The following is a 144179-nucleotide window of genomic DNA, read 5'->3' as shown; positions in this document are numbered from 1 at the left end:
GTCTATATTAGCAGCAGACACAGTACAGTACGGTAGTTCACGGCTGTAGCTACCTCTGTGTCGGCACTCGGCAGTCCGTCCATAATTGTATACTAGTATCCATCCATCTCCATTGTTTACCTGAGGTGCCTTTTAGTTGTGCCTATTAAAATATGGAGAACAAAAATGTTGAGGTTTCAAAATTAGGGAAAGATCAAGATCCACTTCCACCTCGTGCTGAAGCTGCTGCCACTAGTCATGGCCGAGACGATGAAATGCCAGCAACGTCGTCTGCCAAGGCCGATGCCCAATGGCATAGTACAGAGCATGTCAAATCCAAAACACCAAATATCAGTAAAAAAAGGACTCCAAAACCTAAAATAAAATTGTCGGAGGAGAAGCGTAAACTTGCCAATATGCCATTTACCACACGGAGTGGCAAGGAACGGCTGAGGCTCTGGCCTATGTTCATGGCTAGTGGTTCAGCTTCACATGAGGATGGAGGCACTCAGCCTCTCGCTAGAAAAATGAAAAGACTCAAGCTGGCAAAAGCAGTAGCACCGCAAAGAACTGTGCGTTCTTCGAAATCCCAAATCCACAAGGAGAGTCCAATTGTGTCGGTTGCGATGCCTGACCTTCCCAACACTGGACGTGAAGAGCATGCGCCTTCCACCATTTGCACGCCCCCTGCAAGTGCTGGAAGGAGCACCCGCAGTCCAGTTCCTGATAGTCAGATTGAAGATGTCAGTGTTGAAGTACACCAGGATGAGGAGGATATGGGTGTTGCTGGCGCTGGGGAGGAAATTGACCAGGAGGATTCTGATGGTGAGGTGGTTTGTTTAAGTCAGGCACCCGGGGAGACACCTGTTGTCCGTGGGAGGAATATGGCCGTTGACATGCCTGGTGAAAATACCAAAAAAATCAGCTCTTCGGTGTGGAGGTATTTCAACAGAAATGCGGACAACAGGTGTCAAGCCGTGTGTTCCCTTTGTCAAGCTGTAATAAGTAGGGGTAAGGACGTTAACCACCTCGGAACATTCTCCCTTATACGTCACCTGCAGCGCATTCATAATAAGTCAGTGACAAGTTCAAAAACTTTGGGTGACAGCGGAAGCAGTCCACTGACCAGTAAATCCCTTCCTCTTGTAACCAAGCTCACGCAAACCACCCCACCAACTCCCTCAGTGTCAATTTCCTCCTTCCCCAGGAATGCCAATAGTCCTGCAGGCCATGTCACTGGCAATTCTGACGAGTCCTCTCCTGCCTGGGATTCCTCCGATGCATCCTTGCGTGTAACGCCTACTGCTGCTGGCGCTGCTGTTGTTGCTGCTGGGAGTCGATGGTCATCCCAGAGGGGAAGTCGTAAGACCACTTTTACTACTTCCACCAAGCAATTGACTGTCCAACAGTCCTTTGCGAGGAAGATGAAATATCACAGCAGTCATCCTACTGCAAAGCGGATAACTGAGGCCTTGGCATCCTGGGTGGTGAGAAACGTGGTTCCGGTATCCATCATTACTGCAGAGCCAACTAGAGACTTGTTGGAGGTACTGTGTCCCCGGTACCAAATACCATCTAGGTTCCATTTCTCTAGGCAGGCGATACCGAAAATTTACACAGACCTCAGAAAAAGAGTCACCAGTGTCCTAAAAAATGCAGCTGTACCCAATGTCCACTTAACCACGGACATGTGGACAAGTGGAGCAGGGCAGGGTCAGGACTATATGACTGTGACAGCCCACTGGGTAGATGTATGGACTCCCGCCGCAAGAACAGCAGCGGCGGCACCAGTAGCAGCATCTCGCAAACGCCAACTCTTTCCTAGGCAGGCTACGCTTTGTATCACCGCCTTCCAGAATACGCACACAGCTGAAAACCTCTTACGGCAACTGAGGAAGATCATCGCGGAATGGCTTACCCCAATTGGACTCTCCTGTGGATTTGTGGCATCGGACAACGCCAGCAATATTGTGTGTGCATTAAATATGGGCAAATTCCAGCACGTCCCATGTTTTGCACATACCTTGAATTTGGTGGTGCAGAATTATTTAAAAAACAACAGGGGCGTGCAAGAGATGCTGTCGGTGGCCAGAAGAATTGCGGGACACTTTCGGCGTACAGGCACCACGTACAGAAGACTGGAGCACCACCAAAAACTACTGAACCTGCCCTGCCATCATCTGAAGCAAGAAGTGGTAACGAGGTGGAATTCAACCCTCTATATGCTTCAGAGGTTGGAGGAGCAGCAAAAGGCCATTCAAGCCTATACAATTGAGCACGATATAGGAGGTGGAATGCACCTGTCTCAAGCGCAGTGGAGAATGATTTCAACGTTGTGCAAGGTTCTGCTGCCCTTTGAACTTGCCACACGTGAAGTCAGTTCAGACACTGCCAGCCTGAGTCAGGTCATTCCCCTCATCAGGCTTTTGCAGAAGAAGCTGGAGACATTGAAGGAGGAGCTAACACGGAGCGATTCCGCTAGGCATGTGGGACTTGTGGATGGAGCCCTTAATTCGCTTAACAAGGATTCACGGGTGGTCAATCTGTTGAAATCAGAGCACTACATTTTGGCCACCATGCTCGATCCTAGATTTAAAGCCTACCTTGGATCTCTCTTTCCGGCAGACACAAGTCTGCTGGGGTTGAAAGACCTGCTGGTGAGAAAATTGTCAAGTCAAGCGGAACGCGACCTGTCAACATCTCCTCCTTCACATTCTCCCGCAACTGGGGGTGCGAGGAAAAGGCTCAGAATTCCGAGCCCACCCGCTGGCGGTGATGCAGGGCAGTCTGGAGCGACTGCTGATGCTGACATCTGGTCCGGACTGAAGGACCTGACAACAATTACGGACATGTCGTCTACTGTCACTGCATATGATTCTCTCACCATTGAAAGAATGGTGGAGGATTATATGAGTGACCGCATCCAAGTAGGCACGTCACACAGTCCATACTTATACTGGCAGGAAAAAGAGGCAATTTGGAGGCCATTGCACAAACTGGCTTTATTCTACCTAAGTTGCCCTCCCACAAGTGTGTACTCCGAAAGAGTGTTTAGTGCCGCCGCTCACCTTGTCAGCAATCGGCGTACGAGGTTACATCCAGAAAATGTGGAGAAGATGATGTTCATTAAAATTAATTATAATCAATTCCTCCGCGGAGACATTGACCAGCAGCAATTGCCTCCACAAAGTACACAGGGAGCTGAGATGGTGGATTCCAGTGGGGACGAATTGATAATCTGTGAGGAGGGGGATGTACACGGTGATATATCGGAGGATGATGATGAGGTGGACATCTTGCCTCTGTAGAGCCAGTTTGTGCAAGGAGAGATTAATTGCTTCTTTTTTGGGGGGGGTCCAAACCAACCCGTCATATCAGTCACAGTCGTGTGGCAGACCCTGTCACTGAAATGATGGGTTGGTTAAAGTGTGCATGTCCTGTTTTGTTTATACAACATAAGGGTGGGTGGGAGGGCCCAAGGACAATTCCATCTTGCACCTCTTTTTTCTTTTATTTTTCTTTGCGTCATGTGCTGTTTGGGGAGGGTTTTTTGGAAGGGACATCCTGCGTGACACTGCAGTGCCACTCCTAAATGGGCCCGGTGTTTGTGTCGGCCACTAGGGTCGCTTATCTTACTCACACAGTCAGCTACCTCATTGCGCCTCTTTTTTTCTTTGCGTCATGTGCTGTTTGGGGAGGGTTTTTTGGAAGGGACATCCTGCGTGACACTGCAGTGCCACTCCTAAATGGGCCCGGTGTTTGTGTCGGCCACTAGGGTCGCTTATCTTACTCACACAGTCAGCTACCTCATTGCGCCTCTTTTTTTCTTTGCGTCATGTGCTGTTTGGGGAGGGTTTTTTGGAAGGGCCATCCTGCGTGACACTGCAGTGCCACTCCTAGATGGGCCCGGTGTTTGTGTCGGCCACTAGGGTCGCTAATCTTACTCACACAGCTACCTCATTGCGCCTCTTTTTTTCTTTGCGTCATGTGCTGTTTGGGGAGGGTTTTTTGGAAGGGACATCCTGCGTGACACTGCAGTGCCACTCCTAAATGGGCCCGGTGTTTGTGTCGGCCACTACGGTCGCTAATCTTACTCACACAGCTACCTCATTGCGCCTCTTTTTTTCTTTGCGTCATGTGCTGTTTGGGGAGGGTTTTTTGGAAGGGACATCCTGCGTGACACTGCAGTGCCACTCCTAAATGGGCCCGGTGTTTGTGTCGGCCACTAGGGTCGCTTATCTTACTCACACAGTCAGCTACCTCATTGCGCCTCTTTTTTTATTTGCGTCATGTGCTGTTTGGGGAGTGTTTTTTGGAAGGGACATCCTGCGTGACACTGCAGTGCCACTCCTAGATGGGCCCGGTGTTTGTGTCGGCCACTAGGGTCGCTAATCTTACTCACACAGCTACCTCATTGCGCCTCTTTTTTTCTTTGCGTCATGTGCTGTTTGGGGAGTGTTTTTTGGAAGGGCCATCCTGCGTGACACTGCAGTGCCACTCCTAGATGGGCCCGGTGTTTGTGTCGGCTACTAGGGTCGCTAATCTTACTCACACAGCTACCTCATTGCGCCTCTTTTTTTCTTTGCGTCATGTGCTGTTTGGGGAGGGTTTTTTGGAAGGGACATCCTGCGTGACACTGCAGTGCCACTCCTAAATGGGCCCGGTGTTTGTGTCGGCCACTACGGTCGCTAATCTTACTCACACAGCTACCTCATTGCGCCTCTTTTTTTCTTTGCGTCATGTGCTGTTTGGGGAGGGTTTTTTGGAAGGGACATCCTGCGTGACACTGCAGTGCCACTCCTAAATGGGCCCGGTGTTTGTGTCGGCCACTAGGGTCGCTTATCTTACTCACACAGTCAGCTACCTCATTGCGCCTCTTTTTTTCTTTGCGTCATGTGCTGTTTGGGGAGTGTTTTTTGGAAGGGCCATCCTGCGTGACACTGCAGTGCCACTCCTAGATGGGCCCGGTGTTTGTGTCGGCCACTAGGGTCGCTAATCTTACTCACACAGCTACCTCATTGCGCCTCTTTTTTTCTTTGCGTCATGTGCTGTTTGGGGAGGGTTTTTTGGAAGGGACATCCTGCGTGACACTGCAGTGCCACTCCTAGATGGGCCAGGTGTTTGTGTCGGCCACTAGGGTCGCTTAGCTTAGTCATCCAGCGACCTCGGTGCAAATTTTAGGACTAAAAATAATATTGTGAGGTGTGAGGTATTCAGAATAGACTGAAAATGAGTGGAAATTATGGTTTTTGAGGTTAATAATAATATGGGATCAAAATGACCCCCAAATTCTATGATTTAAGCTGTTTTTTAGGGTTTTTTGAAAAAAACACCCAAATCCAAAACACACCCGAATCCGACAAAAAAAATTCGGTGAGGTTTTGCCAAAACGCGGTCGAACCCAAAACACGGCCGCGGAACCGAACCCAAAACCAAAACACAAAACCCGAAAAATTTCAGGCGCTCATCACTAGTCTTACGCGGGAATACGGTCCCTGGATCATGCAGGGACATTCCCGGGTAAGACCCCTTGCATACCGCAGTCAGTAGCTCGGCATATTGCCGGGTTGCTGACGTCAGCGGTGACGCGGCGGGGGCGGCGCAAGAGAACACATGATCTCCAAGCGCCGCCTGCTACATAGAAAGTGAACGGGAGCCGGGGCGCATTGACCTGGCTCCCGTTCACACAGACCAGGTTCCTGGGAGGATCCCGGGACCAACCCTGGTTGATTGCAGGGTTGAAATGCCGGGGCAGGAATCCCGGGATTTTGACCCTGTACCCTTTCACACCGAGAAATTTCCCGGGTTGGTGCGCGTTCATGTGCAATAACCCGGGAAATTTTGGGCTGTGTGAAAGGGGTATTATTACGCACACACACACTTTTCACTTATTACGCGCACACAAACACATTTCTTCACTTTATACGCACACACACCTCTTTCACTTTATATGCACACACACCCCTTTCGCTTTATATGCACACCTCCTTCACTTATTACGCACACACAAGCTTTCACTTTATATGCACACACACACCTTTTCACTTATTATGCGCACACACACACACACACACACACACACATGCCTCTTTCACTTATTTTGCACACACACTTTTCACTTATTACGCACACAACCTCTTTCACTTATTACGCGCACACATATATCTCTTCCACTTATTACGCACACTCAACCTTTCACTTTATATGCACAGACACACCTTTTCACTTATTATGCGCACACACACACACACACACCTCTTTCACTTATTTTGCACACACACTTTTCACTTAATACGCACACAACCTCTTTCACTTATTACGCGTAAACATATATCTCTTCCACTTATTACGCACACACACACCTTTCACTTATTACGCGCACACACACACATTTCTTCACTTTATACGCACACACACCTCTTTCACTTTATATGCACACACACCCCTTTCGCTTTATACGCATACCTCCTTCATTTATTACGCACACACAACCTTTCACTTTATATGCACACACACACCTTTTCACTTATTATGCGCACACACACACACGCCTCTTTCACTTATTTTGCACACACACTTTTCACTTATTATGCACACAACCTCTTTCACTTATTACGCGCTCACATATATCTCTTCCACTTACTACGCACACACAACCTTTCACTTTATATGCACACACACACCTTTTCACTTATTATGCGCACACACACACACGCCTCTTTCACTTATTTTGCACACACACTTTTCACTTAATACGCACACAACCTCTTTCACTTATTATGCGTACACATATATCTCTTCCACTTATTACGCACACACACACCTTTGACTTATTACGCGCACACACACACATTTCTTCACTTTAAACGCACACACACCTCTTTCACTTTATATGCACACACACCCCTTTCGCTTTATACGCACACCTCCTTCACTTGTTACGCACACACAACCTTTCACTTTATATGCACACACACACCTTTTCACTTATTATGCGCACACACACACACACACACACACACACACGCCTCTTTCACTTATTTTGCACACACACTTTTCACTTATGCACACAACCTCTTTCACTTATTACGCGCACACATATATCTCTTCCACTTATTACGCACTCACAACCTTTCACTTTATATGCACACACACACCTTTTCACTTATTATGCGCACACACACACCTCTTTCACTTATTTTGCACACACGCTTTTCACTTAATACGCACACAACCTCTTTCACTTATTACGCGTACACATATATCTCTTCCACTTATTACGCACACACACCTTTCACTTATTACAAACACACACGCACTTCAATGAATAACACATACACACACTTTCCTTTCCCCTCTCCTCTATAACACTTCATAACATGTATGCACATAATTACACAGGCGGATCATGCTGTCAGCATTTATTACAGATGCCTCCTGCCGCCCCACCCCAGCACCCCACGCTTGCACCACACACAGTGCAGCTTGAGCCGCGTGCTTCGTACCTGTGAGTCGGGACAGAGGAAGCGAGCCGGGACAGAGGAACAGAGTGCTTCTCCCGGCCAGCACTGTTACCATGGGCACTGCTGCTACTGAGGAGCTGCGCTCTCCAGATCCACCCATACTAGAGTCAGGCCGCTGCTGGCGGCACTATGAATCTGAGGAGGCAGCTGTCGTGTCATTGACCAGCTCCTCTGTCTCATAAAAATAAAATAAAAATCATCGGTCAGCCGGGTTGATGGAGTGGAGAGCAGGGGGGATTTCTAGGTACTCAGAACCCCCCTCCCCCCTTGCATGCACTAGTATCACTGGCCACATCCCCTCTGGAGGCTGGCCACACCCCTAAACATGGGCCACTACCACTGCATCCCCCCGGTGGGCCCTCCATGCCCCAGTCCGACACTGCCTGTATTACTGGCTGAAAAGGAATTGATTTGGTCAAGCGCTTGGACAATTTTGTATGTGTTTGTTCTTGCCATGTAAATGATTTCCACTTTAAAAAAACAAACAACGCTCACCTTTCCTTCTCTGGATAGGGGCAGCAAAGAAGACACTTCTGTCCAGGAAAAACATTAGGGACAGACTGAAATTTTGCAAAAGGTACAGGGTCTGGACTGCTGAGGACTGGGGTCCTTTTTTCTGATGAATCCCCTTTCAGATTGTTTGGAGCATCTGGAAAAAGCTTGTCTGGAGAAGGAAAGGTGAGCACTACCATCAATCCTGTGTGATGCCAACAGTAAAGCATCCTGAGACTATTCATGTGTGGGGTTGCTTCTCAGACAAGGGAGTGGGCTCACTCACAATTTTGCCTAAGAACATAGGTGGTCATTCCGAGTTGATCGCTAGCTGCATTTGTTCGCAGCGCAGCGATCAGGCTAAAAAACGTCAGTTCTGCGCATGCATATGTGGCGCAATGCACACGCGCGACGTACGGGCACAGCAAACTATGCAGTTTTGCACAGGGTCTAGCGATGCATTTCAGTCGCACTAGTTGCCGCAGAGTGATTGACATGAAGTGGGCGTTTCTGGGTGGCAACTGACCATTTTCAGGGAGTGTTTGGAAAAACGCAGGCATGCCAGGGAAAACGCAGGCATGGCTGGGCGAACGCTGGGCGGGTTTGTGACGTTAAATCCGGAACTGAATAGTCTGAAGTGATCGCAAGCACTGAGTAGGTTTTGAGCAACTCTGAAACTACACAAAAATTTTTTGCAGGCGCTCTGCGATACAACCCTTCGCACTTCTGCTAAGCTAAACTACACTCCCAGTGGGCGGCGGCATAGCGTTTGCACGGCTGCTAAAAACTGCTAGCAAGCGATCAACTCGGAAAGACCCCTTAGCCATGAATAAAGAATGGTACCAAAACAGCCTCCAAGTGCAACTTCTCCCAATACACCTACATGGCATTGATCACACTCACAGTGCGCACCTACACTGCACTGACCACACTCACAGTATGCACCTACACTGCACTGACCACACTTCATAACATGTATGCACATAATTACACAGGCGGATCATGCTGTCAGCATTTATTACAGATGCCTCCTGCCGCCCCCCAGCACCCCACGCTTGCGCCACACACAGTGCAGCTTGAGCCGCGCTCTTCGTACCTGTGAGTCGGGACAGAGGAAGTGAGCCGGGACGGAGGAAGAGAGTGCTTCTCTCGGAGAATAAAACACACTGACCACAGTGTAGGTGCATACTGTGACCACACTCACAGTATGCACCTACACTGCACTGACCACACTCACAGTATGCACCTACACTGCACTGACCACACTCACAGTATGCACCTACACTGCACTGACCATACTCACAGTACGCACCTACACGGCACTGACCATACTCACAGTATGCACCTACACGGCACTGACCACACTCACAGTGCGCACCTACACTGCACTGACCACACTCACAGTATGCACCTACACTGCACTGACCACACTCACAGTATGCACCTACACTGCACTGACCACACTCACAGTATGCACCTACACGACACTGACCACACTCACAGTGCGCACCTACACTGCACTGACCACACTCACAGTATGCACCTACACTGCACTGACCACACTCACAGTATGCACCTACACTGCACTGACCACACTCACAGTATGCACCTACACTGCACTGACCACACTCACAGTATGCACCTACACTGCACTGACCATACTCACAGTACGCACCTACACTGCACTGACCATACTCACAGTACGCACCTACACGGCACTGACCACACTCACAGTATGCACCTACACTGCACTGACCACACTCACAGTATGCACCTACACTGCACTGACCACACTCACAGTATGCACCTACACGGCACTGACCACACTCACAGTGCGCACCTACACTGCACTGACCACACTCACAGTATGCACCTACACTGCACTGACCACACTCACAGTATGCACCTACACTGCACTGACCACACTCACAGTATGCACCTACACTGCACTGACCATACTCACAATACGCACCTAGACGGCACTGACCATACTCACAGTATGCACCTACACGGCACTGACCACACTCACAGTGCGCACCTACACTGCACTGACCACACTCACAGTATGCACCTACACTGCACTGACCACACTCACAGTATGCACCTACACTGCACTGACCACACTCACAGTATGCACCTACACTGCACTGACCATACTCGCAGTACACATCTACACGACACTGACCACACTCACAGTGCGCACCTACACTGCACTGACCACACTCACAGGATGCACCTACACTGCACTGACCACATTCACAGTACGCACCTACACTGCACTGACCACACTCACAGTATGCACCTACACTGCACTGACCACACTCACAGTATGCACCTACACTGCACGGACCATACTCACAGTACGCATCTACACGACACTGACCACACTCACAGTGCGCACCTACACTGCACTGACCACACTCACAGGATGCACCTACACGGCACTGACCACATTCACAGTACGCACCTACACGGCACTGACCACACTCACAGTATGCATCTACACAGCAACGACTACACTCATAGTCAGCCCAATCGTCTATTTCACCTACAGGCATCTGGTATGAACTTACACCCCTGTTTAGCATTGTTCTCTGTTGTGGGTGAGGTGGAAGAACATAAAGAAGTGTTTAGTTCCTCTTGTGCACTGGAAGGTTTATTGAAATATTAGGAGGCGGAACAAGGGGCACAGATTTGCCAAGCTATAGTTTTTTTTTGCCCAGTTTGGCAGCCTGATTATATGGTGTTGGCTTTGGATTTCTAGAGATGTTTGTTAATACCATCAACGCCTGATGGGAGTGGGGGTCACAAGTAACTGTAAAACTTTAATTACATTACAAACAGCATTTAAAATAATATTTAAGCAAACTCTACAATCAATAAAAACAAAGGAGTGACCCCTGCGCACTTAGAGCAGCTATAGTTGATGTGTCACCAGTCACATTCAAGGATTATATAAACATATAGATAATTGCATACACCATCAGTAGCGCTCCACATCCATATTGAATATTATTTCAATTATCTGTACCAATAGGGATCTTCATACAGTCTTTTAATATCAGTTCTGGTATCTTCTGATGAGGTTGTACTTTTTATAAAAGTGTGTATATGAATATGTGAAAAATAAGACAAAATATTTTTCAGTTCTTATATATTTCTTTAGATGAATCGTAGATATTAATATATATAAGAGGAGTCCTATTTCTTATCACCATATGGGTGGTGATCACTTAGTTGTGAAAAACAGAATAGGTTCACCCTGGTGCTGAATGTTCAGTGGGTGCTCACACTCAGAGCCGTAACTAGGTGTGTGCGGAGGGGGCACTGCACACAGCGCAGGCGTCCTGTGGGCGGAACCAGCCGCAGTTTCTGCTGCAATGCATTGTACAGTGAAGCTCCTATTATACTGTACTACAGTATAATAGCAGCTTCATGACCTCTATCTGAGCTGCGGCGCCGCTCACCCGCTGGAAAGGGACCCGCTCCTGCTCCCAGCCTGCTGCTTCAGACACATGCGCGCTGACTCAGGAGTCTGGACCCACTGGTATAGTGCGCGCCGCCGATGCCATCCTGTGCTCCCCGTCAGCTACACCCCGCACTCTGCCGCCACTGTCCGGCCCGTAGTCCTTGATTCAAAGGATTTCATGACTGAAGGACTATTGCCCCAGTAACCTGTATGGTGAGAGACCCGGGCTCTTTTCTCCCACAGGGTTACTGTTTTCATCTTGGCACTCAGTCTGGAAGTCTTTCCATTGGATTTTGATTCAATTGTATTTTTTAGTAATTTTTTGTGGAATAAATTGTGGAAAAACTGTTTTTATCAGGATTTCTTAGGAAGATATGTTTTGTGTCCACACAACTGTTTATCAAGAAATACAATGTTGTGTGGACCTGAAACGTTACATGTGTCTAGGAAAATGCTGAGTTTATCTATAAATTTTTGGCTGGGGATCCAGTATGGCACAATGCACGTGTTGCAGGTTTCCACCTACTTCGGCCTATCAGGAAGCACAGGGAATATGTTTTGTTTGGATCCGGACTGGCTTGGATGTCACTGGATGGTCTGTTGGATCTGACTTTTTAGCAGGTTTGCTGTTAGGCTCTGACCCCACCTCAGTGGGTGTAATTAGTGCAGGGAGCATGCCTATATGGAATGGCTTTGGTTGGAGATATTGGGGTCATTCCGAGTTGATCGCTCACTAGCTGTTTTTTAGCAGCCATGCAAAGCAATTGTCGCCGCCCACTGGGCAGTGTGTTTTTGCTTCGCTCGCCATGCGAGGGCAAGGTGCCTTGCTGCGCTCGGCGCAGATTACCATTCCCAATCGTAGTCCACGTGGATCATAAAGTATGGAAAAGTTCCACAAAAGTATATATATAAAAAAAAAAAACTTATGTCGACCGTTTCATGTGTCGACCTTTCATGTGTCAACCATGTGTCCATGTCGACCACATCAATGTCGACCAACAGTGGTCGACCTAATGACTGTCGACCATAATATGGTCGACCATCCAAATGGATACCATATCATATATACCTGCTGCGGTTTCCCTGCTTCTGATCACAATAGCAGCCCCTGTAGGTTTTTATGGGTGGTGCTATATTGTAAGATTTACCAAGCTCTGGAATGTGAAGAATTTGCCACTATAGCCTGTGGGATACACATAGCATAAGTTACCAGAAGAATGACTGAGCATGCGCAGTAGGTCCGCAGCATAAAGTATTGTAGCCATTGTCCCTGGATGTGATTTCTAATACATATAATTCTTATTGTCACAAATGGCGGCGGTAAGAAATTCATTTCATCTGGTCTGAAACCTGATAAATATTAAATGGGCCCTTAGGAGAGCCAGATGGCAGAGGATTATGCTAGTCTTGTCAGTGACCACAATAAAAAGGCAGCCTATAACAAGGTACTACAGACCAGGCTTTATTTTTCAAGTTCAAAAACCCACTGAAAAGCTACAGTGAGCACTATTACTACTCACTAACAAACATGGATATCAAATCAGTTTAATCTAGTGGTAAAACAATTGTTGCTTACTCTCCTGAGAGGTCTGGGAGACTCCTGAATCTCAGGTGGTATTCCCGAACTCCAGGAAGAATAGGCAAGCCTCCAGCAATCAGCGCTCCAATGGCCAGCCATATCCAAGTTATGGCCTTGCCCCAGCTTTAAAATGCTATGAATAGCAACTTTGAACAGTGGAAAGATCTGAACTGGGACTCCATTGGGATCGGATCTCCTCAGGATATTCAGACTGGGTTTTGGGTTCGGTTCAGAACCACAAAATTTGTGTGGATTTGGACTTCTAGAGAACCAAACTGCACATCTTGTTTACTGCCAAAGTTTTACCAGCTGAAATCCACCACCATACACAATATATATGTATGGGTCCTCCTCCTACTGCAACATCAATGCATCTTCATAGTTCTTGTGTCACTGGAGATTGAAATTCCTAGCATGAATACATTTCCAATTGTACTTTCCTTTTATTAACATTATAATTAGTGCCATGAAATGAGAGACTATTTTTATCAGTGACCTCAACCTCTACCCCACTATAGCTTACAGTAAAATCTCTACCTCACCATAACATAAAAACTAGGATCACCATATAAATATATGAATAATTGTTTAAGCAAATAAATATAATAAACTACAACAATCTACAGGGCGTGGCTTGGATCGGTATGGAGTAGCTGTGTGCAGCCTTAGCTCTCCACTAATATCCTGAGATCCCATCCGTTTTACCCCAGCCCGTGGATCCTGCTCCCTGCCAGCTGGCCCCTGAGTGTGTGCTGCCTCTGCTGCTGCTCTTACAAGTCCGGTGTGCGACGCGGTTCTGCAGCTGCGGACCTTCCAGCGTGACCCCCGGCTCCCTGTCTCTCTGCTGGCCGCCGCCGGAGCTCCGTGAGCGGCGCGTGACCGCGCGTCCGGCGGTGTCTGTGCGCTGGTCCTCCGGCTGGGGGGCTGCAGAGGAGGAGGCCCTACCATCTGCTGGGTCCGGTGGGGTACATGTCCTGAGCCCCACTGCGGTAACGCTGAAGACCGGGTGCGGGTGAAAAAGCCCGCGAAAACCACCATTTTCAGTCCTGCTGCTCCTTCTCCCCCTGTGGTGCTGTGCTGTGGCTGCGGTTACCATTCTGTCTCCCTCCTGGGCTTAATACTTGTCTACAGGGCTATACAAGGCCAGTGCCCTTTACATTTGGATGGACTATATATATTTCACTGAAGCCAGCTGCCCTACATTAGCTGCCTGTTACCCTGCAGTGGCAGCCTGTGTGCCCACGACTCGGCTCTCATTCTGCAGCAATTTCTACAATACACACCTGCTTCCTGACTATTTGTAGTGTTCCCACATACTTGTTTTGTTAGCTTGTTGTGCCATCTCTGCCCGGCCCGGGCAGCCCTGACCCCTGTGCTGAACCTATAATGGGGTATATTTACTAAGGTCCCGATTTTGACCGAGATGCCGTTTTTTCTTCAAAGTGTCATTTTGGTAATTTACTAAGCAAAAATCTTGGCAGTGATGAGGGCATTCGTAATATTTTGGAAGTCCTAGGAAAAAATCACGAATCAATACACCATCGGTCAAATACGCCTGCAATTTGGTAGAAATCGGTAATTTACTAAAAAGTACAAATCACAAACACTGCCGACAATAGCCAAACACTGCCGTGATAAAATACAATTCGTGAAAAAGTGCTAAAAAAAACCAGACCTACTTTTTTATCCCGTGTTTGGATAGGCATGCACGGATCCATGAGATCCGTGCATGTTTATCAGTGGGAAGGGGATGGGAAAGTGTTATTTTCTTTAAAAAAAAATGCGTGGGGTCCCCCCTCCTAAGCAAAACCAGCCTCGGGCTCTTTGAGCCGGCCCTGGTTGCAAAAATATGGGAACAAAAATGATAGAGGTTCCCCCATATTTAAACAACCAGCACCGGGCTCTGCGCCTGGTCCTGGTTCCAAAAATACGGGGGACAAAAAGCGTAGGGTCCCCCGTATTTCTGTTGTCAGCGGTTGACCGAAAGTAACCTCACCGCTGACCACAAAGTTCCCACCATTGGTTACAATGGAGCGCATAGGCGCTACATTGTAACACTGCCGTGTGCCGCCTGTCATACAGTACAGGAGCACACAGCCAATCAGGAGGGTGCCACAATGTGGTGCTCCCTGATTGGCTGATGGAACCCTCTTAGACATAAGTCAGAGGGGGTTTCTGGCATTCGGGGAAAGGGGTCCCATGTGAAAACATGGGGCCCCTTTCAGTGCGAGGTCGGGTGTCCGTTTTTTTGTTTTGACAAGTACCTGGATTACAAATGGATTACAAGAAGAAGAGCCTTCTACCCTGGATTTTGTGAGTATAAATTTTTCCACAGGTACACCATGGATTCTACATGGAGAAGAGGACCGACCCTCGTGTGAACATAGGTAAGTATGTGTATATGGAGGTGTGGATGTATGCATTAAAGTTATACTTTCAAGGTGTGTGTCTTATGTTTTTATTGGGGTATTTTTTTTAGTAGTAGTACTACAGATACCAGCGGGCCCGGTTTTCCTCCGCATGCTGGTACTTGTGGTTCTCCAAGTACCAGCTTGCGGGGGAGGCTTGCTGGGACTTGTAGTACTGCTACTAAAAACAATATTCATTTTTTTACACAATGGCTATCAGCCTCCCATCCGCAGCCCTTGGATGGGGGGGACAGCCTCGGGCTTCACCCCTGGTCCTTGGGTGGCTGGAGGGGGGGGACCCCTTGATTGAAGGGGTCCCCACTCCTCCAGGGTACCCCGGCCAGTGGTGACTAGTTGGTTATGTAATGCCAGGGCCGCCGGGAGCTATATAAAAGTGTCCCCCGGCTGTGGCATTATGTATCTGGCTAGTGGAGCCCGGTGCTGGTTTCAGAAATACGTAGGGACCCCTACACTTTTTGTCCCCCGTATTTTTGGAACCAGGACCAGGCGCAGAGCCCGGTGCTGGTTGTTTAAATATGGGGGAACCTCTATCATTTTTTTACCCATATTTTTGCAACCAGGATCGGCTCAAAGAGCCCGAGGCTGGTTTGGCTTAGGAGGGGGGACCCCACGCAATTTTTTTTTTTAATTTTAACCATGTTTTTTTTTTTTTTTTACAAGGTGCACAATGAAGCCCAGCACGGATCTCTCAGATCCGGCCGAGATTCATTGTATTAAAGTCGGCAGTGTTTTACAAGTCACTCACGTAAAACACTGCCTAAAAAAACGAATGACATCGACATCGGTAAAACCGAAAATGCAGAATACGGCAGCTTAGTAAATTAGTCGTACTAAATTCAAAAAGTTGCATATTTACACTTTCGATGTCATTCGTGATTGAACTTTGACCTCAAACGGGAAAATATACGATTTTTAGTAAATATACCCCATTGTTGGGGATTTTTTTTTTTTTGCTGTAATATCCCTAAGGTTCTGCCTTCCCGTCCAGTGATATAATGGTGAGGTGGGGACAGAGTGCGGCTAACGCTGCTGAAATTTGCCAGACCACAGCAGACATCTACTTCGGCAAAGCGGAGTGATGCCGGCCCATCCTCGCCAGCGGCCGAGGTGGACACCTCCGACCCTGATGAGCAGGTGCATTCTACCCAGCAAATACTGCAGGCAATCTCTGCGTCCGAACAGAGGGTCACGGACCGGATTGGGCAAGTACAAATGGACGTTTCTCTGCTGAGGCAGGATATGCAGAAAATCCGAGAGCGTGTGGGTGAAACTGAACATCGGATATCGGCTTTGGAGGATGCTGCCCCACCCTTACAGTTGAAAGTGGCGGACCTGTCTACCCAAATGACATCTATGCAAGCTAAAATGTCAGATATAGAAGGGAGACTGCGGCGCAACAACGTTCGGTTTGTTGGGCTCCCTGAGAGAGCGGAGGGCACCTCCCCGGAGTCATTTCTTGAAGGTTGGCTTATTGATCTCTTTGGCAAGGAAGCATTTACCTCTCAATTTGCGGTAGAGCGGGCGCACAGGCTCCCGCCTAGGCCGCCGCCGCCGGGAGCCCCGGCTAGAACATTTATTACACGCTTCCTGCACTTTAAGGACCGTGATGCTGTGCTCCGTCTGGCCCGGACACAGGGCCCTATCCAACTAGATGGACATAATATATCCGTATTTCCTGATTTTGCCCTGGAGGTGCAAAAGAACCGATCTCAATTTCTTCATGTCAAGCGTCAGCTCAGGGACCGCAATATACAATATTCTATGATGTTTCCAGCCAAGTTACGGGTGGTGTTTAACAACACCATGCATTTTTTTACATCTCCTCAGGATGCTGGTGCATGGCTGGAACGTCAACCACGTTCTCCTCGATGATAAGTTATTGCTCAGATGTTGATTTAATTCTTCTTTTACTGCTGTTTCCATCTATCTGATGCATATTCCTGTTAGTCTAAATGCAATGTGGGGATATGTGCTAATGGGGTGTATAAGAGCGGGGCACACTCATGTTACTGTTAGCTGTGCATCGTCTTGGTATAGCGGTGCTGGTCAGCCTCACGTTACTCTATTGCTATCTGTTGTTTTGTAATGGGGCATGTGCCTAGCTATGTTTTTTTCAGGGTTGGGGTACTACTTCTCTCTGCGCGATGTGGAGAGTTCTTGTCGAAGATAGTGTAGGGGCTTTTCCTTGGGCTCTTTGGTTAGGCCCCTATCCCTTAGTTTGGTTACTTAGTGGGAGTTATGGGATCCAGGTATGCCTTAGGTTTGCAAGGTGATACAGGGTGGGTGTGGGGGGGGGGGGTTAGTTTGTTTTTTTCTAAGCCATCATTTTTTAGTTCTGTGCGTACTTTGCTGTGACACGTTATTTATGTATGATATTGCTCTGTGTCCTTTTGTCTCCTGGGACGTAGGGGGACTGGTTGCTCCTGTCCCTGTTTACTGTTTGCTCAGCCTTGCTATGCTGCGTTGCCAGGTTTTGATGTATGTCTCTCTGTTCTATCCTGTCGCCCCTTTCCTCTGTGATTTCTATGTCTGCTGTCTCTGAGGGGCTCCGTCTGCTCAGCTGGAATGTTCAGGGACTGAACGAAAAAATTAAAAGATCACTAGTCCTGACTCAGGTTAAAAAACACCAGGCGGACATAATTTGTCTCTCTGAAACTCATTTGCATGGAGGTAGGGTGTTGGCACTTAAAAAACCATGGGTTAGTCACGTGTATCATTCCACCTTCTCTAGTAATGCCAGAGGCGTTTCTGTATTGATTAGAAAGTCCGTACAATTTCACCTGGACGAGTGTGAAACTGACCAATATGGCAGATACGTCTTCTTATGAGCCCATATTAATTGCAGATTGTTTCATATATTAGCCGTCTATGTCCCCCCGCCATATAACAATGAGGTTCTCCGTCATGCTGCCCGTTTCCTGGTCCGGTCCCCTGCTACCCCTGTAATATGTTTAGGGGATTTTAATAATGTTATGGATGGTGTCTTGGACAGGTGGAGGGAATCGGTTACGTCTTCCCCTCCCTTGGCGTCCCCTACTCCGTTCGCGAGACTGGTGGGGGAGCTGGGGCTGGTGGATGTATGGAGATGTCGTAATCCTACAGCTACTCATTTCTCCTGTCATTCCGCTACCCATCATGCTTTCTCTCGTATCGATTTGGTTTTAGTTTCTCCTGGTTTGTCCCCTGATGTGCTGGCAGTGGACTATCTCCCTAGGGGTATATCGGATCACTCTCCTGTCTCCGTTACAGTCAATGTTGGTTGGGAGCGGGGTGCGAAAATGTGGAAACTTAATCCCTTATTGTTAACTTTACTAGGGGAGGGTGCGGATCTGATTGCCGCTTGGGAAGGGTTCCAGGAAGACAATTTATTATACAGTGATCTGCCGCTGAAACATGATGCTTTTAAAGCGTTTCTGCGAGGCTCCTTTATATAACGGATCTCTGAAGTTAAAGCGTTTAGTAAGAGGGAGGAGGTGCGGTTGGAGTCTCTGTGCCGGCAGCTGGAATCTCAATATCTTATTACCCATTTGCGGTCTGATGAACTGTTATGGAGGAGCGCGCAGAGCGAGTGGTCGGATTGTTTATTTGAGAAGTCCAGGCGTAGACTCCTTTTTGCAGGACATGAGCAGTATTTTCGGGCAGAGATGAATGGCAGTTACTTGGCCTTTCTGGCCCGGTCCGAATCCCCTAGAACTGTAATTCAATGTGTAAAAAATTCTGCTAGCCAAATGTGTTATTCTGCCTCAACGGTGACGGAGACGTTCCGTAGTTATTATTCCTCGCTTTATATATCCCGAGCCAGTTACTCTGGTGATCAGCTTAGGGATTTTTTGGCTCAGTTGACCTTGCCATGTCTGTCCCGGGAGGACTCTGGGGCCCTGGATGCACCTATTACGCTGGAGGAGGTGGAGGCTGCGATCCTGTCTCTCCCGGCGTCTAAGGCACCGGGATCCGATGGACTTCCGGGTGAAGTCTATAAAAAATACAGTACATTTTTTGCCTCCTATCTTTTACAATTGTTTGACTTACTCTTAGAGGGCGGGACTCTCCCGCGCTCTATGGCCGAGGCCAATATAATTGTCCTGTTGAAACCAGGGTAAGACCCCCTGCTCCCCGAGTCTTACCGGCCCATTTCCCTACTCAATACAGATGTCAAGATACTAGCAAAAATCTTGGCATCTCGATTGAATTTGGTAATTACAACAATAATTCACCCGGACCAGACTGGCTTTATGCCGGGTAAATCCACTGCCCAAAATTTACGTAGATTGTTCTGTCATCTCCAGAGGGGTGATTTGGTGGGGTCGGACGCGGTGGTGGTGTCTCTTGATGCGGCCAAAGTGTTCGATTCCGTGGAATGGAAGTATCTGTAGGGGGTGCTAGAGAAATTTGCTTTTGGCCCTCGATTTATTAGGTTTATCCAGTTGTTGTATTCCTTGCCTGTGGCTCGTGTGACGGCCAATGGTTTCACGTCTGAGATTTTTGCGTTGGGGAGGGGCACTCGGCAGGGTTGCCCCCTATCTCCTGTACTGTTTGCAATTGCCGTGGAGCCATTGGCCGGCCTGTTACACACTAATAGCAGGGTTAGGGGTGTTGAGATTGGGGGTCACGTGGATGTAGTGGCGCTATACGCGGATGACATGCTTCTTTTCTTGCAGGACTCTGATGACTCCTTACAAGCAGTGTTACAGGTAGTGGAGAATTTTGGTATATTTTCCGGTCTGCTAATTAACTGGGATAAGTCCCACATTTTTCCCATTTCTGGTCTTCTCCCTGAAAATACACAGGGGGCGCATCCTTTGCAACGGACATTGCGGTTAAAGTATTTAGGCATCTGGATTACTCCTATGGCACGTAGCTATGTGGCCCAAAACATCGACCCCATTTTAGCGACATTTAAAGAGAAGGCTCATAGCTGGAAAAAATTACCGTTGTCTATCCTGGGTCGGGTTAACTTATTTAAAATGGTGATGCAGCCAAAATTCCTTTATGCCCTACACAACTCTCCAGTCTACCTCCCCAAGAAGATCTTTACTGTTATTGAGGGTGTTCTGTCCTCATTTATATGGGGTGGCAGGCCGGCGCGAGTCTCTATCAGGACACTATGCAGATCTCAGCTTTCCGGTGTGGCAAGTATTCCTGATCTCAGACTATACTATGTGGCGGCTCAGCTGTCCCATCTGAGTGAATGGATTGGGGATTCTCTGTGTACCACAATGGGAGGGTTTCTGGCTGAGCGGGCAGAGTGCTCTCCTGCTTTCTCTCTTTCTCCTCTTCAGCTTCTCCTCTCTGGTCTCTCAGCTTCTGGCTTGCCTCCCCTGTTACGTCAAGCCTTGCTTATCTGGCGCTATGCGCACACTTTATATGACTGGGGGGGACACGACACCTGTACTCCATTGTGGTTCAATAGTGCATACCCTGAGCTATATGAGATGTTGTTAGATAATATATGGATTACTAGAGGTGTCATAGTACTGAATCAACTATACCATAATGGAGTGCTGAAATCATTTCAGCAATTGAGGATCGAATTTGACGTACCTAACACTGCTTTGTTCCGGTATTTTTCGGCTTAGGCATGCTGTACAGACCCAGTTCCCTCACGGCCCACCACTGATTGTTGACTCACCCGTTAGGACGATGCTTACTTCTCTGAGTCAAAGGGGGAAAGTATCTACCATATATGCTGCTTTGAATAATAGAAGTTACCCCGATCTATTAAATAATCTTTGTACTAAATGGGAGACTGATTTGGGACCTTTGTCCCATGAGCAGTGGCTCCAAATTATGGGCTCCCTTAAATACACTACGCCATGTATAAGATATAAGCAAGTTTTTTTCTATATTCTGCACAGGGTGTATCGTACTCCAGTCACTATGCAGAGGGCTGGTCTTAGGGAGGATTCTAACTGCCCCAGGTGTCGGGCTGCCGATGCCGGATTCTGGCACCTACTTTGGGACTGCCCTGAGATTTCCCTTTTCTGGCGTAAAGTGTGGTGTGATGTGACCATGACAGCTCCGTCCCTCCCTACCTTAGATCCTGGTATATGCCTATTCGGATTAGATCTTGAGGAAACACACTCTGTTTTAATGTACAAATATGTCCTGTGTCTCACTACGCTGGCAAAGGTTGTTATCGCTAGGGTCTGGTTCTCAGCTGATATACCTAGGGTGGAGCAGTGGAGGGCGTTGGTGAACGAGGTAATTCGTCATGAGAGACATATGTATAAGGTACGGGGTTCCACCTCTCGATTTACGGAGAGGTGGGATCGCTGGTGTAGCACATGGCTGGGCGGGCCGGTACTGAGCACTTGAGCGACATTCTTGATAATATTGGTTTTCTTTGTCGTGGATATATATGCGAAAAGAATCAACACGCACACCGAAATGTGATCTGAAAATGTCTGTTTATTGATGGCAATTGTTACAGTTAATTTTACTGTTGTTGTTTTGTTATGTTTATGAGATGCAAAAGTCAATAAAAATCACTTGATTTAAAAACTACAACAATCTACATGCCCCCAAAACTATTCTAGGGTCCCAAAGTGGATTGGGAATTTAAAGTGGCTGTAGAAAATATAAGTAAAATGGCCTAATTTGATAGGCGGGGCCAAATTATCAGCAGGTATGGTCAAATAATTGGTAGTGCTGCCATGCCTCCACAGCTTGACCAGCCAGAGCTAATGAAACCAGAGAGGAGACCCTCAGTGTGGGGGCCCCCCCATCATGATGGCACCAGGGCTGGTTTTCCAAAGGGAGTGAAGCCCAGAAAAAAGAAGTGCTGCACTCTGACCAATCAGTTCAGTCCTATTCATTCCTATGGAGAGTGGTCACAAGTGACCTCTCATAAACTGTGGGGTCCCGAAAAGGACACGTAGCATCATCTTATGTACCCTGGATGCATTGCCTACATGGATCAAAGAGGTCCTATCACATTGGATTCTGTGAGTAATAATACATGTGTTTTGTTTTTTAAATAAAATACTTTTTTGGTGTGTGGCACTTGTGGTTCTCCAAGTGCCATCATGTCCTGGAAGCCTTGCAGGGATGCTGGGACCAGTAGTCCACCTGTAAAGAACAATTTGATACTATTGGAGAAGGCTGATTGTATCCAGAGGGGGACATACATTTTTTTTTTCTTTGCAGGCCCAACTCCCTGGAGAAACCAGGGGATTACAATCATGTAACATCTCATTAAAACTCCATGTATGTATATCTTTGAATGATCACCGACAATATTTCATTTATATAAGTATTGATCTGCCTGTATGACTATTGAATTACAGTTATGTAACAGTCCAATAATGAGGGGTTGTTTAATTAAACCATTTTCGGTTATAACAAATATATATTTTTTAACTATCCTGTTAGGTTGAACTAATTTGGTTCTCAATTTGCAACTGATCTGTTATTATTACGTTTGTGGTGTAATAGCACAATTTTAGGTATGCCAAGTATGGAATACGTTTTGTCCAAATGTATTCTTTAGAACGTAATGATAATTATACCTAAATTAGTTTTTTACCAAACAAAGAAAAAATATTTTTTTATGATAGGCTATAGATACGGTATTGGTACAGTGGACCAATCTTGTAACATACACATTTTTTGTGGTTATGTTGTAATCCAGAGGTGTGTAATTGGCTAATCAATTTACAGAATGGTCTTTTATAAAATGTTTTTTTAGTCTGCCATTTCCTTCTTCTGTCTGTCCCTCTAACGGATTTAAATACATATATTTTTGTAAACATCATATGTGATGACATTGAGCTTGTTGTATATTGGGCCAATATTGACATTTTATATTTGTTGACACAGTGGTGTTTGAAAGTTTGTGAACCCTTCAGAATTTTCTTTATTTCTGCTGTAATCTGTCCTAAAACTACCTCAGATTTTCACACAAGTCCTAAAAATAGATAGAGAACCAAATGAGACAAAAAAAATTGACTTACTCATTTGTTATTAAGGAAATCGAATTTGTTTAAAGCAGCAAACATTTACAAGGCAAAACCTGGTTGGTTTTGCTTTGTAAACGTTTGCTGCTTTAAAAAATGTATGAGTTCGACTGGAGTCTCAGAGCTCTGTCCGTCTTGTATGCTATTACATCCGACCCCTTGAGTGTCATCTATTCTTTATATACTGTATAATACTGTATACGGGGGTCTGCTGGGAATATTGGGGTTGGGTACGGGATGCCGCTGGTCAGATTACCGACAGCAGCACCCCAACCACCATAATACTGACATTTTGAATGAAATATATTAACCTTAGAAATTACTTACCCCTTACCCTTAGTTTAACCCTCCCTGTTATACTAAAATTCAGTATGCCGGCTGTCGCGATTCTGGCGCCAGTATTCTGAACGCCAACATCCCATCCACTGGGATGCCATCTCCATCCCTTTAAGTGCATGTGTATATATATATATATACTCACAGACATATATTTGTATGCTCCTTATTGTGCTCCATACCCCCATCTGTAAGTTCATTACCAACCCGCATACAGAAACATCCTGCAGTTTTTTGCTAGATGAATGGTGCCCTCCAATGGCCAGCGCCCCTAGGCAGCCGCCTAAAGCTGCCTAATGGTAGAGCCAGCCCTGGCTTTACCTGGTGCAATGTGTATAACGTGCTTTACCTGGTGCAATGTGTATAACGTGCTTTACCTGGTGCAATGTGTATAACGTGCTTTACCTGGTGTAATGTGTATAACGTGCTTTACCTGGTGTAATGTGTATAACATGCTCTACCTGGTGCAATGTGTGTAACGTGGTCTACGTAGTGCAATCTGTGTAACGTGGTCTACTTGGTGCAATCTGTGTAACATGCTTTACCTAGTGCAATGTGTGTAACATGCTTTACCTAGTGCAATGTGTGTAACGTGCTTTACCTGGCGCAATGTGTATAGGAGACTCTACCTGGTGCAATGTGTAAAAGCGGCACTACTGTGTTGTGCAATATGAATTGGCACTATTATGTGGCAAATCCCCTTCCATTCTTTGGAATATGGGAGGGGGAGCACCAATTCACTTTCTGCCGGGGGCACCAAAATGTCTAGGTACAGCTCTGATGCAGAGTGTCCTGTATGCTACACAGCCCAGCAGCACTGTCACCCCCTCCTCCCCCTCGCAACACTTTTGTAGTGTCCAAATCAAGTCTGTGTTTTTATATTTGAATCATTAATAAGATTAATAAGAACCTTCATTCCGATGGGACCCAGAAAAGGACAGGTAGGACCCCAATTTTTAAACGTGAGGGGTCCCTGGGACCCACTTTTTTTTTCAGGTCAGCGCGATCACTGGGGGGGCTTAGGCAGTTTCAAAATACAATATTAATTTTAGATGCTTCTTAGCACTATGTAGTATATATAAAACATGCTATATGATGTAAGGCTATTCACTGTTTTCATCTTGCCAAAATGCCTCAAATGTTCCTACAGTATGTCACGATCCAGGTAATTCCTTATCAGTATTTACCTTCCAAATGCCTCCTGAGACTGTCCCAGTGTTCCAAGCCTGGATTCCATCTGCACTGTCTGCATGCAGCACGCTGCATCTCATTGTCTCAAAACTCTTCACTGTGATTCTGGCAGCTTCATGGTTAAAGCTCACATGCAAGTTACAAACAATCTTTCCCTCCAAAAGCAAACATGGGCGCAGCCATGTTTGCTTTCATCACATGTTGCTTTTCAGCCTATCAGCTGCACTCTGGTTTCTACCTAATTACCCAGCAGCTGCACTCTAGACTCTGCTTAATCAGCCAGCCAATCCCTGTTTCCCAGCTGGTATAAATATCTTGTTCCTGGGCTGGAAAGTTGGTCAGTGCTTCAATTGTCTTCAGTGATTCTAGTGTGCAGTCCTCCCATGGACTTTCTCTGCAGTACAGCCTGACTCTGCAGTGTCTCATCATTGCACCTTGTGACTGGCAGTTACCTGACACTGGCTTCCAGCTTCCAGCGGTGCTCTGCCCTGCCAGTAACCATCGGTGTTCCGCCATCGATCCCAAGTCACCATCGGTGTTCCGCCATCGATCCCAAGTCACCATCGGTGTTCCGTCATCGATCCCAAGTCACCATCGGTGTTCCAACATCGATCCCAAGTCACCATCGGTGTTCCGCCATCGATCCCAAGTCACCATCGGTGTTCCGCCATCGATCCCAAGTCACCATCGGTGTTCCGCCATCGATCCCAAGTCACCATCGGTGTTCCGCCATCGATCCCAAGTCACCATCGGTGTTCCACCATCGATCCCAAGTCACCATCGGTGTTCCGCCATCGATCCCAAGTAACCATCGGTGTTCCGCCATCGATATCAAGTAACCATCGGTGTTCCGTCATCGATCCCAAATCATCCATCGGTTTTCTATCATCAGTATTCCTCTGAACTGTGTTTAATAAAGCCTTTGAACTTTCCTTTGTTGTCGTGGTCACGCCTTCGGGCATCTGTGGTAAAGGTTCCCTGCTTGTCCAAGAACCCTGTACTGCCTCCCAGGTACACATATACCTCAGCCCCTACAACTGAGGCTTCCCCCTGGTCAGCATCAGCCCTCAGTTGTGACACAGTATCTCTAATATCTACCCTTTGGTCACCGCTCTTTGTTTTACTTGTCTCTTTCTCTTTCCCTTACCTATTTCTTTTGCCTGTCACTCTCCTTATGTGCCAATACAGGTTGAGTATCCTATATCCAAATATTCCGAAATACGGAATTTTTTGAATGAGACTGAGATAGTGAAACCTTTGTTTTCTGATGGCTCAATGTACACAAACTTTGTTTAATACACAAAGTTATTACAAATATTGTATTATATGACCTTCAGGCTATGTGTATAAGGTGTATATGAAACATAAATAAATTGTGTGAATGTACACACACTTTGTGCATTAAACAAAGTTGTTAAAAATATTGACTAAAATGACCTTCAGGCTGTGTATAAGGTGTATATGAAACATAAATGCATTCTGTGCTTAGACTTGGGTCCCATCTCCATGATATCTCATTATGGTATGCAATTATTCCAAAATACGGAAAAATCCGATATCCAAAATACTTCTGGTCCCAAGCATTTTGGATAAGGGATACTCAACCTGTATCTTCAACCAAGGTAACTCTATCACTCTCCACATGCTCTCCTTGTGTCCCTACACCTCTCATTTCTTCCATCCTTCTCTCACCAAATGCTTCCCTCACTCAGTCCCTACAACTCTCATACTCTCAATTCCTTACTCAACCCCTGGTCCTCTTACTCCCTGCCTCCATCACACAGCCTCAGCACCCCTACGCTCTCTATCACTTGCTCAATCCCTGGTCCACTCATTCCCTGCTACCCTCTCATGACCTGCGTACCTCTCACCCCAAGCATTTCTCACTCCCTGCTTCCCTCACTTAGCCTCTGCACCTCTCACACTCTCTATTCCTTGCTCAACCCCTGGCCCTCTCACTCCCCTCTACCCTCTCACCACCTGAATTTCTAATTCCATGCTACCCTCACTCAGCCTCTGCACCTCTCACGCTCTGCATCCCTTGCTCAACCCCTGGTCACCTCACATTTGCTACCCTCTCGGGCCCTGCTTACCTCTTACTCCCTGCTTCCATTACTCAGCCCCTGCACCTCTCTCTCTCTCTCTCTCTCTCTCTCTCTCTATCCCTTGCAAAACCCCCGATCTCACCATTCCCTGCTTTCCTGTCACCCCCTGCATTTCTAATTCTCTGATTCCCTCACTCAGCACCTGCACCTCTCACACTCTCCCTCCCTTACTCAACCTGGGGTTCTTTCAGCAATACTCCCTCTGCTTCCCTCATTTCAGCCACTGTATATACACACCCCGCCCCGCTTTGACACACACATAAACATATATATATATATATATATATATATATATATATACACACACACACACACACACACGTATAATATATGCATACTATAATAGACACACTGTAAATATACTGTAGATATGTTTCCATATATATTTTTAATTGATGTTTATATATGTATATATGAATATCATATTTTGACTATTTGACTAGAAAATAAAATAAGTATATTTATCTATATATATTCCAAAGGGCCGGCACTCCCTGGATAAACACAAATGTCTTCAGCCGGTGTCCCCACAGTAATCATTCATATCCTTCCCAAGGTGTGGCACTCCAGGCTTAACAAATCCAACCGATGCTGATAGATCTCATAACGTTTCAGTTATATTAAACTGTCTGAAGACAGTTTAATATAACTGAAACGTTATTAAGCCTGGAGTGCCGCTCCTGGGGAATGACATAAATATGAATATATATATATATTTATTATATATACTGCATCTTCTTTAGTAAGCAGTGTCCCAGTCTGCCCTGCTGCCCATGTCCAGCATATTATATAACTTACACACTAGAGCCGCAGCCAGCAGGTATGGGTCTGACACCTCACCTCATTGGCTCACTGCAGTCAGGAGGAAGAGACACCTGGCCGCCTTGACGGAGAAGCACAGATGGGTGTCATTGCCTTGACTGCCCTGTGCTGTGCTGACTGCTGAGGAATCTCTATATCTGTGCGCGGTGGTGGTGGCGTGGCGCTACTTTCGTGATGTCATGCGCGTGGGTAGGCAGTGAGTCACTGTGCGTCGTGTGTGTATGCGGCACTGGGAGTGCAAGGATGGCCTTCCGCTGTGCCACCACATATTAAAATATTATTGCTGGCGGTGGCATGTTATTCACTGGTGCTGCTGGGGGTAGGTTAAGCTGTACACACGGCGCAATGTGCCGTAGAGCCCGACATTGACTATTTGACGGGGCCGTTTCAACGGGCCATTTTTTCTTGCAATAGCGATCTCGCGGGACCGCGCATCGGCATCGCAAGCTGTGTATACACGGTGCAATATGCACTAACTTTCCTTACAATTTCGACTATATAGTAAATCATAAGGAAAGTTAAGTGCATATCGCACTGTGTGTATGCACCTTTAGGTGGAGCTCTAGGCTGTGTGCAGTGTCCCAGTAAGGAGGATGAAATGAGATTTATGGTAAGAACTTACCGTTGTTAAATCTCTTTCTGCGAGATACGCTGGGCTCCACAGGGAATGACATTGGGGTGTAGAGTAGAATCTTGATCCGAGGCACCAACAGGCTCAAAGCTTTGACCTTCTTCCCAGAAAGGATAGCACCGCCTCCTCTATGACCCCGCCTCCGTACACAGAAGCTCAGTTTTTGTTAACCAGGTTCAATGCAGGAGCAGGCAAAAGAGACGACAACCGTTAGTAGCCACATACACCACATTCTCACGACAGGAGAAAGTGTCAGCGGCTAACTCCATACCAACCAAAAGAAGCTAAGTGCGTCAGGGTGGGCGCCCTGTGGAGCCCAGTGTACCTCGCAGAAAGAGATTTAACAATGGTAAGTTCTTACCATAAATCTCGTTTTCTGCTGCGGGGTACATTGGGCTCCACAGGGAATGACATTGGGGATGTCCTAAAGCAGTTCCTTATGGGAGGGGACGCACTGTAGCGGGCAATAGAACCCGGAGTCCAAAGGAAGCATCCTGGGAGGCGGATGTATCGAAGGCATAGAACCTTATGAACGTTGTCGAAGTCAAAAATATTACATAGAGAGAACATACAGACTCCTCACATTATGAGTCGCTATGCTTGCAAATACATGCAGCGAGATAGATTCGACACATATTTCATACAGCACATAATTATAACATATCAAGCACCAGACATCGTAACGATTTAAAATTATATAATGGAGTAACGTCATGTATGCGTATTATTGGAGCAGAGCAAGATAGACATGTCATATTTGGTATTAAAGCAACCAGATTAATGTGTATATCAAGGTGATACTTGTTATTAAGTTGTAGGACATTGCAACAAGTAGTTATGATTAAATGTATGAAAGCTAAAGTTACTCTTATTAGAACAATAGACATTTCCAAGCAGTTGGTGGACAGGAAACTCAGGCCAGCCCTTTTGATGCCTTCAAGGCTGTACTTTGTTAGCATACGAATAGACCAGTGACTTATCAAGAATGAGAAAGTTCACTCCCTTAGACTAGATGTGTGCACTCCCCCAAATTATATAGCACATTGCTGCTCAGACACACAGGAGTCTCTGTCTTTTTTCCCTGGGTGCTGTTCAAGATGCTGTCTGCCCAGTTCCTGTATTTATTTGCTGAGAGAGAGAGAGATATATAAGATATATAGAGCGGAGGATGCATTGAGGGAATGGTATTGTATGCTGGCCTGTAACCGTGTCTGTATTTGAATTAGATTGTAATAACTGCTTACTGTGTAAATTGTAACCATGTAACTATATGTATACTGTACATTGTGATATATTGAATACATATCCTTTTAATAACAAATATATACATCAATAGCTTTGGAACTCAGATAATGTGTGGGTGTATTGTTTTCTCTTATGGGATGCAGTGTTTAGCGATGTATAGCGCATATCCATGGCACATGGTAATAAGATGTGCAGGCGTCTACAGTATATATTAGAGCGAGCATTTTAAATATTTGTTAGAAAGCAATTTGGTATTTACAGATGAGGGCTGCGTCCGCGATATCACGGTCTTTATGATGCACTGTACATTACAAACGCAACGCTGTGGTCAATCAACTTATGGTGGACGCATCGTGACACTGAGAAATCATATCCGTGTGTTCTGTTGTGTTATCAGTAAGCCCTTGATATAAAATTCAAGGGACAATGTGTTTCTCATAATATTTAAGATGCTAAAGCGTATTTTTATTGTTGCAAAACAAAGTTCAAATAATTCATATTGTGTTTGATTCAGATTGGATTGTTTATCTGTTAAGTAGATTTAAAAGTACATTTAAAAGTTGCTGCATAGCCTTGATATAGCTTTTTTTTTAAAACTCAGGCCTAAAGTAACTTCTGGCGCTTGTATAATTTGTGATTTCTTTGTGACAAAGGAGCCGCATGGTTTGTCCTCCATTTTGGCCTAACCACATGGCCTGTCCACCATCTTGTGTAAACCTCATGGATGTGGAAGTGGCAGTGGCCATTTTAGGAAGGTCACTTTCTAAATAGCTGATTTTCAGTGTGCTCAGAACAATCAGTTTCCTTTGTCACATTCATAGCACCATTTATGAGTTACCAATGAATTTATTTAACCCATGCCATAGTCAATTACAAATAGCTTCAATTGGGCCTAGTGAGAGTAAATGGTGAGATAAGTGAATTTTTTTTTTAATTTCTTGTCTGTGAAAAAAAAAGAGTGTTTTTTTTGGGGGGGTCTGTCTTTTCTTCCAAGACTTGTAGAGTCTGCTTACTAGGGCGTATAATAATAATCATAATAATAATAATTTTATTTATATAGCGCTCTTTCTCCAACAGGACTCAAGGCGCTTAACAGATACATAGCATAATATAGTACAGAAAATAATGAAGTACAGAACAGATTTTCATAAAATACAGAAGCATGGAGATACTAAAGGGACAATTATGGGAATGCTTGAGTAAAAAGGAAAGTCTTGAGTCTACCTTTGAAGGATTCTATAGTTGGGCCTCTCGCACTGTGCGGGGAAGTTAGTTCCATAGAGTCGGAGCCGCATGACTAAAAGCTCGACCCCCAGATGAATTACGGGATATTCTAGGTACTGCTAAAAGTCCTTCATCTACAGATCGCAGTAATCGAGTGGGGCAGTATGGGGACAGTAGCTGCTTCAGATACCTTGGGCCCTGGTCATTTAGTGCATTGAAACTCAGTAAGCCAATCTTGAAGATGATTCGCCATCTTACAGGCAGCCAGTGAAGGGAGTAGAGTATGGGTGTTATGTGGCTAGAATGGGGCTGGTTGGTTAACAGCCTGACAGCTGTGTTTTGCTGGGAGACCAAGGTAGAGGGCATTACAGTAGTCTAATCAAGATGATACAAATGCGTGGATTATTTTTGGCAGATCATCTGAGGGAATTAAGTGCTTGATTCTGGCTATGTTCCTCAGGTGAAAGAATGAGTATTTGATTGTGGCTGATATCTGATGTTTAAGTGTCATGCCACCATCCAGGAAAATGCCAAGATTCCACACATTGAAATGCAAATTAACCTGTGTAACTACTTTTTTTAGTAGTGAAAAGCAAATATCTTTGATATGAAATTTAGAGGCAGTGAAGAGGTAAGGTGTTTCATAGAAGGCCAGTGAATGGTACTGTTAGGGTCTCCTGCCCTGTGCTGCCACGTCGTCATGGCAACCGGGAGACAAGTGCTAGCGGAGTAACCTGAGCGCAGCTGATACTCCGGTTCGGGTCTTTTGCTGTGCAGTGGTTATAGGCTCTGTGCACGGCAGGGGATCCGGTGCTGGTTTTTGTGCTCACAGTCTGTGAGGTCTGAGTGGGGCGTGGACAGCACCTGCTTTATAAGGCCTCTTCTCAGGGTAAGCAGATGCTGCTGAATCTTTGTTGGTTAGTCAGTTCCTGAAAGTTAACCAGTACTGTGTAGCTTTGTATTTGTTTGTTGCTTACTGCAAATAGGCCTGGGGATTTGGTATTACACTCTGCCAATCCAGACCTAGCAGTAAGACTGGAGTCAGTCGTTTAGCTTGCTGGGGTTCTGTTACTACTCTGTGAACTTAGCAAGTTTGCGGCTGTATTCTAAGACTTGCCTGTCTAATCCTGTCTCACTGTGCTAGGTGTCAGGGGTCAGTTTAGTGGCAGTAAGCTGAACCTGTGCACTGCAAGTGAGAATTAGGATTGTGGAGACTCTCCTTGTGTCTATCATTCCATCTCTGACCAAGGAGTTTACTGCCACACCCGTTGGTAACCCTTTAGGGTTTTGCTGTTGCCCTTAGCAACAGCATTTTGGGTTCTCTACGTATTAAAACACAACATCTTGCTTTTCCCATCTGAGCAGTTCTAATACAAGGGAGATACCCAGTTCCTTAGCCTCTGGGCTTCTCTGTTCACTTTGTGTGTATTTTGTTACCCTATCACCTTCTGTGTGCGTTGTGTCATATTCCCCAGTCTGTCTGTGAGTCCATTTGTTTTGCATAACAGTTCAGACACCAGTGCATTCCTGCAGGCACTGGAGTGCATAACAGTTCTGACACCAGTACTTTCCTGCAGGCACTGGTGTGCATAACATATTCAGCAGCCTAATACTCCTGTTGAAATTTTGTGGGAATATGGAGCATACCCCTCAAAATACGTTGCAACAGGTGGTCGATCAGGTGCAGGTCCTGACTCGACAATTTAATGATTTGTCCATTAAAATGCACACCTCCCAGGCTGCTGGCGGAGCTCCCGCAGCAGCAGCACCTGCAGGGGTTAAGGAGCCGAAAGTAAATCTCCCGGATCGTTTCTCTGGAGATCGCTCGCAGTTCTTTTGTTTCAAGGAGAGCTGCAAGCTATACTTCCGACTTAGGCCTCAGTCTTCTGGGTCGGAGATTCAGCGGGTGGGCATAGTGATTTCCTTGCTACAAGGAGACCCACAGGTCTGGGTATATGGGTTGCAGCCTGACTGTCCGTCGCTTAAAAGTGTTGATGCTTTTTTTACGGCACTGGGCATGTTGTATGATGACCCTGACAAGACGGCCTCAGCCGTGGCTCAGATTTCGATCCTTAAGCAAGGGCGAAGGCCAGTTGAGGTTTACTGTACGGAGTTTCGGAGGTTGGCCCATGATACCCAGTGGAATGACCCAGCCCTGAGACACCAGTACCGAAGAGGTCTTTCTAACCAGATAAAGGACCAACTGGTACAATATCCCTTGCCTGATAGCTTGGATCAGCTCATGCAGTTATCCATCCGGGTGGATAGACGGCTGAGAGAGTGTAGGCTTGAAAGGGAGACTGAGATTTCCTTCCTTCCCAAGGGAACCTCAGACTCTGAGGAATTTTCCGAGGAGCCTATGCAGATTGGGGCTACCCGCCTCTCCTCGCGTGAGAAGACGCGGAGGAGACAGCAGGGGTTGTGTTTGTACTGTGGGAATAAAGGTCATGTGGTAGTATCATGCCCAGAAAAGCCGGAAAACTTCAGGGCCTGAGGGTGATGGGAAATATCCTGTCAGGCCAGAAGTCAGAATTTCCCAAGAAGACTTTTATCATTCCGGTGACCTTGAAGATCCTCGGTCAAACTGTCAAGACTGAGGCCTTTGTGGACAGTGGGGCCGACGGGGTTTTTATGGACCGCCAATTCGCCCTGAAACACTCTGTTCCCTTAGTACCCTTGGCATCGGAAATTGAGATTTGTGGGTTAAACGGGGAACCATTATCCCAAGGTAAAATTACCTCTTGCACTAGCCAGATTTCTTTGTTTATTGGAGCCACACACTCTGAAAAATTGTCCTTTTATGTGACTGTCTGTACTTTTGCCCCATTGGTGTTGGGGTTACCCTGGTTAAGGGCCCACAATCCTCAATTTGACTGGGTCTCTGGGGAGATTCTTAGTTGGGGTACTAATTGTTTCAGGAGTTGCTTGAGCCTTCCAGTCAGGCTCTCGCAGCTAAGTTTGCCAGGATTGCCAGGGTGTTATGCAGATTTTGCGGACGTGTTCTCCAAAAAAGTTGCAGAGGTACTACCTCCCCATCGCCCCTATGACTGTGCCATTGATTTGTTGCCAAATGCTAAGCTTCCCAAGAGCAGGTTGTACTCCCGGTCACGTCCTGAGACTCAGGCTATGGCAGAGTACATTCAGGAGAACTTGGCTAAGGGATTTATCAGACCTTCACAGTCTCCAGTTGGGTCGGGGTTCTTCTTCGTGGGTAAAAAGGACGGTTCGTTGCGACCCTGCATCGACTTCAGGGAATTGAACCGTATCACGATTAAAAACTCATACCCACTGCCTCTCATTTCGGTCTTGTTTGACCAGCTTCGTACTGCCACCATTTTTTCTAAGATTGACCTACGCGGTGCGTACAATCTAATCCGAATAAGAGAGGGGGATGAATGGAAGACTGCCTTTAATACCCACTCAGGGCATTATGAATATTTGGTGATGCCTTTTGGGCTCTGTAATGCCCCGGCAGTCTTCCAGGATTTCATGAATGATGTGCTCAGGGAATATTTGGATAGATTCTTAGTTGTATACTTAGATGACATCCTAATCTTCTCCCATTCCCTGGAGGAACATCGGAAGCATGTACGCTTAGTCCTCCAGAAACTCAGAGACCACCGGCTTGGGGCGAAGCTGGAGAAGTGCGAATTTGAAGTTCAGCAAATCGCATTTCTAGGATATATTATCTCCCCAGAAGGTTTCCAAATGGAGGGTTCCAAGGTACAGGCAGTCCTGGATTGGGTGCAGCCCACTAGTTTGAAGGCGCTTCAGCGTTTCCTGGGCTTTGCAAATTTTTATAGACGATTTATCGCTGGATTTTCGTCTATAGTGGCGCCCTTGGTGGCACTCACTAAGAAAGGGGCGGATGTTGCTCACTGGTCTTGTGAGGCTAAAGCGGCTTTTGCCCGTCTCAAAAGGGCATTTGTTTCGGCCAAGGTGCTGCGACACCCAGATCCAGAGCGTCCTTTTGTGGTGGAGGTGGATGCCTCTGAGATGGGTATTGGGGCAGTGCTTTCTCAGATGGGAGTGTCTGATAATCACCTTCATCCCTGTGCTTACTTTTCCCGTAAATTTTCGCCTGCCGAGATGAATTATGACGTGGGTAACCGGGAATTGTTGGCTATTAAGGATGCACTCGAGGAGTGGAGACACTGGCTTGAGGGGGCTAAGTTTGTGGTCTCAATTCTCACTGACCATAAGAATCTGGCATATTTAGAGTCAGCAAAGCGTCTCAATGCCAGGCAGGCACGATGGGCTTTGTTTTTTGCTCGCTTTAATTTTTTGATAACATATCGCCCTGGGTCAAAAAACATCAAGGCTGATGCGCTCTCGCAGAGTTTTGCTCCAATCCAGGAGACCACCGAGGAGCCGTTGCCCATTGTTTCCCCATCATGTATTAAAGTGGGCATTACCCAGGACCTCTTATCATTAGTCCTTAGAGCACAGGAGCAGGCTCCTCCAGACCTTCCGGTAGGTCTTTTGTTTGTGCCTCCTAGGTTAAGGCAGCGAGTGTTCCTGGAATTCCATGCCAAGAAGTCGGCAGGTCACCCGGGTATTGCCAGAACTCGGGAGTTGCTATCTAGGGCGGTGTGGTGGCCCTCGGTGGCTAAGGATGTGGATCAGTGGGTTCGGGCATGTGACATCTGTGCCCGAAATAAGACTCCTAGAGGGGTTCCTGTTGGCCCATTACATCCACTCTCTATCCCATCTAAGCCATGGACCCACATTTCAATGGATTTTGTGGTGGACTTGCCCAAATCCTCGGGGATGACAGCCATCTGGGTTGTCGTTGACAGGTTTTCGAAGATGGCGCACTTCGTTCCACTGGTTGGGCTGCCATCGGCCAGACGCCTGTCTGAATTATTTATGCTGCATGTTGTGCGTCTCCACGGGTTGCCACTTGATGTGGTCTCTGACCGCGGATCCCAGTTTGTGGCCAAATTCTGGAGGGCATTTTGTTCCGATCTCCAGATTTCTGTCAGCTTGTCGTCAGGCTACCATCCGCAGTCTAATGGGCAGACTGAAAGGGTGAACCAGTCCTTGGAGCAGTTCCTCAGGTGTTATGTCTCCAAGTGTCAGACTGACTGGGTTGCTCATCTGTCCATGGCGGAGTTTGCCTATAACAACGCGGCTCACTCTGCTACAGGGATCTCTCCCTTCCTTTGTGTGTATGGGCATCATCCTAAGGCCAATTCTTTTGACCCCCTGGACTCCACGCCTGGTGGTTCCTCTGTGGTTTCGGTCCTTAGAGGTATTTGGCGGAAAGTGAAGAAAGCCCTTGTGTCTGTGTCATTAGTGACCAAAAGGGTTTTTGATAAGCGGAAAAGACCCTGCAGCTTCAAATTAGGAGACTTCGTCTGGTTGTCTACCAAGAATTTGAAGTTGAGACAGCCATCTCATAAGTTAGGCCCCCGGTTCATCGGCCCTTATAAGATCACCAGGGTTATCAATCCGGTGGCATTTCAGTTAGATCTGCCCCGTTCTTTGGGTATCAATAAAACATTTCATTGTTCCCTTTTAAAACGGGCGATTAGTAATCCTTCTTCCAGTGGAAGACCTCCCCCTCTTCTGATACGTGGCCAGAGGGAGTTTGTTGTTGAAAGGATTCTTGACTCCAAGGTGGTTCGGGGTCGGCTGTCATTTTTGGTGCACTGGAAGGGGTATGGCCCGGAGGAGCGGTCGTGGGTGCGCAGTTGTGATCTTCATGCCCCCAGACTGATATGCTCTTTCTTCTCGCAGTTCCCCGATAAACCCGGTGGTAGGGGTTCTTTGACCCCTCGTCAGAGGGGGGGGTACTGTTAGGGTCTCCTGCCCTGTGCTGCCACATCGTCATGGCAACCGGGAGACAAGTGCTAGCGGAGTAACCTGAGCGCAGCTGATACTCCGGTTCGGGTCTTTTGCTGTGCAGTGGTTATAGGCTCTGTGCACGGCAGGGGATCCGGTGCTGGTTTTTGTGCTCACAGTCTGTGAGGTCTGAGTGGGGCGTGGACAGCACCTGCTTTATAAGGCCTCTTCTCAGGGTAAGCAGATGCTGCTGAATCTTTGTTGGTTAGTCAGTTCCTGAAAGTTAACCAGTACTGTGTAGCTTTGTATTTGTTTGTTGCTTACTGCAAATAGGCCTGGGGATTTGGTATTACACTCTGCCAATCCAGACCTAGCAGTAAGACTGGAGTCAGTCGTTTAGCTTGCTGGGGTTCTGTTACTACTCTGTGAACTTAGCAAGTTTGCGGCTGTATTCTAAGACTTGCCTGTCTAATCCTGTCTCACTGTGCTAGGTGTCAGGGGTCAGTTTAGTGGCAGTAAGCTGAACCTGTGCACTGCAAGTGAGAATTAGGATTGTGGAGACTCTCCTTGTGTCTATCATTCCATCTCTGACCAAGGAGTTTACTGCCACACCCGTTGGTAACCCTTTAGGGTTTTGCTGTTGCCCTTAGCAACAGCATTTTGGGTTCTCTACGTATTAAAACACAACATCTTGCTTTTCCCATCTGAGCAGTTCTAATACAAGGGAGATACCCAGTTCCTTAGCCTCTGGGCTTCTCTGTTCACCTTGTGTGTATTTTGTTACCCTATCACCTTCTGTGTGCGTTGTGTCATATTCCCCAGTCTGTCTGTGAGTCCATTTGTTTTGCATAACAGTTCAGACACCAGTGCATTCATGCAGGCACTGGAGTGCATAACAGTTCTGACACCAGTACTTTCCTGCAGGCACTGGTGTGCATAACAGGTACATATATATATATATATATATATAATATTATTATAATTATGTGTATATTTATATCAGTGTATGTTCTGCAAGATAGCTATCCAATCTGAATCATATCATTTAAATTATAGATTATTGCAGTCATTATAGATCTGTGTGAAATCAGATACATTTGTTTGCTATACAGATAAATTTGAAATAAATGTATTTAAGGGAGTAATTATAGACATGAAACGTAGTTCTGGCCTGGTTGTTAAGGTTTATACAGAAAAAAACTGGGTGTTTTGTTAAGCGATTATAGTTAGTATTGCTCACATTTATAGAGACTGTGTGATTTGTTGAATTGCGGACATACGTTGTACATGTGGTAGGGACAAAGACAGGTGAGCGCACGCGGCGTAAAAGACAAGGTTGCGTAGGAGTGCGGACACTAAGTACAAAGCACACAATATTTGTTCAATTAAGGTGGGATAGTAGACATTTAATACAATAGCACATAACTATCCGGTTTCAAAAGCAGGTTACTCTAAAATTTAGTTTAAAAACTGTGAGCACCTCTGGAATAAATCTGCTGATTTAGGGGAGTAAAACAATTTTCTGTACAGAAAAACCAGGTGTATTTGAGTGAGTGAAAGCAGAGTGAGTGGAGCTGAACCCGGGAATTCGGGATCCCGTCGTGGAACACTGGGTTAGTAGAGGCCCGGTGGCGTAGGGTTCGCTACCTTGCGTGATCAAATCTAGGTGGTCTGAAGTGGTCTAGGTGTCCCATACAACTAGGTGGTCTAGAGTGGTCTAGGTGTTCTAGGTGGTCTACAGCAATCGTAGGGCATATAGATAACTAGTATCTATAGGCTGTGCGATTGCATCGCATGTCCGTGTGTTCTACACAGCACAACGTGATACCATTGTGTCATATGCGCTGTGGAAAAGCATACGCAGACGTGATTGTATAGACAAAGGGATTTTTCTTTGATAACGTCGGGAAATCTCCCTGGTGGACTTCCATTGGAAAGGGTGAACAGTAGTTATCTAATTTCTCTGTTTTTCACCCTACAAAAATTCCAGTGGAAAGATACTGAAAAGGAATTTTTTGCTGCCTCTCTCAGGAAAATATTACAACAGAAACTCCACCGAAAGAAGTTACCGTGCTGTAAGGTCTTATAGGAGCCCTAAATTGGGTACATTGCGATCCACTATCGACAGTCTATCATAGTACTGCCCAACGTGGGCGAGGGCGAGTGGAAGGTGCTCAGAGAGACTTCCACCGTCTGCTTGCATTGAGTATTTTGGTATTTGTGGGAATAGCCGAGAAAGCAAGACCCACAAATATGGGAGCCAGTTGCTCAAGTGAGAGACGTTTAGGCAGGGTTCAGGCAGAAGTTATTATGCTGAAGTTATTATGTGTGGGAAATATGGTCCACACGCAGAGACTTTCTGGGTCTGAATGGTTACGTATGACTGCGGAAGATAGGGCATCATTCCCTAGGATGGTCAGCTTTAAGCCAGAGGTACTGCAGAACATAAAGATTAGAATATGTCTGATTAAATCCAGAAAACAAAGGGTCAGACATACAAATTGTTTAAACCTGTGGCAGCAAAAGGGGTGGGTGAGTTTGATCCTAAGGTATTGCAGGTGGTATGTCTAACCAAAGTCATATAAGACAAGAATGGAAATATAAGAACTGCTTGAACTTATAACAACAATAAACAAGTAGGAAGAAAAAGAGAAAGCAAGTACACTGCCATATGTAGATGTGGAAGCAGTTATGGCCAGCATACAAACTATAGAAAATGTGAAAAATATGACTGTAACCTATATATGTACTAATGAATGTTGAAGTTTTATTTAGGAGAAGGCGACCTGATGGGTTTCAGCCATCTCTCATGCACTCAGAGGAGTATCCAACCGGTAAAAGAAGAGCAGTAGCCTGCGGGGGAAGTGGCTGAGACCAGTGGAACTGGTAAGTATGGTATCATTCGTGTACATATATAGTAAAACCCAAAAATAAAGTAAAAATCAAGAAATTAACGTCAGAAATGGAGAAAAACCTGTCCGCACATTAGTATTTGCCAGTAGGAAAGCGGACAGAGACAGGGTAACTCCCAGGTATTTCTTTTAGTTACCATATAAGAAGCATTTATTCCTAGTAATGCCCCTAGTCAAGATGAGCTTGGAAATGTGTGTTGGACCATGTACAGACCCTTCATATGGGATGAGAAGGATTGAATGAATACTTCGCATGACCTAGAAGCTTGTTAACCTTTTTTTTTTGTCTTTTGCAGTAATAGAAATCTCTTTGTGTAAAAAAACTACCAAGGTAGGATGGCGCTGACAGGTGTTGTGGATCCTCAAGCTGCTGAATAAGAGGGCTAGTTAAACCCTTAAATGTATACAGAAAAGATAAAAACAATTCAGCGCTATGAACTAGTTAAATGTATAGTGGAAAATTTATTAAGAACATAGGTCGTCAATTTCATACATATTAATATATAATTACTGTTGCAACAGATAATAAAAATATAATAAAGGTACCACAATTCAAAAATAGGGCCAAGATCAACACTGCTAAGTTTTGAAAAACATTCTTGAAATGCTGGGTGTATTGCAAGAAGCCTTATCCTAGGGAGATTTTTGTACGGTGTTACCAGTTCACTGTAGTGAGTCCTCCAGTCGGTTAGCACTCCGTAAGAAGGAGATCCTCTCACTTGTTTCAGTTGTCCCGTGCTGGTACTAGTAGGGGAATTGAACCATGGCAAGGTCCTGATGTAGTTGTCTTCCCAAAAATGTCCCTTAGGGATCACCGTTCCCAATAATCGGATGGCAGGCAAATCTTGTATTATGAAGGTCCCAGTATTATCACCAACGCGTTTCACTGCTGGCGCAGCTTTTTCAAGCTTGAAAAAGCTGCGCCAGCAGTGAAACGCGTTGGTGATAAGACTGGGACCTTCATAATACAAGATTTTCCTGCCATCCGATTATTGGGAACGGTGATCCCTAAGGGACATTTTTGGGAAGACAACTACATCAGGACCTTGCCATGGTTCAATTCCCCTACTAGTACCAGCACGGGACAACTGAAACAAGTGAGAGGATCTCCTTCTTACGGAGTGCTAACCGACTGGAGGACTCACTACAGTGAACTGGTAACACCGTACAAAAATCTCCCTAGGATAAGGCTTCTTGCAATACACCCAGCATTTCAAGATTTTTTTTTAAAACTTAGCAGTGTTGATCTTGGCCCTATTTTTTAATTGTGGTACCTTTATTATATTTTTATTATCTGTTGCAACAGTAATTATATATTAATATGTATGAAATTGACGACCTATGTTCTTAATAAATTTTCCACTATACAATAGAAATCTCTTTGTCTGGATAAGATCACTGGTAAACACTAATTCGGCAAATGGGAGGTAGCTGTCTCTGTGATAATGGACGGGCTCAATAAGGCATTAAGGGACAGGGTGCAAACATCTTTGCCAAATTGGAGAGGGGTCAATGTAGCTTATCTTAGAGAGTGTGCTATTGAACATCACAAGAACAGTGCTAGGTGCAGTGAACAACAGGTGGAGAGGTTGAGGACGGTACGTATACAGGCACATACAGGAAAGACCCATCAGTCCAAACCCCAGATCCCTAATGGTAAGTCAAGGTCAATAATATGTTACACTTGTAGGAAGGAAGGGCATTTTGCCAGAGATTGTAGGAGTAGTAGGACACATAGTCAATATAGACCCCCTAGACAGAAAACACAAGCCACATTATTAAACACATAGACGGGACCAAGGGACATATAGTAAGAAATCATAAGCCATATAGAAAACACAGATTCGGCTAATGGGTAGAACAAAATAAATGCAACATTACCCTTTGACAAAACTTGCTGGGGTTAAGATGGGGCCTCTAAACTTTTGGTTCTTTTTCCTAGCAGAAATAGCCCCAGATTAACTTAACAGGAGCTTTGTTAGATATGATATACATGTAATGTGCTCCCGCTCAGGAAGTACAAAGTATGTTAGACACCCACGAAGACTAATGTTACATTTCACTGTTCTAGATGTATGTCCATCACAGGTAGAGGAAATTATCTCACAGATACCGGGTTCCCTATGAACTTAGGATGGACAGGACACTGGATTGATGGCTGGGATAGTCCCAATAGCGATATGATAAACACAGAATTTTTTTTTAAGGGGAGTAGACCAAGTAGAGAATCACTTCCCCGTAGTGCCCAATCCAGTTGTCAAATTTTTATAAAATCTTCTCCACCTCTACAAACTCATCTGTCACCAACCTCTATTCTGTTTCTCCAGTTTCCTCTTCATCTTTTGCGTTCACACAGGGTGGTACAATACATGGACCCAATTACAGTTCAAACTCCACATGCCTAGGTCCTTCAGAGTTTCTGCCCAAACCCAGTATATCCCAACAGCAGGATGACACCAGTATTACTGCAGTGTGCCTTGTCATGCACAAAGGGTGGAAGAAGGATGAGAATACTGGTGAAAGGAAATTTTGTATAGACACTGATATGCCTGTTGGTGAATGGCAAACCTGACATTTTCTTTTTCATTTTCTTCTTCTTTCTCTCCTCTAGAGATGTTTTTTTTTTCTTTCTTTTTTTTTTTGAGTTATGCTCATGATACTTTACATTGCAAACACACAACGACTTCGTATAGTTAACACCCTTTAGGAATTATTGTTATGTATTGGTGTGCACTGATGTTTTCTCAAACTGGGTAGAGGCATTTCCTGCCACCACTGATGTTGCTGTGTTTACCGCAAAGAAAAATTGCGCAGAAATTTGTGTGTAGATAATGGTACCCCTAGAAGTAGGAGCAAAGCTTGAAATTGTACTATTGTGATCATAGATACTGCCACTAGTATTATGTAGCATCAGAACCACTCCCAGATCTTCACTTAACGAATCACCCTCTTCGAAATTTGTTTTTGTTTTGGTATTTGTGTCTTTTTGTTTTTTTTGGAAGACAACCTCATGTCATGATTGATCCGCACAATGATCAGAAATACACCAATGAGGTGACAGTACAGTACTTTATCGAGATGAGCCAGCATTTGAGAACTTGACAAAAGAACTTGTAACTGTTGATTGCTGGTATGCCAAATACTAACTGTCTTGATTGTGAACCAAGAGACTGTGTGATTGTTCTTACACTCAGGTTGCCTAATAGACAGGTGGGAAGGACCATACCAAGTTTTGTTGACAACACTATCCCAGTGAAAGTAGCCGAGAGAGAGACTTGGGTCCACGATTCCCATTGCAGGAAAGTCGGTAGTCCGGAAGCGACTCGTAAATGGAGTGAGATCGCAAAAGTATCACGAGAGACTCTGTTCCATGAAGACTGAGAGGCAGCACTGTTGAACACTACCTGAGCGTACTAAAGGATTGCAGAAAGACCAGTCGTTGTAATTGATTTGCTATGGACAAGAGTTATTTTGTTCTATTTCTGTTTTCTCTCTTTCCCGCTGACAATCATTTTTTTTCAGGACATTCTATTTTTGGGAGGTTTTTTTTATGAGGAGTCGAGTGTGGGACTGGAACTGGTTCTGGAGGAGGAGTGATTTCCTTATAGGATCCCAGGATTAGCCGATCAGTTTGTTAAAGCCAGAGAAAAATCAAAGGTCTAGTAGTTACGGAGTTCGGAGGTAACGAGATAGGCTATTGTCTGAGGAATACTGTATTTTGAAGTTATTGTGACTCCATATTTGAAGATGAGAGCATCCAGAGATGTCAGTCTAGAAATAAGGTGACAGACATCCCTTGAGTGATTACTACTCACTAGTGGGTAAGGTCTTAAACCAAATGGAATGTTGGATGTGCTCACAGGTACCTCTAAGACGAAAAGAGGCAGGATTAGTGACATATTTTTTTTAGAGTTAGCTGAGGTACTTGAATTACACGGAAGGGGGAGGGGACCGGTGGACAAAGAATATAATATAACTAGACCCCCTAACCTTAAGATCCACCAATACCATAGATAAATCCTTGGTATGTTTGAATCTCACCAATTTCAGGAAATTGGGAGGTAATCAGGAACAATCAGACAATGGCTATTCACACATTGCAGATAAAGAGCTCATTAATATATGTGGAAGAAAGGTTTATGAGTGGCTCTCCCCGAACTTCGAAGGTTTATGTTATTTAGGAAGGACACTACTTATAACCCTTGTTCAATGATTAAACAGACCTAGCATACGTTCCAGAAATGGAAACAATGTTCAGAAAAGGATAGGAATATGTAGATCATGAAAATTTTATATGTCACTTTCACGATTTGTTTGTGTCTTCTTCATCTACCCAGCAGAACCTCAATCGAATATGAACATCAGTGTACAAAGACGTAGGTACATGTATGTGTGAAATGTTCATCCAAATCAGACATTATAGGCCAAAGCACTGTCCCAGCATACTCTATAGGTTGAATGTTGTCCCACACCCAACCAGTGGTCCCGTGACCGCCGAGTGCATATAGAGGATGTCTTGTCCTCCTCCCTGTCTTCCCCAAATATGGTCAAACATCTGGTTTGTGAAATGAATACATACTTGTGTCTAGGTCACCGATTATTGTCTGAAATATTTTTTCCTTATGTTAATAATTGATGGCAGTTATTGTTAACTGCCAAAGGGTGGACTGCCGAAGTAAAAAATATTACATAGAGAGAACATACAGACTCCACACATTATGAGTCGCTATGCTTGCAAATATGCGCAGCGAGCACAGCAATATATGGTAACATATGCATTTATATGGACATGCCACAGAGATAGATTCAACACATATTTCATACAGCACATAATTATAACATATCAAGCGCCAGACATCATAATGATTTCAAATTATATAATGGAGTAATGTCATGTATGCGTATTATTGGAGCAGACCAAGTCATATTTGGTATTAAAGCAACCAGATTAATTTGTATATCAATGTGATACTTGTTATTAAGTTGTAGGACATTGCAACAAGTAGTTATGATTAAATGTATGAAAGCTAAAGTCACTCTTATTAGAACAATAGACATTTTCAAGCAGTTGATGGACGGGAAACCCCAGCCAGCCCTTTTGATGTCTTCATGGCTGAACTTTGTTAGCATACGAATAGACCAGTGACTCATCATGAATGAGAAAGTTCCCTCCCTTAGACTAGATGTGTGCACTCCCCCAAACTATATAGCACATTGTTGATCAGACACACAGGAGTCTCTGTCCTTTTTCCCTGGGTGCTGTTCGAGATGCTGTCTTCCCAGTACCTGTATTTATTTGCTGAGAGAGAGAGATATATAGAGCGGAGGATGCATTGAGGGAATGGTATTGCATGCTGGCCTGTAACCGTGTCTGTATTTGAATTAGATTGTAATAACTGCTTACTGTGTAAATTGTAACCATGTAACTATATGTATACTGTACATTGTGATATACTGAATACATATCCTTTTAATAACAAATATATACATCAATGAGCTTTGGAACTCAGATAATGTGTGGGTGTATTGTTTTCTCTTATGGGATGCAGTGTTTTGCAATGTATAGCGCACATTCATGGCACATGGTAATAAGATGTGCAGGCGTCTACAGTATACATTAGAGCGGGAATTTTAAATATTTGTTAGAAAGCAATTTGGTATTTACAACGTGTTCACTGAGGACCACATAGCCGCCTTGCACAACTGTTCAAGGGTCGCACCATGGCGGACCGCCCAAGAAGTTCCAACAGACCGAGTAGAATGGGCCTTACTAGTAGCAGGAGCTGGACAATTAGCCTGTACAAAAGCATGTGCAATCACCATTCTAATCCATCTGGCCAAGGTCTGCTTGTGAGCAGGCCAGCCACGTTTGTGAAAACCAAATAGTACATAGAGAGAATCAGACTTCTGGATAGGAGCTGTCCTCTTCACATAAATACGGAGAGCCCGTACCACATCCAAAGACTGCTCTTTGGAAGACAATTCAGGAGAGGCAAAGGCCGGAACCACAATCTCCTGATTAAAGTGGAAAGAAGACACCACCTTAGGTAGGTACCCTGGACATGATCTAAGAACCGCCCGATCACGATGAAAAATCAGATATTGTGACTTACAGGACAAAACACCCAAATCCGACACCCGTCTGGCAGAGGCAATAGCCAGCAGAAGCAACACCTTAAGAGAAAGCCACTTAAGGTCTGCCAATTCAAGAGGCTCAAACAGAGACTCTTGCAACACCTCCAGAAACACAGACAAGTCCCAAGGAGCCACCGGTGGGACGTAAGGAGGTTGAATCCGCAACACACCATGAGAAAAATTTATGAACATCAGGTAAAGTTGCAATTTTTCTCTGGAAGCAAACCGACACAACAGAAATATGAAGCTTGAAGGAGGCCAGACGAATGTCCAAGTCCTGTTGTAGAAAGGCCAAAAGTTTGGCTGTACTAATCTTGTAAGCGTCATGATTGTTAGATGCGCACCAAGCAAAGTAAGAATTCCAGACCCTATGGTAAATCCGAGCAGAAGCCGGTTTCCGGGTCTTCAACATTGTATGAATGACTGCCTCAGAAAATCTTTTGGCCCTTAAGTCGGAAGCTTCAAGAGCCACGCATTCAAAGCCAATCGGGCTAAATCCTGATATACACAGGGGCCCTGAACGAGGAGTTCTGAGTGCTGTGGAAGTAGAAGGGGATACTCTATTGTGAGACCCTGAAGGTCTGGGAACCAATGCCGTCTGGGCCAGGTTGGAGCAATCAGAAGTAGGATTCCTCCTTCTTGCTTGAACTTCCTTATTACTCTTGGCCGGAGTGACACTGGAGGGAAGACGTATGGCAGCCGAAAGTTCCATGGAATTGCCAGTGCGTCCACAAACGCTGCTTGAGGATCCCTTGTCCTTGCTCCGAAGACCGGTACCTTGTGATTGTGTCGAGATGCCATCAGGTCCACATCTGGAAGGCCTCACTTGTCCACGAGGAATTGAAATACATCTGGATGGAGGCGCCATTCTCCGGCGTGTACGTCCTGACGACTGATAAAGTCCACTTCCCAGTTTAAGACCCCCGGAATGAACACTGCCAATATGGCTGGCAGATGGCGTTCTGCCCACTGAAGAATCCTTGATTCTTCACTCATTGCCATGTGGCTTCAAGTGCCGCCTTGATGATCGATGTACACCACCGTGGTGGCGTTGTCCGACTGTACTTGAACAGGTCTGTTCTGTATTAAATGCTGGACCGAGTTCAATTAGTTGAACACCGCCCGCAATTCCAGAATGTTTATGCTCCAACACCGCGCCCCAACCTCTTAGACTGGCATCTGTCATCAGAAGAACCCAGTTGGAGATCCAGAAGGGACGACCCCTGCTCAATCAGTCCTGAAGCCACCAGCTCAGTGACAGACAGACCTCCGGAGACAAAGAGATCATTGGAGACCTGATCCGGTGAGACAGGCTGTCTCACTTGGCAAGAATCAGCTTCTGCAGAGGGCGGGAATGGAATTGAGTGTACTCCACCATGTCGAAAGCCGACACCATTAGACCTAGCACTTGCATTGCCGAATGTATCAACACTTGCGGACGATATAGGAAGCATCGAATCCTGTCTTGAATCTTCAGGACTTTCTCCTGAGACAAGAAAAACCGCTGGTTGTGAGTGTCCAACAATGCCCCCAGGTGCACCATGCTCTGAGCAGGGACAAGGGAAGATTTCGTCCAGTTGATGAGCCACCCGTGGGCTTGCAGAAACTGGATACTCAGATCCAGATGGCGTAGGAGAATTTCTGGGGAATTCGCCAGGATCGACAAGTCGTCCAGGTACGGTAGGATCCTGACCCCTTGATGGCGGAGTACAGCCGTCATTACCGCCATGACCTTGGTGAAGACTTGCGGAGCTGTGGTCAAACCAAAAGGTAACGCCCAAAATTGGTAATGGAGGTTGCCAACTGCAAACCTCAGGTACTGCTGATGCGACACTGCAATGGGAATATGCAGGTAAGCATCCTGTATGTCCAGGGAGACCATATAATCCCCAGGTTCCAGTGCCAGAACAATAGAGCGAATAGTTTCCATACGAAACTTGGAGACCCTCACAAATTTGTTCAAGGACTTGAGGTTGAGAATGGGCCGGGAGGCTTCGGGACTAGGAACAGTGGTGAATAGTACCCCTTGCCTCTCTGGGCCAGAGGCACCTGTACTAACACTCCTGTGTCCAGGAGGGACTGTACCACCAAATGAAGAGTCTTTGCCTTCACCTGATCCGAAGGAACGTCTGTCAGGAAAAATCGATGAGGGGGACGATTTTTGAAGGATACGGCGTAACCTCGAGTGACGACTTCCCGTACCCAGGCATCGGAAGTGGTCTTCAACCATTCCTGGGTATACCCTAGAAGTCGGCCCCCCACCCTGGGATCCCCCTGAGGGAGGCCCGCCCCGTCAAGCAGCAGGCTTGTCAATTTTGGAAGCAGGCTGACAGGTTTGGAAGTGCGAACCTGTTTCGGGTACACCTGACCTTTTACTTTCCCTGAAGGACGAAAGGAGCAAAATGGAGTACTCTTAGCCTTCGGCACCGAAGAAGCAGTACTAGACAGACATGCTGTTTTAGCAGAAGCTAAGTCAGCCACTATCTTGTTGAGGTCTTCTCCGAAAAGAATATCTCCCTTAAAAGGGAGTACCTCCAGGGTTTTCTTAGAGTCCATGTCCACAGACCAGGACCATAACCAGAGAATCCGTCGAGCCAAAATGGACGTAATAGAAACCTTTGCCGCCAGAATAACAGCATCAGAAGCTGCCTCCTTAATGTAATGAGACGCTGTGACAATATATGACAAGCATTGTGTAGCATGATCAGAAGCGTTGAAAGGCAACTCTGCCTCCAGCTCCTGAGCCCACGCTTCCACAGCTTCTGTAGCCCATGTCGCTGCAATGGTGGGCCTATGCGCAGCACTGGTTAGGGTGTAAATTGCCTTTAAACAACCCTCCACACGCTTATCCGTCGGCTCTCTCAGGGACATGACGGTAGTTACAGGTAGAGCTGAGGATACCACCAACCGCGCCACCTGCGAATCCACTGGTGGGGGTGTTTCCCAATTTTTACTTAGCTCCGCAGCGAGGGGGTAGCGAGCCAGCATCTTCTTGTGAGGTGTGAATTTCTTTCCTGGATTTCCCCGGGACTCCTGACGTATGTCGACTAAATGGTCAGAGTGAGGTAAAACTTGTTTAACCACTTTCTGATGTTTAAACCTGTCCAGTTTCTTAGGGGCAGCATCAGGCTCTGGGTCATCATCAACTTAAAGAATAAGCCTGATAGCCTCCAACAAGTCAAGAACATCCAGCTGTGAAACAGCTTCCCCATCAGAAGTATCGGGATCAGAATCTGTGGGGTCAGTATACATGCCATCCTCATCAGACGAGTTGTCTGGGACGTTGGTGGATTGTGAGGAAGTAATTGCCCACTTAGAGGACCCCTTGGTCTTAGGCGGGCGAGGGTTAGACTTCTGAGTAGTCAGTGATTGGTTCAATTGCTGTAACTGATTGAACAGCTGATCTGCCCACGGCGGGTTAACCGTGGGGACAATAAGCGGTTGTACCGGCACAGGAGGTCCCATAGGTGGCATTAGTCTAGTTACCAGCATATTCAATAGCGTGGAGAAGGTAGCCCAAGGTGGGTCATTTTCAACCCCCGTTGATACAGTCCCACTGGGGGGCAAGGAACCCCCAGAACCTGAATCCTTAGCTCCTATGTTATCCTCAAATGTGTCTGCAGCGTCAACACCACGCAGTGTGGGATCAGCCCCAGCACTATTGCCCTTTGTAGCTGACAAAGTCAAAAGGTCAATGCAAGGCAACACAGTACAATATCAGCAGCACAGTACCTGAAAATAACCCCCTGTGCAGTGTATTATAGCACAAACAGGGAATTCTAGAGGTATATGGTGACTAAAAATCACAGAGAAAAATACACACTGAGTATATCCTGTGATCTACCTATATTAAATGATAAACCTGACGCACTTATTCCCCTCAGGATGTAGAATATAGGGATAGCAATCTGAGTGAGATACACGAAATGGAGGTCACACAGCAGCTATATGCACACACACAGAGTCACAGTTTGTACAATGCAGAAATTATGACATGCAATAAAACTGTATAGCTACTGTATACACTCAATAGATATAACAATGCACAGGTAAGACTGGATGTATATCACTGGGTACTTGTACTAAATAACCCTGACAAAATGCACTTTTTCTTAACCAACACTGTCAGCAGACATGTAGAATACTTAAGTGTCCTGTAAAATGCACAGCGCTGACAGGCAGGCGCCTTTACAGAGGAGGATTTGCCCAAACAGTCCCAGGATCAGCTCAGCTTGTCCTAATGGCGTCCAAACGCTGACAGGGAGTGAGGGAGAGAGATATATGCAGCTCCAGGGCGGGAACATTTACTCTAAATGGCGCCCTGGGGCTGGGGTAGGGGCTACAGGCCTTATCCCCCTGCTGGACTTCATCACCGGGTACTGGGGGCTTAAATAAACAGTTTTATGAGAGAAAACTGACCTGTGCCCATGCCCTGGTGGTCTAGTGGGGTCCCTGTACTGCCACAGTGTCCACGCCAGCTTGCACGGCCCGCCTCTCACCGGCCACGCGGGATCGCAATTTACATCGGGTCCCGCCGGGGGGACCCACTTACCTCATCCCTGAGTGCGGCCACGTGATCCAGGAGAACAGCGGTCGTGTGTGTGACTAATTTGGAAGAAAACCGGAGCCTCCGCTGTAGGTACCCGGCAACCAGGGTGCGGGAGTGTACAGCGCCGATGGAGGACGTGATGGAGCTGCAACAGGAGATGTCTGACCGACGTCTAACACAGTCAGTGTCTCTGCTGCGCACCTTGAAGTCTTCAATTTTCATTAAAAGCTTCTTCTTAGGGCTGCTGGAGAAGCCCCCCTGTTGTATGCTTGCTTACTGCATGGCACCAACTACAAAACTGAGCTCCTGTGCACAGAGGCGGGGATAAAGAAGAGGCGGCGCTGTGCATTCTGTGAAGAAGGTCAAAGCTTTGAGCCTGTTGGTGCCTCGGATCAAGATCCTACTCTACACCCCAATGTAATTTCCTGTGGAGCCCAGTGTACCCCGCAGCAGAAATATTGATATTAAATCCCTGGCAGTCTATTGGCTGTGCTCTCTGCCTGGCGGTTCTGTGTGAAATGGCACCCGAATCACCACGGGAGGAACTTATATTGAATCCAAAACATTAGAGATCCAACGCCAGGAAAATTATTATCAGGTGGGCTCAATTTCCTAGAAACCGAGCCCGCACATCCCTAATTTACAGTTTATATAGCCTGAGTGTTTGGTAGTATTTCTTCTCTTTGGTTCTTTAGTATGTACAGTACAGTACATAAGAGTTTATTTGTAGATATTTGTAATTACTTATAATTTATGTACTGCATCCCATATACAATATATATTTTATATATATATATATATATATATATATATATATATATATATACACATTTTTATATATACAATACTTATTTTTTATTTCTCATTAATTCTTATTAGATGAAACATATTTCCCTAGTACTGTTGCGCTGAGATACAACGTATATCACGGCTATCTGACTGCTAGACCTTGTATAGCGGTGATGGACTCTATGGGGTTAAATCACTCGGGATTAGAAACAGAGCATACCTCCCAACATGACCCTTTCCAGGGGGGGCAACAACTTTCTTATCCATTAACTAGCTCAACACAGCTGATGGCAATCATACATAAATTAAGAGGGAAGTCCGTGAACAGAGCATTATGTCTCTCCTGGAAAGGGTCACGTTGGGAGGTTAGACAGAGTTATGCTGTCATAAACGCGACTGCATCAAAAGAAGTTCTGAATCAGCCCCACAGTACGTACCAGACTATAGAGTCATCTGCATAGCTAATAGCTGTTTTGTCCCATTTAGTCATTTCCACCTGATTGTAAACTGCTATACTGTATGTGGATTTGTGTGGCACTATGGCATCTTTTGAGTAGATAACCCTATGTAACCCAGGGAGGATAATGGTACGTCATGCCTATGTATGTAGTCACAATTATGCTTGCGCTTAAGTGTTTAAACCACTATTGTGATTTTGTTATAGCCATAATATATGAAAATGAGTAACAAAGGGCAGGTACAGTATAGACCAAGTTTTGAAGCATTTGTGACTTCTGAGGGGTGGTGCTCAGTGTAGCTGCACAAGAGGCTCGTAGTCCACAGTACTGCTCCAAAGTAGCCGTGTGCTTGTTATTACATATTACATTTCCAGAGCTATATAAGACATGAATATGGGGCGAACAAATAGTACAATGGAAAACATTTAAATTGCTAAGTGGGAACTCCAATACCAAATCAGACACTGGTCGACTTGTCTTTCTTATTTTATTGTTGAAACAACACATACATACATACATACATACATACATACATACATACATAAATAAATACATACATACATATCTATATTCATATATTCATTTATGTGTGTAGATAGATAGATAGATAGATAGATAGATAGATAGATTATGAGATTATATATATATATATATATATATTTTTTATTATTATTATTTTATTATTAGATATGTTTTTTGAGGTAGATACGTTGTTTGAGGTACATATGTTGTTTGAGGTAGATATGTTGTTTGAGGTAGATATAAAAAATTGAGGTAGATACATTGTTTGAGGTAGATACGTTGTTTGAGGTAGATACATTGTTTGAGGTAGATAAGTTGTTTGAGGTAGATACATTGTTTGAGGTAGATGCATTGAGGTAGATACATTGTTTGAGGTAGATATGTTGTTTGAGGTAGATATGTTGTTTGAGGTAGATACATTGTTTGAGGTAGATATATTGTTTGAGGTAGATAAGTTGTTTGAGGTAGATACATTGTTTGAGGTAGATACATTGTTTGAGGTAGATTCATTGAGGTAGATACGTTGTTTGAGGTAGATATGTTGTTTGAGGTAGATATGTTGTTTGAGGTAGATACATTGCTTGAGGTAGATATAAAAATTTGAGGTAGATACATTGTTTGAGGTAGATACATTGTTTGAGGTAGATATGTTGTTTGAGGTAGACACATTGCGGTAGATACATTGTTTGAGGTAGATATAAAAATTTGAGGTAGAAACATTGTTTGAGGTAGATATGTTTGAGGTAGCTACAGTGAGGTAGATACGTTGTTTGAGGTAGATATATTTTGTGAGGTAGATACGTTGTTAAAGGTAGATATTGTTTGAGGTAGATACGTTGTTCATTGTTTGAGGTAGATTTAAAAATTTGAGGTACAAACATTTAGGTAGATACATTGAGGTAAATATATTGTTTGAGGTCGATACAATAAAGTAGATACAATGAGGTATATATAAAAATTTGAATGTAGATATATTGTTTGATGTAAATACAATGTTTGAGGTAAATACATTGTTTGAGGTAGATACAAAGTTTGAGGTAGACATAAAAACTTTGAGGTAGATACATTGTTTGAGGTAGATACAATGTTTGAGGTAGATACATTGAGGTATATACAATGTTTGAGGTAGATACAATGTTTGAAGTAGATATAAAACTTTGAGGTAGATACATTGTTTGAGGTAAATGCAATGTTTGAGGTAGATACATTGAGGTAGATACAAAGTTTGAGGTAGATATAAAACTTTGAGATGGATACATTGTTTGAGGTAGATACAATGTTTGAGGTAGATATAAAACTTTGAGATAGATACATTGTTTGAGGTAGATACAAAGTTTGAGGTAAATATACAACTTTGAGGTAGATACAATGTTTGAGGTAGATACATTGTTTGAGGTAGTTATTTATGACATTAGATGTCCACCTTGGGCATCCCATCAGCTTCTTCCAATCTCCTGCACCCAAAAGCTGCGTTTTCCTCGTTATTCATCTCCCTAAAAAAAAAAACTTTGATCAGTGAATGTTATAAAAAAAACAAATCTTTTCCCATCACAAGTAGACGAGTCTCACATAGTGTCTGATTCTGAGTAGGACACAATATCAATATTTATGCAAATGGCCAATGTTTTATAACTTAAAAAATATATCTATATTTTTTATTGTTATAAGGCAGACATAAAATAGAATATGACGGTACAAAACATCAATGTCAAAGAATCAATACCGTGAATATCCATAAATAATTTCCATGGAGGCATCACATTGCCATGAACATATATCAACATGGAATGTATGCAAAAACACAAGCAACAATAGAATCCAATATAATAAACAATAATAAAAAATGCAAGTAAACAATCAATAACAATAAAAACTCAAAAGAAAATTACAAACAAAGAATGAAGACTCTGGTAGGTTAATCATATTGGTTGTCTGAGTCACAGTGTTACATAACACAGAAAGGTGCCCAGTACATCTCAAAACTTGATCTGATTGCTATCCCACCTCTACGGCCTTCAAGAGTCACATTGTCTACTAAAGATTCCTAGTTTCCATTTATCAAAGATACCGCACGATAAAAAAAACAACTAATTTTTTTAATGACATTTCACCACTCCTGTTTCAATATCTGTAAGTGTAGATTTTCCATCAAAATATAGGAGCTGTAGAAGATAATAAGAATTTACTCACCGGTAATTCTATTTCTCGTAGTCCGTAGTGGATGCTGGGAACTCCGTAAGGACCATGGGGAATAGACGGCTCCGCAGGAGACTGGGCACATCTAAAGAAAGAATTAGGACTATCTGGTGTGCACTGGCTCCTCCCCCTATGACCCTCCTCCAAGCCTCAGTTAGGACACTGTGCCCGGAAGAGCTGACACAATAAGGAAGGATTTTGAATCCCGGGTAAGACTCATACCCGCCACACCAATCACACCGTATAACTCGTGATAGGAACCCCGGTTAACAGTATGATAACAAAAGGAGCCTCTGAACAGATGGCTCGCAATAATAACCCGATTTGTGTAACAATAACTATTTACAAGTATTGCAGACAATCCGCACTTGGGATGGGCGCCCAGCATCCACTACGGACTACGAGAAATAGAATTACCGGTGAGTAAATTCTTATTTTCTCTGACGTCCTAGTGGATGCTGGGAACTCTGTAAGGACCATGGGGATTATACCAAAGCTCCCAAACGGGCGGGAGAGTGCGGACGACTCTGCAACACCGAATGAGAGAACTCCAGGTCCTCCTCAGCCAGGGTATCAAATTTGTAGAATTTTGCAAACGTGTTTGCCCCTGACCAAGTAGCAGCTCGGCAAAGTTGTAAAGCCGAGACCCCTCGGGCAGCCGCCCAAGATGAGCCCACCTTCCTTGTGGAATGGGCTTTTACAGATTTAGGCTGCGGTAGTCCTACCGCAGAATGCGCCAGCTGAATAGTGCTACAAATCCAGCGCGCAATAGTCTGCTTAGAAGCAGGAGCACCCAGTTTGTTGGGTGCATACAGGATAAACAGCGAGTCAGTTTTCCTGACTCCAGCCGTCCTGGAAACATAAATTTTCAGGGCCCTGACTACATCCAGTAACTTGGAATCCTCCAAGTTCCCAGTAGCCGCAGGCACCACAATAGGCTGGTTCAAGTGAAACGCTGATACCACCTTCGGAAGAAACTGAGGACGAGTCCTCAATTCTGCCCTATCCATATGGAAAATCAGATAAGGGCTTTTATAGGACAAAGCCGCCAATTCTGACACACGCCGAAGCCAGGGCCAACAGCATGACCACTTTCCACGTGAGATATTTCAAATCCACAGTCTTAAGTAGTTCAAACCAATGTGATTTCAGGAACTCCAAAACCACATTGAGATCCCAAGGTGCCACTGGGGGCACAAAAGGAAACTGAATATGCAGAACTCCCTTGACAAAAGTCTGAACTTCAGGCAGGGAAGCCAGTTCTTTCTGGAAGAAAATCGACAGGGCCGAAATCTGGACCTTAATGGACCCCAATATGAGGCCCAACGTCACCCCTGTTTGCAGGAAATGCAGGAATCGACCCAGTTGAAATTCCTCCGTTGGGGCCTTCCTGGCCTCACACCAAGCAACATATTTTCGCCAAATGCGGTGATAATGGTTTGCGGTGACATCCTTCCTGGCTTTGATCAGGGTAGGAATGACTTCCTCCGGAATACCCTTTTCCTTCAGGATCCGGTGTTCAACCGCCATGCCGTCAAACGCAGCCGCGGTAAGTCTTGGAACAGACAGGGCCCCTGCTGCAGCAGGTCCTGTCTGAGCGGCAGAGGCCAAGGGTCCTCTGAAAGCATCTCTTGAAGTTCCGGGTACCAAGCTCTTCTTGGCCAATCCGGAACCACGAGTATAGTTTTCACTCCTCGCCTTCGTATTATTCTCAGTACCTTGGGAATGAGAGGCAGAGGAGGAAACACATAAACCGACTGGTACACCCACGGTGTTACTAGAGCGTCCACAGCGATCGCCTGAGGGTCCCTTGACCTGGCGCAATATCTTTTTAGCTTTTTGTTGAGGCGGGACGCCATCATGTCCACCTGTGGTCTTTCCCACCGGTTTACCAGCATTTGGAAGACTTCTGGATGAAGTCCCCATTCTCCCGGGTGGAGGTCGTGCCTGCTGAGGAAGTCTGCTTCCCAGTTGTCCACTCCCGGAATGAACACTGCTGTCAGTGCTAACACATGATTTTCCGCCCATCGGAGAATCCTTGTGGCTTCTGCCATTGCCCTCCTGCTTCTTGTGCCGCCCTGTCTGTTTACATGGGCGACCGCCGTGATGTTGTCTGATTGGATCAGTACCGACTGGTTCTGAAGCAGGGGCCTTGCTTGGCTTAGGGCATTGTAGATGGCCCTTAGCTCCAGAATATATATGTGAAGCGAAATCTCCTGATCTGACCACAGTCCTTGGAAATTTCTTCCCTGTGTGACTGCCCCCCAGCCCCGAAGGCTGGCATCCGTGGTCACCAGGACCCAGTCCTGTATTCCGAATCTGCGGCCCTCTAGTAGATGAGCCCTCTGCAGCCACCACAGCAGCGACACCCTGGTCCTTGCCGACAGGGTTATCCGCTGTTGCATCTGGAGATGGGACCCGGACCATTTGTCCAACAGGTCCCACTGGAAAGTCCTTGCGTGGAACCTTCCGAATGGAATTGCTTCGTACGAAGCTACCATTTTTCCCAGGACTCGTGTGCATTGATGTACCGACACCTGTCCCGGTTTTTGGAGGTCTCTGACTAGAGATGACAACTCCTCGGCTTTTTCCACTGGAAGAAACACTTTTTTCTGGTCTGTGTCCAGAATCATTCCCAGGAACAGAAGACGTGTCGTCGGGACCAGCTGTGACTTTGGAAAATTGAGAATCCAGCCGTGCTGTTGTAGCACTTCCCTAGAAAGTGCTACCCCCACTACCAACTGTTCTTTGGACCTCGCCTTTATCAGGAGATCGTCCAAGTACGGGAAAATTAAAACTCCCTTCTTGCGAAGGAGTATCATCATTTCGGCCATTACCTTGGTAAAGACCCTCGGTGCCGTGGATAACCCAAACGGCAGCGTCTGGAACTGATAGTGACAGTCCTGTACTACAAATCTGAGGTACTCCTGGTGAGGGGGGTAAATGGGGACATGTAGGTACGCATCCTTGATGTACAGAGAGACCATGTAATCTCCCTCGTCCAGGCTCGCAATAACCGCCCTGAGCGATTCCATCTTGAACTTGAACCTTTTGATATAAGTGTTCAAGGCTTTTAAATTTAAGATGGGTCTCACCGAACCGTCCGGTTTCGGTACCACAAACATTGTGGAATAGTAACCCTTTCCTTGCTGAAGGAGGGGTACCTTGACAATCACTTGCTGTGAATACAGTTTTTGGATAGTCACCAACACTGCCTCCCTGGCAGAGGGAGTTGCTGGTAAGGCCGATTTTAGAAAACGGCGGGGGGGGAGGGGACGTCTCGAATTCCAGCCTGTACCCCTGAGATACTACTTGAAGGGTCCAGGGATCCACCTTCTGAGACGGGCCCCCACCGTACCCGGGTCCGCCTGTGAAGCCCCAGCGTCATGCTGTGGACTTACCGGACGCGGGGGAGGACTTTTGCTCTTGGGAACTGGCTATATGCTGCAGCTTTTTCCCTCTACCTTTGCCTCTCGGCAGAAAGGACGCGCCTCGAGCCCTCTTGTGTTTTTGGGGCCGAAAGGACTGTACTTGATAATACGGTGCTTTCTTTTGCTGTGGGGTAGCTTGTGGCAAAAATGTCGATTTCCCAGCCGTAGCTGTGGAAACGAGGTCTGAAAGACCATCCCCAAACAGTTCCACCCCCTTATAAGGCAAAACTTCCATGTGCCTTTTTGAATCGGCATCACCTGACCACTGCCGAGTCCATAACCCCCTTCTGGCGGCAATGGACATTGCACTTATTTTTGATGCCAGCCGGCAAATATCCCTCTGTGCATCACGCATGTATAAGACAGTGTCTTTTATATGCTCTACTGTCAGCAAAATATTGTCCCTATCCAGGGTATCAATATTATCTAACAGGGAATCTGACCACGCAGCAGCAGCACTGCACATCCATGCTGATGCAATCGCTGGTCGTAATATAATGCCCGTGTGTGTATATATAGCTTTTAGGGTAGCTTCCTGCTTTCTATCGGCAGGATCCTTTAGGGCGGCCGTATCCGGAGACGGTAGTGCCACCTGTTTTGATAAACGTGTAAGCGCTTTATCTACCCTAGGGGATGTTTCCCAACGTGACCTATCCTCTGGCGGGAAAGGGTACGCTGCCAATAACCGTTTAGAAATTATCAATTTCTTATCGGGGGAAGTCCAGGCTTCCGCACACACCTCATTTAATTCCTCAGATGCAGGAAAAACTACTGGGAGTTTTTTCTCACCGAACATAATACCCTTTTTTGTGGTACCTGGGGTACTATCAGAAATGTGTAATACATTTTTCATTGCCTCAATCATGTAACGGGTGGACCTATTGGAGGGTACATTAGTCTCATCGTCGTCGACACTGGAGTCTGTATCCGTGTCGACATCTGTGTCTGCCATCTGAGGTAGCGGGTGTTTTAAAGCCCCTGATGACATTTGAGACGCTGGAACAGTCACAAGCTGAGTAGCCGGCTGTCCTATGTCGTCAAACCTTTTATGTAAGGAGCTGACACTGTCACGTAATTCCTTCCATAAGTCCATCCACACAGGTGTCGACCCTTCAGGGGGTGACAACACACTTACAGGCATTTGCTCTGCCTCCACATCATTTTCCTCATCATACATGTCGACACAGCGGTACCGACACACAGGACACACACAGGGAATGCTCTGACAGAGGACAGGACCCCACAAAGCCCTTTGGGGAGACAGAGGGAGAGTATGCCAGCACACACCAGAGCGCTATATACCACAGGGATATCACCTATAAAGTGTGTTTTCCCCTTATAGCTGCATATATATTATACTGCGCCTAAATTTGTGCCCCCCCTCTCTTTTTTACCCTTTCTGTAGTGCAGGACCGCAGGGGAGAGCCAGGGAGCGATCCTTCCAGCGGAGCTGTGAGGGAAAATGGCGCCAGTGTGCTGAGGGAGATGGCTCCGCCCCTTTTTCGGCGGGCTTTCTCCCGCAATTTTAAGATTTCTGGCAGGGGTTAATATACACCTATATAGCCTCTGGGGCTATATATGGTGTCAGTTTGCCAGCCAAGGTGTTATTTATTGCTGCTCAGGGCGCCCCCCCCCCCCAGCGCCCTGCACCCATCAGTGACCACAGTGTGTGGTGTGCATGAGGAGCAATGGCGCACAGCTGCAGTGCTGTGCGCTACCTTGGAGAAGACAGAAGTCTTCAGCCGCCGATTTTCCGGACCTTCTTGCTTCTGGCTCTGTAAGGGGGACGGCGGCGCGGCTCCGGGAACGGACGACGAGGTCGGGTCCTGTGTGCGATCCCTCTGGAGCTAATGGTGTCCAGTAGCCTAAGAAGCCCAAGCTACCACCACTTAGGTAGGTTCGCTTCTTCTCCCCTTAGTCCCTCGGTGCAGTGAGCCTGTTGCCAGCAGGTCTCACTGTAAAATAAAAAACCTAAATTATACTTTCTTTCTAGGAGCTCAGGAGAGCCCCTAGTGTGCATCCAGCTCAGCCGGGCACAGAAATCTAACTGAGGCTTGGAGGAGGGTCATAGGGGGAGGAGCCAGTGCACACCAGATAGTCCTAATTCTTTCTTTAGATGTGCCCAGTCTCCTGCGGAGCCGTCTATTCCCCATGGTCCTTACGGAGTTCCCAGCATCCACTAGGACATCAGAGAAAAGTTTTTACCGCAGTCGGTTTGGGGGGACTCTAGAGGTCCAATCACGGCCGTAACTAGGGGGTGCTAGGGGGGTAGGCGACCTGGGCTCTGGATTGGAGGGGGCACCAAGACCCCCTAACACCCTCTCCCTATGCGCCAACGGTAGCAGCTTAGAGCCGTCGGAGCTGCCGCAGTTCTGTGATTAAACTGAAAATAAACTACAGCTCCCAGCATCCCTCGGGAGCTGTAGTTTACTTTCAATTTCCTGTGTGCAGTGTGCTGTGCGCGGGGAAGCACGAAGTCTCTCTCTCTCCTCTGAAGCAGAGCCGGCTGGCTGCTGATGTCCCCTCTATTGTGACCTCCCCGTGCTTGCCCTGCGCTACTGGGGTAAGGAGAACGCACGGAGGACTGTAGACTAAGGCTGGGTCCCGGGATCACCCGGCACAATAACTTTTTTTTTTTTTGCCGTGCGCTTGACGTCATGACGTTAGCGCACTGGAGAATCGTGTACACTGCGGAGCCAGCTGCTGCCTGCCTGCCGCCGGTACATGAGAGGGATCGGCTGCAGGAGTACAAGTGGTGAGGGTAGAGGTTGCTGCAGGGGTACAATTTGAATTGGGGTACTATGGTGTGGCCTTCGGAGCATGCTGCCCCTCGATTAAGTATGGGAGGCTAGGGGGATGGATATGAAATTTATGTTAGAAAAGGCAATTTTTCAGGTAAAAAGATCTGAAAGATATATATATATATATATATATATATATATATATATATATATATATATATATAATATTTTATTCATTCATTTATTTATTTATTTGGGGGGGGGGGGGGGGAATGACTACCTTGCCCCGGGTGTCAAAAATCCCAGTTTCGGCCCTGGTCCAATGGATAAGAATGGCCTTCTTAGCTACTGTAACTATGGTTGTTCATAATGGTAAAATAGCTTATATGGTCCCAGTACACAATTATCAAAGTTAGCACAGAGTAATGCTAAAGGTTCCGCCGGTATTTGCAATGAAAACAAAGAATTGACATACTGTAGAATCTTTCCCCAAAATGTATGTATTTTTCCACACTCCCAAATGTTGTGACTAAGCGTAGCATTAGAAATATGACATTTGGGACACTGGCCAGTTTCATCAGCAATCATATGACGTCTCTGGCCTAGCGCGATATATCACTTTCACGTGCACTTCTTGAAGAAGTGCTGATGAAAGATATTTAAGTGTAGAGTCATAATATTTAATAATAGGGTCAGAATCTACCATCGAGGGGATTATCTGCTTCCAAGCCTCTGTATTTCCCAACCACAGAGATAACGGGTCACAAAGCTGTAAATCTAACATAAGCATCTCGGTTTTATACGAAAACTTAGGGGATAAACGTACTACAGTACCCAACCCACAATCTGTTGTGCGGATAATCACACATTTACACGTGAGCACGGTACAATAATACTTACCTTCCATAAAGTACCCCACTCTTATGAAGGGATTTGAATTAAGAAAGATCCAAAGATTGGGACACTATTTCTTATTTTTGAGGGAATTTGGACATTGGAAAGACCACTCACTATCACAAGATGCAAGAAATAGAGGACTAAGAAAGATTGACCGACTACACGGATTTTATCTAGCGTCCAGATACTCTAAAAAATTTACTAATTTGTATGGTTTATTTGCATGGTTCAGTTGTGCGCAGCCGTGATACACCATCTTTTTGTTTCATTTCGAGGATAAAAATCTGTTACATGCCACTTGGGACGTAGGGTTTATATAAAAGGTAGGGTTTGTAGAAAATGTTAGTGAAGTGATCCGGAAACACAAAACAGCAAGTGTTTCAAAGAGATGGTCCCAAGTCACCAAATCAAATACTGTTTCAGCAAAAGGCACCGTCAGAGCCTCCAGATGACCTCAACCACAGCTGTATTGTAAATACCTTACAAAGACTGACAACAGAATGCCTACCCCATATGAACCCTGTCTGATCTCCATGAATTACAGAGGGAAGAATACATTTGACTCTCTCTGACATTATTTTTGTTAGGGTTTTATAACCTATATTTAAGACAGAGATGGACCTGTAGGATCCAGGAAGTTCTGGGTCTCTGCTTGGTTTAGGTAGTACCTTCAATGTGGGAGTATTAAAATGTACTGGTAAGGTATGAATAGATATTTTACAGTTATAAACAATGTTTTATAACTTTTAACTATAAAGTGGCACAGGGCATGTGGCCTAGAGTCACGGTACTGATTGAGACTTGTGGAGATGTATTGGGTTCTCCTGGGCGGCAGCTATTCATATGTCTTGTTTGTGTTATGCGAGTGTCGTGGGCATGTGACCAGGGATGGGCTGGCAGGACTATTACCCTGAGTCTTGTGATCTTGGAGCATAGCCACAGTCACCCTGCCAGTGCTGCCTCTGTGTACTGGTGGTCAACAGCTGCCGGGTACTAGGACCCAGCATCTTCTGCGCATGCACGGCTCATCACTGCATCTTTACTCTACGCTGCACTGCTGCAAGGAAGAGGAGCATGCAGCCTAATAAGAAGGTAAATTAGAGGGGGTTGGCTCTTGAAGTGACTCAGGAGGCTGGAGCGATGGGGCAGGAGGCTGGAAAGAATGGGGGATGGTGTGACAAGGGGCAGGAAGCTGGAGAGACATGGGGTAGGAAAGATGGAGCTGGAGTATTTTGTTCATTTGTTTTCATTTTGTATTTTCTTTAATAAAGTGAGAGTTAATTACTGTATATGTTTAAATAATAGCACAAACATTTTATTACTGTAACACAGCCCAGCAGCTATAGACTCTTCTAGCAAATTATTTGCCTATAACTGTGCTTTCTCCCTGGTCTCTAATACCCTTAGTAAATACTAATTATTTCCTGGTGTAGCATTTCTCTTATTATAATGTTACACTTAGTAGTATAATGATAGTTACTAAACACAGGATGAAAAGCTATTTCCATACAGAAGATGACGGGAACTTTACAGCTTTTGGGCCTAGAGCACAATGCTGCTACAGGAAATTATCTCATCCTATGGGAAATAGATAGAGAGGCAGAGTTTCTGTAGCCCCAGGTGCAGGCAGATATGGAGGTGCTGTTTCTACATCATAGCAGAGACCCGAAACCTACCCCAACAACCAGAACATGGAAGATGCACATATTCCATTGTATCTGACAGCAACTTACCTGTGAGGGGAGTCTGTGCTGGTTACTATGGGCATGTCACCATCCGGGTCCATGCAGTCAGGGGAGGGCAGGCTCTCTGCCACCATCAGGCTAGCCTGGGGGATCTCATGTGGTGGCTCCTGCACCTCAGCTTCCTCAAGCAGTTCTTCAGGCTTGGTCTCACACACCTATGGTAACAGGTGCCCAGTGAGAAATGATAAAGACAATGGAGACATTTCCACACCAAACTATGTATTAAAATATAACTGGAAGAAATGAAGATATAAAGCATCAGTAAAATGTGTTCCTGGTTCTATGTGTGAGAGCAGAGGGTGTGGTTCATCAAATCGACAGTGTCTAGGTCGACAATGTTTAGGTCGACCACTATAGGTCGACAGTCACTAGGTCGACATGGATGGAAGGTCGACAGGGTTTATAGGTCGACATGTGCTAGGTCGACAGGTCTAAAGGTCGACATGAGGATTTATTTATTTTTGGGTGTCGTTTTCTTCGTAGAGTGACCGGGATCCCAAATTAGTGCACCGCGTCCCCTCGCATGGCTCGCTTCGCTCGCCATGCTTCGGGCATGGTGCCTTCGCTCCGCTACCGCTTCGCTCGGCACACTTTACCGTTCCAATCGTAGTCCACGTGGATCGTTAAGTATGAAAAAATTCAAAAAAAGAAAAAAAATGTGAAAAACTCATGTCGACCTTTAGACCTGTCGACCTAGCACACGTCGACCTAGAAACCCTGTCGACCTTCCATCCATGTCGACCTAGTGACTGTCGACCTATAGTGGTCGACCTAAACATTGTCGACCTAGACACTGTCGATCTTCAGACCGGATCCCGAGAGCAGAAGAGGAAACCTGCAACCTGTAAAGCTACAGACATACAGTGGTGTCCTTTTCTGTTGTTGCCGCGATGTATACGATCCCGCTATGCATACCTTACAATGGGAATGGTCAATCACTTATCTCAGCATTACTCATGTCCACTGGTGTATCCGATCACTCCACCATCGGATAAACATGGACTCCTCTAGCAGCCCCTGACTGGTGCAGAGTTTCCAGCGTCACTTTTTGTAATAATGACTAACGTGGCTGCTGAAGAGACATGCCCATGGCACTACCTTCAGGTCACCTCCCAGTCTCCACCCTGAAACACCCAGGTATGGTAAGCGCCATCTCAGGTAGTAGCATTTTCATATGCAGGTGCGCACACCATCACACTCACACTTGGTGCACAGTAAGTGTTTCCAAGTCTTGTGCAGTAGCAAAGAATCGCTCATCTGCACAAACATCGCCGCTTTCATATCAGGAAATCCCCAGCACCATGTTCTATCAGATAATTAATTCATCTAAACTATTTTTGTTATTGGTATGAATAACATATTTGCTGATACGGGTCATACCATGTGTATCATTGGTTTCCTTTTTTCAAACTGTTGCTTGTGGAAACTGTTCAGTAATAAAACAAACAAGACACAATGTGCTATGGTTCTGTGACCCCGAGTCTCAGTGTTCCATAGTTCTGTGACCCCCAAGTGGCAGTATGAATTGTGATCCCACATGCCAGTGTGCCATTGTTCTGTGGCAGTGTAACATCTTTCTGTGACCCCTGGTGGTAGTATGCCATTGTTCTCCAAGTAGCAATGTGCCAATGTCCTGTGACCCTAAATGGATATGTGCTTTCGTTCTCTGACCCCAGGGGGGCAGTGTGCCATAGTTCTGTAACAAGTGGCATTGTGCCATTGTTTTGTGACGAGTGGCAGAGTGCCTTTTTTCTGAAACTTCAATTGGCAGTGTGCCATTGTTCTGAGATCACAAAAGAGTTCCAAATAATGTGTCATACATAGGACAGTAAAGTTGTCTAAGAAACAGATTCTGTGACTACACCTATTGTGATCCCAACACAAAGATTGCAGACACTCAACTACAGTGGCCATCCACATAAAATGATGGTGGTCATCAGAGTGTCTCTATATTTTTGGCAAGTATAGTGGTCACTGGGATGCTTTCTGTATTGTAAGTCAATCACTGAGATGCTATCTGTATATTACATTATTTAGTGGGATATTATTTGTATAGTATGTCATTAACAGGTATGCTCTCTGTATAGTATGTGGTCACTAGGATGCTCTCTGTGATGTATGGTGGTCTGTGTCCTGAAAGGCTGCACTGACAGTTTGTCTTTGATCTCTGTTCTAATGTTTTTTCAACATTAATGATTAAAAGAAATTTAATTTATAGGTTTATAAACTTTTATACCTCACATCATGGGGAAAAAAGGGAATAAAAGCATAACTATGTTTTACATACTGTAATTATACTGCCCATGTCTTCACATACCTTGTCCATACTGGTGTGTTCACATGCGTTCGATGTCTTGGTATATTCATTAAGCAGCTCTGCCATGATCTTATTGCAGATCGCTTGCTGCTTCACTCCATCAATGTCAGGAGCCACACTATACAGAGAGAGAAGTATTAGTCCCCCTGTCACAGTCACTGTATTCCAGATCCCCATAGTGCTGTCTCTCTAGTTATAGCGGCATATTCTGCACTGGAGCAGGTATGTTACTTAGAGACTGGAGGGGTGGCACAGCCGGGAGACATCACTCACACTATTCCCTGACTCCAATGCACCAATGGTAGTCCTGCCTCTGATCACAGCCACTTACTGCCTCTAATTAAAACACAGGTGTAATGTTTTCTGAATCACTGCTGTATGTGAATGAAAGGCAGCTCACAGCCGTGTAACTGGTGCTGTCAGAGTCTGCCTGACTGAGTGCCAAACTGAGGAAAGCACAAGGGGTTGGGGGCCCTGTCAGGGACAGAGCAAAGGCTGCTGTGTTCCTGCCTCCACAAAGGTACATGCCCCCTGTTCTCCACACCGCACAGGACACTGTGCTTGTACCCGTCCCCCACTGTCTCTCCCTGTCACCCTTTGCCTGCCTCTGTCACCCTTTGCCTCTCCCTGTCACCCGCTGTCTCTCCCTGTCACCCGCATTCTCTCCCTGTCACCCACTGCTGTGTGGCATATTGTGATTTTGGGGTGAGGTGGAGGAGGGCGGGCCCAAATTATATTTTTGCACTTGGGCCCACCACTCACAAGGTCCGCCACTGATTTCCAGGTGTGTCACATGTTTGTGTCACATGTCAGTGTCTGTAGTAATTGTTAGCAGGACAGTGACGTCCTATCCCAATCTATGAATGTCTCAGATACAAATATTTCTCATATATTAGCCACAGCAATGTATCTGTATGTAGTCCTACAGATGACATAAACAGCAGGTTAGACCAGGTGTACATTTCATCTTATGCCCATGTATTTAGCAGAACTCTGCTCATTGTATTGTACTTGCAAATGCCCATCTCCCCTTAATAAATCGTCTCACATTTATGATCATTTGCCTTAATGCCCTAATAATAATACCCAGCTTATCGCCAACAGAGACAAGTCCCTAAAAGCCATGCCTCTCACAGCTTGTTATATAGAACACTATGGGGACGGCTGCTGCTAGCGCTGTTACTCACAGAGGAAAAGATCTCTCAATATCTCCTGTTTCATAGCTTTGATAAGTAGACAGGAAATGTAATTCTCCCACAGACATATCTTATATAGATCTCACAGAGATTCACAGTACATATGTGTCCTGGGTGTGGTATACATTCATAATGTCAACATGAGAATGTCAGCATGGTTTTACTATCGACATGCTTGACATCTTGATGTTGACCACATCAGCATTCATCACGTCGACACTGATGAAATGTCAACATGATTAGAAAGTCCACCAAATGTCCCTGGTGGTCTGGTGACATACATATACATAAACTTATAAAAGGTTCCTATAACGAGACTTCCATGCAAACATCAGAGTAATACTATATGCAATCTCACCGGAAGCAGTTTGGTCCAAACACTATGGCCAGATTGTTGGCATCCATTTTGTTGTCTGCGCTATGTGCAGCCACCTGTGCCAGGAAATGGCAGATGTAATTCAGCAGGCGGTAATGGGCTTCTGGCAACTCATTTATCACTTCCATCCAGCTGCGTTCTGGTGGTGTGTCTCCTTCATTCTCTGTGATAACAACAAGCAAGAGTCTGAGCGCACACTGCAGAGCAATCCCAGTCACGTAGGGCAAGTAATGCTCTATATCATTAATCCATTCAGTGTCGGACTGAGACATGAAGGGCCAACCGGGGAAATCCAGTGATAGGGGCCCATACTTATGGGAGTGGCCAGCCTACAAAGGGGGTGTGGCCAGCCTCCACAGAGCCTTGAAATACACAATTGTCTTTTGCAGTGTAATACAACATATCTACCATGTATAATACAAGGGCACAGTCTGGAACCTGATCCCTAGAGGAAGAAGTGGGCCCTAAGGCAGTGGGGCCCACCGGTGGTTTCCCCTGTACCCCTGTGGGCCAGTCCGACCCTGAATCCATTCCAATTGTAAGCTACTGTAATGTACCTGACGTGAAGTAATGTCTGTAGACCACTGGGTGAGACTAATAATAATAATAATAATAATAATAATCATACTAATAACAATAAAGGCCTTAAATGAATCTGTTTTTGTTAATTCTCATTTATAAAAACCCCATGAGATTTGATACCACGGGAGGAAAATCCTCCAAGCATCTGTGCTGCTACTTCTGAATGTCACTAAGCTGAGTGTGTTGCTTATTTTCTGCCTGGTGAGCTGCATCACAGAACGCTATTATTCAGTCCTCGTAGTCACAATCATTTCCATAATGTCACTTCATGTTTTATTGGCCCAGCAGCATCATAGTTACTGTTATGCTGGTCCCTTATCCCTCGTCATAGTCACCTGAGGGGACACGGTGCACAGCTATGGCAGAGTCTCTGTAGCATGGGTAACATCACCTAATACCTGCCACTAGCTACATGTTACTCAGTGCCCATATGTAATGTGTGCCCCGCCAATCTCTTTCTGTGCTTACATTTATTACAGATATATTTAAAAAAAAAAAAATTATCTAGAACTTTGTCCATGGTTTTGAGGTCCTTAAATTGCTCTATGATCATGATGTGTAATACAAATTGCACTCACCCTGGTAACACTGCATCAGCTGGGTAACTGCTGCAGCGGAGATTAGCCCGTCCGGGATCTCTCTGAGGAAGAGCTTCAGGAGACTGGCAGCGGCAGGGACATTCCCTTGCTCCGGTAGCGTCACTGGCTCACTCCGATCATATTTCTCACGGAGTTCATTCACCAGTCTGACGTTTCCGTTTACTCGGAAGATGCCTTCATAACTTATCCCTGAAAGCATACAACATATAAACTTCTTACAGAGTGACACTTACTTGTACTTTCTATGGGGTATATGTAATAGGTTGTGAGTTCTGTGAGGAGGCCCAATCTCACCTGTAGACTTAAAGTGGTATAAAGTGGTATAATGTAAAAGGTAGAAACAGTCACATGAACACATTACATTTGTGATAAGAACATCAATAATTACAAGGAGAATTAGTTCCCTTATTGCAGATGATACCACTAACATTAATAACAGTCAGGGGAGATAACAATGTGCTGGTATAAGCACAGGCAGTTACTCCTGACTGTAATGAGAGAAACATAACGTTAGCTCCGCAGAGATTTCATTCATATAACATAGCACAGACATCAGTCAGGTGATCAGGGGAACCTAGGAGACAGCATGGACAGAGCGCTATAACAGAGCTGAGAGGAGTGGAGATTAGCACCACACTAGCACTACCCACTATATACAGGGAGGAGAGCGGCGCAGCTGGGTGCAGACAGCGCGATCAATACAACACGTGACAAGCACCAGATTAATCTGTATAAGAATCTACCTATCTCTTCATTCACAGCAAAAGGGTTCACAATGCAGAGGAAAATAAGATTTTACTTACCGATAAATCTATTTCTCGTAGTCCGTAGTGGATGCTGGGACTCCGTCAGGACCATGGGGAATAGCGGCTCCGCAGGAGACAGGGCACAAAATTTAAAAGTTTGACCACTAGGTGGTGTGTACTGGCTCCTCCCCCTATGACCCTCCTCCAAGCCTCAGTTAGGATACTGTGCCCGGACAAGCGTACACAATAAGGAAGGATTTTGAATCCCGGGTAAGACTCATACCAGCCACACCAATCACACCATACAACTTGTGATCTGAACCCAGTTAACAGTATGACAAACGTAGGAGCCTCTGAACAGACGGCTCACAACAATAACAACCCGATTTTTTTGTAACAATAACTATGTACAAGTATTGCAGACAATCCGCACTTGGGATGGGCGCCCAGCATCCACTACGGACTACGAGAAATAGATTTATCGGTAAGTAAAATCTTATTTTCTCTGACGTCCTAGTGGATGCTGGGACTCCGTCAGGACCATGGGGATTATACCAAAGCTCCCAAACGGGCGGGAGAGTGCGGATGACTCTGCAGCACCGAATGAGAGAACTCCAGGTCCTCCTTAGCCAGGGTATCAAATTTGTAGAATTTTACAAACGTGTTCTCCCCTGACCAAGTAGCTGCTCGGCAGAGTTGTAATGCCGAGACCCCTCGGGCAGCCGCCCAAGATGAGCCCACCTTCCTTGTGGAATGGGCCTTGACAGATTTAGGCTGTGGCAGGCCTGCCACAGAATGTGCAAGTTGAATTGTGCTACAAATCCAACGAGCAATCGTCTGCTTAGAAGCAGGAGCACCCAGCTTGTTGGGTGCATACAGTATAAACAGCGAGTCAGATTTTCTGACTCCAGCCGTCCTTGAAATATATATTTTCAATGCTCTGACAACGTCCAGCAACTTGGAATCCTCCAAATCGCTAGTAGCCGCAGGCACCACAATAGGCTGGTTCAGGTGAAACGCTGAAACCACCTTAGGCAGAAAGTGAGGACGCGTCCGCAGTTCTGCCCTGTCCGAATGGAAAATCAGATATGGGCTTTTATACGATAAAGCCGCCAATTCTGACACTCTCCTGGCTGAAGCCAGGGCCAGTAGCATGGTTACTTTCCATGTAAGATATTTCAAATCCACCGATTTGAGTGGCTCAAACCAATGGGATTTGAGAAAATCCAAAACTACATTAAGATCCCACGGTGCCACTGGGGGCACAACCGGGGGCTGTATATGTAGTACTCCTTTTACAAAAGTCTGGACTTCAGGAACTGAAGCCAATTCTTTCTGGAAGAAAATCGACAGGGCCGAAATTTGAACCTTAATGGACCCTAATTTGAGGCCCATAGACAATCCTGTTTGCAGGAAATGTAGGAATCGACCCAGTTGAAATTCCTCCGTCGGGGCCTTCCTGGCCTCACACCACGCAACATATTTTCTCCAAATGCGGTGATAATGTTGTGCAGTCACCTCCTTCCTGGCTTTTACCAGGGTAGGGATGACCTCTTCCGGAATGCCTTTTTCCCTTAGGATTCGGCGTTCAACCGCCATGCCGTCAAACGCAGCCGCGGTAAGTCTTGGAATAGACACGGTCCCTGCTGAAGCAGGTCCCGTCTTAGAGGTAGAGGCCACGGATCTTCCGTGAGCATCTCCTGAAGTTCCTGGTACCAAGTTCTTCTTGGCCAATCCGGAGCCACGAGTATCGTTCTTACTCCCCTTTGCCGTATAATTCTCAGTACTTTTGGTATGAGAGGCAGAGGAGGAAACACATACACTGACTGGTACACCCATGGTGTTACCAGAGCGTCTACAGCTATTGCCTGAGGGTCTCTTGACCTGGCGCAATACCTGTCCAGTTTTTTGTTGAGGCGGGACGCCATCATGTCCACCATTGGTCTTTCCCAATGGACCACAATCATGTGGAAGACTTCTGGATGAAGTCCCCACTCTCCCGGGTGCAGATCGTGTCTGCTGAGGAAGTCTGCTTCCCAGTTGTCCACTCCCGGGATGAACACAGCTGACAGTGCTAACACATGATTTTCTGCCCAGCGGAGAATCCTTGCAGCTTCTGCCATTGCCCTCCTGCTTCTTGTGCCGCCCTGTCTGTTTACGTGGGCGACTGCCGTGATGTTGTCCGACTGAATCAACACCGGCTGACCCTGAAGCAGAGGTTTTGCCAGGCTTAGAGCATTGTAGATTGCTCTTAGCTCCAGTATATTTATGTGAAGAGACGTCTCCAGGCTTGACCACACGCCCTGGAAGTTTCTTCCCTGTGTGACCGCTCCCCAGCCTCTCAGGCTGGCATCCGTGGTCACTAGGACCCAGTTCTGTATGCCGAATCTGCGGCCCTCTAACAGATGAGCACTCTGCAACCACCATAGCAGAGACACTCTTGTCCTTGTGGACAATTTTATCCGCTGATGCATCTGCAGATGCGATCCGGACCATTTGTCCAGCAGATCCCACTGAAAAGTTCGTGCATGGAATCTGCCGAATGGAATCGCTTCGTAAGAAGCTACCATTTTTCCTAGGACTCTTGTGCATTGATGCACAGATACTTTTCCTGGTTTTAGGAGGTTCCTGACTAGATCGGATAACTCCCTGGCTTTCTCCTCCGGAAGAAATACCTTTTTCTGAACAGTGTCCAGAATCATCCCTAGGAACAACAGACGTGTCGTCGGGATCAGTTGGGATTTTGGAAAATTCAGAATCCACCCGTGTTGTTGGAGCACTACTTGGGTTAGTGCTACTCCGACCTCCAGCTGTTCTCTGGATCTTGCCCTTATCAGGAGATCGTCCAAGTAAGGGATAATTAAGACGCCTTCTCTTCGAAGAAGGATCATCATTTCGGCCATTACCTTGGTAAAGACCCGGGGTGCCGTGGACAATCCAAACGGCAGCGTCTGAAACTGATAATGACAGTTTTGGACCACGAACCTGAGGTACCCTTGGTGTGAAGGACAAATTGGAACATGAAGGTAAGCATCCTTGATGTCCAAGGACACCATAAAATCCCCTTCTTCCAGATTCGCTATCACTGCTCTGAGTGACTCCATCTTGAACTTGAATTTTTGTATGTACAGGTTCAGAGATTTTAGATTTAGAATCGGTCTTACCGAGCCGTCCGGCTTCAGTACCACAAATAGCGTGGAGTAATACCCCTGTCCCTGTTGTAGGAGGGGTACCTTGACTATCACCTGCTGAGAATACAGCTTGTGAATGGCCTCCAATACCGTCGCCCTGTCGGAGGGAGACGTTGGCAAAGCAGACTTTAGGAAACGGCGAGGAGGGGACTTCTCGAATTCCAACCTGTAACCCTGAGATACTACCTGCAGGATCCAGGGGTCCACCTTGGCAGATATGGACATCGCACTTACTCTTGATGCCAGAGTGCAAATATCTCTCTGTGCATCTCGCATATAAAGAAATGCATCCTTTAACTGCTCTATAGTCAGTAAAATACTGTCCCTATCCAGGGTATCAATATTTTCAGACAGTGACTCCGACCAAGCCACGCCAGCACTGCACATCCAGGCTGAGGCGATTGCTGGTCTCAGTATAACACCCGTATGTGTGTATATACTTTTTAATGTATTCTCCAGCCTCCTATCAGCTGGATCCTTGAGGGCGGCCGTATCAGGAGACGGTAACGCCACTTGCTTTGATAAGCGTGTGAGCGCCTTATCCACCCTAGGAGGTGTTTCCCAGCGCGCCCTAACCTCTGGCGGGAAAGGGTATAATGCCAATAACTTCTTTGAAATTAGCAGTTTTCTATCTGGGGTAACCCACGCTTCATCACACACTTCATTCAGTTCCTCTGATTCAGGAAAAACTATCGGTAGTTTTTTCACACCCCACATAATACCCCTTTTTGTGGTACTTGCAGTATCAGAGATATGCAAAGCCTCCTTCATTGCCGTGATCATATAACGTGTGGCCCTACTGGAAAATACGTTTGTTTCTTCACCGTCGACACTGGATTCAGTGTCAGTGTCTGGGTCTGTGTCGACCGACTGAGGTAAAGGGCGTTTTACAGCCCCTGACGGTGTCTGAGACGCCTGGACAGGTACTAACTGGTTTGCCGGCTGTCTCATGTCGTCAACCGACTTTTGTAGCGTGCTGACACTATCCCGTAATTCCATAAACAAAGCCATCCATTCTGGTGTCGACTCCCTAGGGGGTGACATCACCATTACAGGCAATTGCTCCGCCTCCACGCCAACATCGTCCTCATACATGTCGACACACACGTACCGACACACAGCAGACACACAGGGAATGCTCTGATAGAAGACAGGACCCCACTAGCCCTTTGGGGAGACAGAGGGAGAGTTTGCCAGCACACACCCAAGCGCTATAAATATATATATAGGGACAACCTTAATAAGTGTGTTCCCTTTATAGCAGCTCAAATATTATAAATATCGCCAATAAGTGCCCCCCCTCTCTGTTTTTACCCTGTTTCTGTAGTGCAGTGCAGGGGAGAGTCCTGGGAGCCTTCCTCGCAGCGGAGCTGGGCAGGAAAATGGCGCTGTGTGCTGAGGAGAATAGGCCCCGCCCCCTTTTCGGCGGGCTTCTTCTCCCGGTTTTTTTGGAACCTGGCAGGGATTAAATACATCCATATAGCCCCAGGGGCTATATGTGATATATTTTAGCCAGAATAGGTATATTACATTGCTGCCCAGGGCGCCCCCCCCAGCGCCCTGCACCCTCAGTGACCGCTGGTGTGAAGTGTGCGGAGAGCAATGGCGCACAGCTGCAGTGCTGTGCGCTACCTCATGAAGACTGAGACGTCTTCTGCCGCCGGTTTCTGGACCTCTTCTCTATTCGGCATCTGCAAGGGGTCGGCGGCGCGGCTCCGGTGACCCATCCAGGCTGTACCTGTGATCGTCCCTCTGGAGCTAGTGTCCAGTAGCCTAAGAAGCAAATCCATCCTGCACGCAGGTGAGTTCACTTCTTCTCCCCTAAGTCCCTCGTTGCAGTGATCCTGTTGCCAGCAGGACTCACTGAAAATAAAAAACCTAACAAACTTTTTCTAAGCAGCTCTTTAGGAGAGCCACCTAGATTGCACCCTTCTCGGACGGGCACAAAAACCTAACTGAGGCTTGGAGGAGGGTCATAGGGGGAGGAGCCAGTACACACCACCTAGTGGTCAAACTTTTAAATTTTGTGCCCTGTCTCCTGCGGAGCCGCTATTCCCCATGGTCCTGACGGAGTCCCAGCATCCACTAGGACGTCAGAGAAATACCCAGCAGCAAAGTAAAGACAAATGTGACTTTAGAGCACTAGACCCATTATATCAGTAAGTGTTATAGGTAAGTGATTATATATATAAACAATCAGACTATGCATAACAGCTAAGGAAAGCTTACCTTCACTGCGCAAGTACTCCACCATGCTCCACACCACTGCTGGCACTCCATCCATCATCAGGCCGTCTTTCTCCAGCTCAGCGAGTGGCACACCAAACACCTTCCCGCTGGGTATGGGGGGCTGTACTGTGCCAGGGTCTGTTGCCACTCCTTTTTTCACCTTCTTCAGCCTCGCAGTTTTGCTTGGCTATAGAGAGCAGAGAGAAGAAGGGACATCATGAGCTGTGGCTACATAAGACTCCGCAGTACAAGCATTCTCTGCCATGGAAGCAATAATACAGAACAGGGCAGAGGAACCAGCAGTAACTTTACCATTGTGGATTATAACTTATTGTTACAGTTATAATAATGATGGTAATGTATCAGTGAGGCACCAGGAGGCATGGGCAGTTAGTGACAGTTAGAGTTGTGCGTGAGGAGAAGGGGCAGGAGACAGCTGCTGGCAGGAGGAGGCGCACACTGCAGCCGTTACCTCAGTGCCTCATACAGCTGAAAATGAGAGAGGGTCTGCATGTGTGACAGAGGCAGAAATGCTGAAGAACCACAAAGCCCAGCAAGGGGAGATGGACGCTTCAGTGCCGATACTGTGAGAGCCTGTGAGGCTAATGGTGAAACGTGAGTCTTACACTATACAACATACCCAAATTATGAGACACTGCTGCCTAGGATTTGTGCAGGGGGAGATATAGGAGAGGCACATAATGGTGTAAATATCTCATGTCCTGTGCTGGGGAGGAACTTAAATAAATTTCCATTGTTTGTGAATGAGAGACGGTCTGTGCCCATGTTACTGTAATGCCCGTGTGCACTGCACCCCCTGCCCCATACCACCTATGTGTTCCTATATGAATATTACTATAAGGCCCACGTCAACAGGACACCTCTGTTCACCTATGCCCACACCCAAGAGCTAACCAGGACTAACATGAGTGAAAGGCGGAGGTGCATCACCCACCCATGGACACCTAATGGTACACCCAGTGATAGGGAGCTACATTTTAAAAGTGTTTTCTTAGATTTTACGTTCAATACATGTAAAAAAAAATTGTTGCCGTTGAGTTAATTGGTACAATATACCGATCTCCCCATATTTAGGCCTGCAAAACTGAGACAAAACATCACCCATTCTGCCCAGAAACACCCACTTTTGGCTGAGCTCCGCCTCTTTGCCGGTCTGTGAAAATCCTGTATATGTGCAGCGTACAACAAATAAATATAAAAGCGCACTTACCTTTTGCCTCGGTGTCGGAAGGAACATTTTACAGCAAATGCAGCCCATAGCTGCACACAATTTAGAGATAAACTCTAAGGTCAACAGTAATTCAAAATTTTAAGAATAAGCCAAGAGCAGAAAATCAGCTCCTCGTCCTGGAAACACTAGAGGGTCCCAGGTAATAGAACCACCGTGTCACAGAACAGATATGATGTCATAATAACTGTAGCACAAGTGTGCTGTGATTGGATAGCAGCCATGAAGCACAAATTTGCATAAAAACATTTACATTGTAAAATCAGCACAAGAGTAGACATAATACAGTTACTATGAAGGCAATCATTATGTATTGATTAAAGGGCCCGAAAACATTATTATCTCATGGGGTAATATTATTTTAAGAATATATTAGGAGATAAATTAATGTATAATCATAATATTATTTACTATTATTAGGGTAACATTAGTTGATCACTAATAGGGGTAATAAAAATGTTTCTCTTTGTAACTCTCTCCGGGTTCATACTTGGCAGGCCAGCATAGGCTTCTTGTTTCCCCATTTATTCCCCTCTCCTCCTCTCCCCCCCCCCCCCCCCCCCCCCAATTACTCTCCAAGTCATATTTCTTTCACAGTAAAAGTGATGAAACCTCAGCAGTATTACTGTATCATGTCATAATTTTAGACAGCGCCGTAACTAGGTGTGTGCAGAAGGGGCATTGCCCACAGTGCACACCTAGTTAGAGCACATATTCCCCCTGCGCTCCCACTGCCCGTCCCTGTCTACTGCACTCCGGTGGCCCGCCCCCTCTCTTGGCCTGCAGTGCAGTGTACAGAGGGAGTGCTGGGTCAGGAGCCGGCAGCAGCACAGCCACAGGAAGAAGTAGAAATCATGTAAGTGGCTGCCCACACACTACACTACATCACACTAAAGTACACTACACTGCATTACAATACTCTAAAGTACACTACACTACATTACACTACAGTACACTACACTAAAGTACACTACACAACACCACACCACATTACAGCCTAAGGGTACGGGGACTGTAAGGTGCTCTGCCTACCGTAATGAGTAAAAGGGGGCTCCACCTGCCATAATGTGTAAAAAGGGGGACTGTCTGCCATAATGTGTAAAAAGGGGACGCTGTCTGCCGTAATGTGTAAAAAGGGGGACGCTGTCTGCCGTAATATATAAAAAGGGGAGACTGTCTGCCGTAATGTGTAAAAAGGGGGACTGGCTGCCGTAATGTGTAAAAAGGGGATGCTGTCTGCCGTAATGTGTAAAATGGGGACACGTGCCTGCCGTAATGTGTAAAATGGGGACTCTTGCCTGCCATAATGAGTAAAATGGGGACACTTGCCTGCCGTAATGTGTAAAATGGGGACACTTGCCTGCCGTATTGTGTAAAATGGGGACTCTTGCCTGCCGTATTGTGTAAAATGGGGCCTCTTGCCTGCCGTAATGTGGAAAATGGGGACTCTTGCCTGCCGTAATGTGCAAAATGGGGACTCTTGCCTGCCGTAATGTGGAAAATGGGGATTTAATGTATCAAGGGCATTGCGGTGTATGGCAGAATATATATTTTTTATTTTTTTCCTGTGCTCGCCGTGATCTGTCGGTGCAAGGTCAAAAACTGGGGTGTAAGGTAGTCTTTTCAGATGAGGTCACGCCCATTTTACAGAGACCAAGCTCATTTTATCGAGGCCACGCACCCTTTGCCGGGAGCCGTGCGCCGAAGGCGCACGCATACCCTTTACTTTTTATATCTATGGGGGGGTTGCATTTTTTTGTTATGTCAATGTGGGGGACGCATTTTTAAATCTCGCACTGGGAGCCAAATTGGATAGAAATGCGCCTACTGTACCTCACAACTTCTTATTAGTCAGTACAGATGTGACAACCAAAATCATGACAGGGACTTGCCACTGGTACAGATGTAGCCACACCCATTGTGGCTACATCTTGCCGGTACAGGCACTCCTGGCACAGCTAGGCGCACCCGCGCTGGGCTGCGTAACTTTCCACACCATTCACTTATAATGGTGCGCATGCACATCTAAGATGCGCATGTCTAAGACATGCATGTGGTCGCGGGAAACGAGAAGCATTCACGCCTAGATGTAGCCAAGATGAGCGTTGCTACATCTATAGATGTAGTATTGGAGTAGCATTGTACTGCGTGTCACATATGTCACAGCTAACAAGAGTCCTGATAATCTGGACAGTGAGACAGCCCCCTCATATTAGGACCATGCTGCCTTAATCAGTTGGGAGGTAGAAATGTATGGATAACCTCACACAATTGTTCTTACATGTGAAACACACAAAGTCCACTGGAGAGAATCCTATAAATACATTTGCACACAGTTCCTGTGCTCACCAATCCTATATAATTTCCGAAACTACACGCTCCAAATTTATATGAAAGCATTTAGGGGCTGATTATAGCCCCCATGTTAATTATGTATCCGACTCACCACAAGTTGCAGCAGCAGCAGATACTAATATACAAGAGCAATTCAATATCGCTCCAGTTCTGGGACAGTTGCTCCGAAAAACGTATCTTGAAATGTTCTTTTCAGAAAAATGAAATTCTAAGTAGCATATTATCGAAAATAAAAAATTATTGTTAATCCTCCAAAAATGGGCAGTTTTCAGAGGATTGTTGTAGTTTAGAGTATTAGGGCTATTTGAGCTGGGGGAACTGCAGTGTATTTCAGAGGTATCTACTGCAGCCAATCTCTCATAATGGTTGTATCAGCGGTAGCTTTCTACAGGAACTGTGATTATTACAAAGCTGCAAAAAGCTTAGTGTTCCAGAGCTTGGCCATGTTAGCTAAAACCATCTTTAGTTGGCATTAAGTATTTTAGCCTACAGATGAACACATTAATCAAGCTGGTTTGAACCCCAAAGTTCTAGCATTAGAGATCACTGTACTTTTCAGCATTCACTGGTACAAGCTCTTATTGTAGCCTATGTCCTGATGTATGGCCTATAATAACTAGCCCAGAAAAAGAACTTCAAATTACCTTGATATGCGGTGATAAGGAATGCTCATTTTGTGGATGTAAGGCAAGTGTCACTGACTGAAAGCCACCTCCCTTACAGCTTGTATGCTGGCCTCTCTGACTCTCCTCTGTAGCTTCTTCACAGCAGTGTAAGAGACTGAGGGAGGGGGGGGGGGGGGGTTCATTCCGATCTGGTTGCACGCAGGTGGATATTTGCACTGCTGCGACCAGGTAGTCGCCGCCTACAGGGGAGGTGGTAAACGCTGTGCAGGGTAGCGATCGCTTGAGCAGAGAGCTGCACAAACAAAAGTTTGTGCAGTCTCTGCACAGCTCAGGACTAACTCAGCCGCTGCGACGATCCTCCCTGGAAACAGCTGGGCACGCCTGCGTTCGGCCGGACACTCCCAGGAAATGGTGAGTTGACACCCCCAACCAGCCTATTCCCGTCGATCTTCTTGCGTTCGCCGCTGCAAACGCTTTCTTCATTTTTTTAGTCACTGCCAGGCGACGTCCGTTGCCGGGCAGCGACGCGCCAGTGCATTGCATGCGTGCGCTGTTGAGACCCGATCGCACAGCTGCAAAAAACTGCAGCATGCGATCGGGTTAGAATAACCCCCTGGATTCCACCAGGGAAGCTTGCATTGCTGCATAAGGTAAAATATATACATTTAGTTGCAAGCATGATTGTTAAGGACTTTTGTAATATTAAATAAGACCCCTGTCATATAAAATATCCTCTCTGTCCATAAAAGTCTCTACTAAAAGAATACATAGAATATGTGCATCTGTTACCTACATAGCTGTATTGTGAGCTGAACCAATGAGAATGCACTTACTATAACTGCAGCTTGTTGGCCATTCACATGGTCCTTTGCTCAGATCATGACACTGTAGTACAGGCAGCGCTGGTGCAGGGTTTCCCAGCACTCTAAGCCAAGCTTCCGCCTAGCGCCCTCCAGAAAGCTCATCTCCATCCTCATGTGTGATTCCTGCAGATAACGATTCTCAGAGACTGTTATTTATTTGAAATGATATAAAGTACAATACAGGTTGGTGAATTATTATCGTTTATATATATTACACCATAAGGGTTACGCAGCGCCTAATAAAATACATAAACAAATGAGCAAAACAGTAAAATAATGACTAAAAGTACAGTACAATGGAGGACAAATACATGGTATACAAACATTTCTGCCTCAGGGGTCAGGACACTGACATAATCATCAGGGTGGCAGAAACCGAGCGTTAGGTGCCATTGTAGGGAGTATGGAGTAGAAAATAGTCTAAGAGGGGGAAAAGCATACGAGGGGAGAGGGTCCTGCTTGTGAGAGCTTACATTCTGAATCGGAGGGGCAGACAGACAGGGGTGACACAGATGGGGTAGAAGTGCGCCATGAGGCAGAGAACTAGGATGAGAGATGAGGTAGAAGTGAGCATGTAGCCAGTGGCGGATCTTGCCACGGGCAAGCAGGACTTTTGCCCGGGGCGCCACCTTCCGGAGGGCGCCGCACCATGGCAAGATCCGCCACTGTGCAGAGTGCCCCCCAGCAGTGCCCCCGCGCTGTGCCTATCCCCGCTGTCAGAAGGGAACCAGACGCTACGCGTCTAGTTTCCCTTCGTGGCGCTGGTCCCCCCCCCCCCCCGCTGTGAAGGGAATCAGACGCTAAGCGTCTAGTTTCCCTTCATGGAGAGGACGTCATCGCGCACCGCACAGCATTGTAGCACAGACGCTAGGTGTCATAATTGACCTCTAGTGCCTATGCTGTGCTATGGGGGAGACGTCACGACTGACGTCTCTCCCATAGATCCGAGGAGAAGAGCGGCGCCGGGGGGAGGTCTGCAGGTCTGGAATCAGGAGCGGGGTATAGTAAGTATACTTTGTTTGTTTTTTTAAAATTTCCTTTCAGCGGCGCCACAAATGGGGGCGTGACTGACCACGCCCCCGCATTAAGCCATGCCCCTAACTTTGCCCGGGGCGCCACAAGGGCAAGAACCGGCCCTGCATGTAGCAGAGTGTTAAGATGGCTGGAGTTGATGAAGAAGTGGGTCGTAAGAGCGCATTTAAAGTTTTGTAGAGAGGTGGAGAGTCTGATAGGGAGAGGTAGAGAATTCCAGAGATAGGGAGCAGCATGTGAAAAATCTTTGGAGGCAGGAATGGGAGGAAGTAATCAGTTGGCAGGATAGGCGGCATGCATTTGTGGAGTGAAAAGGGCGGCTGGGAGTGTAAAGGGAGATAAGGTCAGAAATGTAAATGGGAGAGAAATGGGTGAGTGCTTTGTAAGGGAGTGTGAGAAGCTTGAATTGGATTCAGAAGGGGAAGGGTAGTCAATGTAGGACTTGTAAGAGAGGGGAAGTGGACGTAGCATGCTTGGAGAGAAAGATGAGAAGGGCAGCAGCATTGAAGATAGATTGGAGTGGAGAGAGGCATTTGTTAGGAAGGCAAGATAAGAGGAGATTGCAGTAGTCTAATCTGGAGATGACCAGTGAGTTGATGAGTCTTAAGGGGGGTACTCACGGAGCGATCGCTGCTTAAAATCTAAGCAATCTGACTAGATTGCTTAGATTTTAAGCAGCGATCGCTCTGTGTGTACCCCCCATAGCGATAGCGATGCGCAGCCCCGCGCATCGCTATCGCTGGTGCTAGATTGGCCAATCTAGCAGGTCGCTCATTTCGCCCGCTGGGTGAAATGAGCGCCCTTCCCCCCCCCCCCCCCCCCGTCTCCCCCTGCACGCTCAGCACACATCTCTCCCACGTCGGCCAGTGAGTACTGGCCTTACAAGGTGCATACACACTTGCTGAAAAAATGAGCGACGTCGCTCATTTTCCCTCTTCCTGAGCGACTTTGCTCATTTTCTCTGCAAGTGTGTATGCCGCCAGCAACGATCGATGCGCGGCCCCACGGGTCGGCAACGATCTTCGCTGTCGGCAGTGCCTGCATGCTCAATCTGGACTATCGTCCAGGAGCTGCATGAATGGCCGACCGATGTGTGACGTCACTGAGCAATATAAACGGTCATATCACTCAGTGTGTACGGGCAGCCGGGAGGGGAAACACAGCATCCATGGTGAGTAAGGATCTGATCCTGGAAATCTTTTTGAGATGGAAACAGCAGGACTGCGAGAGGTACTTAAGCCGTCCATTGATTTTATTAAAGGCCTCGCCGTCCCCCCCCCTACCTTCTTTTCTCCCCAATAAACACTCGGACAACTGAATTGCGATTTAAAAGGTCACAGCCAAATTTATTGATCAAATTAGAATTGGTACTCTATAAGTGGGTGGCGAGAAAGCAGTGCATACCCCCGGCTACAGCCTCCATTTTAATTTCTTCCTAAATTAAACAACGGGGCGGAACCTAAGTCCCGCCCTTGCGCAAGTTAGCTGAGCGGTACCACTTCCCACCATTGGCATAGCACCGGTCCACCCTTAAGATGACGACCGTGTCGGCCCTTGAGGCCACGACAAACTCGCCGAGGATCTGGGGGAAGTGCCGCCAACCGACGTTGCGCTACTACAGACTGCCGAGGAGCACTGCTTGCCGCGCCTGCTGGACCTCTTTTGCCAGACCATAATTAAAGACCGAATTGGCCTGACGTTGCCACCACCGGACGTAAACTTCGATTCAAATTCCAGTTACCTCACCTTCGCCCTGGTGATAGCGAAAACTCTGGATTGCCTATCGGTGCCACCACCGAAATTAAAAAAAACGTTCAATTCCTAAATACCAGGGCCAAATTGCCCTACCAACTGGGCGGGAGGGTGGGTGCCTTCTTGTATCCTTGATCAGCCTGAAAGAGGGAGCCTGCCTGGCACTCCTGCTCTTTTGTACCTCCCAGGTAACTCTCCTCCCCCTCTTACCTATAGGATGCTGCTATGCTACCTGCTCTATCCGCCCCCCTCCCCTCCCCTCCCCTCCCCTTTTCTCTCCTTCCTTGCCCTAGGCTCCTTCTTTAAAAAACCCAGGACGCTTATTTATTCTCGGGCCTAGTTTGTCCCTCGAATTCTTTAAGCCGTCCATTGATTTTATTAAAGGCCTCGCCGTCCCCCCCCCTACCTTCTTTTCTCCCCAATAAACACTCGGACAACTGAATTGCGATTTAAAAGGTCACAGCCAAATTTATTGATCAAATTAGAATTGGTACTCTATAAGTGGGTGGCGAGAAAGCAGTGCATACGCCCGGCTACAGCCTCCATTTTAATTTCTTCCTAAATTAAACAACGGGGCGGAACCTAAGTCCCGCCCTTGCGCAAGTTAGCTGAGCGGTACCACTTCCCACCATTGGCATAGCACCGGTCCACCCTTAAGATGACGACCGTGTCGGCCCTTGAGGCCACGACAAACTCGCCGAGGATCTGGGGGAAGTGCCGCCAACCGACGTTGCGCTACTACAGACTGCCGAGGAGCACTGCTTGCCGCCATAGCCTGGTTCCTAGAACCCAGGCCCGCCACCCGCTGCTACCTCCTGCCTCCCACTGACGCTTTCCGCTATGCCGCCCAAGAATACGGCTAGGCCTTTCTCTGTCAGGTGTACCCCGCCTTGCCTGAATAGTCCCTCCTCTCCGAACCTCAACAACGGGTGCCTGGCGATCGTACCGCCTTCTCCCGTTAAGAGACGGGCTACCGCCCTGTTCACCTTTCTTCTGACCCTTTGTAACCCCGTGCCCCCCTGTGCCCTTGGGACTATCTCGGACCATGTGATCCGTGTATTAGGCCACCGGCCCTTCAACCATTGTATGTCGGCTTGAATTGCCGTAATCGGCTCGCTCCCCTAGCTTTTTCCTAGATCGCTGCCCCCTAGACCTTTTGCACTCCTGAAAAGTAGAATTACAATTAATCGTTACCCCCTGTTGTATGCGGACCTATGGTGCGAACTTTCGCGCGACCCATATGAAGGTGAAAACCACAAAACCTCTTTTTGTTTGAGGGCAAAAATGGAAAAAGTCCTTCATTCCCCCATTTATGGCGGGCAGCTTAAGGCCTTGGGTTTCGCGAAAGACGCCGAGCTGCCTTCTAGTCTTGCTTTTCCGCGCGTAAGTGTACCTTGTACGCTCCTGATTTCCACCTGCCCAGCTTTTTGATCTCGCCCACTGGCAACCCCTTACGTGCCACTACTGCCATGTCTTGTCAGTTGATAATTACACTTTCGAATGGCCTGACGGTGCCTCCACCGAAAATAAAAAATTTCTACATCCTAACGGTGCCACCACCGAAAATAAAATTAAAAATTTTCTACATCCTAAACGGTGCCACCACCGAAAATAAAATAAAAATTTCTACATCCTAAACGGTGCCACCACCGAAAATAAAATAAAAATTTCTACATCCTATCGGTGCCACCACCGAAAATAAAATAAAAATTTCTACATCCTAACGGTGCCACCACCGAAAATAAATTAAAAATTTCTACATCCTATCGGTGCCACCACCGAAAATAAATTAAAAATTTCTACATCCTATCGGTGCCACCACCGAAAATAAAATAAAATTTTCTACATCCTATCGGTGCCACCACCGAAAATAAAAAATTTCTACACCCTAACGGTGCCGAAATTAAAAAACAACAATTCTTCATCTTAACGGGTTCAATCCGGTTAGGTATACTCTTCATATAGCGCCCTATGATCTATACCTAGCAACTGACATATGAAATAAGACACCCGAGAGTGCATACCGACTCCACAAAGAATGCTCTTAACTGGATTGAACCCATGACCTAAGTACTGTGAGGCCGTAATACTACCCATTGCCACATACTGGTGCGTTTACGCTGACTTGATATTCATGCCTTGCGTCAGACTATAGTTGTCCTACGTTATCCCGTATACCGCTAAGGCACATGCAGCCTTGACCCCTACTTTATGCAGACATGAGGTACTATTCAGCCCTTAAACCTTCGCTTTGCGCCTGGACCTTTGGCTTTCCTTTTCCTTCTGTCCTGTCTACCTTATTATGATACCATAAGTGACCATCATATTGCCCGTTCACTAAAGTAGCTTTGATGGGTTTTTACTGTGATCGCTACCGCTACTTGCTTTGCCTTGCCTTTTGTCTGACCGTTTGGTTATGGAACAACTTATTCAGCACTTAAAGACATAGCTAGTAAATGTAATATGCATTAAGAACTGGGATTGAACCCATGACCTCAGTGCTGCGAGGCCGTAATGCTAACCATTGCCCCATAACTGGTGCGTTTCTGCTATTCTGATACCTAAGTGAACATAATACTGCGCATTCCCCAAAGCAGCTTTGATGGTTTTTCTATTGAGATCGCTATCGCTACTTGCTTTGTCTCCCAGGCCTGCCTTTTGTATGACACTCAGGTTATCTAACCCGCTACTTTGTACTAAGCGGTTGTCATTATAACTATATACCACATAATACAATGCCAGGGGATTCAAACCTTGCGTTTAGCACAGTGGAAGTTGTACTGCGTAGCGCTGGGCTGTACCGCGCTATGCAAAACGTGGCCTGTCTATTTTTTATTTAATTTTATTTATTCGTTGTTATTATTATTATTATTTTTGGTTTTTGTTACTGCATCGTTACGCTCTGTGTCCCCCGGCATTTTTCTAATGTATGGACTGTGCAAGGCATTGCAAATCGCCTGTGACGCCTTCCCACTAACTGCAATACAATAATAATCGAGCTAAGGCCACGGGTAATACCGAAAAATTTGCTAATATGAACGTTATGCTGCGTGACTGTCCCCCACTGATCTGTATTATACTGTTCTTATATACCTACTATCAATGCCATAATACATGTTCACGGCAATGCGATGACTGTTCTGCCTTATATTGTATAATTTATCGCTATTCCCCTCTATAATCTGCAAAATACCCCCCCGGCCATTCGATCCGGTATTAAGCTTTATATTAGCCCGCTAGTATACCTATGATGCTGAAATATGCTCTTGCCGCAATGCCCTCAGTAATCATTACGCTGTATACCTAGTACGACCCGTACCCTGTAATATACCCATGCGGCAATGACCTCGCTGATTTGCTTTATCTCGTATACTTCCCCTTTCACACCGCAGCCCGTACCCGGTATTTTGCCGTTTTAACTGGCTTCCTAAACGGGTCAAACTGCGATGTGAAAGGGTCCCCTTCAATTTACCGTTTTCCAACTACAGGTATTTTGAAACGGTAAAAAGAAGGGTCCTACCCGTTTCAGTCCCATTTCACTGTGTAGTGTGAAAGGGTCTGAAACGGTATTTGCAAGTCCCAGCCGGTCATAGGCTGTCTCCATGTGTGATGTCTGCAGCCACAGCCAGAAAACAGCTTTGGAAAACACAGATGTTAGAGTGGCTTTATAAACTTTTAGACTGCAAAGCCATTTATAAAAATGTCTAATTGGAGTGATGAAGAGGTGAGGGAGCTGCTTTAGGATCCGATGGGATGAGGAAATCTGCTGCCACATTACTGGGACAGTCAAGGATACCCTCATATATAAAAACCTAGCAAAATGCTTCAATGCTGGGTTCCATCGTACTACTACCCAAAATTATTAATAATTAATTAATACTTATTAATAATGCATGGGCTAGAAAAGTCCATTTATAATGACAACCACTGCTTTTTTATGGGTGAAACGGGTTCAGTGTGAAAGGTACCAAAACGGTAATGAAATGGTAATTTGCTGGTTACAACATGAGATGTGAAAAGGGTTTAACTGCTCAGACCCGTTTTAAGAACCGTTTCAATTACCATTTTAAAAGCAGGTTTTGCGATGTGAAAGCAGCATTACTAGTACCTATTCTACCCTGCAATATATACATGCCGTTGCACTTCTGCGACCTTGCATCAATCGCATACTATAACCCTATCATACTTTATCCGCTGCAATTTAATACTGACTCTGCAATGTAACCACTGACCCATGTTACACTGTCTATTATGACACTATTACACACTATGCGCTGCAATAACTCCCCCAACCCTGTAATTCTACCCAGCACCCCCTGCCCTTTTATTTCATTTATTTATGTATTTTTATTTTTACACCCCCTCCCTCGTATACCTTACACTGGTCACACTGCTGGGAGGGGTTATGTGCAGGGGAGAAGATGAAAGGGAACCACCACCATTGTTGGAGGAGGGGAGATAAGATAACCCCCCCAGCCAGCTAGCGTCTGCTGGACCTGCTATCAGCAATTAAGAGGGGGGGAAGCTAGTGTATTACTGTGAGAGCAAAGCTTTTATGAGGGAAGCATTAGCAACGGGGAAGGGAGGGCTGCTTAGATGTGGGTTTTGCTATCCCTGCAGCAGCTGCATGCTGGACTTTTAACTCATTATGTTCATTGACCATTGAGGCCTGCTTATCAGCCATTCGCTTTAACCCACTAAGCCACAGCGCAGAAGCCATACCCCTAGCCTGTAAATACATGATACTTATCTGGGTGGTCCCTCTGCGTGCATCCTAAGGAATCATTGGGTTGCCAAGTTTCGCGTGGGCTCCCCCCGAAGCTAAGCCGTAAGGAGAAACGAGACGAGTAGTCTGATCATCTGTAAGTAAGTACAGTAAGTGCAAGTGAAAAGTACCATGTTACCAAGTAACATGACAGAAAAGGGAAAATTTATGGAAATAAATAATTAACTAACAACCCAATAAATTGAATTAATAAATAGGCTGGCTGATTGATATGGGTATTGGTACTGGCTAGCGCCCGCGCCTCCTGGCGGATATGGCGGGGCTGATACCCGTTGGAGTGGGCTGCGGTGGGCCAGCAGCTTGCCCACTGCGGATAATGGGCTGTGGGGAAGCGCTGTCCTGCCTGCCACCAGAGGGGGAGGGGGGGGGGGGGGGGAAGCGCTGCCAGCTGCTGCCCCATCCTACTTGCTCTGGCTGTGCAAACGCCTCGTGTAAGCTGTGGGTGGAAAGTTTGTGTGTGGGGGGGGTGTGCTCACGGGCTCCGGCGGTGGGGTCTGTACCGCCGGAGCCGTGCTATACTGCTGCTGCTGCGCTCGTCCCATCGTGTGTGGGTACGTGCGGTCTGTGTGCCGTGGCGCGGGGGGTGTGCGTGTGAGCTCCGGCGGCGGGGCCTGTTCCGCCGGAGCTGGGACATCCGGCTGCTGCTACCCGGTGCCCCGGGACCGCATTGGTGGGTACGGGTGGCTTAACTGCCTCTCTGTGGGGGGGGTGTGCACGGGCTCCGGCGGTGGGGTCTGTCCCGCCGGAGCCGCTATCGGAGCCTGCTGCCGCTGCTGGGCGCGTACCTGCGTGTGTGGGTACGCGCCGCTACTGTGCAGCGTCGCCGGGGGTGTGAGTGCTGGCTCTGGCGGCTGGGCCTGCCCCGCCGTAGACGGGGTTTGAGGATGCTGCTGCGGCTGTGCGGCGCCGAGCGTGACGCGATCGCTCGGCGCCGGAAGGAGGGGTGGTGCTACCTGCCGCTGGGTGCTTGCTGGCTCGCCGGAGCCCGCTTCCGGGCCGCCGCTCGCCAGCCGCGTGTGGAGAGGTGACGCGGGCGGCGGTCTCGCCGATCCCGGCCGGGTCCCTCGGGGGGGAGCAGCCCGCAGTGTACCGTGTGCTGCCTGGTCCGCCTGTATGAGGCGGCGGGGGGGGGGAGCATTCCTCCTGGGTCTGGGCAATCTGGTGTGCGGGCGCTGGGGTGTGTAGTGTATTATGTGGTTACTGTAAGGAAGGGGGTTTTAGATTTTGTGCTGCAGTGTGGGTATAGCTGCAGCGTATGAGAGGGGGCTTATATAAATAATAAAAGTGTACTTATTCCTTTCCTTGATTCCAGGAGCTGCGAGTTGCCTTCTTGTATCCTTGATCAGCCTGAAAGAGGGAGCCTGCCTGGCACTCCTGCTCTTTTGTACCTCCCAGGTAACTCTCCTCCCCCTCTTACCTATAGGATGCTGCTATGCTACCTGCTCTATCCCCCCCCCCCCCTCCCCTCCCCTCCCCTTTTCTCTCCTTCCTTGCCCTAGGCTCCTTCTTTAAAAAACCCAGGACGCTTATTTATTCTCGGGCCTAGTTTGTCCCTCGAATTCTTGAATGTGTGGTTTGAAGGAGAGGGAAGAATCAAGGATAACTCCAAGACAGCGCATTTGAATGTGCGTCAGTAGTAATGGAGAGGAGTCTCCAGGGTAGGAGAGTGGAGGGGTGTTGTATTGGGTAGAGATGAGCGCCTGAAATTTTTCGGGTTTTGTGTTTTGGTTTTGGGTTCGGTTCCGCGGCCGTGTTTTGGGTTCGAACGCGTTTTGGCAAAACCTCACCGAATTATTTTTGTCGGATTCGGGTGTGTTTTGGATTCGGGTGTTTTTTTCCAAAAACACTAAAAAACAGCTTAAATCATAGAATTTGGGGGTCATTTTGATCCCAAAGTATTATTAACCTCAAAAACCATAATTTACACTCATTTTCAGTCTATTCTGAATACCTCACACCTCACAATATTATTTTTAGTCCTAAAATTTGCACCGAGGTCGCTGTGTGAGTAAGATAAGCGACCCTAGTGGCCGACACAAACACCGGGCCCATCTAGGAGTGGCACTGCAGTGTCACGCAGGATGTCCCTTCCAAAAAACCCTCCCCAAACAGCACATGACGCAAAGAAAAAAAGAGGCGCAATGAGGTAGCTGTGTGAGTAAGATTAGCGACCCTAGTGGCCGACACAAACACCGGGCCCATCTAGGAGTGGCACTGCAGTGTCACGCAGGATGGCCCTTCCAAAAAACCCTCCCCAAACAGCACATGACGCAAAGAAAAAAAGAGGCGCAATGAGGTAGCTGTGTGAGTAAGATTAGCGACCCTAGTGGCCGACACAAACACCGGGCCCATCTAGGAGTGGCACTGCAGTGTCACGCAGGATGGCCCTTCCAAAAAACCCTCCCCAAACAGCACATGACGCAAAGAAAAAAAGAGGCGCAATGAGGTAGCTGACTGTGTGAGTAAGATTAGCGACCCTAGTGGCCGACACAAACACCGGGCCCATCTAGGAGTGGCACTGCAGTGTCACGCAGGATGTCCCTTCCAAAAAACCCTCCCCAAACAGCACATGACGCAAAGAAAAAAAGAGGCGCAATGAGGTAGCTGTGTGAGTAAGATTAGCGACCCTAGTGGCCGACACAAACACCGGGCCCATCTAGGAGTGGCACTGCAGTGTCACGCAGGATGTCCCTTCCAAAAAACCCTCCCCAATCAGCACATGATGCAAAGAAAAAGAAAAGAAAAAAGAGGTGCAAGATGGAATTGTCCTTGGGCCCTCCCACCCACCCTTATGTTGTATAAACAAAACAGGACATGCACACTTTAACCAACCCATCATTTCAGTGACAGGGTCTGCCACACGACTGTGACTGATATGACGGGTTGGTTTGGACCCCCCCAAAAAAGAAGCAATTAATCTCTCCTTGCACAAACTGGCTCTACAGAGGCAAGATGTCCACCTCATCTTCACCCTCCGATATATCACCGTGTACATCCCCCTCCTCACAGATTATCAATTCGTCCCCACTGGAATCCACCATCTCAGCTCCCTGTGTACTTTGTGGAGGCAATTGCTGCTGGTCAATGTCTCCGCGGAGGAATTGATTATAATTCATTTTAATGAACATCATCTTCTCCACATTTTCTGGATGTAACCTCGTACGCCGATTGCTGACAAGGTGAGCGGCGGCACTAAACACTCTTTCGGAGTACACACTTGTGGGAGGGCAACTTAGGTAGAATAAAGCCAGTTTGTGCAAGGGCCTCCAAATTGCCTCTTTTTCCTGCCAGTATAAGTACGGACTGTGTGACGTGCCTACTTGGATGCGGTCACTCATATAATCCTCCACCATTCTATCAATGTTGAGAGAATCATATGCAGTGACAGTAGACGACATGTCCGTAATCGTTGTCAGGTCCTTCAGTCCGGACCAGATGTCAGCATCAGCAGTCGCTCCAGACTGCCCTGCATCACCGCCAGCGGGTGGGCTCGGAATTCTGAGCCTTTTCCTCGCACCCCCAGTTGCGGGAGAATGTGAAGGAGGAGATGTTGACAGGTCGCGTTCCGCTTGACTTGACAATTTTGTCACCAGCAGGTCTTTCAACCCCAGCAGACCTGTGTCTGCCGGAAAGAGAGATCCAAGGTAGGCTTTAAATCTAGGATCGAGCACGGTGGCCAAAATGTAGTGCTCTGATTTCAACAGATTGACCACCCGTGAATCCTTGTTAAGCGAATTAAGGGCTGCATCCACAAGTCCCACATGCCTAGCGGAATCGCTCCGTGTTAGCTCCTTCTTCAATGCCTCCAGCTTCTTCTGCAAAAGCCTGATGAGGGGAATGACCTGACTCAGGCTGGCAGTGTCTGAACTGACTTCACGTGTGGCAAGTTCAAAGGGCATCAGAACCTTGCACAACGTTGAAATCATTCTCCACTGCACTTGAGACAGGTGCATTCCATCTCCTATATCGTGCTCAATTGTATAGGCTTGAATGGCCTTTTGCTGCTCCTCCAACCTCTGAAGCATATAGAGGGTTGAATTCCACCTCGTTACCACTTCTTGCTTCAGATGATGGCAGGGCAGGTTCAGTAGTTTTTGGTGGTGCTCCAGTCTTCTGTACGTGGTGCCTGTACGCCGAAAGTGTCCCGCAATTTTTCTGGCCACCGACAGCATCTCTTGCACGCCCCTGTCGTTTTTTAAAAAATTCTGCACCACCAAATTCAAGGTATGTGCAAAACATGGGACGTGCTGGAATTTGCCCATATTTAATGCACACACAATATTGCTGGCGTTGTCCGATGCCACAAATCCACAGGAGAGTCCAATTGGGGTAAGCCATTCCGCGATGATCTTCCTCAGTTGCCGTAAGAGGTTTTCAGCTGTGTGCGTATTCTGGAAAGCGGTGATACAAAGCGTAGCCTGCCTAGGAAAGAGTTGGCGTTTGCGAGATGCTGCTACTGGTGCCGCCGCTGCTGTTCTTGCGGCGGGAGTCCATACATCTACCCAGTGGGCTGTCACAGTCATATAGTCCTGACCCTGCCCTGCTCCACTTGTCCACATGTCCGTGGTTAAGTGGACATTGGGTACAGCTGCATTTTTTAGGACACTGGTGACTCTTTTTCTGAGGTCTGTGTACATTTTCGGTATCGCCTGCCTAGAGAAATGGAACCTAGATGGTATTTGGTACCGGGGACACAGTACCTCCAACAAGTCTCTAGTTGGCTCTGCAGTAATGATGGATACCGGAACCACGTTTCTCACCACCCAGGATGCCAAGGCCTCAGTTATCCGCTTTGCAGTAGGATGACTGCTGTGATATTTCATCTTCCTCGCAAAGGACTGTTGAACAGTCAATTGCTTACTGGAAGTAGTACAAGTGGGCTTACGACTTCCCCTCTGGGATGACCATCGACTCCCAGCGGCAACAACAGCAGCGCCAGCAGCAGTAGGCGTTACACGCAAGGATGCATCGGAGGAATCCCAGGCAGGAGAGGACTCGTCAGACTTGCCAGTGACATGGCCTGCAGGACTATTGGCATTCCTGGGGAAGGAGGAAATTGACACTGAGGGAGTTGGTGGGGTGGTTTGCGTGAGCTTGGTTACAAGAGGAAGGGATTTACTGGTCAGTGGACTGCTTCCGCTGTCACCCAAAGTTTTTGAACTTGTCACTGACTTATTATGAATGCGCTGCAGGTGACGTATAAGGGAGGATGTTCCGAGGTGGTTAACGTCCTTACCCCTACTTATTACAGCTTGACAAAGGGAACACACGGCTTGACACCTGTTGTCCGCATTTCTGGTGAAATACCTCCACACCGAAGAGCTGATTTTTTTGGTATTTTCACCTGGCATGTCAACGGCCATATTCCTCCCACGGACAACAGGTGTCTCCCCGGGTGCCTGACTTAAACAAACCACCTCACCATCAGAATCCTTCTGGTCAATTTCCTCCCCAGCGCCAGCAACACCCATATCCTCCTCATCCTGGTGTACTTCAACACTGACATCTTCAATCTGACTATCAGGAACTGGACTGCGGGTGCTCCTTCCAGCACTTGCAGGGGGCATGCAAATAGTGGAAGGCGCATGCTCTTCACGTCCAGTGTTGGGAAGGTCAGGCATCGCAACCGACACAATTGGACTCTCCTTGTGGATTTGGGATTTCAAAGAACGCACAGTTCTTTGCGGTGCTTTTGCCAGCTTGAGTCTTTTCAGTTTTCTAGCGAGAGGCTGAGTGCTTCCATCCTCATGTGAAGCTGAACCACTAGCCATGAACATAGGCCAGGGCCTCAGCCGTTCCTTGCCACTCCGTGTGGTAAATGGCATATTGGCAAGTTTACGCTTCTCCTCCGACAATTTTATTTTAGGTTTTGGAGTCCTTTTTTTTCTGATATTTGGTGTTTTGGATTTGACATGCTCTGTACTATGACATTGGGCATCGGCCTTGGCAGACGACGTTGCTGGCATTTCATCGTCTCGGCCATGACTAGTGGCAGCAGCTTCAGCACGAGGTGGAAGTGGATCTTGATCTTTCCCTAATTTTGGAACCTCAACTTTTTTGTTCTCCATATTTTATAGGCAGAACTAAAAGGCACCTCAGGTAAACAATGGAGATGGATGGATTGGATACTAGTATACAATTATGGACGGACTGCCACGGTTAGGTGGTATAAAAAAACCACGGTTAGGTGGTATATATTGTAATACAATTATGGATGGACGGACTGCCTGCCGAGTGCCGACACAGAGGTAGCCACAGCCGTGAACTACCGCACTGTACACTGGTTGATAAAGAGATAGTAGTATACTCGTAACAACTAGTATGACTGACTATGACGGTATAAAGAATGAAAAAAAAACCACGGTTAGGTGGTATATATTGTAATACAATTATGGATGGACGGACTGCCTGCCGAGTTCCGACACAGAGGTAGCCACAGCCGTGAACTACCGCACTGTACACTGGTTGATAAAGAGATAGTAGTATACTCGTAACAACTAGTATGACTGACTATGACGGTATAAAGAATGAAAAAAAAACCACGGTTAGGTGGTATATATTATAATACAATTATGGATGGACGGACTGCCTGCCGACTGCCGACACAGAGGTAGCCACAGCCGTGAACTACCGCACTGTACACTGGTTGATAAAGAGATAGTAGTATACTCGTAACAACTAGTATGACACTATGACGGTATAAAGAATGAAAAAAAAACCACGGTTAGGTGGTATATATTATAATAATACAATTATGGATGGACGGACTGCCTGCCGAGTTCCGACACAGAGGTAGCCACAGCCGTGAACTACCGCACTGTACACTGGTTGATAAAGAGATAGTAGTATACTCGTAACAACTAGTATGACTGACTATGACGGTATAAAGAATGAAAAAAAAAACCACGGTTAGGTGGTATATATTGTAATACAATTATGGATGGACGGACTGCCTGCCGAGTTCCGACACAGAGGTAGCCACAGCCGTGAACTACCGCACTGTACACTGGTTGATAAAGAGATAGTAGTATACTCGTAACAACTAGTATGACTGACTATGACGGTATAAAGAATGAAAAAAAAACCACGGTTAGGTGGTATATATTGTAATACAATTATGGATGGACGGACTGCCTGCCGAGTTCCGACACAGAGGTAGCCACAGCCGTGAACTACCGCACTGTACACTGGTTGATAAAGAGATAGTAGTATACTCGTAACAACTAGTATGACTGACTATGACGGTATAAAGAATGAAAAAAAAACCACGGTTAGGTGGTATATATTATAATACAATTATGGATGGACGGACTGCCTGCCGACTGCCGACACAGAGGTAGCCACAGCCGTGAACTACCGCACTGTACACTGGTTGATAAAGAGATAGTAGTATACTCGTAACAACTAGTATGACACTATGACGGTATAAAGAATGAAAAAAAAACCACGGTTAGGTGGTATATATTATAATACAATTATGGATGGACGGACTGCCTGCCGACTGCCGACACAGAGGTAGCCACAGCCGTGAACTACCGCACTGTACACTGGTTGATAAAGAGATAGTAGTATACTCGTAACAACTAGTATGACACTATGACGGTATAAAGAATGAAAAAAAAACCACGGTTAGGTGGTATATATTATAATACAATTATGGATGGACGGACTGCCTGCCGAGTGCCGACACAGAGGTAGCCACAGCCGTGAACTACCGCACTGTACACTGGTTGATAAAGAGATAGTAGTATACTCGTAACAACTAGTATGACTGACTATGACGGTATAAAGAATGAAAAAAAAACCACGGTTAGGTGGTATATATTATAATACAATTATGGATGGACGGACTGCCTGCCGACTGCCGACACAGAGGTAGCCACAGCCGTGAACTACCGCACTGTACACTGGTTGATAAAGAGATAGTAGTATACTCGTAACAACTAGTATGACACTATGACGGTATAAAGAATGAAAAAAAAACCACGGTTAGGTGGTATATATTATAATACAATTATGGATGGACGGACTGCCTGCCGACTGCCGACACAGAGGTAGCCACAGCCGTGAACTACCGCACTGTACACTGGTTGATAAAGAGATAGTAGTATACTCGTAACAACTAGTATGACACTATGACGGTATAAAGAATGAAAAAAAAACCACGGTTAGGTGGTATATATTATAATAATACAATTATGGATGGACGGACTGCCTGCCGACTGCCGACACAGAGGTAGCCACAGCCGTGAACTACCGCACTGTACACTGGTTGATAAAGAGATAGTAGTATACTCGTAACAACTAGTATGACTATGACGACGGTATAAAGAAAGAAAAAAAAATACCACGGTTAGGTGGTATATAATTATACAATTATGGATGGACGGACTGCCTGCCGAGTGCCGACTGCCGACACAGAGGTAGCCACAGCCGTGAACTACCGCACTGTACTGTGTCTGCTGCTAATATAGACTGGTTGATAAAGAGATAGTATACAACAATATACTACTATACTGGTGGTCAGGCACTGGTCACCACTAGTCACACTGGCAGTGGCACTCCTGCAGCAAAAGTGTGCACTGTTTAATTTTAAATTAATATAATATTATGTACTCCTGGCTCCTGCTATAACAACCTGCAGTGCTCCCCAGTCTCCCCCACAATTATTATAAGCTTTTATACATTGATGTGCAGCACACTGGGCTGAGCTGAGTGCACACAGACTGAGTCACACTGTGTGACTGCTGTGTATCGTTTTTTTCAGGCAGAGAACGGATATAGCAGAGAACGGATATATTAAATAAAAGTTAACTTAACAACAACTGCACTGGTCACTGTGGTAAACTCTGTCTGCACAATCTCTCTCTCTCTCTCTCTCTTCTAATCTATTCTAATGGAGAGGACGCCAGCCACGTCCTCTCCCTATCAATCTCAATGCACGTGTGAAAATGGCGGCGACGCGCGGCTCCTTATATAGAATCCGAGTCTCGCGAGAATCCGACAGCGTCATGATGACGTTCGGGCGCGCTCGGGTTAACCGAGCAAGGCGGGAAGATCCGAGTCGCTCGGACCCGTGAAAAAAAAAGTGAAGTTCGTGCGGGTTCGGATTCAAAGAAACCGAACCCGCTCATCTCTAGTATTGGGGGCAGCTTAGTTCTTCAGAAACGCTAAACACACCTGTCATGATGACAAACATATCCTCACACACACTGACACACTCTCCCTCACACAGACACACCTCATACACACTCCCTCACACACATTGACACTTACCTGTAGCCAGAGCCGGATTTAGACCTCATGGGGCCAGAGCCGGCTCTAACCAATATGATGCCCTAGGCAAGATTTTGGCTGGTGCCCCCTAGCACCACCACTAGTTCTGCCTCTGACCTTGCACCCTTTTCCCAGCGCCATCATCCCTCACCCATAGCAGTCTTTATTTTGGTGCTCCTACCCACCTAAATTTTAAATAGGAACAGTGCGCATATTCAGCACACAGCGCAAAAAGGGCGTGTTCAAATTACGCCACACAGTAGTGCAACTTTATTCACATTTTATCATGCGAGTGTCCTCTATTCTTTTTACATCACACAGTAGTACCACTTTACCTTATATACTGTACATTACTCCTCACAGTAATGCCCCTTATTCACATTACATCACACTGAATTAGTCCGTATTCACATTATACCACACCATGTTGCGTTTTATTCACATTAGACCACACAGTAGTGCCATTTCTATACGTTACGCCACACAGTAGAGCACCTTATACACATAATGTCACACATTACTAGTAATGCATTTATATACATAATACCACACAGTAATGTCCCTTACACATGACACACATAATTAATGTCCTTATAAACATAATGCACCTTACACATTATGCCAACCTTTATTAATGCCCTTATACACATACAGATGGAGCCACGCCAATCGTGGCTCCGTCTGTGCCTCGGCACGCCTGCCCGGGTGCATCTAATGCTGCGTCTGGGGCGCACACGCATCCGTGATGCGCATGTGCACCATTCACTGTGAGCTCCTGGCTGTGACTAGGCGGACAGATCACCTAGTCACGCCGGAAGCGCTCGTATGCGATTGAGCCGCACTAAATGAGTGTGGCATCATCTGTATGCCGCACATTATTAATGCCAATATACACATAATGACACACATAATGTCCCTTACACATATGCCGCACATTATTAATGCCCTTATACACATAATGACACACATAATGTCCCTTACACATATGCCGCACATTATTAATGCCCTTATACACATAAGGACACACATAGTGCCCCTTACACATATGCCACACATTATTAATGCATCTATACACGACACATAATGCCCCTTACACATATGCCGAACGCTATTGCACAACCAAAGGAAAATAGCTCTTGAAGAAAAAAGAAAAAAGAAGAATGATGAAAGTTATCAATGGGCCTTCATTACAGGTTATTCAGGTCAACATAAGGATTTAGAAAAAATTGTTAAGAAGTATTGGCATATCCTGAAGAAGGATCCTGTTTTGAGAGAATGTATCCCAGATGTTCCACGCTTCATCTATAGAAGAGCACCCAATATAAAGAACAGTTTGATAAGAAGTGTATTACCCTCTACTCATGCACATCCAATCAGAACTAAGGGTTATCACCGATGTGGTACATGCCTTGCGTGTAGAGAAGTCAAAACATTGACGTCAAAATACACAAAATTTACAGTTAAAGGACAAGACTACAAACTGAGGCATTTTGCGACATGCCATACCAGCAATGTAATATATTTGATACAATGCAGCTGCAATCTGGTATACATTGGAAGGACTAGTAGAGCATTGAAAACACGCCTAGGTGAGCACCTCCGAAACATCAGAAAAGGGCTCACCACACACTCATTATCAAATCATTTCAAGGAAGTTCAAAATTGCTCCACATCGGCTATCACCATGTTTTTGGCAACAGATAGCATCAAGAGCAATTGGAGAGAGCGAAATGAAGAAAATATGTTAGCGAAATCCGAAATGCGATGGATCCACAGATTGAAAACGCCGCCGTTCAGCCCCCTCCCACCTAGCGACGCCTCTGTCTCAGAGGCAATCGCTAGGTAACGCCAGCGCATGTGCAGTTCTGACCCGATCGCTGCGCTGTGACAAACTGCAGCGAGCAATCGGGTCAGAATGACCCCCAAAGTGCAGCATATTCCATTGCGCTTTACAATTGGAAACAATAGTGATAGAATGGGTTGGGTATGTGTGACCGGCGATCAGGAGACCGTCGGTGGGATCCCGACATTTACATAGGCGGTGGAGAGGGGGAAGCATAGCGCAACAAAGCCCTTTGCGGGCTCGCTGCGCTCGCCACAGGTTCTAGTCCCTACTCTATGGTGTTGTAGACACCCATGAGTGGGAAAAGTCCCTGTTGGTCAGCATGCCGACCATCGGGATAGTGAGGGGGCAGGATGTAGGTGCCAGTATTGTGACCGGCGGTCTCCTGACCAACGGTCACATAACTACATCCCGATAGAACAAACTGGATAATAACACACAGACATAGCGGTAGGAAGGCCCTGCTTGCAAGCTTACAATCTATAGGGAGAATAGGCATAGATACACAGGGATAGGTGTTATCTGTTGCACAATGGTCCTGCCAGATTGGTCCAGTGGGTTGGGAGGGAAGTGGTAGGAGTGTAGGGGGGGGGGGGGGGGCACCGTTCATGGCTGTGTACAGTATGCCACTCCCGTCACTCAAACTTTCAACCGCTACGCAGTTGCAGAGCCACTGGTCTCGCGAGATGATGACATTGTCATCTCGCAAGTTTCTCTCTCTCTCTCTCTCTCTCTCTCTCTCTTCACTAGGCTCCATCCAGCAGCAGGGACTTGGAGGAAAGAGTCGGACAACAGGCTGGCTGGCTGGGGCGTATGGTCTACTGGTGGCACAGGAGTGAGTCGTAATCAGCGGCAGGGACGTCACCTGTGGAGTGAGTGACTGCAAGAAAAGACTGACTGTCCGTGACCACTGTGGTGCTGCAGCTGCTGAAGCTGTTAATTTATAAATTCTATGTTTATTAAATAAAGGGATGTTAAGTATCAGTTGTTCATTCACATTATGCTGCTATACTTGTGTGCATATGCATGTTACCCCTGGTTGGTTAACTGTACTATAAGGATATTGGGGGTAATTCCGAGTTGATCACAGCAGGAAATTTGTTAGCAGTTGGGCAAAACCATGTGCACTGCAGGGGAGGCAGATATAACATGTGCAGAGAGAGTTAGATTTGGGTGGGGTGTGTCCAATCTGCAATCTAATTTGCAGTGTAAAAATAAAGCAAAATAACCCACCCAAATCTACCTCTTTCTGCACGTTATATCTGCCTCCCCTGCAGTGCACATGGGCCCTCATTCCGAGTCGTTCGCTCTGTATTTTTCATCGCATCGCAATGAAAATCCGCTTAGTACGCATGCGCAATATTCGCACTGCGACTGCGCCAAGTAATTTAACAATGAAGATAGTATTTTTACTCACGGCTTTTTCATCGCTCCGGCGATCGTAATGTGATTGACAGGAAATGGGTGTTACTGGGCGGAAACACGGCGTTTTATGGGCGTGTGGTTGAAAACGCTACCGTTTCCGGAAAAAACGCAGGAGTGGTTGGAGAAACGGGGGAGTGTCTGAGCGAACGCTGGGTGTGTTTGTGACGTCAAACCAGGAACGACAAGCACTGAACTGATCGCACAGGCAGAGTAAGGTTGAAGTTACTCAGAAACTGCAAAGTAGTTTGTAATCGCAATATTGCGATTACATCGGTCGCAATTTTAAGAAGCTAAGATACACTCCCAGTAGGCGTAGGCTTAGCGTGTGTAACTCTGCTAAATTCGCCTTGCGACCGATCAACTCGGAATGAGGGCCATGGTTTTGCTCAACTGCTAAAAAAATTCCTGCTGCGATCAACTTGGAATTACCCCCTTTATGTGTATATTTAAGTTGCTAGCCTTCTTTTTCTTTTTTATTTGGTGTAGGTCAAGTTAGTGCTTTAATATGTTTTCCTGTGCTGCGGGAACTTTATACAATTAGTGGGCTTCGAAAGCAGGTGGCCCGCCGCAATTTTTTCCATCAGAGCGGCTGCGTATGATTCCATGCAGCTGTCCCGAAAATGCTTCGACCCTGCCCCATTTTCCCCGCAACAGTCTATCGCAGCCTCTGCCCGCTCCCCGAACACCTCTACCTGTTAATTAGGTAGAAGCGTTCGCAGCCAATGAGATGCTATTATTTATATCAGTAGTTGTTTTTCATTAGAGAATACCGCAGAGTTTGGATTTGGAGAACATGTACTGACTGCTGTTACTATTAATGGGTACACAAGTCCTGCTGCTGTTGTTGTTACTAGTACTAGGAATAGAACGGTCTTGTTCCACTGACCAATCCACTGACCAATCCAATCCGGTCTTGTTCCACTGACCAGTGCACGCATTAGGAGATAGAGATAGTGGGGACTGTTCCCATGCAATTCAGACGCTGCACCACAATAAATATCATTCCAATTATGAATTCAATTGTTTGTTAAATTACTATTGTAATTGTTTTTTTTTTTTTTTTGTGGTATTCCTGCAAAGACAAATAATCACAGCACCCTGTATTCCCGTCACTGCTAACAAATCTCAGGCCTCACTGTTAACAAATATTCTCAGGCCTCACAAATACCCTTCACAAGAGAAATAGTATTAGTGAAAACAGGAGGACACAACAGTATTTTGAAAAATACACCCACCGTCCTCTCCAGCTTCCTCTAGCACAGGTGATAAAGGAGCAATTGTATTTTGAACAGAATATGTAAATGAACCTACAGAGTGACTGTATACGTGTAAGCAGACTCCCGGCAGCACACAATTGTACCTTCTCACTACGCTTGCTGTTGCTGCTGTACACAGAAGGAGAGAGAATTGACTGCATAGGAAAGGAATGAGTTAAACATCTTGTGAGGGGTGGATCTAGCTGGAAGGAAAGTACAGCCCTTGGAAAAGGGGGAGGGTTAGTATATATAGGGAAGGATAGGCCATTTTGCTCTCTCTTGTTGGTGAATTGCCTTTGGGGTGAGTGCTGCAGTGCAGAGCTTCCCAATTTTATTGTCGGTTTTCGAGTTTTTTTTTTTGAGTGTATTCAGCTTCCCTGCATCCCTACATTACAAATGGCTTCCCGACCTCGTCGTTCCACTAGGACCCCGGCCCGTTATCGAGCATCGGGCGCTGGGTCCGGGCCCGAGGACGGCCTCGCTGGCCCTGGGGACGGCGTCCCGTCCCCTGGGGCCTTCACGGGCTCTGGCAGCGGGACGGAGCGGCATACACGGCCGTCCTTGGCGCTGGGGGCCGGGCCGGTTTTGCCGGCCGGGCACGGGCAGCAGGGACGGACGAGGGGGCAGCCGAGACGCCCGGAGGTGGACGGGCAGCAGCCCTCACCTCCGAGCACAGTGTGTGGAGCCTCGAGGTCAGGCGCCCGCGGGCGCGCGCAGGCGCGCCGTGAGGGGCGCCCGTCGTTGCTGGAGCCGCTCTCGTCTACAATCTCTTCCCCCTCGCCGCGGCCGCAAAGCGGTGCCGGCCGGGGGGGACGGGTAGGCGTGAGGCGGCGGTTAGCCGGACGAGGCCCGTCGCGGGGCCTCATCCAACAGGTTTACCAGTGGATGCAGCGGGGAGTGTTACGGCGGGGAGAGGCGGGCGCAGGCGGCGCCATTCGCGCACGTGTACGCGCAGCGGCGCCGCTGGTCTCCCTGTCTCCCCTGCTCACTCCCCAACAGCCGGAGGGCGGAGGGGAGCGGGGGAGAAGGAGTGTCAGAGAGTGGGTCAGGGGCAGCAGAGCTGCTCAGGGCCGGAATGAGTCACGCCGTGGCGCCCTCCCAGCGGGCGGAGGGAGCTCCGGCCTGCAGGGGGAGGGTGCGCGCGGCGGGAGGGAGAGCGACAGCAGCGCTGGCTCCGGCGGGCAGGCCAGCGGAGTGGGCACAGTTTGGTGGGGGTCAGGGCCGCTGGCGCTTAGAGGCGCTGCCCATTCCCCACCGAGACAGGCTGGGCGCAGGGCGTCGGGGCCCCAGTTGGTGCCGGTCAGGCGCCCGGCGAGCAGGCGTGCGCCCACACCGGCTGGGGAACCCGCGGGGGGCGACGCTGAGTTCTGGGGGGTCATGACCCCTCCGGAACACTGGCGTCGGCCCTGGCCACGGTGGTGGCGGCGTTGGGGCCGCTGGCCGCGGCCGCGTCCCCGGGAGTGGCAAACAGTTCCGGCACGCGGACGGTGTCTGCAGCGCAGCGGGTTGCTCGCGCCTGCAGAGAGCTCGCAGGGGCATTTAACGGCGACGCCTGCCCCCCAGGGTGCTAGGCATTCGCCACGACTGCTGTCTGGGTCCTCTGCTCTGTTTTCTTCTGCAGGTGAGCGCGGAGACGTGGAGTTGTCGGAGTCCGAAGATGAGGAGGTTGGATTTGCCACGCCGGAGGATTCCGTGTCGGAGCAGTCGACGGCATCAGGTGAGGTGGTACAGTCTGTATCGGGCTCCTCCACACGCTCTAGTTCTTGCAGCTCTTCCTCCTCTTCCTCTTCTCTGTCGTCGCAGGCGTCCGAAGTCAGTAGTATGACTAGGGCGAGGAAGCGTGCGACGAAATTCGCCAAGAGGGCGGCGGGTCAGCAGGAAAAGCGGAAGAGGCGCAAGCGGCTTAGCAGGGACGCTTGCAGGGCCAAGAAACGCCGCAATTTGCCCGGGGTTGTCCGCTGCGACTACACTGCCGTGATGCGGGGGCTGAGGGACAGCTGCCGTAGGAAGATCCGCAGGGGGGACTACGTCGATGTGTTCGTCTTGACAAAGGACGCGAAGAAGGACTATAAGTCGGCGGCAGCAAAGAAGGGCATCAGGGCCGAGGCCTTCCGGACCTTCGACAATTGGCTGGCCGGCTTTTGGGTCTTCGCGGCTTGTTACCTAGAAGATAGGCCGGACGAGCACATGAACATCATTCGGTACCTGCATCTCATCCACGATATGCAGCGCACATCGTCGGGCACTGAGTGGCGTAGGTATGACGAGGAATTGCGGGAGAAACAGGACGGGTTGCAGGTCATGGACTTTGGGTGCAAGGACGTGGAAGTCTGGCTCAAAGTCACTCGGGCTTCGCAACAGGCTAAGGAGCCCCGGAACGGGGGGGGGGGGGGGGCGCGGACGGGCACCGCGCAGGGTCGTCCGCCCAAGGGTCCGGCGCGAACGGTGGATCGGCCAAGCCAGGTAGGTCGGCCGTCCGTGCAGGGGGGCAAGCCGCCGCAAAAGGGAAATGTTTCGCGTTTAACAACGCGGCCTGTTCCTTCGGCAAGCAGTGTCGTTTTCGACATTCGTGCTTGCAATGTGGCGGCTCCCACCCAGCCTCCTCCTGCTTTAAAGGCAGTCGTCAGGGTGCCCGGGGTAAGCAAACTTACCCAAGACAGGCCGCGGGCGGGAGCACTCCGCAGAGCTCCAACGCCAATTAATTTGGATACAATGGGCAAGTGGTTGGATTGGTATCCAAATAGGGCAGATGCAAAATTTTTGTTTTCCGGTTTTCGTTTTGGTTTTCGCTTGCCTGTTGCGAGCGAGGTGTCGGTTCGGGCCCAGCGGAACCTCCAGTCTGCCCGAGCCTTGCCATTGGTGCTGCGGGAGAAAGTGGATAAGGAGGTCGGGTTGGGCAGGATGGAGGGACCGTTTATCTCAACCCCGGTGGATGGTTTGGTCATCTCTCCAGTGGGGGTGGTTCCCAAGAAGACTCCAGGCACTTTTCGGCTCATTCAGCATCTCTCTTACCCGTCGGGGACGTCGGTCAATGACGCGATACCGCCGGCTCATTGCTCGGTGGTGTATCAGTCGTTTGACGAGGCGTTGGAGCTGGTCCGCGGTTACGGGACTGGTGCCCTCATGGCTAAGATTGATGTTGAGTCCGCTTTTCGATTGCTGCCGTTGCATCCGGACTCATTCCGTTTTATGGGTTTTCGGATAGGAGCGGAGTATTTCATCGACAAATGTTTGCCGATGGGATGTTCCGTTTCATGCTCGTTTTTCGAGCGGTTTAGCACGTTTCTGCATTGGTGCGTGGAGTCTTCGTCAGGGGGTCACGGGGTCGCCCATTACCTCGACGACTTCCTGTGTGCGGGTACAGCAAATTCACCGCGGTGCGGCGACTTGCTTTTCAGCATCCGAGCTCTGTTTTTCCACTTCGGCGTTCCCGTGGCCGAGGATAAAACAGAGGGACCGGCCTCCTGTTTGTCATTTTTGGGGATTGAGATGGACACGGTGGCGGGATCAAGTCGACTGCCTCGGGACAAGGTGGGGAAGCTCCGCGACGCTATTTGCCGGTTCGAGGGGTCGCGTAAAGTCGCGCTGCGGCAGGCGCAGTCCTTGCTGGGCATGTTGAACTTTGCTTGCCGGGTAATCCCGATGGGCAGGGTTTTCTGCCGGAAGCTAGAAAGGGCGACTGCGGGGTGTGCCAGACCACACCATTTCGTGTGCCTGTCCTCCGAGATTAAGAGGGATTTGGCCGTATGGGCCTCGTTCCTGGAGGACTTCAACGGAGTGTGTATATGGCAGGCCCCAACGGTCGACAGCGCTAGGTTGCAGCTGTTCACCGACGCAGCGGGTGCCTCTGGATTCGGTTGCTATCTGGATGGAGCTTGGTGCGCGGCCTCGTGGCCGACGGAATGGCATCGCGAGGGTTTAACTAAGGACCTTTTGCTTCTTGAGCTTTTCCCCATTATGGTAGCGCTGGAGGTCTGGGGCGAACGGCTGGCTCATCGCAGCATCTTGTACAGGTGTGACAATCTGGGCGTGGTGCATGCGATAAATAACCAGAGGGCGAAGTCGCTGGTGGTTCTGAGGGTGCTGGGACAGTTGCTAGTGACGTGCCTCCGTAGGAACCTGTGGTTCCGCGCGCAGCATGTGCCTGGTCTGGAGAACGGAATTGCCGACGCATTGTCACGAGGGCAGTGGGAAACGTTTTGGTTGTTGGCACCCGAGGCCGACGAGCATGGTTTTCATTGTCCCGGTTATGTCTGGCAGGTGATCGGGCCGGACTGGAGGGTCTAGCGTTGCGGTCAGTCGCGCCAACCACGCTGAAGGCTTACGGACAAGCTTGGAGCGAGTGGGAGGAGTTTGTTCGAGGACGAAATCAGCAAGGTAAGAGCGGGCATTGGATGATGCTTTCTTTTATTTGGCAGCTGTATGTTTCGGGTAGGTCCAGAGCGGTGGTATCCCGGTACTTGGCTGGTATTTCGTTTTTCAGCAAAATCAAGGGTGTCCCTGACGTGACGAAAAGCGGGATTCTGCTGAAGGCGATGAAAGGATGGGCGCGCGTCGCGCCGACGCCGCCTGACAAGAGGCGGCCCATTGATGCGGCTTTGCTGCCGGCTGTCATCAGGGCAGTTGGAGGTATCGCGTCGTCCATGTTTGAGTCGCTGTTGTTTAGTTTGGTGTTCTCCATGGCTTACCACGGGGCCTTTAGGGTTTCGGAATTGGTAGCGCCTTCTAAGCGAGCAGATTCGCGCATGCTTGTCGGGGACGTGGTGGTGGGTGAGAGGTCCTTGCTATGCAGATTGCGGCGCTCTAAGACGGTCCAAGTGGGGAGAGGTAGATGGGTCACCTTGGTTCCGGCACTTGAGGAGAGCATTTGCCCAGTGAGGTTGGCAGTGCAATATGAGGCAGTACGGCCCGACAGGAGGGGGTCATGGGTGCTGCATTATGACGGGCTGCCGGTGACGAAATATCAATTTCGTTGGATGCTGGGTCGTTGTCTGGCGAGCTTGGGCCTTCCACCCGCTGCTTTCGGGACACATTCCTTCCGCATAGGGGCTGCGTCGGCGGGATTTTCCATGGCTGAGATCCAGGCGGTGGGGCGATGGAAGTCGTCAAGTTACAGACGATATATTCGCCCCGTCGCATGAGACGTTGGCTTGCGCGTGGTTTTTGTTTAATTTTAGTTGTTATAATCATGTTGTTACAGTTCAGTACGTTCTTGTGTTGTGCGTTTGTTTGTTTTTCCCGTTTTTATCCTACTCAGGGATTAGCCACTCGCCGTTGCTGACATGAGCCGGCAGCGGGGGTCTGGAGTTCTTTTGCGATTTTTGCCTGACTTGACGGACTGAATTCTAATCCACAATTCGGCTGATCAGTTCTAATCAAAGTCCCTCAGCAGGTTTTACGCTTTCACCTCCAGCTGAGTTCTTACATGTTTTTCCCATTTTATACCCCCTCCCCCCCACCACCCGTTTAATTTCTTATTTTAATTAGATTTTCCCATTGTGTGTTTATGTCCGCTTCAAATTGGCTAGAAGCTCGTGCAGATCGGCTAGGCCGTGACTTCTGCAATAAACGAAAACTCTTTTTTTTCTTTTGGCAGATCCTTCAGGTTAAATGCATTTAATAAATAATGGATAGATAATTAGTAACCAATTTTACACCCTTTTCCTCCTCTTCAGGCTGGTTTGAAGATGACTTGACTATTTGGGTGGTTGGCCACTCTTATGTCTACTGGGCCGCCAAGTTTTTGGCCGCGGAGGGGGCTCAGATGTTCCCTAGGGCTCAGGGAGTTTGTTGGCTCGGTTGGCGGGGGATGATGTGGAAAGATCTGAGGAGTAGACTAGTCAGTCAGGCCGGCAAGCATGGAGTCCCTAGGGTGCTGGTTGTCCATCTAGGTGGCAACGACCTGGGGAAGAGGACATCTTTGGAGTTGCGGTGGGCCATGATACAGGATCTGGCAAGTGTGGGCGCAGCATGGACAAATTGTGTATTGGTGTTCTCCTTGATGGTGCCAAGGTTGAGTTGGCGAGGTGTGGCGGATGGTCGCCTGATTGATGAGGCCAGAAAGAAGGTGAATGGGGCGGTGGCGAAGTGGGTGTTGTCCCACGGAGGTAAAGTAGTTCGCCACCCTAGGATTCGGTTCAGAGACAGTCACCTCTTTTGGCCTGATGGTGTGCATCTATCCAATGAGGGGATGATGCTTTTCCTGGAGGATCTGTGTCTAGTGTTGCAGGAGTTAGGGTGAGGTTATGGTGGCGGTGCGAAGACTCTGGGAAAGAGTCTTTCGCTGTTGGCGAAAAAGGACGGCAGTTTGTAGTTGTATGGTAAGCTGTAGTGATTTACAGTGTGGTGTGGTTTAGGTGCACTCACCTCCATCGACTTATTGGCCGCTCGACCACCCGTCCAGGAGGCAGCGGCAGGGCACCCATCAGGGTGGGTAGTCACTGTGGGGGTTGAGTTGTCACCTATTACCGATTTTGATAGTTTGTAGTTAAGTTAGGATGTTTTCGAATTTTAGCATTTTAAGGTTAGCGTTAGTTTAATAGAGCCGTTCTTTTTTCTGCCACCATATGCCGGCTGAATCGGCATCTTAACAAAGTTTTAATTTACAGGTTTGCTATGGTTAGGGTCAAATAAATAGCTAGCAATTTTTCTGCCAAATTCAAGTCTCCGTGTCTTTATTTCTTGGTATTAGAGGTAACGAATGTTGTACTTAGAATGAAGGGGTCCACCAAATATCACTAGGATGTTTAGGAGAGAGAATTGACTGCATAGGAAAGGAATGAGTTAAACATCTTGTGAGGGGTGGATCTAGCTGGAAGGAAAGTACAGCCCTTGGAAAATGGGGAGGGTTAGTATATATAGGGAAGGATAGGCCATTTTGCTCTCTCTTGTTGGTGAATTGCCTTCCCGCCCTCCCGCCCTGTTGGTAGAGGTTCTGGCACGGAGTGCCTTGGCGTTGAATTGTTGGCTGGGTTTATCGTTGGCTATTTATTGGCGGAAAAGAACGGCAGTTTGTAGTTGTATGGTTAGCTGTAGTGATTTACAGTTTGGTATGGTTTAGGTGCACTCACCTCCATCGACTTATTGGCCGCTCGACCACCCGTCCGGGAGGCAGCGGCTGGGCACCCATCAGGGTGGGTAGTCACTGTGGGGGTTGAGTTGTCACCTATTACCGATTTTGATAGTTTGTAGTTAAATTAGGATGTTTTCGAATTTTAGCATTTTAAGGTTAGCGTTAGTTTAATAGAGCCGTTCTTTTTTCTGCCACCATATGCCGGCTGAATCGGCATCTTAACAAAGTTTTCATTTACAGGTTTGCTATGGTTAGGGTCAAATAAATAGCTAGCAATTTTTCTGCCAAATTCAAGTCTCCGTGTCTTTATTTCTTGGTATTAGAGGTAACGAATGTTGTACTTAGAATGAAGGGGTCCACCAAATATCACTAGGATGTTTATGCCAGCTGAACAACAGTCAGCAGTGCACCCTCTCCCAAAGCTAGGCAGTGAGAGCCGCCTGCAAACAGCATTACAGTAGGAAGAACAAACTCTACTGTCTAAATAGTGCATAATGAGCCTAATTCAGAATTTGCAATCCTTTTATAGCATTCTGGGGGCCGCTCATCGTAGGGCAAGGCCGCCCAGCATGCTGGCCGCCGCCTTCCCCCCCTTGATGAAGCAGAAATTGCGATCGCCTTGCAATTTCTGCTTCATTGTAGAAATTAGTGAAGCCTCCTGCCGCGTTCTTCTTGATCGCGGCGGTTGCATGTGACATCACACAGCCGCCGTGATCACGCACCCAACATGCCCCCGTTTGTCCGCCTCCGCCCCCCGTTTGCGCCGCACCGCCCCCGCAATGCTTTGGCTCCCCCCTGGAAACCGAGCATCCCCCGCCTGATTGACAGGCAGTGACGATCGCATTTTCTGCGGCCCCCCTGCAGAATAATTCCATTTGGATCGCACACTAAGATCCAACCTGAATTAGGCCCAATAACGGGAGTGAGTGGTTTAGATGAGATGTAACAACTGCGAGATCGGAAGAAATTAAGTTTTGGCTCATTTTGGATTCCAAATGTGACGCGCACATTCGAGATGATTTGGTACTACACTCAGAAAGACAAAGGGGCCGATACAGACCCTTACGCTGATGTGCAAAATCGCTATGAAGCTTTTTTCTGCACATCTGTCCATACGCCGGTACGCACATGTTCAAGGTCCTAAACTGCTTTCTCTTCAGGACGCAGTTTAAGACCTGGAGGGGGATGGGAACGGGGGCATCGACACCACATTTTGTGGGCGTCGATGCTCCATTTTAGGGGCGCGGTCTGGACAACAAAGGCTTGCCCGGACCGTTGGAGGGGTGGGCCATGGTGGCTGCGTGACATCACATGCAGCCGATGTGACCCTTAACATGGCGGGTATCCATCTGCCTTTGCAGCTAGGTTGTGCAGGCAGAGGGCTACTCGAAACATGCGAAAGCATCGCCGCAGTGTAATACTTTCACATGTGTGCGGAGGAGGGGGCAGGATCCAGCATGTGGGACAGACACATTTTCTCTACGATCAAGTCTGAATTAGGCCCAAAATTCAGTTCTGTTGGGTTCAGAAAATCCAACACTTTATACAGGCCGGTCCCTACAGCAGCCATGCCAAGCTCAAGTTCTTACTTGGCCACTTTTGGGTCCATGAGAACTTTAGGGTGCTTTTTTTTTTTTTTGTGAGACATTTTATTTAGATTTTCCAATTATACATTAAACAATAATGTGGTCTAAAATGAGATATTATTATTTTTATATAAGTTACATAACTAGTATTTACACAGGACTGCAGAAGCAAAGAAAGTTAAAGCCCTGATTAAAAAAAAAGGCGACAGACTGTTGCAATTTCCCTGTCCTCTGATGTCTGGGTCGGGGAATCTGGACTGTTCCACAAGTGAAAAAATCTCTATTCCCCGATCCTGACTGAATACTGTCGGGATCAGCAAATCGGGGTTTTTTAATTTGAGGAATTTCCTTGATTACCCGGTAGACCTGATCTGTGATTCTGGCTGGGGCAGGGAATCTAGCACATGATGGCTCTAAACAGGGCCGGTGCTAGGGTGTTTGGCGCCCCCCTGCAAACTATAAATTTGCGCCCTCACTCCCATACTTAACAAAGGGACAGCGAGTGCCAGGCATTGCTCCTGCATGGTGCATGTGAGGCAGGTTGACATGTGCGGCATGGAGGGGGAGGGGTGAAGCACCTGTACCGGCATTGATCAGTGACAAGCAGGAGCTGGGATAGCGAATACAGTGGCTGGGATAGAACACGAGGAGGAGGAGGGGGGGGGGGGGGGAGTTGACAAAGTAACTGGGTGACACAGTGACTGGGACAGAGCACAGAGAAGGGGTGCTGTGATGCAGTGACAGAACACAGAGGGGGGGGGTAACATAGTGACTGGAAAAGAACACAGACGGGGTGTGACACAGTGACAAAATACAGGAGGGGGGGTGACAGAACACAAGAGGGGAGGTGACGTAGTGATAGAACACAGGAGGGTAAGGGTGACAAAACACAGGAGGGGGGGTGACACAGTGACAGAACACAGGAGGGGGGTGACACAGTGACAGAATACAGGGGGAGGGGTGACACAGTGACAGAACACAGGAGGGGGGTGACACAGTGACAGAATACAGGGGGAGGGGTAACACAGTGACAGAACACAGGAGTGGGGGTGACACAGTGACAGAATACAGGGGGAGGGGTGATACGGTGAAAGAACACAGGAGTGGGGGTGACACTGACAGAACACTGAAGGGGTGACACTGACAGACCACTGGGGTGGTGGCACAGTGACAGAACACTGGGGGGGGGTTGCACTGATAGACCAATGGGGAGGTGGCACAGTGACAGAACGCTGAGGGGGAGGGTACAGCTAGACTTCCGGGTGTCTGACTCTGCAACATCACAAGATCCCGCAGTCTCAGCGGTGCTTGCAGTCTCATGCCCGCCCGCTGCTGTGTGACCTGTCCTAAACTGCGCAGCGCTCAGCCGTGACCACCCGCCCTGGGCTGCCTGTCTCTTCCCAGAGTGGCTGCTGGTTTACTCACTGTAATGATGAGCACAGCTGTGAGGACTCCGGCGTGGCTGGCCGCAGCAGCAATATTATAAGGCACTGTGGGCATGAGACGTAAGGGGGTGGGCTTTCTGCAATCACGCTGGTGGGGTTGATAGCTTGGCCAACTCTACTATAACTTCTGGGAGAGACCACTGCTGTACCTTGATTGCAATGAATAAAGTATATGCCACACCATTTCCACATAGTTGGCGGCACCGCGGTACGACCTGGCAGCACCAACAGATTGCTGAGAGCTGAGAGCAGGGAGCAGGGATTGCTGAGTGGCTAGCACCGGCTCTGGCTCTAAATTAGCATAGGGCTAAAGTCACTGGTGCAGAAAATGTCAATCACTCACAGGATATAATTAGCAAGCAATTAAAGAATGGACCCATTGGAATTAGTGAATTAGTGAAGCCAGTAAGTAATTATATACACAACACATGGCCAAACTGCTGGATACAAAGATCAGATAACACTGATATTTCACACTGACTAACCCCTGTGACTGGCATGTTGTGTGTGGTTTCACATCTAATGCAAGTCACACAAACACTCTGCAACATGTCCCCGAACTATCTCCCACGTGTGACCGGGCAGCCCACCCCCACACCCAGGGCTCTGGACTTCCGGCAGGGCGGAGTACCCCTGCATACACGTGGGAAGAGGCTCCTGGCTTGCACTGCTCATGTGGAATGGAAGCAGCAGCAGCACAGCAGTATTACTGCATGACTCTCTGCTATTAATGTGGTAATAATGCCATCACAGAACCTTGCCCAACAAGTAATAAAGAGCTGTGTGGTCCTGCTGGCATGAGAATGCCCTGCACATAGGACATGACCATTAGTGGTCTATTGCACAGTGATTTAGAGCTGCCTGTCATGTTGATACCATGAGACGTACAGTAGACACAGGTGTGCTATGAGTGTGCAAATGTGCTTTTCTCCTCTGATGATCTCTGCAGTTATATGCGTATTACATCTGTCAGGAGGCGGTATAATGATAAGGGCCCACACTAAAGAGTATAAACTGGCTACCCAATGCCAACACATATTACTCCCCACACACTTATCTTATCAGTTGGATGCTGTCAGTAGGATGCTGCTTCCTGGAAGTGATGCAGAGATAAAGGGTGGGGACCAGTCACCAGGAAGAGCAGCAGTGCCTGGGCCATGTACTCTAGGTCCACCCTCTCCTGGTTACAACAAAGGAAGAGAAGTACAGGAAGTCAGTCTATTATAGGTAGATGCTAGTACCAAGTGGGCTAACGGACCTCTGACGTCAGGGGGAGGCAGGGCCGGTGCAAGGTTTCTCAGCACCCTAGGCAAATCTTCAGTGCCCCCCCTCCCCCATGAGGTGGAGGCAGAGACGGGCCCCAGACATAGATAGAGAGTCAGGGAAAGAGCGACAGTGTCAGGGAGAGAGAGAGAGAGAGCCAGTGTCAGAGAGTGACAGTTTCAGGCAGGGAGGGAGAGACAGTGTCACAGAGTGAGAGAGATTGAGTGTCAGGGAGACAGTGTCAGGTAGAGGGCAAGAGAGAGAGAGACGCGCACCTTGACAAAGGGGCGTCCGCGCCCCGAAACGTTGGATTACAAGCTGATGTGATGGATTAAAGCACTTAGTATGTTTCACTAATTCCAAGCTGTTTCAGTTTCTGAGTGCCGCTCATGGGTATATTGCTGCTGTATATATACACACACCATAATAACTGACATTATGACACACACCGCAATGTCCGTTATACCCTATGCCACACACCGCAATGCCCATTATACCACACACTGTAATGACACTGAGACATTATACCACATACCACAATGCCCGTGATATAGTATACCACACACCGTAATGCCTGTGACACATACCGCAATGCCCGTTATACCCTATGCCACACACCGCAATGCCCGTTATACATTATGCCACACTGCAATGCCCCTGAGACATTATACCACATACCACAATGCCCGTGATATAGTATACCACACACCGTAATGCCTGACACATTATGACACACACTGCAATGTCCGTTTTACCCTATGCCACACACCGCAATGCCCATTATACATTATGCCACACACTGCAATGCCCCTGAGACATTATACCACATACCACAATGCCCGTGATATAGTATGCCACACACCGTAATGCCTGACACATTATGGCACACACCGCAATGTCCGTTATACCCTATGCCACACACCGCAATGCCCATTATACCACACACTGTAATGACCCTGAGATATTATACCACATACCACAATGCCCGTGATATAGTATACCACACACCGTAATGCCTGTGACACATACCGCAATGCCCGTTATACCCTATGCCACACACCGCAATGCCCGTTATACATTATGCCACACTGCAATGCCCCTGAGACATTATACCACATACCACAATGCCCGTGATATAGTATACCACACACCGTAATGCCTGACACATTATGACACACACTGTAATGTCCGTTATACCCTATGCCACACACCGCAATGCCCATTATACATTATGCCACACACTGCAATGCCCCTGAGACATTATACCACATACCACAATGCCCGTGATATAGTATGCCACACACCGTAATGCCTGACACATTATGACACACACCGCAATGTCCGTTATACCCTATGCCACACACCGCAATGCCCATTATACCACACACTGTAATGACCCTGAGACTTTATACCACATACCACAATGCCCATGATATAGTATACCACACACCGTAATGCCTCTGACACATACCGCAATGCCCGTTATACCCTATGCCACACACCGCAATGCCCGTTATACATTATGCCACACTGCAATGCCCCTGAGACATTATACCACATACCACAATGCCCGTGATATAGTATACCACACACCGTAATGCCTGACACATTATGACACACACTGTAATGTCCGTTATACCCTATGCCACACACCGCAATGCCCATTATACATTATGCCACACACTGCAATGCCCCTGAGACATTATACCACATACCACAATGCCCGTGATATAGTATGCCACACACCGTAATGCCTGACACATTATGACACACACCGCAATGTCCGTGATACATTATACCACACACTGCAATGCCCCTGAGACATTATACCACAATGCCCGTGATATAGTATACCACACACCGTAATGCCTGTGACACATACCGCAATGCCCGTTATACCCTATGCCACACACCGCAATGCCCGTTATACATTATGCCACACTGCAATGCCCCTGAGACATTATACCACATACCACAATGCCCGTGATATAGTATACCACACACCGTAATGCCGACACATTATGACACACACTGTAATGTCCGTTATACCCTATGCCACACACCGCAATGCCCATTATACATTATGCTACACACTGCAATGTCCCTGAGACATTATACCACATACCACAATGCCCGTGATATAGTATGCCACACACCGTAATGCCTGACACATTATGACACACACCGCAATGTCCGTGATACATTATGCCACACACTGCAATGCCCCCGAGACATTATACCACATACCACAATGCCCGTGATATAGTATACCACACACCGTAATGCCTGTGACACATACCGCAATGCCCATTATACCCTATGCCACACACCGCAATGCCCGTTAAACATTATGCCACACTGCAATGCCCCTGAGACATTATACCACATACCACAATGCCCGTGATATAGTATACCACACACTGTAATGCCTGTGACACATACCGCAATGCCCGTTATACCCTATGCCACACACCGCAATGCCCATTATACATTATGCCACACTGCAATGCCCCTCAGACATTATACCACATACCACAATGCCCGTGATATAGTATGCCACACACCGTAATGCCTGACACATTATGACACACACCGCAATGTCCGTTATACCCTATGCCACACACCGCAATGCCCATTATACATTATGCCACACACTGCAATGCCCCTGAGACATTATACCACATACCACAATGCCCGTGATATAGTATACCACACACCGTAATGCCTGACAAATTATGACACACACCGCAATGTCCGTGATACATTATGCCACACACTGCAATGTCCCTGAGACATTATACCACAATGCCCGTGATATAGTATACCACACACCGTAATGCCTGTGACACATACCGCAATGCCCGTTATACCCTATGCCACACACCGTAATGCCCGTTATACATTATGCCACACTGCAATGCCCTGAGACATTATACCACATACCACAATGCCCGTGATATAGTATGCCACACACCGTAATGCCTGTGACACATTATGACACACACCGCAATGTCCGTGATATATTATGCCACACACCGCAATGCCCATTACACATTAAGTCCTACAGTAAGGCTTCTAATTACTTTTAAATTACCTGCTCGTTGCCAGGGGTTTCATGGTCTTGGTTCCATGCACGTACCAGGGGTTTTCATGCTCAGGGTGTCATGCTCGTTGCCATGGGTTTCATGCACTGGGTGTCATGCTCGTTGCCAGGGATTTCATGCACTGGGTGTCATGCTCGTTGCTAGGGGTAATGCTTGTTGCTAGGGCTGTGCTCCCAGTGCCACATATGCCCCCAGGGCCAATATTCCCCCACAGTGCCATGTACACACATGCCCCCAATGCCAAATATGCCCCCCCCCCCGTGCCAGGTACACATATACCCCCCCAGTGTCAAACATGCTCCCCCAATGCCACATATGCCCCCTCAGTGCCACATATGCGCACCCAAGTGCCAAATATGCTCCCCCTCCCCCAGTGCCAAATATGCTCCCCCAGTGCCAGGTACAACTCACCCCCGCTGTTTTGTGAAGGAGGGACACAGTGCGCGCATCTCCTGTGTCCCTCCTGCGTCTCCGGCGTGTCTGTTAAATGAAGTGCCGATTCGTGAGCCAATCAGAGCTCACGAACGGGCACTTCATTTAATAGACACGCCGGAGACGCAGGAGGGACACAGGAGCGGCGCGCGCTGTGCCCTCCGTGTCCCTCCTTCCCAGCAGAGATCAGTGGCGGCTAGGGCGCCCCGCAGCCCTGCGCTCCCCCAAGCGAGCGCAGTGGCTGCGGACCCCTAGTTACACCAATGAACACAGCTTAGTCACGCTGCTGCATATATAATATACACAGTACAGTGTATAAGATATAATGCACACATATAGTGCACTGGGTGACACACGGTGTAATCACACTGCAGCAGTAGCACATATATAAATAGAGACTCACAGCTGTAAAGGAGGATACCAACTAGAGGTGAACAGGTCTGTGATGGGGGCGGGACTTCGCGACATTAGGCCCCGCCCCCTAAATACCCGCGAATCGGGAGCCAGCCAGGTCAGAGCAGGCAGGGCCAGGATTTGTCCTCCCCTGCTACATCCTCTGTGGTTGCAGCTGCAGCGTTCGTCAGCTTGCACTGCAGCAGCTTCAGCTCCTCCACACAAAAAACACTGACACCGGGTGAGCAGGCGCCATACATCCCTCGTGGTGAGCGCAGTGCAGATCCTGTGAGTCTGTGACATCATTGATTTTGTTGCTTCACTCAGCGCCGCCCTCCAAGTGCCGGCGCCCATAGGCTAGACAGTTGCCTAAAGCTGCCTAGTGGTGGCGCCAGCCCTGGGGGGAGGGGCTAGGCCAGCAGTATAGTTCTTTCACTGTCCATGCCACCAACAACTCCATTTAGTAACCTGCTGGCAAGCGGAGCAAGCCACCCGGCCTGCCAGGGTACATTTCGGGTACCCTGTTCGGGCCTTGCTCCTCTCCCTTGTGATGTCAGAGGTCCTTTCCCCAACTTGGTTTTAGCCACAACAGTCTATTATAGGACTAGCCTGTGACTACTTCTCTATGCCAACATAAGGAACGTGCTTTCATGCACTGGTGATTTCACCAGTGTCCCAGTTCCATTCCAACACTGGAAGTACCCACTGGTAAAACAGATGGGATGGGTATGCGTGACCAATGGTCAGCATTCCTCCGTCAGGATCCCGGGCACAAAATGCAAGCGGGGGGGGGGGGGGGGGGGGTGAGCGCAGAGGTGTAGCAAGGTGTCACGGTGCCTGGAGCAAGGCATGCTTCGGTGCCCCCTCCCCTGTACTGAATTGGGGGCGTGGCCACCTTGGTCGGTTCTAGACCTTCTGGCACTCAGTTGGATGCTGTCAGTAGGATGCTGCTTCCTGGAAGTGATGCAGAGATAAAGGGTGGGGACCAGTCACCAGGAAGAGCAGCAGTGCCTGGGCCATGTACTCTAGGTCCACCCTCTCCTGGTTACAACAAAGGAAGAGAAGTACAGGAAGTCAGTCTATTATAGGTAGATGCTAGTACCAAGTGGGCTAACGGACCTCTGACGTCAGGGGGAGGCAGGGCCGGTGCAAGGTTTCTCAGCACCCTAGGCAAATCTTCAGTGCCCCCCCTCCCCCATGAGGTGGAGGCAGAGACGGGCCCCAGACATAGATAGAGAGTCAGGGAAAGAGCGACAGTGTCAGGGAGAGAGAGAGAGAGAGCCAGTGTCAGAGAGTGACAGTTTCAGGCAGGGAGGGAGAGACAGTGTCACAGAGTGAGAGAGATTGAGTGTCAGGGAGACAGTGTCAGGTAGAGGGCAAGAGAGAGAGAGACGCGCACCTTGACAAAGGGGCGTCCGCGCCCCGAAACGTTGGATTACAAGCTGATGTGATGGATTAAAGCACTTAGTATGTTTCACTAATTCCAAGCTGTTTCAGTTTCTGAGTGCCGCTCATGGGTATATTGCTGCTGTATATATACACACACCATAATAACTGACATTATGACACACACCGCAATGTCCGTTATACCCTATGCCACACACCGCAATGCCCATTATACCACACACTGTAATGACACTGAGACATTATACCACATACCACAATGCCCGTGATATAGTATACCACACACCGTAATGCCTGTGACACATACCGCAATGCCCGTTATACCCTATGCCACACACCGCAATGCCCGTTATACATTATGCCACACTGCAATGCCCCTGAGACATTATACCACATACCACAATGCCCGTGATATAGTATACCACACACCGTAATGCCTGACACATTATGACACACACTGTAATGTCCGTTTTACCCTATGCCACACACCGCAATGCCCATTATACATTATGCCACACACTGCAATGCCCCTGAGACATTATACCACATACCACAATGCCCGTGATATAGTATGCCACACACCGTAATGCCTGACACATTATGGCACACACCGCAATGTCCGTTATACCCTATGCCACACACCGCAATGCCCATTATACCACACACTGTAATGACCCTGAGATATTATACCACATACCACAATGCCCGTGATATAGTATACCACACATCGTAATGCCTGTGACACATACCGCAATGCCCGTTATACCCTATGCCACACATCGCAATGCCCGTTATACATTATGCCACACTGCAATGCCCCTGAGACATTATACCACATACCACAATGCCCGTGATATAGTATACCACACACCGTAATGCCTGACACATTATGACACACACTGTAATGTCCGTTATACCCTATGCCACACACCGCAATGCCCATTATACATTATGCCACACACTGCAATGCCCCTGAGACATTATACCACATACCACAATGCCCGTGATATAGTATGCCACACACCGTAATGCCTGACACATTATGACACACACCGCAATGTCCGTTATACCCTATGCCACACACCGCAATGCCCATTATACCACACACTGTAATGACCCTGAGACTTTATACCACATACCACAATGCCCATGATATAGTATACCACACACCGTAATGCCTGTGACACATACCGCAATGCCCGTTATACCCTATGCCACACACCGCAATGCCCGTTATACATTATGCCACACTGCAATGCCCCTGAGACATTATACCACATACCACAATGCCCGTGATATAGTATACCACACACCGTAATGCCTGACACATTATGACACACACTGTAATGTCCGTTATACCCTATGCCACACACCGCAATGCCCATTATACATTATGCCACACACTGCAATGCCCCTGAGACATTATACCACATACCACAATGCCCGTGATATAGTATGCCACACACCGTAATGCCTGACACATTATGACACACACCGCAATGTCCGTGATACATTATACCACACACTGCAATGCCCCTGAGACATTATACCACAATGCCCGTGATATAGTATACCACACACCGTAATGCCTGTGACACATACCGCAATGCCCGTTATACCCTATGCCACACACCGCAATGCCCGTTATACATTATGCCACACTGCAATGCCCCTGAGACATTATACCACATACCAAAATGCCCGTGATATAGTATACCACACACCGTAATGCCGACACATTATGACACACACTGTAATGTCCGTTATACCCTATGCCACACACCGCAATGCCCATTATACATTATGCTACACACTGCAATGTCCCTGAGACATTATACCACATACCACAATGCCCGTGATATAGTATGCCACACACCGTAATGCCTGACACATTATGACACACACCGCAATGTCCGTGATACATTATGCCACACACTGCAATGCCCCCGAGACATTATACCACATACCACAATGCCCGTGATATAGTATACCACACACCGTAATGCCTGTGACACATACCGCAATGCCCATTATACCCTATGCCACACACCGCAATGCCCGTTAAACATTATGCCACACTGCAATGCCCCTGAGACATTATACCACATACCACAATGCCCGTGATATAGTATACCACACACTGTAATGCCTGTGACACATACCGCAATGCCCGTTATACCCTATGCCACACACCGCAATGCCCATTATACATTATGCCACACTGCAATGCCCCTCAGACATTATACCACATACCACAATGCCCGTGATATAGTATGCCACACACCGTAATGCCTGACACATTATGACACACACCGCAATGTCCGTTATACCCTATGCCACACACCGCAATGCCCATTATACATTATGCCACACACTGCAATGCCCCTGAGACATTATACCACATACCACAATGCCCGTGATATAGTATACCACACACCGTAATGCCTGACAAATTATGACACACACCGCAATGTCCGTGATACATTATGCCACACACTGCAATGTCCCTGAGACATTATACCACAATGCCCGTGATATAGTATACCACACACCGTAATGCCTGTGACACATACCGCAATGCCCGTTATACCCTATGCCACACACCGCAATGCCCGTTATACATTATGCCACACTGCAATGCCCTGAGACATTATACCACATACCACAATGCCCGTGATATAGTATGCCACACACCGTAATGCCTGTGACACATTATGACACACACCGCAATGTCCGTGATATATTATGCCACACACCGCAATGCCCATTACACATTAAGTCCTACAGTAAGGCTTCTAATTACTTTTAAATTACCTGCTCGTTGCCAGGGGTTTCATGGTCTTGGTTCCATGCACGTACCAGGGGTTTTCATGCTCAGGGTGTCATGCTCGTTGCCATGGGTTTCATGCACTGGGTGTCATGCTCGTTGCCAGGGATTTCATGCACTGGGTGTCATGCTCGTTGCTAGGGGTAATGCTGTTGCTAGGGCTGTGCTCCCAGTGCCACATATGCCCCCAGGGCCAATATTCCCCCACAGTGCCATGTACACACATGCCCCCAATGCCAAATATGCCCCCCCCCCCGTGCCAGGTACACATATACCCCCCAGTGTCAAACATGCTCCCCCAATGCCACATATGCCCCCTCAGTGCCACATATGCGCACCCAAGTGCCAAATATGCTCCCCCTCCCCCAGTGCCAAATATGCTCCCCCAGTGCCAGGTACAACTCACCCCCGCTGTTTTGTGAAGGAGGGACACAGTGCGCGCATCTCCTGTGTCCCTCCTGCGTCTCCGGCGTGTCTGTTAAATGAAGTGCCGATTCGTGAGCCAATCAGAGCTCACGAACGGGCACTTCATTTAATAGACACGCCGGAGACGCAGGAGGGACACAGGAGCGGCGCGCGCTGTGCCCTCCGTGTCCCTCCTTCCCAGCAGAGATCAGTGGCGGCTAGGGCGCCCCGCAGCCCTGCGCTCCCCCAAGCGAGCGCAGTGGCTGCGGACCCCTAGTTACACCAATGAACACAGCTTAGTCACACTGCTGCATATATAATATACACAGTACAGTGTATAAGATATAATGCACACATATAGTGCACTGGGTGACACACGGTGTAATCACACTGCAGCAGTAGCACATATATAAATAGAGACTCACAGCTGTAAAGGAGGATACCAACTAGAGGTGAACAGGTCTGTGATGGGGGCGGGACTTCGCGACATTAGGCCCCGCCCCTAAATACCCGCGAATCGGGAGCCAGCCAGGTCAGAGCAGGCAGGGCCAGGATTTGTCCTCCCCTGCTACATCCTCTGTGGTTGCAGCTGCAGCGTTCGTCAGCTTGCACTGCAGCAGCTTCAGCTCCTCCACACAAAAAACACTGACACCGGGTGAGCAGGCGCCATACATCCCTCGTGGTGAGCGCAGTGCAGATCCTGTGAGTCTGTGACATCATTGATTTTGTTGCTTCACTCAGCGCCGCCCTCTAAGTGCCGGCGCCCATAGGCTAGACAGTTGCCTAAAGCTGCCTAGTGGTGGCGCCAGCCCTGGGGGGAGGGGCTAGGCCAGCAGTATAGTTCTTTCACTGTCCATGCCACCAACAACTCCATTTAGTAACCTGCTGGCAAGCGGAGCAAGCCACCCGGCCTGCCAGGGTACATTTCGGGTACCCTGTTCGGGCCTTGCTCCTCTCCCTTGTGATGTCAGAGGTCCTTTCCCCAACTTGGTTTTAGCCACAACAGTCTATTATAGGACTAGCCTGTGACTACTTCTCTATGCCAACATAAGGAACGTGCTTTCATGCACTGGTGATTTCACCAGTGTCCCAGTTCCATTCCAACACTGGAAGTACCCACTGGTAAAACAGATGGGATGGGTATGCGTGACCAATGGTCAGCATTCCTCCGTCAGGATCCCGGGCACAAAATGCAAGCGGGGGGGGGGGGGTGTAGCAAGGTGTCACGGTGCCTGGAGCAAGGCATGCTTCGGTGCCCCCTCCCCTGTACTGAATTGGGGGCGTGGCCACCTGGGTCGGTTCTAGACCTTCTGGCACTCAGAGCAAAAGTTTCCTTTTTGCGCCCCCCCCCCCACACACACACACACACAGGTAAAACACAGTGCACGCCGAAGGCGCGCGGCAAAAAAAAGGAACAAGCAAGGCTTCATAGGTACCACAGTTATGGCGCCTGTAGTTATGGGTACCACTGTTATGCCGCCTGTAGTTATGGACCCAGTAGTTGTGCCCCCTGTAGCTGTGCCTGGAGTAGTTGTGCCCCCAGTAGTTGTGCCAGCGGTAGATTTGCCCCCTGTAGTTGTACCCTCAGTAGAGTTGCCACCTGTAGTTGTGTCCCCTGTAGCTGTACCCCTGTAGATTTGCCCCCAGTAGTTGTGCCCCTGTAGCTGAGCCCCCTGTAGATTTGCTCCCTGTAGATTTTCCCCCAGTAGTTGTGCCCCCCATACTTGTGCTCCCAGTAGTTGTGCCCTCAGTAGTTGTGCCCCCTGTAGATTTGCCCCAGGTGTTGTGCCCCTGTAGCTGTGTACCCAGTAGCTGTGCCCCCAGTAGTTGTGCCCCCAGTAGTTGTGCCCTCAGTAGTTGTGCCCCCAGTATCTGTGCCCCCTGTAGATTTGCTCCCTGTAGATTAGCCCCCAGTAGTTGTGCCCCCTGTAGTTGTGCCCTCTGTAGCTGTACCCCCTGTAGATTTGCCCCAGTAGTTGTGCCCCCTGTAGATTTCCCCCAGTAGTTGTGCCCCCTGTAGATTTGCCCACAGTAGTAGTGCCCCCTTTATATTTGCCCCCAGTAGTTGTGCCCCCTGTAGATTTGCCCACAGTAGTAGTGCCCTCTGTATATTTGCCCCCAGTAGTTGTGCCCCCTGTAGATTTGCCCACAGTAGTTGTGCCCCCTGTATATTTGCCCCCAGTAGTTGTGCCCCCTGGTAGCGCCGCTTCACACACAAAGAGAAAAAAAAAAAAAACAATACTCACCTGTCCCGCTCCTGCTGCTCCGTCTCCGCAGTCCTGTCCCATCTGGCTGCGGCGCGTCTCCACCCGTCGGGCGTCTGACGTCAGCCGCCCGTGCATCACAAAGCACGGAGGGGTGGAGGGGAGGGAGGTAGAGAGCTGAAGCTTCGCCGGCTCGCAGCTGTCAGTGACTGACAGCTGCGAGCTCCGTGCGGACAGATGGAGGTCCTGGTGGAGTTGAGCTGCGCTGCCCTGTACTGTCTTGGGCGCCTGGAGCTCGAGCTCCACCGGAACCACCCTCCTTATGCCCCTGGGTGAGCGCAACAAGCCACTTGTGGACTCGCTGTGCTCGTCACACTGCGAGCTCGGTGGCAACATAGGTGTCGTGGACACCCACTAGTGGGAATAGTCTCTGCTAGTTGGCATGACGACTATCGGGATTCTCAGGGGTCGGGATGTAGGTGGAGGTGTTGTGAACGCCTGTCACATAACTACATCCCAATCAGATATATCCAATACAGTGCCTCATGGTTATAGATTCAGTGTGTGTAGTGCAGTAAGCACTGTATGCATTCTACAGTCTGCATTTCAATTAGTTTGCTGTTTTTGAAATTGGTTAATCTGTAAATACACATTTTTGCAACACACAAGTTTCTATGGTAATGTCATATACCCATACTTTAGCGGCGCACCCAACCCGGCTTCCTTTCATCTGCCTGACTTGACCCCCAGCCGGCTCCGCCTCCTACTTCTGATGGAAGAGAGCTCAGCATGCGGAAAGGATGGCCCCGCCTACTATGGATTCTCGCATGCTGGAGGAATAAGCCCCCCTCCCCCCACAATCACCACAAACTAGGTAAACCAGTGCGTGGCATCATGATTCCTGCAAAGAAAACATTATTTATTTAAATATTCGTATATATATATATATATATATATATATATATTTATTTTACTGGGCAGCGTTTCAGCACCTCGCGCGCTTTTATCAATCCTTTTATATATATATATATATATATATATACACACACACACACAATATATATATTGTAAAAACCCTCGGCATTCACTGCACCATTTAAAAGGGCTCCGATCTGAGTGACCATTGCCCCTGATGAAGACGAGGAAACGTTGAAACAGCTGTTGGGCGGATCGTAGCAGTAGTTACTCCCAGATGATCTGTCAGGAATAAAACTACTTTTTTTCTCTTCAAAAACGTTGATGGAGTGCTGCTTGACACGGCACACGATACTGAGTATGAATTTACTGTTGTGGATTGCACCAAGATGGAAATGGGAGTAATTGATGGGCGGATCGTAGCAGTAGTTACTCCCAGATGATCTGTCAGGAATAAAACTACTTTTTTTCTCTTCAAAAACGTGAGTGCTGGTCTAATTGCTTTTTTCCATTTTGGAGGAAGTGAGTGTATATATCAATTGCCAGGACCCTGCACCAGAATTAATGTTACTGACATAGAGTGCTGTCACTTTCTTACAAACTATATATATATATATATATATATATATTTATTTTACTGGGCAGCGTTTCAGCACCTCGCGCGCTTTTATCAATCCTTTATATATATATATATATATATATATACATACACACACACACACAATATATATATATATATGTGTGTATATATAATATATATTATAGATTTATACATATTTTATAGATCTATATATATATATATATATATATATATATATATATACACAAGGTGATTCATCGCGCCCTACAGGCACTCTTCACGCCCCCTTAACCCTTGCACGCCCTTGGGGTGTGCAATAGTTGTATTATATGGAGTATTACCGCCAATCATCTTTGTGTGAGTGGTTGAATATTGCACGGACAAAGGTGTTAGGGTCTCCTGCCCTGTGCTGCCACGTCGTCATGGCAACCGGGAGACAAGTGCTAGTGGAGTAACCTGAGCGCAGCTGATACTCCGGTTCGGGTCTTTTGCTGTGCAGTGGTTATAGGCTCTGTGCACGGCAGGGGATCCGGTGCTGGTTTTTGTGCTCACAGTCTGTGAGGTCTGAGTGGGGCGTGGACAGCACCTGCTTTATAAGGCCTCTTTTCAGGGTAAGCAGATGCTGCTGAATCTTTGTTGGTTAGTCAGTTCATGAACGTTAGCCAGTACTGTGTAGCTTTGTATTTGTTTGTTGCTTACTGCAAATAGGCCTGGGAATTTGGTATTACACTCTGCCAATCCAGACCTAGCAGTAAGACTGGAGTCAGTCGTTTAGCTTGCTGGGGTTCTGTTACTACTCTGTGAACTTAGCAAGTTTGCGGCTGTATTCTAAGACTTGCCTGTCTAATCCTGTCTCACTGTGCTAGGTGTCAGGGGTCAGTTTAGTGGCAGTAAGCTAAAACCTGTGCACTGCAAGTGAGAATTTGGATTGTGGAGATTCTCCTTGTGTCTATCATTCCATCTCTGACCAAGGAGTTTACTGCCACACCCGTTGGTAACCCTTTAGGGTTTTGCTGTTGCCCTTAGCAACAGCATTTCGGGTACTCTACGTATTAAAACACAACATCTTGCTTTTTCCATCTTAGCAGTTCTAATACAAGGGAGATACCCAGTTCCTTAGCCTCTGGGCTTCTCTGTTCACTTTGTGTGTATTTTGTTACCCTATCACCTTCTGTGTACGTTATGTCATATCCCCCAGTTTGTCTGTGAGTCCATCTGTTTTGCATAACAGTTCAAACACCAGTACATTCCTGCAGACACTGGAGTGCATAACAGTTCTGACACCAGTACTTTCCTGCTGGCACTGGTGTGCATAACATATTCAGCAGCCTAATACTCCTGTTGAAATTTTGTGGGAATATGGAGCATACCCCTCAAAATACGTTGCAACAGGTGGTCGATCAGGTGCAGGTCCTGACTCGACAATTTAATGATTTGTCCATTAAAATGCACACCTCCCAGGCTGCTGGCGGAGCTCCCGCAGCAGCAGCACCTGCAGGGGTTAAGGAGCCGAAAGTAAATCTCCCGGATCGTTTTTCTGGAGATCGCTCGCAGTTCTTTTGTTTCAAGGAGAGCTGCAAGCTATACTTCCGGCTTAGGCCTCAGTCTTCTGGGTCGGAGATTCAGCGGGTGGGCATAGTGATTTCCTTGCTACAAGGAGACCCACAGGTCTGGGCATATGGGTTGCAGCCTGACTGTCCGTCGCTTAAAAGTGTTGATGCTTTTTTTACGGCACTGGGCATGTTGTATGATGACCCTGACAAGACGGCCTCAGCCGAGGCTCAGATTTCGATCCTTAAGCAAGGGCGCAGGCCAGTTGAGGTTTACTGTACGGAGTTTCGGAGGTTGGCCCATGATACCCAGTGGAATGACCCAGCCCTGAGACACCAGTACTGAAGAGGTCTTTCTAACCAGATAAAGGACCAACTGGTACAATATCCCTTGCCTGATAGCTTGGATCAGCTCATGCAGTTATCCATCCGGGTGGATAGACGGCTGAGAGAGCGTAGGCTTGAAAGGGAGACTGAGATTTCCTTCCTTCCCAAGGGAACCTCAGACTCTGAGGAATTTTCTGAGGAGCCTATGCAGATTGGGGCTACCCGCCTCTCCTCGCGTGAGAAGACGCGGAGGAGACAGCAGGGGTTGTGTTTGTACTGTGGGAATAAAGGTCATGTGGTAGTATCATGCCCAGAAAAGCCGGAAAACTTCAGGGCCTGAGGGTGATGGGAAATATCCTGTCAGGCCAGAAGTCAGAATTTCCCAAGAAGACTTTTATCATTCCGGTGACCTTGAAGATCCTCGGTCAAACTGTCAAGACTGAGGCCTTTGTGGACAGTGGGGCCGACGGGGTTTTTATGGACCGCCAATTCGCCCTGAAACACTCTGTTCCCTTAGTACCCTTGGCATCGGAAATTGAGATTTGTGGGTTAAACGGGGAACCATTATCCCAAGGTAAAATTACCTCTTGCACTAGCCAGATTTCTTTGTTTATTGGAGCCACACACTCTGAAAAATTGTCCTTTTATGTGACTGTCTGTACTTTTGCCCCATTGGTGTTGGGGTTACCCTGGTTAAGGGCCCACAATCCTCAATTTGACTGGGTCTCTGGGGAGATTCTTAGTTGGGGTACTGATTGTTTCAGGAGTTGCTTGAGCCTTCCAGTCAGGCTCTCGCAGCTAAGTTTGCCAGGATTGCCAGGGTGTTATGCAGATTTTGCGGACGTGTTCTCCAAAAAAGTTGCAGAGGTACTACCTCCCCATCGCCCCTATGACTGTGCCATTGATTTGTTGCCAAATGCTAAGCTTCCCAAGAGCAGGTTGTACTCCCTGTCACGTCCTGAGACTCAGGCTATGGCAGAGTACATTCAGGAGAACTTGGCTAAGGGATTTATCAGACCTTCACAGTCTCCAGTTGGGTCGGGGTTCTTCTTCGTGGGTAAAAAGGACGGTTCGTTGCGACCCTGCATCGACTTCAGGGAATTGAACCGTATCACGATTAAAAACTCATACCCACTGCCTCTCATTTCGGTCTTGTTTGACCAGCTTCGTACTGCCACCATTTTTTCTAAGATTGACCTACGCGGTGCGTACAATCTAATCCGAATAAGAGAGGGGGATGAATGGAAGACTGCCTTTAATACCCACTCAGGGCATTATGAATATTTGGTGATGCCTTTTGGGCTCTGTAATGCCCCGGCAGTCTTCCAGGATTTCATGAATGATGTGCTCAGGGAATATTTGGATAGATTCTTAGTTGTATACTTAGATGACATCCTAATCTTCTCCCATTCCCTGGAGGAACATCGGAAGCATGTACGCTTAGTCCTCCAGAAACTCAGAGACCACCGGCTTGGGGCAAAGCTGGAGAAGTGCGAATTTGAAGTTCAGCAAATCGCATTTCTAGGATATATTATCTCCCCAGAAGGTTTCCAAATGGAGGGTTCCAAGGTACAGGCAGTCCTGGATTGGGTGCAGCCCACTAGTTTGAAGGCGCTTCAGCGTTTCCTGGGCTTTGCGAATTTTTATAGACGATTTATCGCTGGATTTTCGTCTATAGTGGCGCCCTTGGTGGCACTCACTAAGAAAGGGGCGGATGTTGCTCACTGGTCTTGTGAGGCTAAAGCGGCTTTTGCCCGTCTCAAAAGGGCATTTGTTTCGGCCAAGGTGCTGCGACACCCAGATCCAGAGCGTCCTTTTGTGGTGGAGGTGGATGCCTCTGAGATGGGTATTGGGGCAGTGCTTTCTCAGATGGGAGTGTCTGATAATCGCCTTCATCCCTGTGCTTACTTTTCCCGTAAATTTTCGCCTGCCGAGATGAATTATGACGTGGGTAACCGGGAATTGTTGGCTATTAAGGATGCACTCGAGGAGTGGAGACACTGGCTTGAGGGGGCTAAGTTTGTGGTCTCAATTCTCACTGACCATAAGAATCTGGCATATTTAGAGTCAGCGAAGCGTCTCAATGCCAGGCAGGCACGATGGGCTTTGTTTTTTGCTCGCTTTAATTTTTTGATAACATATCGCCCTGGGTCAAAAAACATCAAGGCTGATGCGCTCTCGCGGAGTTTTGCTCCAATCCAGGAGACCACCGAGGAGCCGTTGCCCATTGTTTCCCCATCATGTATTAAAGTGGGCATTACCCAGGACCTCTTATCATTAGTCCTTAGAGCACAGGAGCAGGCTCCTCCAGACCTTCCGGTAGGTCTTTTGTTTGTGCCTCCTAGGTTAAGACAGCGAGTGTTCCTGGAATTCCATGCCAAGAAGTCGGCAGGTCACCCGGGTATTGCCAGAACTCGGGAGTTGCTATCTAGGGCGGTGTGGTGGCCCTCGGTGGCTAAGGATGTGGATCAGTGGGTTCGGGCATGTGACATCTGTGCCCGAAATAAGACTCCTAGAGGGGTTCCTGTTGGCCCATTACATCCACTCTCTATCCCATCTAAGCCATGGACCCACATTTCAATGGATTTTGTGGTGGACTTGCCCAAATCCTCGGGGATGACAGCCATCTGGGTTGTCGTTGACAGGTTTTCGAAGATGGCGCACTTCGTTCCACTGGTTGGGCTGCCATCAGCCAGACGCCTGTCTGAATTATTTATGCTGCATGTTGTGCGTCTCCACGGGTTGCCACTTGATGTGGTCTCTGACCGCGGATCCCAGTTTGTGGCCAAATTCTGGAGGGCATTTTGTTCCGATCTCCAGATTTCTGTCAGCTTGTCGTCAGGCTACCATCCGCAGTCTAATGGGCAGACTGAAAGGGTGAACCAGTCCTTGGAGCAGTTCCTCAGGTGTTATGTCTCCAAGTGTCAGACTGACTGGGTTGCTCATCTGTCCATGGCGGAGTTTGCCTATAACAACGCGGCTCACTCTGCTACAGGGATCTCTCCCTTCCTTTGTGTGTATGGGCATCATCCTAAGGCCAATTCTTTTGACCCCGTGGACTCCACGCCTGGTGGTTCCTCTGTGGTTTCGGTCCTTAGAGGTATTTGGCGGAAAGTGAAGAAAGCCCTTGTGTCTGTGTCATTAGTGACCAAAAGGGTTTTTGATAAGCGGAAAAGACCCTGCAGCTTCAAATTAGGAGACTTCGTCTGGTTGTCTACCAAGAATTTGAAGTTGAGACAGCCATCTCATAAGTTAGGGCCCCGGTTCATCGGCCCTTATAAGATCACCAGGGTTATCAATCCGGTGGCATTTCAGTTAGATCTGCCCCGTTCTTTGGGTATCAATAAAACATTTCATTGTTCCCTTTTAAAACGGGCGATTAGTAATCCTTCTACCAGTGGAAGACCTTCCCCTCTTCTGATACGTGGCCAGAGGGAGTTTGTTGTTGAAAGGATTCTTGACTCCAAGGTGGTTCGGGGTCGGCTGTCATTTTTGGTGCACTGGAAGGGGTATGGCCCGGAGGAGCGGTCGTGGGTGCGCAGTTGTGATCTTCATGCCCCCAGACTGATACGCTCTTTCTTCTCGCAGTTCCCCGATAAACCCGGTGGTAGGGGTTCTTTGACCCCTCGTCAGAGGGGGGGTACTGTTAGGGTCTCCTGCCCTGTGCTGCCACGTCGTCATGGCAACCGGGAGACAAGTGCTAGTGGAGTAACCTGAGCGCAGCTGATACTCCGGTTCGGGTCTTTTGCTGTGCAGTGGTTATAGGCTCTGTGCACGGCAGGGGATCCGGTGCTGGTTTTTGTGCTCACAGTCTGTGAGGTCTGAGTGGGACGTGGACAGCACCTGCTTTATAAGGCCTCTTTTCAGGGTAAGCAGATGCTGCTGAATCTTTGTTGGTTAGTCAGTTCATGAACGTTAGCCAGTACTGTGTAGCTTTGTATTTGTTTGTTGCTTACTGCAAATAGGCCTGGGAATTTGGTATTACACTCTGCCAATCCAGACCTAGCAGTAAGACCTGGAGTCAGTCGTTTAGCTTGCTGGGGTTCTGTTACTACTCTGTGAACTTAGCAAGTTTGCGGCTGTATTCTAAGACTTGCCTGTCTAATCCTGTCTCACTGTGCTAGGTGTCAGGGGTCAGTTTAGTGGCAGTAAGCTAAAACCTGTGCACTGCAAGTGAGAATTTGGATTGTGGAGATTCTCCTTGTGTCTATCATTCCATCTCTGACCAAGGAGTTTACTGCCACACCCGTTGGTAACCCTTTAGGGTTTTGCTGTTGCCCTTAGCAACAGCATTTCGGGTACTCTACGTATTAAAACACAACATCTTGCTTTTTCCATCTTAGCAGTTCTAATACAAGGGAGATACCCAGTTCCTTAGCCTCTGGGCTTCTCTGTTCACTTTGTGTGTATTTTGTTACCCTATCACCTTCTGTGTACTTTATGTCATATCCCCCAGTTTGTCTGTGAGTCCATCTGTTTTGCATAACAGTTCAAACACCAGTACATTCCTGCAGACACTGGAGTGCATAACAGTTCTGACACCAGTACTTTCCTGCTGGCACTGGTGTGCATAACAAAAGGGCATGCGATGGTTAAGGAGTCGTAGCCCCTTGCAATGGCGTGAACAGCACATACAGTGCCTGATGAATCACCTAATGCGGCGCGTTGAGACAACGGCGCAAACAATAGTGACTGGCTGGCAGAGCTGACCGACTCGCTGAATCAATGTAAAAGGTGAGAGTGCTGTGTAGTGTCAGTGACACTGCACACCCACTGCACTGCACAGCACTGTCACCTTGTACATTGATTCAGCGTCCAGACATTACCCTCCGCGATATCACCCACTCTATCCATTACATTAGCCATCTTGGGGCTTCCAGGCCGGCAACCCAGGTGCTGTGTTGCGGAGTCTGGGCCACTGAGGATCTGGGCGTGGCTTTGGCAGGGAGGCAATTCTGTGACATCATGCACAGAAGAGGCTCCGGGGCTCAGAGAGTATGTGGTGCAGGGAGGGCTATGAAAACCTTCCGCTCATACTTGCCTACTCTCCCGGAAAGGCCGGGAGGCTCCCAAAAATCGTGTGGCACTCCCGGCCACCCAGGAAGCGGGCAAGGATCTGCAATCCTGAGGAAGCCTTATCCAAGACGAAACGTGTCGATCTCGGATCTAATCGATCCTGGACGTTGCCGCTCAGCGCTGAGAACGGCCTGTACAGGACATTCGCCGGCGGACCCCGGACTCACCCGTCACAAGGGTACCACTGGACATTACCAACACCGCAAAGGACCTCAGATGCAGGAGGGGCCGAGGTATTTCTTTTAATCTATGCCATCAGCACACACAGTTATACGGAGCATACCTGGGCTTACGTGTGCTGAAAGACTGACTTTAATCAGTTTGAACTTGTGATCTCTCCTAATTACTGTCATTGAGGAGTTGCCTCTATAAGAACTTTATAATCCTTGTTTTTACACCCACAGAGTGGATAAGCCGCTGAATAGTGCACCCTTCTGATTGGGTTTGAACTTTTCCAGTCCATCATATTTGCCTAAACGCTTGATATTAGATGGCATCCAAACGGATATAAGCTCTATAGGTGCATATAAGTGGTCTACAAATTTTATGTTGTTTATGTGTTTTATGTAGTTTGTCCTTTTGTTTACCAATAATAGGTGTCTTTTTCCAAATTTTACACATCTTATCTGCTGTAATTCACATACTAATAACTACAGATATTGCTGGGCTGAGCATTGCCTGTTTGCAGTTTTTTAAAAGGATTTTCTTGTTTATGAATTGATTTTGACAGCACACTGCATCCTTTAGAAACCTACACAGCAAATAACTACAGATATCTCTTTGCTGAATATTATTTACAGTTTTAGAGGATTTTCACACTTAGGAATTGAATTCTATTTTATATACATTTTTTATGAATTATATCCTTTTTCAAAAATAAAATTATTACATATTGTATATCTTCGTCACTCATTTTTACTAATTTTGCGCTGGGAAATACCAAAACCCACTGTTTGTCTATCTGCAGCCATCAGTATTAGTATTGTTACTAACATCCACCCTGTGCAGAAATCCATGTGAAACAGGCGTAATATCTCTGTCCGCATATCTCACACAAGCGCAGAAGTCGGGCTACACTCCCACAAGATGAATCTGTTCCATATATCCGCACACTAACCTCCCTATTCCCTCCCAGAAGATCCCATGTCATGGATGGAGAAAGCGACCACACAAGGGGGGTAATTCAGATCTGATTGCTGCTAGAATTCGCAGCACTGTGCGCACGCGCAAAAGCAAAATTGCGTATGTGCAGACCTTCCCGAGTGATAAATTAGCAGAAGTGCACACAGCATTCGTATTCGCTGTTAGGCAACGACAAAGAGGCGTGTTGAAGGCGTTGCGGGGGCATGGCTTCGCAGGGTAGCAAAAATGGGCGTGTAGGTGGGTGTCTTGCGGGGGGGTGTGCTACAGTTTGCAGACGTGGTTTTTGCAGAGGTGCACATCCATCCAATGTCAGTGCACACTGGGCGTTCGCAGCTGATGAGTAAGTCCTGACCTGTGCAGCATTTGCAAACGTTCAGCTCGGGCTTCCCGTACCTCATGTGCTAGCGATTATTAGCAAATCAAACCCCTGCATGCAATTCAACCACCTATTCAGCTCATTTCACCTCTACCTCTCTCAGAAATGGTATGTAGTCCCTGCATATGTTCAACGCACAATCTATACACGTTTGTTTGCAAATATTACATAACACACAACTGTTTGTTATTTGGATGGGCCTCTTTCTGTGTTCACATTGCTTTGTGATGACACATAGCTTTGATTTATCTTTCACGCTGCACAGTACATCCAAGATACACATACAGTTTTTTGATATGGCACATACATGGCATTTTTTTGTTGCTGTTTCAATTTGTTGTGTGTTTCATATAACAACATTCACACCATAATGATCCTTTACGGTGACCATATTATTTCTTTTTCCTGGCTCACACATGGATTACAATTGGCTCTGTGGCTGGCTGATTTCCAAGCTAACATTTCAGCTGGTTTTAATCTGACACAGAACCTGTGTAATCCATCAGCGTCCCAGGTATGGTGTCCCTACTTTACTTAGATTGTTCTTTAGTACTGCTTCAGACATTACATTCATAGGAATGTGGCCTTCCATTTAAGCTGGGTTGTCAGATATCAAAGATATGAACGATCTCGTTCATAAATGAACGAGATACCGTTCATATCTATGAGTGTGGAGGCTCCAGCGATGAACGATGCGCGGCCCCGCGCTCGTTCATCGCTGGTTCCCCGTCAGCTGTACATGCAGGCCAATATGGACGATCTCGTCCATATTTGCCTGCACTTCAATGCAGTCGGGTGATGGGGGGAAGTGAAGAAACTTCACTCCCCCGTCACTGCCCCTCCGCCGCCGGGTCGCCCGTCGGACGTATCTGCCGCCTGGCAGCTCGGCGGTGGATCAGCCAATGTGTAGGGCCCTTAAGATATATACTTAATGCCTAGATTAATTTACCATTACATCCAATCAACCAAATAGTCATCTATCAATCCCTGTCTAAACAAAACAAATCATAACATAGAAACGAAAAAGGGGAAAAAGAAAACAGAAAAGAAAGGAAGAAAAAGAGAGTCAAAGAGAGGGAAGGGAGGAAAGGGTAGTGTGGTCTTTCCTAAGTCTATTTGAACCATAGAGCAGAAGTGCCAGCCCAGGATACCGTTAAACGGTAAGACAGTTAGATTCTGGATGTAGGGCCCAGTACATGGGACTCGTACTCAAGTCACATTCGTTAGGTATGTCTGTGAGGACTTGAAATCCAACCAGGGAAACCAAGTAGCCGTGAATCTCCGTTGGTTCTCTGGTGTCACTCGCAATTCCTCCATGGACATATACAAATCTATTCTGTCAAACCACTCCTGCACAGTAGGCGGTGTAGTGCACCGCCAACGAACAGGGATAACCGCTTTAGCGGCGCTATTAAGAAACTTTATTAAAGACTGTTTGTATGTTGCCACGGAACCTGTAACTAAGTTAAGAAGCCAGAAAGCGGGTTTGGAGGGGACCTCAGAGCCCACGATCAACCTCGAGAACGCAATAACTTTGTTCCAAAGGGGGCAAAGTATGCAACAACCCCACCAGATATGCATCGGAGAACCCGTCTCCTTATTACAGCGCCAACACGTATCCGGTACACCAGGAAATATTTTAGCAAGTGTCAGGGGACATCTATGCCATCGCGATAAAACCTTGAATTGCGTCTCAATCACTGAATAACTAATTGAGCTTACAAAAGTGGCCGGAAGCTTTTTTCCTAGTCTTCCTGTCAGGAACTGGTGCAGAATCCGGAATTCGGGATCAGGTACCAAGTGGTTGACGTTACCCAGAACAGAGGCGCGGAGTCAAACACGCCGGAAAGGTTTTCACCAGGGAGCCCCGCAAGGGGATATGGGCTTTGCGGCTTCCGACGTGCAGGTCACGGCCCCCTGTCTGGGTCACTTGATACCTGAACTGGACTAGAGTTATGGTAGAGGTGTTGTATATGATCAGCCGCAGGGATACACAGGAACAAACAGGAACTGGAGAAGGTGGCAGGGTGCACACGGCCAGATGGTACGCTGGGGCCGTGGAGATGGAACAGCAGCTGGCACTCCAGGGGTGACACAGGAGGTAGCGGCACACGGACGGACTGGGGTGCAGACACTTGGAGACAGGGTAACGGCAGTCGGCAGACTAAAGTCGTCAGCAAGATGTTGAAGCTGGAATTCAATACTGGAACAAGGCAATACCCACTGGACAGATGAACTGAGACCAGAGAGGAACCAGAGAGCAGAACACCACATGGAGTAGCTATAATTGGCAAAGCTTCTTGGGATTGAGAAGCTTAAAAGAACAGGCTGGACCAATCAGTTGTGAGCACCAGACAGGCCCCCAGTAATTGATATAACATGCAGCTGCAGTGCAGACTGAGCAGGCTGACAAGCTGAATAGTAGTTTTCAGGTAACGAGCTGTAATTACAGAATCCAGACACCTGTGAAGTCAGTTGCTGAGTGCAGGAGCAAAGGCACTGGGAGACAACTATGCAGGAGCTAGCTGTGACCTGTAGATCCACAAACTGAAGCAACGGTAATTTATAACAATAACAAAACATGAGTGCTCAGGATTGTAACAGTACCCCCCCCCCCTTGAAGAGGGGTTAAGAACCCCTAGAACCAGGCTTATCCGAAAATTCACAGAAGAAAGACCTCTTAAGTCTGGGTGCATGAAGAAACCGCTCTGGTACCCAGTGTTAGGCGCCGTGGTCCGCGATGTCCTCGCGGCCCGGCGCCTAGCAACTAGGGACGCCGAGCGTGCTAGCCGTCGGGTCCCTAGCAACGCTGGGACGCCGTGCGCGCTGAGCCGCCGGCTCCCTAGCAACGCTGGGACGCCGGGCGCACTGAGCCGCCTGGACCCTAGCAACGGGGACGCCACGGGCGGACCGCGCTTCCCGTTGCAGGGTCAATCAAGTTAACCACATACACTTGTCTTCTGGTCGTGCAGCAAGGCAGCTGCACGGCATTTATGCTAATCAGGCTCTGAACATCTGATTGGAGGACTCCCTGCTAAATACCTTCTCAGTGCTTCACGCAGACGCCGGTAATAGCTTTCTGCATGCTGCTTAGGTTTGCTGAACGTCTGTTCCAGTCCTGCTGTGTCCGGTCATTCCTGTCCTCAGAGTTCCTGAAATCTTGGAGTTGTCATCTCATCCCAAGGAGTCTTCTGGTCCTCAATTGCCCGCAATAGTCGCCAGAGGATCTCGTGTGGTTTTCGTGAGTTGCGGCTCTGCTGCGTGCTGCGACCTAGCCCGCTTCATTTTGTATTCTGTTTCGGAGCATTTGCGGAGGTTTCCGCTTCCACAAGTCCTCTCCGGAACTCGGCGGTGCCGGGTAGGAGAGTGGACAAGTTGGTATTTTGGTTGTCCTTTTCCCTGGCGGTTTTCCGCACATATTCTAGTTTTAGGTTAGTCTGTAGCCCCTGGCTTTGTTGTTTAGTTAGAGGGCCCTTTGTTATCACCCTGTCTCGGATTTCTCTTTGTCTCCCATTAAGACCTGACGGGGCATCGGAGTTGGGCAGACGTAATCCGCCCTTCAAACGCGGCTGCTATGGGCTCAAGCAACCATAGTCTCGCAAGAGATTTCTGACAGGACGGGCGAGACAACGGAGTTAAGGCGCCAGGGGCTATTCCCGTTCCCTTTCCCAGCATTACGTTCCAGTGCTCAGGTCCTTGCTATAAGATCTCCCCAGACCAGAGTGCTGGAATCATAACATTATTACCGGCCATACCAAAGCTTAAAATTAAACGGGGTTTAATTTTTTCTCATTCTGCTTTTGTGAGAGTTTATCGGCCTCATGAATCCGACAGGTTTAGGGCCAAATCCCGGTCAGCTCTCAGTCAACCAGATTCAAGAACTTACTCAGATGGTTCAGGATCTTTCTCTTCGGGTGAGATCGCAGGAAGATCTTTTGCGAGCCTCCCCGAAGGTAGTCCCTGAACCAAAGATGCATTTGCCCGACCGTTTTTCCGGTGACAGAAAAGATTTTTTTAATTTTAAAGAAGCCTGTAAGCTTTATTTTCGTTTAAGACCTACGTCCTCTGGTACCGAATCTCAGCGGGTTGGGATTATTATTTCTTTACTCCAGGGGGATCCTCAGACCTGGGCATTTGGTTTAAAAGCTGAGGATCCTGCGTTGTTATCTGTAGACGCCTTTTTAAGTCATTAGGGCTCTTGTATGATGACCCAGATAGAGAGGCGTCCGCTGAGAGTCATCTGCGCGCTCTCAAACAAGGTAGAAATCCAGCGGAGGTTTATTGTACCGAGTTTCGCCGTTGGTCGAACGACTGTGGCTGGAATGACCCGGCCCTGCGCAGTCAGTTTCGCCTCGGTTTATCTGAATTTATTAAAGACAGTCTCCTCCAGTACCCCGCTCCTGAGACTCTCGATAAACTCATGGAGCTTGCTATAAAGATTGATCGTCGTCTCCGAGAGCGGAGGGCTGAAAGAGGAACAACTGTAAGGTCTAGTCCTTGTGTTTATATCTTCCCAGAGGACGTCGAGGAGCCCATGCAGATAGGTCTCTCCCGGCTGTCTCCTGAGGAAAGAACCAGAAGAATAAAATCCGGTCTTTGTTTGTACTGTGGGGATAAGGGACATTTTGCTCGTAACTGCCCGAACAAGTCGGGAAACGCTCTGACCAGGTGAATGGTGAGGGGGTTCACTTAGGTCTGCAGCTTATCTCCTCAAACAACTCTCTATTAGTCCCTGTTAAAGTTTCCTTTGGCAGCCTCAGTTCTTTGGTGTCGGCTTTTGTCGACAGTGGAGCTGCAGGAAACTTTATGGATTTAACCTGGGCTAAGGCCTTAGGCATTCCACATTTACCGTTAGATAGATGTATCACCATGCACGGCTTAGATGGGGGTCCACTTTCCAATGGGGTAATTACTCACCGTACACCTCCAGTAATACTTACAGTAGGAGCCTTACATTCTGAAGATATTGAATTCTACCTTACACATTGCCCGGCAGTTCCTGTTGTTTTGGGTCACCCTTGGCTTGCCTTTCATAATCCCACCATTGATTGGCGGTCCGGGGAGATTTCCCAATGGGGTACTTTTTGTGTTAAAGAATATATTTCGTATCCAGTCAGAGTTGCAGCAGTCGTCCCAGAGCTCATTCCTGTGGAATACCAGGAGTTTGCCGATGTCTTCTCCAAAGGCAATGCGGACATTCTGCCTCCCCATCGGCCCTATGATTGTGCAATTGAGCTAGTTCCAGGTGCCACTTTGCCTAAGGGGAGATTATATGCCTTGTCCGGGCCAGAAACCACGGCCATGAATAATTATATTCAGTAAAGCCTAAAGAAGGGATTTATTAGACCATCGAAATCTCCTTTAAGTGCTGGTTTTTTCTTTGTGGAGAAAAAAGATGGCTCGCTTAGACCATGCATTGATTTTAGGGCTCTGAATAAGATCTCCGTTAAAAACACCTATCCTTTGCCGTTAATTTCTGTGCTTTTTGATCAGTTACGTTCCGCTGTGATTTTTTCTAAAATTGACCGTAGGGGAGCTTACAACCTCATCCGAATTAAATCTGGGGATGAGTGGAAGACAGCTTTCAGCACTCAGTCGGGTCACTATGAATACCTGGTGATGCAGTTCGGCCTGTCAAATGCTCCGGCAGTTTTTCAAGACCTCATTAACGATGTTCTCCGTGACTTCCTAGGGAAATTTGTGGTCGTTTATTTAGACGACATCTTGATTTATTCTGAATCGATGGAACAACATGTTACCCAGGTGCGTCTGGTTCTTCAAAAGTTACGTGAGAATCATTTATATGCCAAGCTGGAGAAGTGTGATTTTCACATCACAGAAGTATCTTTTTTAGGGTACATAATTTCTCCCCAGGGATTTTCCATGGAACCGAAGAAGCTCCAGGCCATCCTTAATTGGGCGCAACCCACTAATTTAAAAGCAATTCAGCGCTTTTTAGGGTTTGCGAATTATTATAGGCGGTTCATTCATTCTTTTTCTGACCTGGTTGCTCCCATAGTAGCTCTGACTAAATAAGGAGCGGATCCTTCCAATTGGTCGCATGAAGCTGAGTTGTCTTTCCAGGCCTTGAAACAAGCCTTTGTCTCGGCTCCTGTCCTCAGACATCCTAATCCGGAATTGCCCTTTATTGTGGAGGTTGATGCCTCAGAGGTTGGAGTGGAGGCTGTCCTTTCTCAAGAAGATCCGGAGTCTCTGGAGTTACATCCTTGTGCCTTTATGTCCAGGAAATTCTCCTCCGCTGAATCCAACTATGACGTTCGTAATCGGGAGTTACTGGCAGTAAAATGGGCTTTCGAGGAATGGAGACATTGGCTGGAGGGAGCTAGACATACTATTTCGGTTTTAACTGACCATAAGAACCTGCAATATATTGAATCAGCTAAACGGCTTAATGCTCGGCAGGCACGTTGGGCATTATTTTTTACTCGTTTCAGGTTTATCATCACTTTCAGGCCTGGTTCCAAGAATAAGAAAGCTGATGCCCTGTCACGTAGCTTTCTTCCGGTTCACAATAGCAATCCTGTTGTTACCCCCATAGTTCCATCTTCGGTCATCCGGGCAGGCCTCACACAGGATTTATTTACCCAGTTAAACCAGCTTCAACACCAAGCTCCTAGACTTACTCCTGCTGGTCGTCTTTATGTCCCTGAATTTTTGAGAGCCACTGTTTTATCTGAGTTTCATGACAACAAAGTCTCAGGGCATCCGGGTATCACTAAGACCTTGGAGTTAGTCTCTCGCTCAGTGTGGTGGCCTAGTCTTTCTAAAGACGTTAAGGAATTCGTCCATTCCTGTCAGGTTTGTGCACAGCATAAGGTTCCTCGTTCGTTGCCTATCGGGCAACTCGTGCCTTTAACTGTTCCTCTCAGGCCATGGTCTCATATCTCCATGGATTTCGTGGTTGACCTTCCCCTTTCAGCCGGATTCCGAGTCATTTGGGTGGTAGTGGACCGTTTTAGTAAAATGGCTCATTTTATTGCTCTTCCCCGATTGGCTTCTGCTCAAGGGTTGGCAGTTTTGTTCCTCCGCCATGTGTTCAGGCTTCATGGTTTGCCCACTGATATTGTTTCTGATCGGGGTCCACAATTCATCGCACAATTCTGGAAACGTTTTTGTGCCTCTTTGAAGATGAAACTGTCTTTAACATCTGGTTATCATCCACAGTCTAACGGGCAAACCGAATGAGTCAACCAGTCATTAAAACAATATTTACGTTTGTATTCAGCCACACTCCAGAATGATTGGTCAGAGTTTCTTCCTTTGGCTGAATTTGCTTATAATAACTCTTGTCATTCCTCCACCAAAGAGTCTCCATTCTTTTCAGTTTTTGGTTTTCACCCCAGAGCCAATTCTTTTTTTCATCATTCTCCAGTCTCCTCGCTGACCTTAACCTCCCATCTCAGAGCAATTTGGAGAAAAGTGCACCTTGCTCTCAGAAAAGCGGCCTTCCGAGAGAAGAAATTTTCTGACAGGCACCGACGTCCTTGCACTTTTAAGGTGGGAGATAAGGTGTGGTTGTCTACTCGCAACATCAAGCTTCGACAATCCTCGGCTAGACTGGGACCCAAATTTATTGGACCGTTTCTTATTATTAAGAAGGTCAACCCAGTTGCCTTTCGGCTACGTTTACCAAGATCTCTCAGAATTGGTAATACTTTTCACTGTTCCCTGTTGAAACAATATGTTTCCTCCAGTAGATTTCCTCGGAGGATCTCTCAGGGTAGATCTCCAGTGGATGTGCAGGGACAACAGGAGTTCTTGGTAGAGAAAGTTCTTGATTCTAGAATGTCCCGGGGTCGGCTTTATTTTTTGGTTCACTGGAAAGGCTATGGTCCGGAGGAAAGGTCTTGGGTCCTGGATAAGGATCTTCATGCCCCTAAGCTCAAGAGAGCATTTTTTCTGGAATTTCCTCAGAAACCTGGCTTTAGGGGTTCGTTGACCCCTCCTCAAGGGGGGGGTACTGTTAGGCGCCGTGGTCCGCGATGTCCTCGCGGCCCGGCGCCTAGCAACTAGGGACGCCGAGCGTGCTAGCCGCCGGGTCCCTAGCAACGCTGGGATGCCGTGCGCGCTGAGCCGCCGGCTCCCTAGCAACGCTGGGACGCCGGGCATGCTGAGCCGCCTGGACCCTAGCAACGGGGACGCCACGGGCAGGACCGCGCTCCCCGTTGCAGGGTCAATCAAGTTAACCACATACACTTGTCTTCTGGTCGTGCAGCAAGGCAGCTGCACGGCATTTATGCTAATCAGGCTCTGAACATCTGATTGGAGGACTCCCTGCTAAATACCTTCTCAGTGCTTCACACAGACGCCGGTAATAGCTTCCTGCATGCTGCTTAGATTTGCTGAACGTCTGTTCCAGTCCTGCTGTGTCCGGTCATTCCTGTCCTCAGAGTTCCTGAAATCTTGGAGTTGTCATCTCATCCCAAGGAGTCTTCTGGTCCTCAATTGCCCGCAATAGTCGCCAGAGGATCTCGTGTGGTTTTCGTGAGTTGCGGCTCTGCCGCGTGCTGCGGCCTAGCCCGCTTCATTTTGTATTCTGTTTCGGAGCATTTGCGGAGGTTTCCGCTTCCACAAGTCCTCTCCGGAACTCGGCGGTGCCGGGTAGGAGAGTGGACAAGTGGATATTTTGGTTGTCCTTTTCCCTGGAGGTTTTCCGCACATATTCTAGTTTTAGGTTAGTCTGTAGCCCCTGGCTTTGTTGTTTAGTTAGAGGGCCCTTTGTTATCACCCTGTCTCGGATTTCTCTTTGTCTCCCATTAAGACCTGAGGGGGCATCGGAGTTGGGCAGACGTAATCTGCCCTTCAAACGCGGCTGCCATGGGCTCAAGCAACCATAGTCTCGCAAGAGATTTCTGACAGCACGGGCGAGACAACGGAGTTAGGGCGCCAGGGGCTATTCCCGTTCCCTTTCCCAGCATTACGTTCCAGTGCTCAGGTCCTTGCTATAAGATCTCCCCAGACCAGAGTGCTGGAATCATAACACCCAGGTTCTCTCTTCCGGACCGTAACCCTTCCAATGCACGAGGAAATGAACTTGACCCCTCCTGAACTTGGAATCCAGAATCTTTTCCACAACAAACTCCTTGTGACCTTGGACTAACACAGCGGCAGGCCTTCTGGAAGGAGATCTTCTAAATCTCTGGGACACAAATGCTGGTTTCAACAAGGAACAGTGGAAAGTGTTATTGATCTTAAGCGATTTTGGTAAAAGGAGTCGAAAGGCTACTGGATTAATCTGTCTAATAATCCGGAATGGACCAATGAACCTAGGCCCAAATTTTTGAGAGGGCTAGCGTAACTTGATATTTCGAGTGGACAGCCACACCATGTCACCCACTTTAAAAGTACAAGGTCTTCGTCGTCTGTCAGCAAATTGTTTGGAACGAACAGAGACTTGGTTGAGTGCCAGACGTACTCTCCTCCAAATTTTTCTCAGACGAGCTACAGGATCAAGGGAAGAAGTCTGTTGCTGCAGGATGTCAAAAGCGTTAGACCTAGGATGGAACCCAGAGAGACAAAAGAAGGGTGACATGGATGAAGAAGAGTGACTGGAATTATTATATGCAAATTCAGCAAATGCCAGATGGTCCACCCAATCGTTATGGTACTTGGAAACATAACAACGGAGATACTGTTCAAGAGACTGGTTCACTCGCTCAGTCTGTCAATTGGATTGCGGATGATAACCAGAGGACAGACTAAGATTAATATCCAAGGCTGAACAGAAAGCTCGCCAGAATTGAGCAATAAACTGAGTTCCTCTGTCGGAGACGATGTCCTGTGGTAATCCATGTAATTTAAAGATATGTTGGATAAACAAGGTTGCCAATTCCCTGGCACTGGGGAGCTTGCGAAGAGGAACAAAGTGAGCCATCTTACTGAACCGGTCTACCACAACCCAAATGGTATTGTACCCCGATGACTTGGGAAGATCAACCACAAAGTCCATAGAAATATTGGACCAAGGTCTTGAGGGAACCGTAAGAGGCGTAAGATGTCCCATGGGAGCTTTTCAAGGAGTTTTATGTTGAGCACAGATCTCACAAGCAAGAATGAACTCTCTAACATCTTGATACATCGAAGGCCACCAAACTGAGCGAGACACTAAATCCAGAGTCTTAGAAATCCCTGGATGCCCAGAGATTCTTTTTACATGAAATACAGATAAAACTGCTTTCCTGTACTCTTTAGGGACAAAGAGGAGTCCTGAGGGAGTCTCCATGGGTGCAAGAGACTGTTTGGCTTGAATCTGGTAGACTAAATCTTGAGCAAGACCAGCATGGATATTGGAAACAGGAATAATTGGTTCAGAAGAGCAGGATGAATTTTGAATTGGAAGGAAGCTTCGTGACAAGGCATCTGCTTTAAGATTCTTCGATCATGGCCGATAGATCACATAGTTGAATCTAGTGAAGAATAATGCCCATCGTGCCTGTCTTGGATTCAGTCTCTTGGCTGACTCAATATAGGATAAGTTTTTATGGTCAGTGAGGATTGTAATCACGTGTCTCGCCCCTTCCAACCAGTGCCGCCATTCTTCTAGAGCCCACTTGATAGCAAGCAGTTCACGATTTCCAACATCATAGTTGGCTTCGGCAGGAGAGAACTTTCTGGACAGAAAAGAGCACGGGTGAAGTTTAGAATCCACTGGATCTTTCTGTGATAGGACTGCTCCCACTCCCACTTCAGAAGCATCCACTTCCATAACAAAAGGCAGGTCAAGATTTGGATGACTAAGAACAGGTGCAGATATAAAGGCTTTTTTTAACTTGAGAAAAGCTTGTAGAGCTGAAGGTGACCAATGTGACGGATCCGCACCTTTCTTGGTCAAAGCAACAATAGGTGCAACAATGTCTGAAAATGAACGAATAAATCTCCTGTAATAATTAGCGAACCCAAGAAAGCGTTGTATAGCTTTAAGGTTAGTAGGTTGTGCCCAATCTTGAATTGCTTGAAGCTTACTGGGATCCATGGAGAACCCCTTGGGAGAGATGATGTATCCTAAGAAAGCGACTTCCTTCACTTCGAATTCACATTTTTCTAACTTGGCGTATAGATGGTGCTCCCGGAGCTTTTGCAACACCATCTGGACATGGACTCGATGCTGCTCCAGTGACCGTGAATATATCAGGATGTCATCCAAGTAGACCACAACAAATTTTCCCAGGAATTCTCGGAGCACATCATTGATAAAATCTTGGAAGACGGCAGGAGC

General features: G+C 47.5%; 1 protein-coding gene and 1 long non-coding RNA gene across 4 annotated transcripts; one reads left to right on the top strand and one right to left on the bottom strand.

Annotated features, from left to right (window-relative positions):
• Nucleotides 1-52206: 52206 nt before the first annotated feature.
• Nucleotides 52207-80139, bottom strand: LOC134909772 (protein FAM13A-like). 3 transcript variants are annotated; one of them, XM_063917043.1, is made up of 7 exons: nucleotides 79442-80139; nucleotides 74379-74565; nucleotides 68192-68401; nucleotides 67014-67194; nucleotides 65460-65577; nucleotides 63131-63297; nucleotides 52207-53625 (listed from the first exon to the last, which is right to left on the bottom strand). In XM_063917043.1, the coding sequence occupies exons 2-7, from the start codon at nucleotides 74434-74436 to the stop codon at nucleotides 53544-53546; spliced, it is 816 nt and encodes a 271-aa protein (XP_063773113.1). In that variant the 5' UTR covers nucleotides 74437-74565; nucleotides 79442-80139; the 3' UTR covers nucleotides 52207-53543. The 3 variants fall into 3 exon arrangements, with proteins under 3 accessions (XP_063773113.1, XP_063773096.1, XP_063773106.1); XM_063917026.1 differs by lacking the exon at nucleotides 79442-80139 and adding an exon at nucleotides 75610-75786; XM_063917036.1 differs by lacking the exon at nucleotides 79442-80139 and adding an exon at nucleotides 74691-74942.
• Nucleotides 74659-99144, top strand: LOC134909789 (uncharacterized). The gene is made up of 3 exons (XR_010176027.1): nucleotides 74659-74993; nucleotides 88354-88436; nucleotides 98911-99144. It is a non-coding gene; the product is annotated as an uncharacterized LOC134909789 (long non-coding RNA).
• The last annotated feature ends 45035 nt before the right edge of the window (nucleotides 99145-144179 follow it).

This window comes from Pseudophryne corroboree, chromosome 1 (assembly GCF_028390025.1).
Source record: "Pseudophryne corroboree isolate aPseCor3 chromosome 1, aPseCor3.hap2, whole genome shotgun sequence".
Lineage (NCBI taxonomy): Eukaryota > Metazoa > Chordata > Amphibia > Anura > Myobatrachidae > Pseudophryne > Pseudophryne corroboree.
This window is presented reverse-complemented; position numbering and strand designations above follow the sequence as displayed.

Excerpts from the sequence above, each read along its gene's own strand:
- LOC134909772 (XM_063917026.1), bottom strand. The coding sequence starts at position 75,657 with ATGGGCTGCATTTGCTGTAAAATGTTCCTTCCGACACCGAGGCAAAAG. Across the intron at positions 74,566-75,609 it reads TTCCGACACCGAGGCAAAAG|CCAAGCAAAACTGCGAGGCT; the intron begins GTAAGTGCGCTT and ends TGCTCTCTATAG. Across the intron at positions 68,402-74,378 it reads GGAGTACTTGCGCAGTGAAG|GGATAAGTTATGAAGGCATC; the intron begins GTAAGCTTTCCT and ends GTATGCTTTCAG.